The sequence below is a fragment of the Prionailurus bengalensis genome, chromosome C2 (genome assembly GCF_016509475.1).
Source record: "Prionailurus bengalensis isolate Pbe53 chromosome C2, Fcat_Pben_1.1_paternal_pri, whole genome shotgun sequence".
NCBI lineage: Eukaryota > Metazoa > Chordata > Mammalia > Carnivora > Felidae > Prionailurus > Prionailurus bengalensis.
In genome coordinates this window covers 105,168,300-105,290,195 of record NC_057350.1, presented here as the reverse complement: position 1 = coordinate 105,290,195, position 121,896 = coordinate 105,168,300, and the positions used below count along the sequence as shown (strand labels likewise).

Below are 121,896 nucleotides of genomic sequence, written 5' to 3'. Positions count from 1 at the left end.
AACCCCCTTGATGTTTATGGCAAGTTTAGAACGGCGGGAGGCCCATAGCTGCCAGTGTAAACAATGGCCCTATGCTGACCCTGTTAACCTCTTCCTCAGACCCTTCACACTCTTTGGCTTGGATTTAGAGTTGCAACTGCAATGCCTAATAGTTAATATATCTGATATAGAGCTCATCCGGCTTTGCTCCCAGGCTGCACCTGCCGGCTCGCAGGCCTCACCAAAGGGTGCACGTGCTGGTTGGCTGGGCACCTTGGGCCCTGAGCCCAGCCTCCTCCACCACCTCCGGCTCTGCTCCGAGGAAGGGGCCGCGAGATGCAGCCCCCCATCGCACCCACCCTTGGCCACTCCCTCCGCCCCCCCCCCACCCTGGCACCCCTCCCCCCCCATTATAAGGTCAGGAGAGGAAGACAGAACACATCTTCTTTTTTAAAACTTAATTTGTAACATTTAAATAATTAGACATAAGTAATATTGATTCAAGTTTGTACTTTTCTTCCAGGCCTGACCAGAAAGGGAAGGGGCAGAGGAACTGGTGGGGAATGAGATCAGCACATCAAGGAGAAAGGCTAGCAGCGAGCTCCACCGTGAGTGGCCCAAGCGTATCTCTCATAGCGCTCTGGAAAACACATGGTAGATGGGTGCTACTTTTCAACGAATAAGAGAAGCCCTTACCTGAACTTGTATACACAGAAGTTGATAAATCATAAGTTCATATGGTTTATGGTGATTCTGTGGGCTGTTTGCTTTCCTTTCAATAAATTCCTTGTTGCTTAAATCAGAGTACATTTCTGAACTGCAATGAATGACAAAGGCTAGGGATGACATGGTCTATAATAACAGATTAAAAAACAAACAAATCTGGGGCCAAGCAAAATGCCCCAAAACAGAATTTATAAGTAAATTATGGTCTATCCATACACTGCAATACTATGTAGCCATTAAAAATCATGGAGTAGAAAATTTTGTGACTTGAGAAACTGGTCATGATGTAAGTGAAAAAAGCAGGATATAAAACGACATGGTATATTATTCAAGTATACTTTTAAAAAATATACCATATGCATACTGAAGAGACTAAAAAGAAATACATCATAATGGTAACAGTAATTATTTGTTTGGTGGATAATAGAAATTTATTTTCCCATATTTCCAAATTTTAGAGGTTGAGTATGTATTATAGTTATAAACTATTATAAACACATATACACACACGTACATATGAGATCTGGGGAAAGGAAATAAAAGGCAACACTACGAGTTATCACCAGAAAATTCCATTTCAATATGGTTATGAAATGTGTATTTTCTGTATTTCCATGTGGGAAACTGTTGAAATGAAAATGTAGGAGCACATAAAGGAATAAACCCTTAGCAGTAAGGAGATTAGGTGAAGGAGTAAATCAATAGATGAGAGGTATCAAGTGATTTCAGGGGGAAAAAAAAGTAGATAGGAGCAGGTTGGTCAGAATGGAAGTTGTTCATAAGTCTGGAGACTGGAGTGCAGATGGGGATTGACCTGGAAAGCTGAAGGAAGAGGCTCCAGGCCAAGAGTGGGCTGGTAGATAGAGATGAAGAAGGGGTCTGAAAACAAGGATAAACTGAAGGTTGACCTTTGGCCCCTTAAACTCCCCTCCCTACCCTTATTTGCAAGTAAAACAATTGACATTTATCTTGAGGGCAAAAAAAAAAAAAAAAAAAAAAAAAAAGGAAAAGCAAAACAAGTGGGCTCTTAGCCAAAGAAAACAATCTGCTTAGGAAGAACTTTGGCTTCCTCTGTTTTCCTCCCCTTCCAACCTGGGCCCTGATCCCACGATCCTGGGATCGTGACCTGAGCTGGTCACGTGACCAAGAGTGGAATGCTCAACCTACTGAGCCACCCAGGCGTCCCTTATTCTATCCCTTTTGTACAATATTTCTTAACCCCCTGATATGTAAGAAGAGTATTATCACTTCCACTCTTCACCCCTGTGCCCTTCTTCCACCTCACAACTTTTGTTAGCTTTACTTAAAAAAAATCTTGATTGATATATAATTTGCATGCCATAAACTCTACACATTTAAAATGTACAATTCAATGTTTTCAAGTTTTATTTATTTTTTGAGAGAGAGAGAGAGAGAGAGCGCGCGCGAGCGAGCATACACGCGCACAAGTAGGGGAGAGGCAGAGAGAGGAGGACTGAGGAGGAATCAGGCTCTGTGCTGACAGTCTCAGGCTGATAGCAGTGCGCTCAGTGTGCGGCTCGAACTCGCAAACTGCAAGATCACGACCTGAGCCAAAGTCGTAAACAGTTGTGCAAGTATCACCATAGTGTAATTTTAGAACATTTTCATTACTCCCATACGCATTTGCAACCACTCCAGACTTACACAACCACTGATCTGCTTTCTGCCTTTATAGATTTACTTACTCTAGGCACTTCATATAAATGGAATCATACAATATATGGTCTTCTGTGACCAACTTTTTAAACTTAGCATAATGTTTCTGAGGGCCATCCATGTTTTAGCATGTATTAGTATTTCATTCCTTTTTATTGCTGAATAGTAAACTGTTGTAAGGATATACCACATTTTGTTGGTCTGTCTCAGTTGACAGACATTTTGGTTGTACCCACATTTTTTTTGCTCTTACGAATAATGTTGCCATAAACTTAGATTTATTTTTCATTTTATTCTGTAGCCATAATTGCTTTATCTGCCTTGATTATGGATTGATTCTAAAAGTTGAAAAATAACAAATAAGGTTACATTATTGTGGACATGTTGCTTACTATAGAGCAAAATAATTTGCTAAGATTTTATTTACTTCTCTGTAAAACTAACCTCATAATCACCTTTTTTCCCCTGAGGCATCCCTTCCAGAGCCTTCCACCATCTGCTATAATGTAGACTCATTGCAAGTGGTAATCCAGGAATTGATCAATTCCTTCATGGATCCCATCTTTCTCTTTCCTGTTTATTCCTTTAGTTTTATATTCAAGTAACTTCCTCAGAAATGGCTCATAAATTTTTGAAGCCTTTGTGTGTCTGAAAATATCTTTATTTTACCTTCACATTAATTTGACCAAATATAGAATTCTGCATTCAAATCTAGAATTCCCAAAGCCTTGAAGAAGTTACTTCACTGTCTTCTGGCACCTAATATTACTGATGATAATTTTTATGACAATTGATTCTCATTCTTTTTTTTTTCAACGTTTATTTATTTTTGGGACAGAGAGAGACAGAGCATGAACGGGGGAGGGGCAGAGAGAGAGGGAGACACAGAATCGGAAACAGGCTCCAGGCTCTGAGCCATCAGCCCAGAGCCTGACGCGGGGCTCGAACTCACGGACCGCGAGATCATGACCTGGCTGAAGTCGGACGCTTAACCGACTGCGCCACCCAGGCGCCCCATGATTCTCATTCTTTTATTGGTAGTCTATTTATCCTTTCCTCTTTGAGCCTTTTAATGATCTCTTTATATTTGGCATTCTGAAACTTTATGATGATATATCTAGCGTGGATCTTGCTTCTTTTATCATATTTGGCAGAGTCATGTTTTTCTTTAGATATTAGAAATGTTTGTTATTTTCTCGATAATTTCTTCTCCATTTACTCTGGTCTCCTTTTTTGGAACATACATGCTAAACCTTGGATGCTACTTATCATCCCCCCCCCCCTTTTTTTTTTTTTTTGCTTAACATTCTAGGAAGTTGGTGTTTTTTTTTTTTTTTTTTTACTTTATCCACAGGTCCTTTTATTAATTTCTGTTTTTACTTTGGCAATCACATGTATATTTCATTTTCAGTAGCTTAATTTGTGTTTCTGAATGTTTCTTCTTCCTTATATTCTATTCTTGTTTTATGGGTTACTGGCTTCTTACACCTCTCTAAATATTAATTTGAAGATTATTTCCTCCTCTTTTCCTGAATCATATTGTTTTGTTTTGTTTTGTTTTCTGTGATCAGGTGTCTTGCTTATATTGACCCTTATCTTTCTTGCCACTGGTCTTCATGTGGGTAGTGGTCTTTCATTTTCTCTTCATCTTTAAGAATGGAGGGTCAGACTGGTTGTGCCAGGTAGCTAGTGTGAGTTTTCTCTGCTGTTGCATTGTAGGTCCTTTTCCCCAAGAGGCTTTCCTTTTTTTTTTTTTGATTTTTTGAAAACAATGTGGTTTTACTTGATCAGTGGAATGTGGTTCTTCTTCTTTTTTTTTTTAATATATGAAATTTATTGTCAAATTGGTTTCCATACAACATCCAGTGCTCATCCCAAAAGGTGCCCTCCTCAATAGGCTTTCCTTAAGCTGCCAAGATGCAGAATTCTGCATGCTTTGGCTAGTTCTTGTCGACTGCAGACTTTGCCTTAGGGTATGTGGACAGGACGCTGATCCTCAGTCTGACATCCGCAACATTTCAGATTGAAATGCTTGGGATTCTCTTTCTCTGTGCCTCTCCCCCAATCTCTCTAAAATGAAATTTAAAAAAATTAAAAAAAAAAGAAAATGGATAGAACTAGAAATGGAGATTTAATAAACAACTTAAAGCATAAAGATAACCATTAGAAGAATTCAAAAATAATGTATCAAAATTGGGAGGAGAGAGAGAGAATAAAAGTGTAAGGTGTTAGTGAGCTACGTCTTTGTCTTTCATATTACAAGGAGCATGTACTATTTAAAGTTGATAAAACTAGAGAGATGTGTATTATTGAAATAATACTATAGACTATTGTTATAAAATTAGGGAAATGAAGGGACAGTATTCACCATAGCTCCCCAAATATGCTATTTTGTATGAAAAATAAATTTTAGATCTTTTCAATCCTCAGTTGGATCCCTGAAAATTACAGGCCAAATGAAAACATTTCTGTCCTGAGACTAATTTAAAAATACTGCGTTCTTCCATAAAGCCATTAACACTGCCACCTTGTGGCAGGAAACGTGAAACTTTATGTAAAAATTATTTTTGTTTATATTATCCATGTGGTTGAAAATTCAAAAAATATATTTTAAAACATCATGAAATGAAAAGTGTCTCTCCAACACTGTCCTTTAGAAACTGGGTTTTTCTCCACAGAGGATCCAATGTTAATAGTTTCTTATGAATATTTTTCCACAGAGATTTTAAGCATATTCAAGCAAATGTGTACCTGTAGTTATATTTTTAACACAAATAATAGAATACTATATACATTTTGCATTTTCAGTCTTTTAATATTTGGGGGATTTTTCTGTATCAATACACAAAGAGACTTCCTTAATTTTTTAGTAGGTGTATGATGTTCCCTTCATATGTATGTTGATTGATTGATTTAAACCAGCACCCTCTTGATGGTTAATTCCAGTGTCTCGATTTTTCAAATGACATTGAAATAAATACATTTGTAGGTATGCCATTTCTCACATTTTGGGAAGGCTATGTGTATTTATAATTTTGAAAGAATTGGTCAAAGTCCCCTCTACAGAGTTTGTATTAGTTTGTACTCCAAACAACAAGGCAAACTAATGACAACACATTTTGTCATCCGGATTCTTGGTCTTTAACAATCAGGTAGACTGCAAATGGCTTCTTGCAGTTTTAATTTCACTTATGGTGAGGGTGGGGATGCTGAGTATATTTTCATATGTTTAAGAGCCTGTGTTAGTTTGCAAGTGCTGCTATAGCCCAGTATTGCCAAGTGGGTGCCTTAAACAACAGAGATTGATTGTCTCACAGCTCTGGAGGCCAGAAGTCTTATATCAAGGTGTTGGCAAGGTTGGTTCCTCCTAAGGGCCGTGAGGAAGGATCTATACCTCTTCCTTAGCTGCTGGTGAGTTGTGGGCAATCCTTGGTGTTCTTTGGCTTGGAAAAGCATCTTTCTGATTGTTGCCTTCATTTTCATATGGTGTTCTTTCTTTGTGCAGGTCTGTGTCCATGTTTCCTCTTTGAAAAAGTTTTTTTTTTTTTTTAATGTTTATTTTTGAGAGAGACAGAGTGTGAAATGGGGGAGGGGCAGAGAGAGAGAGGGAGACACAGAATCCAAAGCAGGATCCAGGCTCTGAGCTGTCAGCACAGAGGCCCACGTAGGGCTCGAACTCAGTGAGATCATGACATGAGCCAAAGTCGGATGCTTAACCTACTGAGCCACCCAGGCGCCCCCATATTTTCTCTTTTTATGTGGACACTGGTTATATTGGATTAGAGCTAATTTGATTATGTTTTAAAAAATGCTTTCTCCAAATGAGGTCATGTTCTGAGGTACTAAAGGTGAGGGCTTCAACATAGAAATTTTAGAGGAACACAGTTCAACTCAAAACAAAGTCATTTATATTTTCTTAAACTGTCTGTTCATATGCTTTATCCATTTTTCCATGGAGTCTTTAAAAGTTGATTTGTAGGGCATTTCATATGTTAGAATAATTGGCCCTTTGTCTAGAATGATTAGAATTATCTTTTTAGTTGTTTTTCTTTTGAAGTTTTCTTATGAAGATTTTCCTGCACAGATAATGATCTTTTATGTAAGTAAATTTATCAGTTTCTTGTTTATGGTGCTTCTGAAAGTTTGTATTATATCCAGAAAAATCTTCCTCTCTTTACAGTTAAATTTTTTTCTTTTAAAAGGTCAACTTTGGGGGGCTCCAGGGGGGCTCAGTGGGTTGAGCATCCAGTTTTGGCCCAGGTCATGATCTCGTGGTTCATGAGTTCCAGCCCCACATCAGGCTCTGTGCTGACAACTCAGAGCCTGGAGCCTGCTTTGGATTCTGTGTCTTCCTTTCTCTCTGTGCCCCTACCCCACTCATACTCTCTCTCTCTCTCAAAAATAAACATTTAAAAAAAGTTAAAAAAAAATTATAACTTTTAATTAAATGTTTGTGTTCAACTACAGCGTTTTTTAAAAGTTTTTATTTATTAATTTAAGTAATCTCTACATCCAATGTGGATGTATGTGGATACATATCCAATGTGGATGTATGTGGATACATCCAATCCCATAACCCCAAGATTAAGAGTCACACACCCCTTTGACTAAGCCAGCCAGGCACTCCCAACCATAGCATTTTTTAAAAAGTGAGATATAATTTACCTACAGTAAATTTCATCCTACTTAGTGGGCAGTTCTATGAATTTTGACAAATGAATATAGTTGTGTAATCACCACTACACTAAGGATACAGCACTTCTCCAATCACTCTCAAAATGTCTCTTGTGCCCTTTTATAGTCATATTTTCTCCTCCCTAGGCCTGGGCAACCCACTAATCAATGTTTTATCCTTATAGTTTTGCCTATTCCAGATTATCATATGATTGGAATCAAACAGTGTTTGAATTTGGCTTCCTTAAGTGTAGCAGAACGCATCTGAAAATTCATTCATGTTGTGTGTATCCATTTATTTATTTTTATCGATGGATAATAATCTATTAGATGGATGAGCCAGTTTATCCATTTGTCAGGTGAAGGAACTTTAGGGTTGTTTATAGTTTTGGGTGATTACAAATAATGCAGCTATACACATTCATGTGCAGGTTTTTGTGTGAATGAATTTTTCATTTCACTTGAGTAAATAAATACCTAAGAGCAGGGGTGCTAGTTGTAGGGTAAAGTCTATGTTTGGCTTTAAAAGACACTGCAAACTGTTTTCCACAGTGACCGGCCTACATCGCATTCCCACTGGGAATGTAAGACAGCCAGTTGCTCGGCATCCTTATCAGTCCTTGGCAGTCTGTTTTTTGTTTGTTTTTGCTTTTGTTTTAACTTTTGCCACTCTAATATAGGTACTAGTACTTCATAGTTTTTACTTACATTTCCCCCATGATTAATGACGTTGAGCATCTTTTCATGTGTTTATTTGCCATGCATGTATCATCTTTCATGAAGTGTCTACAAATTTGTGCTCATTTTAAACTGGGTTATTTTCTCATTGTTTTGAGAGCTTATGTATTTTGAAATTACACTGATTTCCTGCATTAATATTTTAAGTTCCCTTCACCTTAATCTGGTACATTTATTATAAAATTTATTCCTTGGATAAAATAGTTACTGTGAATCTAGTTATATTATATACTCTATACACACACACACAATGCCATGGAAGAGGCCTGTTGGAGCTGCTCTAAAAGCAGCTGCCATGTTGAGAGAGCATGGCCTGAAGGCACAGCAGGAGCTGGCCCCTGGTCACTGGGCTCCAGGGGTAAATCATAAACACGGACAACTGGCATCCAGAAGTGTCTTCTTCCCACAATTGTTCTGTGGTGTCACTCCAGTGCTCTCTATTGACAAAGCCTAACATTGTGCCAGCTGGTAATGGAAAAATATTTATGGTCCAGCTCCAGTGTCACAAAGTAGTGCAAAGACGGGTGGATTTGGAGCTGAGAGACAAGTAATAACGGATAGGCTTCTAAACATTTTTTAGGCCATTCCTTCTTTTCTATTTCTACTATGCACTGCCCTGTTCAAGACCTCCTTATCTCGTGCTCACTTGCTCTAAAACTCTTCTAATTGGTTTTCCTGGCTCTATTCTTATCTTCCTAAAATCCACATTCAACAAAGTTGACAGTGATTTATTTAAAAATCTGAAAAGGACCCTCTCCCTCTTAAAAACGCTAAGTCTCTCTCCCTAAATAAAACATATTATATGTTGCTTGTTCTCATCCCTTCCCACCACTCCCTGATGTGAACTTTTAGAGGAAAAATGATTATAGGTATACCTTGAAGATACTGCAGGTTTCATTCCAACCACCTCAATAAAGTGAATATCACAATAAAGTGAGTTGCATGAATTTTATGGTTTCCCAAAGCACATCAAAGTTATGTTTACACTATACTGAAGTCTGTTAAGGGTGCAATAGCATTATGTCTAAAATGTAGATACTTTAATTAAAAAATACTCTATTACTAAAAAAATGCTAACCATTATCTGAGCTTTGGCTAGTCCTAATCCTTTTGCTGGTGGAGGGTCTTGCCTCAATGTTGATGGCTGCTGACTGCTCAGGGTGGTGGTTGCTGAAGGCTGGGGTGGCTGTGGCAATTTCTTAAAATAAGACAACACTAAAGTTTGATGCATTGACTGACTGTTCCTTTCACAAATGACTTTTCTGTGGCATGTGATGCTGTTTGACATCAATTTACCCACAATAGAACTTTCATAATTGGAGTCAATCCTCTCAAACCCTGTCACTGCTTTATCAACTAAGTTTATGTAATATTCTAATAAATCCTTTGTTGCCATTTCAACAACCTTTACAGTATCTTCACCAGGAGGAGATTCCAGCCCAAGAAACCACTTTCTTTACTCATCCATAAGAAGCAACTCTTTGGGTACCTGGGTGGCTCAGTCGGTTAAGCGTCCAACTTCAGCTCAGGTCATTATCTCACAGTCTGTGAGTTCGAGCCCTGCGTCGGGCTCTGTGCTGACAGCTCAGAGCCTGGAGCCTACTTCAGATTCTGTCTCCCTCTCTCTCTGCCCCTCCCCTGCTCATGCTCTGTCTCTGTCTCAAAAATAAATAAAAATAAATAATAAATAAAACAAAAAAAGAAGCAACTTCTCATCCCTTAAAGTTTTCTCATGAGATTGCAGCAATTCAGTCACACCTTTGGGCTCCCCTTCTAGTTCTCTTGCTGTTTCCACCACATCTGCAGTTACTTCCTCCACTGGTCTTGAACCCCTAAAAATCATCCATGAGGGTTAGAGTCAGCTTCTTCCAAACTTCTGTTCATGTTGATATTTTGACCTTTTCCCATAAATCATGAATGGTCTTAATGGTATCTAGAATGGTGAATCCTTTCCAGAAAGTTTTCAGTTTACTTTGCCCAGATCCATCAGAGGAATCACCATCTATAGCAGCTACAGCCTTACAAAATGTATTTCTTAAATTATAAGACTTAAAAGTTGAAATTACTCCTTGATCCATGAGCTGAAGGACTGATGTTGTGTTCACAGGCATGAAAACAACATTAATCTCATTTTACATCTCCATCAACTCTTGGGTGCTCTGTCAATGGGCAGACATATTTTGAAAGGAACCTTTTTTACTGAGCAGTATATCTCAAAAATGAAGCAGCAGAAAGTGAAATTAAGAAAACAATCCCATTTAGAACTGCATTCAAAATAATAAAATATCTAGGAATAAACTTAACCAAAGAAGTGAAAGACCTGTACTTTGAAAACTTAAATACTGATGAAAGAAATTCAAAATGATACAAAGAAATGAAGAGACATTCCATGCTTATGGATTGGAAGAACAAATGTTGTGGGCTTAAAATATTCAGTAAACCATGTTGTAACCAGATGTTTGGTCATCTAGGCTTTGTTTTTCCATTTATAGAGCACAAGCAGAGTAGATTTAACTGGATCCTTAAGGGCCCCAGGATTTTCAGAATCGCCAATGAGCACTAGCTTAAAGTCACCAGCTGCATTAGCCCCTAACAAGAGAGTCAGCCTGTCCGTTGAAGTTTTGAAGCCAGGCATTGACTTCTTTCTAGCAATGAAAGTCCTAGATCACATCTTCTTCCCATAGAAGGCTATTTCATCTGTATTGAAAATCTGTTGTTCACTGTCGCCACTTTTACTACTGACCTTAGTTAGCTAGATCTTCTGGATAATAGGCTGCAGCTTCTACGTCAGCCACTTCCTGCTTCATCTTGCGCTTTTATGTAGTGGAGATCCTTCTTTCCTTAACACTCATGAGCCAGCCTTTGTTAGCATAAGCATTTCTTCTGCAGCTTCCTCATTTCTCTCAGCCTTCAGGGCACTAAAGGGAGTTAGGGTCTTGCTCTGGATAGGTTTTGATTTAAGAGAATGTTGTGGCTGGTTTGATCTTATACCCAGATGACTAAAACTTTCTCCATCTCAAAATAAGCCTGTTTTGCTTTCTTATCATTTGTGCATTCACTAGAGTAGCACTTTCAATTTCCTTCAAGAACTTTTCCTTTGCATTCACACCTTGACTAACTGTTTGATGCAAGGACCTTGAATGAGAATATTATGAAAAATTACATGCCAATGAACTGGACAACCTAGAAGAAATGGATAAATGCCTAGAAACATATAACCTACCAAAAATTAAGCGAGAAGAAATAGAAAATTTGAACACACTGATTATCAGCAATAAATTGAATCAATAATCAAAAAACCCCCAACAAACAAAAAGTCCAGAAGCGGACAGCTTCACAGGTAAATTCTACCAAACATTTAAAGAGTTAATGCCTATTCTCAAACTATTCCAAAAAACAGAAGAAGGAAAACTTCCGAATTTACTCCATAAGGCCAGTATCATACTGATACCAAAACCAGACAAAGACACCATAAAAAGAGAGAGAGAGAGAGAGAGAGAGAGAGAGAGAGAGAGAATTACAGGCAATATCTCTGATGAACATAGATGCAAAAATCCTCAAGAAAATACCAAGAAAGCGAATCCAACAATACATTAAAAAATCATTCACCACAATCAAGTGGGAGTTATCCTTGGGATGCAAGGGCATTTTTTGTTTTGCTTTGTTTTACAAGGGTGGTTTAATATTCACAAATCAATGAGTATGGGGGCACCTGGGTAGCTCAGTTGGTTAAATGCCCAGCTCTTAGTTCTAGCTCAGGTCATGATTTCAGGCCTTTGTGGGTTCGAGCCCCATTTGGGCTCCGTGCTGACAGTGCAGAGCCTGCTTGGGATTCTTGCTCTCCCTTCCTCTTTGCCCCTCCTCCACTTGCATGGTCTCTGTCTCTCTCAAATAAATATATAAACTAAAACAAACAAATCAATGAGTATGATGCATCACATCAATAAGAGAAAGGATAAAACCATGTGATTATTTCAATAGATGTGGAATAAGCATTTGACAAAGTACAACATCCATTCGTGATAAAAACCCACAACAAAGTTAGATTTAGAGGGAACATATCTCAACATAATAAAGTCCATATATGAAAAATCCATAGCAAACATCACACTCAATGGGGAAAAACTGAGAGGTTTTCCCCCTAAGTTCAGGAACAAGACAAGGATGTACACTCTCACAACTTTTATTCAACATAGTACTGGAATCCTAGCCACAGCAATCAGACAAGAAGAAGAAGTAAAAGACATTCAAATTGGTAGGGAAGAAGGAAAACTTTCACTATTTGCAGATGACATATTATATATAGAAAACCTCCACCCCAAAACTATTAGAACTGATAAATGAATTCAGTAAAGTTGCAGGATACAAAATCAATGTGAAAAAATTTGTTGCATTCCTATACACTAATAATGAAGCAGCAGAAAATGAAATTGAGAAAACAATTCCATTTAGAATTGCACCCAAAATAATAAAATAATCTAGGAATAAACTTAACCAAAGTGAAAAACCTGTACTCTGAAAACTATAAAACAATGATGAAAGAAATTCAAGGTCACACAAAGAAATGAAAAGACATTCCATGCTTATGGATTGGAAGAATAAATATTGTTAAAATATCTATACTACCCAAAGCAATCTACATATTTAGTGCAATCCCTATCAAAATACCAACAGCATTTTTCACAGAACTAGAACAAACAATCCTAAAATTTGTATGGAACCAAAGAAGAACCCAAAAGGCTAAAGCAATCTTGAAAAAGAAAAACAAAACTGGAGGTATCATTACTCCAGACTTCAACTTATATTACAAAGCTGTGGTAATCAAAACAGTATGGTATTGGCTGGCATGAAAATATACACACATACATCAATGGAATAGAATAGAAAACCCAGAAATGAACCACAATTATATGGTCAATTAACCTTCGACAAAGGAGAAAAGACTATACAATGGGAACAAGGAGGCAGTATGGAGATTTCAGAGAAAGTGGATGCTAACTTGAGGATTAGTGGCATGTCACTCACAGATGATGGTTTAAGTGTGACCATTTTGACAGATTAAGGGGAGTTTAATGTGAGAAAAGAATTTGGGTCAAGAATGAACTCTTTAAACATTTAATTACCAGGAAGAAGAATGTGTTAGAAAGGAGACAAAATGCTGGGTAGGCGTCTGGGGTGACATGAGAAAAGGAGGTGGCAATGACCAAAGAAGAAAAACAATGAGATATTGTGAGATTTAGTGGTCAAGTGTCTAATGTTTCTGAGCCAAGATAAAGAGAAAAAATTGTTCATTTAATTTAGTGAAATGTCGGCACTGGCGATTTTTCAAGGGCTTTATAAAGTGATGGGGCAAACAAGATTGTAATGGGTTGAGAAGTGAATGAGACTTGAGCAATTGGAGGGAGCAAGCAAACTCCTCAAGACAGAACTTTGGTTCTGATGGTAAGGAGAGGGTGGGGTGGGAGCTGGAAGGGGAGTGCCTCACTTGCATTTTAAGATAGGAAGTAATTGAGCATGTTCAAATGTTAATAGAATCACACTGAAGGGGAATAGTTGAATAGAAAAAAGAGAAAAGCCTTAATGCGTAGTGTGGGATTCCTGAGAAGTAGTAAGAAATAGAATTTAAGACAATAGGACTGCCACGGTTATGAGGAAAGACATCTTCTTAAATGGAGCACAAAGGAGTGGATGAGTTATATATGTGGATTTCTAAGCTGGAAGTGAGCTGAGCAGTTCCTCCTCCCATACAGTTCTCTTTGCCATCTCTCCCCACCGAAATAGGAAAAGACATCTACTAAGAATGAGGAAGTGGGGATTGAGGGTTTGCAAAAAAATTAAGTCTGAATAGGTAAAGAAAGTCTGAAGTTGGAGATACTGAATCTAGAGATACTAAGCCTAAATTTTTTGTGTGCTCCATCCAACACTCTGATACTGTCCCAAAACAGTGGGGTCTAACAAAAGTATCATGTACATCTATCATTGTACTTACTTTTTATCTGGTTATGACTGTCTCTCTCCCCATAAACCCTGAACAAGTGCTACATTTTAATTGGCTTTGTATCTCTAGCTCCTGATTTAAGGCCTAATCTAATGTGGGCTCCCAGATATTTGTCAAATATAAAAATGAATAAAGCTTCTGCCTTTATTTGAAGTAAAACTTGAAGGAAATTTTCCCTAGCTGCTATGAGTACCTATTATTTATTTACCTAGAATATTCTAAGTGCTTTACATACATTAACTCCTTCAGGCTATAAAATAACCCACTGAGGTAGGCATTAGGATTACTTTCCATTTTTCAGATGAATAGGAACATAGAGATAAGTTTGCAAGGTCCCACAAAAATTCAGAGGCAGAGCCGGGATTTGAAGCCAGATTATCAAATGTGCCAAGGTCTGAATTTGTACCAAAGGCCTCTACAATAGCAGTAAAAAAACGAGTAAAAACCAGGGATTATCAGACTTGTTTAGATTAAGATTGGGATTAGACAAAATTGAGGGAGTTCCTTGTGCTTGCTCCTAATTATTTCTAGCAACCAAAATTTGTGTAATTGCTATTCAGGCAGAAGAAAGCCTATGTAATTATTTTAATCAATGAGCAGCGCAACCACCAAAAAAGCATTTTAATAATTTTGTACTACAGATCGACTAAGATAGCAATCACTTACCTTTATGATTTGGATAGTTTCTTTGTAAAACACCTACTGATATGATGCAAAGTTATTTCAACAAAATACATGTTTAAAAACATTAATTGCATCAATAGTATTAGATAGTAGGTTGCCTCTGCTTCATAGTATGTAAAACTCTTATTTGAAAACCCCATGAAGATCCATTTCACTATCTTATGAGTGTCAGATATCCAGATCTGATATTGGGTATAACATCAAAAATGAAGAAAAGGAAATTTTAAAATGACCATTCATCTAGCAAGGGATGAAATATCTTTCCTTCTGATAGGAAGCATTCAGGCAAATTTTTAAATTCTAATCGAAGACTGATTTTTAGAAGTAGTCCCTACAATCATTTTATCAGAGAGGAAGCATCATTATTACTGCAAACCTTTATTGAGTCCCCATAGAACTCATGACACTTTCATGGGGTTTACAGAGCTTTGTTTATATGCAGACCTCCCCCTTAAGAAACTTACAATCTAGTGGAAAGAAAGATGGAGAAATGCAGATGTGGTAAGAGCAATGACTGATAGTCTCTACAGACTGAAAAATTACCATAAATGTAAGGCACATAACTGCAAAATAAGTTGATGGAGATGGCAAGGGTAGTAGATGGTACTGGACATACTTGGCTTCCTGAAGAAGACAGAGATCTGGAAAATTCAAGATACAAAGAGTGGAGTTGAGAAAACCAGGATGCAAACAAGACACTTCCTACCTGCTGCCTCTCTGCAGCTGGGCAGAATTGCAAAATGAGGAATATGGGGATAGAGAGAACAGGAAAACAGACTTTTCTAGTCTGTTAGCACAGAAGTGCTAGTTCTCTTAGCACTTCTGAGCACTACTTGACTCAGACTGGAATGAAGTTACTAAATCTAAGTACCTTAACAGCTGTCCTAACCATTGTAAGTAGGTTCAAAGTGGGGGGAAAGGAAGTAAAAACCAGTTCCAGTGCGCCTGGGTGGCTCAGATTGTTGAGCGTCTCTGACTCTTGGTTTTGGTTCAGGTCATGATCTCGCCTTTCATGGGTTTGAGCCCCACGATGAGCTCCACACTGACAGTGTGGAGCCTGCTTGGGATTCTCTCCCTTTCTCTCTGACCCTTTTTCACATTCTTTCTCAAAAAATAAACTTAGAAAAATAATAAAAACCAGTTTTTCTGCACCAGTTATATAGTCACAAAGGTGACTGCACTGGGAGCTACTTGATTTGAGGCAGAGTGTTAACTGTTTATGGAGGAGCACAGTGGCAAGTACAAAGGGAACTGGAGGTAGAAAATACCTACAATAGGTAAGTTTTGTGTTAATGAGTTGAACAGGGGGATGACTTGTAAAAAACAAGTGTGGTAATACAGCAAGTCAAAATAAGCCTATGTTGATTCCTTCCCAATCCCACAATTATGAGCCAAAATGGGGAGGGTTTTTTTAAGAAAAATCCTCCTGAGTCCAAGAGTTGGATGTTTAGCATTGATAGTACGTCAAAAGAGCGAAAAGGTTAACTATGTACAAAGGGTGGGGGAAAGATGGCTCACAAGGCTCAGAAACAGAGGAATGGAATGGAGAAGACAGGATGTTGAATTAATTATCTGGAGGGCAGGGCAGGTAACTGGAGATTAACAGCATCACAAAAAGGATACAGATTTAAGCAGACTATTAGACATTTTTAACAGTTATTTGGAGAAAAAATAGATGGGAAATCTCAGGTAAAGTTAGAGAGTAACAAAGAATCCATCAGCTACACAAAACAGAAGACATGGGCAGGGAAAGTAAGATTCATGCTTTGAAGAATAACAGAAAGAAAAACTAAAGTGGAAAATGTAAAAAATGTCTTCATGAAGAATAAAACTGGAAGAATTGATAGTCTGGAAAAGCTAAATAACCGGAATAAGGACCATATTTAGAACTGAAGAATAAAAAATTCATGGAGAGAAGGGAGAAACTGGGGTAAAAATACAAGCAATGATAAGGGACTAGTGCAGTCCTCTGGTGAGAGGCAGATCAGAATTTGTAGGGCAGTAATTTTCACATTCTGCTGCCCTTATTCACAAGTTAGCAGCTGTCAGTTTTATAAACAGTACAACTTAACATGGACATTCTGAACCAAAATTGTCACCTAAGGGGCCGGAATTTAAAGGGAGTATTAAAAATTAATGGAAATGCTGTTAGGTCTTAGGGAAAAAATACTAAATCTATCTTCTCTGTCATTGTTGATACTTGACACGATAGTCAGCCCACAGTTGCTTCTTGTCACACTGGAATACAGACTTGACAAATCTTTTTTTCATCTTCCTTCAATTTAGGAATTTGGATTTTAAGGCTGTCGACGTGCACCTTAATTTTGCTTAAAGGCATCTAAACATAACTTTTTTACTGTACTTATATTAAAAAACATTTTACTAATGTGTTTTAAAAAAGGTTTGTAGGTAAACTTTTAAATTTTTTAAAGTATGGGTCTTTTATGTAAAAAAAAATTTCTTAATGTTTATTTATTCTTGAGAGACAGAGCACAAGTGGGGTAGGGGCAGAGACAGAGGGAGACAGAATCTGAAAGAGGCTCCAGGTTCTGAGCTGTCAGCACAGAGCCAGATACAGGGTTCAAACCCATGACCTGAGCAGAAGTCAGACACTCAACCGACTGAACCACCCAGGCACCCCTCTTTTATTGCTAAGAGTAATCTCTACACCCCATGTGGGGCCTGAACTCATGACCTCAAGATCAAGAGCTGTACTCCACCAACTGAGCCAGTTAGGTGGCCCAATGTGCTTATTAAAAGGAAGTTTTCTCCTTTAAATGTTCAAAATATCAAGTTGGCTAAGTATGGATTTGCTAGTTTGGGAATACTGAAACAAACATCTGGGCAAATTTTTCTTTCCTAGTCAGTATTAAATTACTGGCTCATATTTAATGGATTTTGCCAATTAGTAAAATAATCAAGAAGAGGTACAAAAACTTACCAGATTCCCTGACCTTCAAAATAGTCAATTCAACCTTTATACTTATGATGTTAACTTTTATACTTAGGTGAATAATTCACCAAACCTCAAAAGTTACTTGTGACTGCCTCTGATTCAAGCTAGGTTGGCCTGTTTCTAGTTCACCTCCTTAATATCTACAATGGAAAATTGTTTTGAAAACTCAAAATAATTTCAAAATTCATACTCAAGCTTTTACAAGTGTTACCATTCCTCAAAAGTTAGAAAAGGCTGCATCATTTTATGCATTGGTTTACAAATTTAAATGAACTTAGAACAATGGCTGAAGTGAAGCTTCCAATGACAAGGGAATTGAGATAAAGCTTTCATCTAGCCCTTAGTAGCTGTGGGACTCTTGGCAATCATTTAAAATGGGGGGGGGGGGGGTGCGCACTAAGATCATTCATTTATACTCTGAAATTCATGGACTCCTACAGATTCCCTAAAAAGCTGTTAGCTTCTGCATTTGGGAGTAAGCTGGTCCAGAGTTTTCATTCAATTCCAATAGGTGGTCCCAAACCAAACTTGCAATATATTAGGGGGATCACTTCCAAATTGTTCCAGGGTCTAAAGACTGATAGTCCTTTGTGGTAGGCAGAACTCTAAGGCGGCTCCCAAGATTCCCTGGTGCACATACTTTATAATCACCTTCCTTCAAGTGGGGCAGAATCTGTGAGTATGATGGATGTTATAGGTTGCGGCATAGAGCAAAAGGGAAGGGATTTTGCAGGTGTAACTTAGGTATTAATCAGTTTGGCTCTGAGATCAAAAGGGAGATTACCCCGGATGAGCCTGACTTAATCAGGTGAACCCTCTAAAAGGGGGGTTAGGGCCTGCTCTGAAATCAGATTCTCCTGCAGACCTTGAAGTAGCAAGCTGCTGAGTTCTACAGCTGAAATGAAATGGATTCTGCCGTATAAGCATGGAACAGGACCCCCAACCTTGAGGCTGTGGCTCTGGCTGACACTTTGCAGCCTCGTAAAGCCTTGAGCACAGGATCTAGCTAAGCTGTACCTGGGCTCTTGGCGTGTGGAAACTGTGAAATAATAAATACATGTTGGTTGAAGCCAGAAATGTGTAATAATTTGTTATAGAGCAACAGAATATATATCACTTCTCTTAAAATACAAAGCTTAATTTCTCCTTTTTCTTGAGGGAAATGAGGCAATGGAGAATGCAAATAGGGTGTTCCACAAATTACATTGATGTTACAATTAACCCCATCATTTTACAATGCAAGGATACCTTTAAAGAAACAAAAAACCTATGAAATGCAGTTACCAGGTAAGCCTAAACTAAAAGTTAAAAGGTCTTCCACAGTATTTTTAATCATTAGTCAATAATTTTAGTTATACAAAATGTCTGGTTTTGGGTCAGAGTAATGTGGAAAGTACTAATTCCATCAGAACACAAAACAGAAAGGAAAAAATATCTTTAAAGATATACTTTAGACTAGGGCTACTCACACTTCTGTAATAGAATATTCTTATTTTATGAGATGGGCTCAATGCTCCAAAAGGCAGTTTAAGATGTGAAAAGTCAAGAACATTAGGGCTTAGTCCATTAGTCCATTTTTTCCCCTCACCATAAATAATGCTCTATGTTAAAAAGGAATCAGTTTCTTTATCAGTAGAGAATAAAACAAAGAGTTGTGTTTACTTTTTTTTTTAATGTTTATTTATTTTTGAGAGCGCAAGCAGGGGAGAGGCAGAGAGAAAGGGGGACAGAGGAGCTAAAGCAGGCTCTGTGATGACAGCTGAGAGCCTGATGAGGGGCTTGAACTCATGAACCGTGAGATGATGACCTGAGCCAAAGTTAGATGCTTAACCAACTGAGCCACCCAGGCGCCCCAAAGAGTTGTGTTTAAATTCATAAACTGTGGTGAACTGTTAACTGTGCTGAAACAAATTTCAGACCCTGAAAAATCCTTCCAAGAATTCTATTAGAAAATCAATGTCCTATATGAGACCACAGGTAGAAATGAAATATTTAGGTCATCAGGTAGCCCTTGTATTCAGATGTTGATATCATCCACAACTAGGAGGTATTATAGAAATAACTATTTTATAAAATCATTTGGCTTCTTATAACTTTACTGGCTTACTCTGAGCCAGATTTTTGCTTACTAAGAAACATGGATGATACACAATACCGTTATGTTCACCTTTTGTTAATTTAAGCCTTCTGTAAAAAACAAGCTTTGTATGTAATCTGCCATTTGGAGCCATGTGTTGAAGTTAAGAGTATTATGTAAAATATAGTTCAAGCTGTCTTTCTCAGTCCATTTTGCTGGAAGAATGAAGAAAGGTCAAAATCTTGGGTTGGACAGCAGAAGCAAAGATAGTGTCACCTGAACAAATCCAGCAGGTTAGAATATTACTAAGTCTGTACTAAAAGACATTTCTTCTGTTATTCTGGTTCTAGGTCAAAAGCTTACGGACAATCTAAAACAAGCCAATCAGTTATACTCTTAACTTTACATTAATATATATGTAATATAAAAAATCCAAACAGCACACACACACACCCCATGTAAAACATTGCTTTAAGTTTTAATGTTTATTTCCCCAAGACAGCCTAGCCTGCATTCTACTTGGATAAATTTTACAAGCTAGTTTTCTGCTGCTTCTAGTTTTAAACTTTAACCATGTTTCTGATGACAAGGAATGCTGCAAAAATACTCTAGTTCAACAAAGAGTTATGATCACAAAATAATTTTTATCCATTCTACAGTGTTTCAGAATTACCAGTTGATTTTTAAACACAAAGTAGATATAGATGCTAATGGTGGCTAATCTGGTATGTTTCTTATAGCAAACTGTTGTTCATGCAACACTTGTGCTCAAAGGGGAAGGCACAGGATTTCCTACAATGAGCCACCTTATAAAGAGTTCTTTTTGTACAAATTAATTTATGTCACATTTAATTTAGTGTGCATAACCTCAAAACTGAGGTATTATTCCAATTTATAAAAACCACTTGCATAACTTTTATGCAAGTTTTAAAAATACAAAGTTTTCTCCCTAAAGTGGCTCAAAATAGATTGTTCATGGCTGCCTACATCTAAGATAAAAAGATTCTAAAACAATTGAACAGATTAGGCATATTATTAAAGGTGTTCAAACCATTACTTGATTTGTACATCTACTCAAACCTCTTCATCGGTCTTTATTCAGCAGTACATATGCACCAAATTCCATTTTAGAAGTTTCCATATCATTTTCATAGAAAACAAAGTTTGAAAACAAGTAACATTTAAACACAGCACGGTATTCTACCACAACTGAAACTTTTTTCTTCTTCTTCTTTACAAGACTCAACAAAATCTAAAAATGAACTATGCTGTAGATTTACCTCATGCAAAGATCTTTATGTTGTCTCTGAAAATGAAAAGGATGGCTTTTTAAAGCACATTTTACTGTTTTATACTATTATGGTAACTTGTGTACTGCAACACAGTCTATTTTGAGGGAAATTTATGATTTTTTTCATGCAAAAATCTACACAAATTAGTTTTGATGATATGGAAAGCTTTTCATAGCATCAAACATTCATCTGGTGCAAATGCACAGGGAAACCTTCCTGAAAAGTTTTCTGACTTGAGAAGCAACTAAAAAGCCATACTAGGTAAAGTAAATAAAAACTAAAAAGAAAAAAAAAGGAGGGTGGGTGGGAAAAGGGAAGAGGGGGAATAGAAAACACAGGCTGCAGAGTAAACCAATGTCTGCTGCTAAACCGGTCTTTGTTTTCATGTCCAGTGTACATTAACACTTATGATCTCACTTTGATGATTTACTAGGTTTGTTATCAGCCCCCTGAAGGCGAATCAAGCTTGCATGCGTTCACATACAGCACCACAACCATACTCTCGTACACAGTCACTCCAGGACTAGGAGTCTGCTTCATGAGTGAAGAGCCCTAGATTTGAAAGATGAACCTGACTCCCTATCACTGAGCCAGACATTCATTCAACATTGTCCATTCACACATTGCTTCATAGCAAGGCCTGGGCTCGTTTTCCTTTGACTTATATGGGCATCATATCCTCTTTTATGCTTACAAGGCTTGAAGATGACAGTACTGCACTTTCCCCTCAATTGATACAGAGTAAGTCAATGTTCCTTCTCAGGCACGGAAGATCTGTGACCTGTAGCCCTTTTTACTTTGAACAACCTAAATAAGCATTCATGTAAAGTTTTCGTTACATTTTGCCACTCATTCTCACTCGCACCCACTCGCCATCTTGACCTCATTTGGGCATTTTCTGTGATTCCAAATGAAATCTTCACATTTTCTTTCCCGATTTAATGCAGCAGCAGATCCCATGAGCCAAGCTTGATGGATCAAACCTTTTTATATATATGTATATATATATATATATCTCAGTGCTGCATTGTACCTAACTTCCACAACATCTTTCTAAAACTGGAACCCTTCTGTTGGTACATTGGCAGATGAATTGAAACCAAATGTTCCACCTTGTATTGCCTCTGGAACAAGGCTAGGATCTTCATCAATCTAAAGGAAAAGAGAAAAAGCAAGTGATAATTAGTTTTAAAGGCTATATAAATAGCATTATAGAAATATTCTCATTTCCCATAAAAAAAAGTATGAGAAAGATGAGGAGAGTGAACACTGTCCTACCATCTCTTTAGAAAGCTGAAACATTCTGGGGTGTCTGGGTGGCTCAGTCAGTTGAGCGCCCAACTCTTGATTTCGGCTCAGGTCATGATCTCACGGTTCGTGGGATCGAAACCTGCTTGGAATTCTCTCTCTGCCCCTCCCCTGCACACACACTCTCTCTCAAGATAAATAAACTTAAAAAAAGAAAAAAAAAGGAAAAGAAAGTGAATATTTTGTAAAGGCTTTTTCTTAAGGGACATCAAAATGAGAGGGAACTTAAGAGAATATGCAAGATAGGTATCTTCCAAAAGAGTGAAATATAAGAAATTAGAGATGGTCTTTTATATCTCAAACTGAGATGTATAGTTTCTCTTTTACCTGGGCAAATAGATAAAAGTTGATGACTTAATTAAAAAAATTAGGGGAACCTGGATGGTTCAGTTAAGTGTCCAACTTCGGCTCAGGTCATGATCTCAGTTTGTGAGCCTGGAGCCTGCTTCGCATTCTGTGTCTCCCTCTCTCTCTGCCCTCCCCCTACTCACGCTCTCTCTGCTTCTGTCTCAAAAATAAACAAACATTAAATAAAAAATTAAAAAAAAGAGAAATTAATGCTGTCACTTTTGCAGAGTAAATGTAATCTTTAGATACTTTTCTACTAGCAATTGGAGACAAATGACCTTTGGGCTTAAAACAGTAAAATAATAGCTATGCTATAATGAATAAATAATATTCTATATGCTCTATAGCTAAAGGTTCTTTTTTGAAATACCACAAAATCACTGATTTACAGCGCAGTTCCTATAAATACGCATTTGATTTGAATTATTCTTTTCACAATGTAAGAGAGTAACAAATAACTTCATGTTGAGGTATTAGAAATCATAAGGTCTTGTGTGTATCTATTTGCAAATTAGGACTTCCAAAAATCCAATTCTAAGACATGTGATACAAGATACCCTTAAGAGAGTATGTTTTTCTGGATTTTAGTTCTGATTTATTTAAATGGCATTACATTCTAAACAGAACTTAGCTTGATCATCTGTAGGTAAACAGTCTATAAATTTTTTTTCCAGTATTGTTTTTGTCAGGTTAATGTTCAAACCATATATACTTAACAAAATGTTTCATTAACACTGAATTTTTTTTTTTTTTGATAATGTGGAAAGGTTGGGGGTATTATGACTTATTCTTTGAAAAGTTGAGAATCATCAAAAAAAAATCCACTGGTGGCTGTATCTAATTAAAATTTTCTTTTCTTAAAAATTTTATTTTTTTAATTTATTATTTTTAATATTTATTTATTTTTGGGAGACAGAGAGACAGAGTGCAAGCAGGGGAGGGGCAGAGAGAGGGAGACACAGAATCTGAAGCAGGCTCCAGGCTCCAAGCTGTCAGCACAGAGCTCGACATGGGGCTGGAACCCATGAAGTGTGGGATCATGATCTAGGCCGAAGTCAGATGCCTAACCGACTGAGCCACTCAGGTGCCCCTAATTAAAATTTTTAAAGGAATAACTGCTTTTAGGTTTATTTTTCCAAAGAGGCAATACTGAAAATAAGTTAATACTTTAATTTCAACTACCACATACTGACAAAATGAAAATACTTTTGTATACTACACCTTACATTATACAGTAACTTAACTTTCTTAATGATTTATTGTTTCCATTTTATCTATCCTCATATTTATTTTTGGTCACCTACTCAAAATAATAGTGACAATATCTTTAAGTATGGGTTAACTAATTCCTGTCATAAACATTATAGAATATACTAGTGTCACTGCTTTGTTTACAAACATGTTATGCTATTAACTATAAGGATGTCAAGTGAAAATAAATTCTGACTTGTTCAGTGTTAAAAAAAAAAAAATCCTTATCATAACTCAATAGCAAAAAGACAACCCAATTAAAAAATGGGCAAAAGACCTTAGCAGACATTTCTCCAAAAGAAATATAAAAGGTACACACATACATGAAAAGATGCTCAATATCACTCGTAATTAGGGTAATGCAAATTAAAACCACAATGAGATATTACCTCACAGACGTTAAAATAGCCATCACAAAAAAGACAAGAGTTAACAAATGCTGGTGTGGATATGGAAAAAGGGAAACCTTGTGCATTGTTGGTGGGACTGTAAACTGGTACAGCCACTATGGAAAACAATATGGAGGATTCCCTCCCCCCAAAATTAAAAATAAAACTACCATATGATTCAGCAATTCCACTTCTAGGAATATATTCAAAGAAAACAAAAACACTAACTCAAAAAGACATCTCCACCCCCATGTTCATAGCACATTATCTACAACAGCCAAGGCATGGAAATAATCTAAATGTCCATCAACAGATGACGGGAAAAAGAAAATGTGGTATATATACACAACAAAGTATTATTCAGACTAAAAGGAAACCCTGCTATTTGCAGCAACATGTATCAACACTGAGGGAATTTAATGCTAAGTTAAATAAATCAGACAGTGAAAGACAAATACCGTATGCTCTAACTTATATGTGGAATCTAACAAAACAAAAAACAAGCTCATAGGAAAGATCAAACTTGTGGTTACCATAGGTGGGGGGAGGAGGAAGAAAAAAGTGGAGGAAGGTAGTCAAAAGGTACAAACTTCCAGTTATTAGATTAAAAAAAAAACAACAAAGATACTTTACAAGCAAACCTTTCAGCATCACTGCAAAATAAGAACATTTCATTCTATTTTTAACTATTAATGTCAATAAGTTTGTAAAAAAATAAATAAAAATTCCTTATCTTTTTTTGCCCTTAGAACTAGTACTACATTTTAATGCCCTGAGGGACTTAAAAAATTTTTATTTTTCTTTATTTTTTTTCTTGAAGGAGAGAGAGACAGAGCATGAGTGGGGGAGGAGCAGAGAGAGAGGTAGACACAGAATTTGAAGCAGGCTCCAGAGTCTATGCTGTCAGCACAGAGCCCAATGCGGGCTCAAACCCACGAACCCCAAGTTCATGACCTGAGCCGAAGTCGGACGCTCAACCGACTGAGCCACCCAGGCGCCCCTGAGGGACTTCAAAATACTAAAATATTTATGTTTCTGGAGGTGACCTTACTACTACATACTTAATTCCATTCCAAAAAAATATACACATGTATGACCTTACTATATTTCTAGATTTATGTTTATACATAAAACTAAGAAAACTATAAAATTATTAAATACATCATCTGAAGAGAAGAACTGGTCAATGATCTCATAGGCCAACTTGTAGATGTCTTCATTTTCATGATTTTGAAGCTGTTCAATTTTCTCCAGTCCTGAAAGAAATTTTATGAAGTGAAACAACGGTAATATTTAAAATTCAGTAACAACAACAACAAAAAATTACATTACTCTTGGGACCACATAATCTCAATTTTTGGATTGCAAATCTGATTTTTAAGGAATCTATTCTAAAGGTGAATCTTAAAAATAAAAAGGTTTTATGCACAAAGATGCAGCATATTTATCTTAAAAAGTTAACAACTTGAGTGTTTAAACGCATGTAAATGTTTAAGCAAGCAAAGGGGCACCTCTATTCAGAATACTACATAACCAATGTTTATAAGGAATAACAACATGGACTGCTTTTGTTTGTTACAAGTTAAAAGCAGATTCTCTCTACTTTCTAGCCTCTGTCAAGTTTTTATAATGACCATGTATAAAAACAATGAAAATACTGGTGATTAATAAATATGAATGTTAAGACATCTGTTAAGCATTATAGAAAATGATCAAGATGAACTACAGTATTTAAGGAGAATCTTCCCTATAAACATTAATGAGTTTTTTAAATCACAGGCAGAAAAGAATATATAAAAAGTGATATGCAAATTGGATCTTGTTTTGTTTGACAGGAGTAATAATTTTAAGGCTTCTGAAATAAAGTGAAACTGCCCTTTCTTGAGTGTTCTTCCTTTAATGCTTACAAGGGAGAAATTGTTACGGGCTCATTTCTCACTCTACACACACTTTGTGGGCCTGCACTTCCAAGTGAAAAGAATTTAGCTAGGAGGCCTGGCTAGCTCAGTCAGTACAGCATGTGACTCTTGACCCCAGGGTTGTGGGTTCAAGCCTCATGTTGAGTATGGGGATTGCTTATGTATAAAAGCTTAAAAAATAAATAAAATCTGAAAAAAATTTAGCTACTAAGATAGGTGAGGACCTGCAAATCTACAACTTCATTTCTTTTCTGAGCTTTAGATGCATAGAATTAAAACACCTGTATGATAATTCCACCAGACGTTTCATGGGTACTTGAAACTTAAAATGTCCAAAACACAATTTGTTATTTGCCTCTCCTCAATTGAATTGTTCGATCTACTGTATTCTTACTTGGTGATAACAAACAACGTGAAATCTGAGGGAAAGCCCAAGTACCCCTTTCCCTCCATACTCTATCATCAAATCTCAAAACCTCAAAGTCTATCCATTTCTTGATGTCATCATTTATTATGGCCCAACCGCTGTATACTTTCCTAACTGGCTTCCTGCCTCTTGTCTCCAAAGGTCCCAATCTCCCTGCTATCCATGCTCTATTTAAATATACCAATCCCCCAGGTAAAATCTTTCAATGGCTTGTAATACCCTGGGGCAGAATCCAATGGAGAAGCTTAAAAATACAGATTCCTGGCCTTAAGTCTAGTGATGGAGGCAAGGTTCTGATCTACATTTTAATTTTAATATATAAAAATACAACTTTTAATAATTACAATGTTTACATGGTAAAAAAAAGTAGTAAAAAAAATTTTTAACTATGTTTAATTTTTCTGGTACTCAACTTCCTAATTAGGTTCCCTAACACTATTCTCCCTCTTCTGTTTCTAACTTGATAGTTAGGCATTATTTTTCTGTTGCTCTAATTGTCACGTTAGTAACTTTAAACATGCTTTTCTTATTAAATTGACTTTCAAGCCTCTGAACTCCACACCAAGCAAACTGAAGATTTGGTTCTCCTACTCTTATAGTTACTTCTCCTTTCATTTACTTCTCCACTTGTCAGAAATCCCTTTCCTTTTATGCTCATCCACGTTGGTAACATTTACATTTTGTTCCACGGCTACACTTGAGACTTCCATGTTCTATCTAAATGGCAATTCTAAGAGTTGAAAGCTAAGACATGCTGTTTACCTTCTGGGTGGCTCTGGCACACAGTCACGTTTGGGAACCACTGACCTATAGAATAAAGAATGTGCTGTGCTACAGAGCTTCTGTAAGACTGCAGACGCCTGGTGATTGGCTGTATCTACAGCCTCATCTTTAAGCAGCCATCTACCCCGTACTTTGTGATTCAGCAACAGTGAACTACTTATTATTTGCTGAATGCTAGGTCTCACCTCAGACTTTGCTCATGGTGTTATCTCTGCCTGGAACACCTTTCATCCCTTTTTACTTTATTAATCCTTATTCATCTCTCAAAATCCAGCTCAGGTGTCACTTCCTGCTTCTTCCAGGATGGATAGGGTATTTCATTTTGTTGTACATTTCTATTAGGGTAATTAGCACATTAAATCAGTTCATATTTATCTCCATGACTAGACTACATGCCTTGAGGGCAAGGGCTGTGTCTTGTTTACCACTGTTTTCCCAGTACCTTAGCACAGTGCCTGTTCAATGCATGGCAGCAATTCAATTACCTAAGCATATGCAAGAAGCTGAGCAGGACTGTACATATAGAATATAGTATTTACTTTATTCTGTTACTTGATTATCTGAGAAAAATACAGAAGTGCTACATTAGTCAGAAAATAAAAGTAGTTACAAAAAGAACATTAAAATGTGAAATAATAGCCTATAACTTACCTCCACATTCTTCTATAAGATTGGCTATGGTTTCTGCCTCATCTTCGGCCATTTTTAATATATTACTTAGTCCATCAAGTACTACTTGCACAACTTGTGCATCTTTTACAGTCAGCAAGTTGCAAAAAGGTGGAATAACATTTTGTTGGATTAGATAGGCCACCTGAAGAATAAAAACACCATGACATAATAAGTGAACTTTGTGTACCAAATGATCTCACTGAAATAATTTTGACTTTAAAATTTTGAGTAGGAAACATGACCTCATCTTTCAGGTTATGTTAGACTACATTAGACTATCTTATGACTTTATTGTTAGATGGTTTTATTATTAGATTCCTTCTCTTTTAAATGTAGTGTTTACTTTTCTTGAACTTAGAAAAAAAGTGAAAATGAAGGAATCACTCAGCTTCATATGAAACATATGCCATAAAGAGTACTTTCTTCAAAGAACCTTTCCTCCCCTTTAAGATTAAGAAATAATGAAATCTGTTAAAAGGCTGGATTTTTTTAAAGCTACAATTGTTCGTTGTTGGAGTATTCAATGTGAGAGTGCTACAACACTTAGTGCCCTCATAGCCACCTTCAATTCACTATTCAATTGGTTCAATTCAATTTTCATAATATTTTTCAATCATTTTATATTTTGTTATGCTGTTATTACCATGTACTATTACTTATATTCTGCTCTGGATTCCTTGCTCACCACCAGTCTACAGCTCACTTGTGACAATTACCAGCTTATTGTGTATCAGCTCTAAATTCACCCTTTTTACCTATCTATAAAATTTATCTGAAACCTTTAAAACTCATTTTATTCTTCTAGTTTGGCACAATGTTAACCTCTGTCACCCACACAACTCTAGAATGAGTGCCTCTTTAAATTTTACAACCTAGGCACCTCACATTCCTTTCCCTAATTTCTAGTCTCAGCTTTTTGGTTTTGGTTAGTTCCCTGCCTTCCTTGCTTTGTCTGCTGCTGATAAATTTTTCTTGTTGTTTGCTTTCTTTTTATTGTTGATGTTCACTTGTTAGGAGAATCTGTGAAGTTGTTTCAGTCTGCCCTATTAACCTAAAAAGTCCTATTTTTCCCTAATACTGTTTAAAAATAAAAAACCAAAATCTTGACTACATGTGCTTTGATCTTACCATGGATTAGAAAATTCTTAGAGGCTAAGATGGTATAAAGAGAACACTTCTCATCTATGAAATACAACTAAAGGAAGTCAAGGTGACACTTTTATATGGGGCGAAAAAAATTACAGAATGCCTGTTACCTTGCTATTATTTTAAATTAGGATTTAACTGAAATCTAAATCTTAGAATTATCTGTACTGTTTTATTTTTACCAGTTTTGAGAAATAAATAAGAGCTGAACTTACTTGATCTTTCCTCCCACTAATTGTTAAGTTACTTATGGCCCAAGCAGCTTCTTTCTGAGTGCCAAAATCCCCTGTAAAATCAAAGGATACCAACTTCAATTTAGGATATTGGGAAAAAATGTTGTCTGAAATTATTTTCAACTGTTTATTTCCCCAGGTTTTCCTCTAGCCTTTCTATATGCATATATAACTATTAAAAGAACGTTTTAATGTCTATTTCTGAGAGAGAGAGAGTACATGCACAAGCAGGGGAGGGGCAGAGAGAGAAGGGTACAGAGGATCCAAAGCAGGCTCCAATGCTGACAGCAGAGGAGCCAATGAGGGGCTTGAACTCATGAACCAGGAGATCATGAATTGAGCCAAAGGCGGGTGCTTAAGTGACTGAGCCACCCAGGTGCCCCCATCATTTTCATTTAAGAAAAGCTTTTCAACTCAATTTGCCCTAAACAAATGTAGACTCCCTTTTGCAGTCTCTCCTAGCAACAAACTGACTTGATTTTACTGTTCAATTAGATTAAATGAAGTCAATGATAAAAGGGAGGGGAATGTGCATTTCACTTTAATCAAATAAATGTCAAGTTAAATTATCCTTTTAAACATAGTTTTAAAAATGATAATGTCCACCATTAAAATATATTTAAAAATCATTTAACAAGTCATATATATGATTTAGCAATATACTTAGTAATACTTAATAATATGAAGTTCTCATAGGTGAGAACCTTTGAGAATTTACCAAGAAAATAATTTAAAACCAAGTAATACTATGTATCTTTCTATATATATATTGTATTAGAAGCACACACTAGTCAAAAAGTAAAAGCCACTAAAATTCTCAACAGTGAAATAACTAATTACAATAAATCTAAATGGAATAATAACCAGTTATTAAACATAAAGAAGACTAGCGGGGCAGCCGGGTGGCTCATTTGGTTATGCGTCTGACTTCGGCTCAGGTCATGATCTTGCAGTTCCTAAGTTCCAGCCACTTGTGAGTTTGAGCCCCTATTGGGTTCTGCGCTGACAGCTCAGAGCCTAGAGCCTGCTTCAGATTCTGTGTCTCTCTTTCTCTGCCCCTCTGCCACTTAAACTCTGTCTCTCTCTTTCTCAAAAATAAACGTTAAAAAAAAAAAAGACTAGCAATCTGGAAAAATGCTTGTAATTAAGAAAAAACTTATGTAAATATGAGGAATAAAAATTAAAGTTGCAGTGGGCATCTATTTTTATACATCAGACCGATAAAATCCAAGTATCTGTCAGTGGTAGGAGTAAAACTGGTAAAACAGTACAATCTTTACAGACAGGGATGAATATTACACAGCAAAATTTACATATATGTCTATCTGTAATTCTAGTATTCCCTAGTAAAATGCTGAAAAAAAAACCCTTAATCTTAGAAACATCTCAAATATTATAAAATAGTTAAGGTGATTGAACACATTATAGTACATCCATATAATGGAGTATCATACATAGGTATAAAAAAGGATTAAAGAAGCTCTCTATATAATGCTATGGGAATGATCTCTGGGATACACATTTTTTAATAAAAAAAAGCAATACCAGCTGTGTAAGAAAGGGTGGGAATAAGCAAATACATAAGCATTTGCTGATATTTAAAGAGAAACAATAGAATAACCCAAAAACTAATAAAGGTGATTACCTGTAAAGGAAGGAAGAGTATGTGAAAGAAATGGAAATTAGATCTTTGTGTATGTACTTTTAAAATAAGGCATACATTTTTTACCTGGAAACTATATAACCATTTGCTTTATATAACCAAAAAAACCCTAAACAAAGAAAAGTAACAATCCAGTGAAGAAATGGGCAAAAAACATGAACAGATGATTTTCCAAAAACATACAAATAGATAACAAGACACATGAAAAGATGCTCATCATCACTCATCATCAGGGAAATACAAATTAGAACCACAATGAGATACTGCCTCACATCTGTCAGAATGGCTAAAATTAACAACTCAGGAAACAATAGATGTTGTCAAGGATGTGGATAAAGAGGAACACTTTTGCACTGCTGGTGGGAATGCAAACTGGTGCAGTCACTCTGGAAAACAGTACGGAGATTCCTCAAAAAATTAAAAATAGAACTACCCTACGACCCAGCAATTGCACTACTAGGAATTTATTTATCCAAAGGATACAAGAATAGCGATTTGAAGGGGCACATGCACCCCGGTGTTTATAGCAGCACTATCAACAATAGCCAAAGTATGGAAAGAGCACAAATGTCCAGTGCTTGACAAATGGATAAAGATGTGGCATATATATACAATGGAGTATTACTTGGCTATCAAAAAGAATGAGATCTTGCCATTTGCAAGAACACAGATGGAACTAGAGTTTATTATGCTAAGCAAAATAAGTCAGGTTTTTAAGTACATCATTGATGGAAAATATCCTAAAGACAAAAAACCGTCAAGAAAATCTTAAAAGTGGAGTAGTCATGTTGTTAGTGGCAATGTGATTTTGTTATTTTGATAAATTTTATATATCTCAATATATATTGCAATCTTTTTATAAAGATTCCAGCATAAAAGAGATAAAAATATAAAATCGAAGAGAAAATAAAAACATTGTTTACCCTAAATACCCAGTAACAGCTGATAGTTTTCCTTCATTCATGATTCGTTTCTTATGAATTCTCATGTTCACAAAAATACTATATATTTTCTACTTTTTTTTTTTTAAAGTAGGCTTGACGCCCAATGTAGGGCTTAAACTCACAACCCTCATATCAAGAATCGCATGCTCCACTGACTGAACCACTCAGGCACCCCTATCTTCTACTTAAAAACATCAACAACAACAAAGAAACACCCCTGATCACCTATTTCGTTCACTCAGGCCTAAAAACAATGACAACTTCATAACAATGGTCATCTTTAGGACCTGAACTATGGTCCTTAAATACTATCTGCTACGTAAAAGGGCATCCTGGAGAGTCTACATCAGAAAATACACAAAATAAGCTTGAGAATGTCATATTCAAAGGGTAGGAAGCTCTCATAAACTACTGAGGAGATGTAAAAAAGACACAGGCACTAAATTTAAGAGGTTCCCATTGGTCAGGGACAATTTGAGTGTTAAAAAAAATAACTACAAAATATAAATTCGTAATTTCCTAAGGACACTAAAAACTCCACCTTAGTCAACTTTTGACGTTGTTAGGGAACCATGTTATTCTAAAAACTGAGTGATAATGAGAATTTATCTTGTCTTTCTCATATGAAACATATTTTAGAGTAAACCAATAGCTGATAGTTTCTTATTGAAAAATCACAGGTAATACATAAAGAATGATAGAATTAGAATGTCACCATTTTGCAGTTCCTTGTAAAATAAGGGATCCATGCAATGATCATCAATGACTGATTACCTAAAAACCCCTAGGCAAAAGATTGGTGGATAGGTTTATAACAATCAATTGCAGTAGGCTGAGAACACCTGAGCTCACTCATCAATCTGAACAGGAGATCTAGGACATCTGGAGATACAGGACAAACAGTATGTGTCTTCTGATGTGAATCATTAGGAAATACAGAGTACTGCATTAAGCCTTGCCTAAAAGATTGAACCTGATCTACCAGTCTACAGGAAACTAAGCCTTTACTATCAGCTTGTAGAAAATATGGAGGGAAAGAAGACAGAGGTATCTTCTTTAATTACAGATCAGTGTTCAGAAAAAAACCCTCATGCTGTGACTGTGGTCTCTTTCCCAAACATTAAAGTAAGTATGAGAGATGATATAGCATCCAATTAAATAGCACACTTACTTGCTGTTTGATTTTGGGCAAATTTATTGGTCTATACCATAGTTTGGAGCTACAGTATTAAATGAAGTAATATATGTAGAGTGATGAGAATATGTAAGCATTTATAATCAGTAATAATTATGACCATGAACATTATCATCAGTTGTAATAATAATGTGTTTTTAATAAATCCCAGGACGATGGTAATTTTGGTAAAAGAATGATACAGAAGAAGGGTCAGGGGTTCCTAAAAAATGTCTTTTATATATAAAAATCAATGGGTTCAAAGTTTTCATGTTAATACTACTTAACTATACTATTCATGCCGCTGTACAGGTTCTAATTAAACAAACAGAAGAGTGTATTTGTTAAATTTAAACCCTTTTCTTCTTACCCAGATGCATGCAAGAGGATTTTCTTACCTTATCCAAAAGATGTATTATCATTGGTACAAGATTGGCATCAATTACTGCTTGAACCTGCTGCTGATTTCCTGCAGTTATGTTAGAGAGGAACCACACTGCTTCCTGCAGAACAAGACTCCGTCAATATTTCTCATTAAAAATTAAAATCTGAATCTGACCTAAATTCAGTATGTTTGCTACAATGTCCAAATGATTTTATTATGGACTGAGTTCCATAATAAAAATTGTAGGAATCTCAACTCCTCTATCCCCTCCTATATTTTCTTTGGACAAATTGTTTATGGCCCTGATCCAAGTCATAATGAACTAACCCTTCTGAAGAATTCTTAAGCAATGTTCCCAAACATAGGACTCGAAAGAAGCTTGGCTGAACAAATACTAAGGAATTGATGAGCTGTAATACAGATACAAATCCTGAAACTACTGTAAATGAGACTCAGCATCCCCCTCACATAATGTGCTTTATTCTCTATTCTATTGTGATCGAGAGTGCTCGCCAAAGTTGGGAAATCTCAATTATCCATGATGATGGAGACACAAAAGCTGAAAGAGTGGGTTGTTTTAGTATACTTATTTGTAAGTCATTCACTGTGCTATTTCTCTCAAGAGCTAACGTGGCACCAAATGTTTGATTGCTTCATTGGCCCACCTTAATGATCTTTGTGTGCTACCCTTTACACTACAGTGCTGCTACTTTTGCCAAGATGATGGTAGTCAGGTGTTTCACAAGTTAATACATAATAAATACATACTAAAACCAGTCAGCATGAAATAAGACACAAAATATCTACCTACCTACCCTACATAGGATATTATAAAAATTATGGTAATTTATCAAACTTAATAAATTTATTATATTTATCAATGTAAAGGGAAACATTTTCTCTGTTAAAAATAAAAAAAACAAGTTTTACTCCACAAACTATTAGTATTAGCTAGTGTGAGGTAGGCTCTTTTGGATCAGATCACAGGGCCATGTTTGATGAACCTGTTAGAGATTTTAGGGTGCTAGGCTACTTAGGTGAGCTGTTCTTGGGTTATAATCATCGGCAACGTTGTAATCAACAACCCATGTATTTTTACAACAGCCTCAGATGCACTCCAATATCAGCATCACCAGTCAGTGCCCCCTTTCAATAGCCTCCATGAGTGCACGCACACATACACACACAAATGGCACACACACACACACACTCTATTATCTATAAAATATTAAGCTTAATTACTTAACTTACATATCAAAAGTTTCCAATCACACAACATTCAACACCCAATTACCTCTATTTCATCATTTCCAAGAGAGCCAAATCTGCACTGTTTACTATCGGTTTTATATACAGAAAATCATAAAGATCCATGATATAAAGAGAAAAATATGGTATCTTCTCTGGATATCTAGCTGATGGTTTATATTAGTAATCATTATAGATACTTCTGAATCCCTAATTTTATAAATGAAAACTGCTGATACTTTATACATTATTATTATTAAGTAGTATTTAAAAATACTTACTTTATTAATTTTCTCTTTGGGATGTGTCAGAAGTGCTGGGAAGTGTGAAAGAGCATCACAGTTCAAAACTACTTGTGTTTGCTCATCAGTTCCAGTAACAATGTTGCCCACAGCTCTAAGTGCGGCAGTCTGCAACAAAAGATTTAATGAGATGTTCTATTATGAAAGATACATTCTTTCATTCACACCAACTATGCTTTTTGAGCAAGTTGTGTCTGATACAGATTTAGGAACAGAGGAGTGATTAGGACAGCCAGGATTAGGGAGTTTACATTTTTGTAGAAGACAGTCAACAAACAAATAAGGATAATTTTGGATAGTAAATTAGGGCCATAAAGACAGGAAGACAGTACTTTATATTTTTGATTCAGTGTTTCAATAAATTACAAAACAAAAACACAGTGCTCTTCTGAAGGAAAGCTGCTTACTACGAGATTTCAGTATTATACGAATTTGAATTATCAATTATCTTTCTGTTGTTGCATTACACCATTTTCTGTCAAGTTACAGTTTTCTCGGGGGGGCAGGAGGAGCTAATTTTAATATTTACAAGACAAATGACTCCGTTTTCAACCCTCAATTGAGATATAATTCATATTAACATAAAATTTACCCTTTCACAATGTACAATTCAGTGGTTCTTACACATTCAGAGTTGTACAACCATAATATAGAATTCCAGAACATTTTTATCACACCAAAAAAGGAGTATCTGTACCCACTGGTAGTCACTCTCATTTCCCTCACCCCCCAAGGGTTCCTGACAGCCACTATAGTATGCCTGAGACATCTCTGTTGATTTGCCTATTTCAGACATTTCATATAATTAGAATCGACAGTGGGTGGCCTTTCTGGTCTGACTTCCTTCACTTAACATCATACTTTCAAGGTCCATTCATATTGTAGCATGTATCGACGCCTCATTCTCTTCATGGCCAAATAATATTCCACTGTATGGATATGTCATACCACCATTTCCACCTTTTATTTAACCATGCATTAGCTGATGAACATTTGGATTGTTTTCCCCGTTTGGCTATGGCAAATAATAGTGCCATAAGCATTTGTGTGCAAGTTTTTGGGTGAACAGGTGTTTTCAGTTCTCTTGGGCATCTACCAGTGAATGGAAAATGCTGGGTCATATGGTAACTCTATATCTAACTTTTTGAGGTACTATTCAAACCGTATTCCAAAGAGGCTGTACCATTTTACATTTTTATAGCAGGGTATATGGATTCCACTTTCTCTACATCCTTGATGAAACTTGTGACTGTCTTTTTGATTATATCACCCTGGTGCATACAAAGTGGTATTTCATTGCAGTTGTTTTTTTTTTTTTTAAGGTTTATTTTTGAGATAAAGAGAGCACAAGCGGGTGGTGGGGACGACAGAGGATCCAAAGCAGGCTCTGCGCTAACAGCAGTGAGCCTGATGTGGGGCTCCAACTCATGAACCATGAGATCATGACCTGAGCAGAAGTCGGACACTCAACTGACTGAGCCACCCAGGTGCCCCTTCATTGCAGCTTTGATTTACATTTCCTTCATAACTAATAATGTTGAACATCTTCTCATGTGCTTATTGATCACTTGTAGATCTTTCTGAATAACTATTTAAATGTTCAATGTTTAATGGGGTTATTTGTCTTTTTATTGTTGAGTTGTATAAGTTCTTTATGTATTTTAGATAGAAGTCACTTTTCAGATATATGATTTGCGAATATTCCTTTCCATTCTTTGGGTTGTCTTTTCATTTCTTGATGGTGTCCTTAGAAGCAGAAGTTTTTAATTTTGGGGCACCGGGGTAGCTCAGTCAGTTGAGTGTCCAACTTCAACTCAGGTCATGATCTCGCAGTTCGTGAGTTCCAGCCCCGCGTCCGGCTCCATGCTGACAGCTCAGAGCCTGGAGTCTGCTTCAGCTTCTGTGTTTCCCTCTCTCTCTGCCCCTCCCCCACTCACACTCTCAAAAATAAATAAACATTAAAAAAATTTTTTTTTAAGTTTTTAATTTTGGTGAAGTCCAATTTATCTACTTTTCTCTTTGATTGCTTATGCTTGTGGTATCATATGTAAAAAATTGCTGCATAATCGATTATCACGAAAATCTATGCTTATGTTTTCTTCTAAGAGGTTTACACTTTTAGCTCTTACATTTAGGTGTTTATTCTGAGCTAATTTTTATATACAGGAGTCTAATTTCATTTGTTTATAGGTATATATTTAGTAAGTCTCAGCTACATTGTACAAATGTAGTTGAATCACTACTTCCTGAAAACACTATTCTTTGCTAAGTGAATTTTCTTGGCACCTTTGTTAAAAATCAACCGATCATAAATGTATGGGGTTTTCTGGACTCTTGATTCTATTTCACTGATCTATATGTCTACCTTTATGCCGGTATCACAAAGTCTTTTTCACTGAAACTATGCAGTAAGTTCTGAAAGTGAGAAGTCCCCACCTGTCCTTTTTTAAAGCTTGTTTCTGCTATTTCTAGGACCTTTGTATTTTCATATGGATTTTAATATTAGCTTGTAAGTTTCTACAAAAAGGCACCTGGGATTTTAACAGAAATTGAATTTAATCTGTAGGTAAATTTGGGGAGCACTATCATTCTAACAATACTGTCTTCTACTCCACAAATGTGGATGTCTTTCCATTTATTTAGTTAAGTCTTTAATTTGTTTTAAAAATGTTTCTAGTCAGGTGGCTGGGTGGCTCAGTCGGTTAAGCATCGGACTCTTGGTTTCAGCTCAGGTCATGATCTCACGGTTCATGGGTTCAAGCCCTGTGTCAGGCTTTAAGCAGACAGCGCAGAGCCTCCTTGGGATTCTTTCTCTCCCTCTCTCTCTCTGCCCTTCAGCTGCTCATGTTCACATTCTCTCTCTCTCTCAAAATGAATAAACAAAGTTTCATAGTGACCCAGCTTCTTTAACAAATAAATTTAAGAGGGGAAAGAAAAATAAAACTGTAGAGTAACAGGAACATAAAAACAAAGCTACCAAATGCAATGTCAACCTTGTTTTGATATAGATTTCATCAAAGTGTGGAAAAAAAAAATGAAGCAATCAGTAAAATTTGGATACTGATTGGATTCTAATATTAACTTTCTTTTTAAGTTTATTTATTTGAAAGAGACAGAAACAGTGCAAGTGGGGGGGGGGGGGCAGAGAGAGAGGATGAGAGAGAGAATCCCAAGCAGGTTCCACACTGCCAGTGCAGAGCCCCATATGGGGCTCGAACCCACAAAGCTATGAGAACATGACCTGAGCTGAAACCAAGAGTCATACATTTAACTTGCTGAGCTACCCATGTGCCCCGGATTTTACTAAGATTTAAAAGATACTCTAACAGTACTGTGATTACATAAAAACATACAGCCTTATTTTTTAAGAAAAGCTGATGAAATTATATACTATCTGGGACGTGTCAAAATAATTTGATGGGGGAAGTAGGAATATAGAGGAAACCTACATGGAGGTTCATTACAAGTATTACAACATTAACTTTGAAAGCTGGCTAAAGAAAAATTCCAGCCCTATTTCTGAATGAAGTCCAATATTAAAACTAAAGATGCATTCTGAAAAAAAGAAAACAAAAAAACAGACCAAACACCCATACCGAGATATAAGTATTGCACTTAAGAAATGCAAACTCAAGGGTACCTGGGTGGCTCAGTTTGTTGAGCGTTACCTTTGGCTCAGGTCATCATCTTGTGGTTCGTGAGTTGAGCCCCACATCAGGCTCACTGCTGTCAGTGTAGAGCCTGCTTCGGATCCTCTGTCCCCCTCTGTCCCTCCCTCACTTGTGCTCTCTCAAAAATAAACAAACATTAAAAAAAAGTTCAAGAGGGGCGCCTGGGTGGCGCAGTCGGTTAAGCGTCCGACTTCAGCCAGGTCACGATCTCACAGTCCGTGAGTTCGAGCCCCGCATCGGGCTCTGGGCTGATGGCTCAGAGCCTGGAGCCTGTTTCCAATTCTGTGTCTCCCTCTCTCTGCCCCCTCCCCCGTTCATGCTCTGTCTCTCTCTGTCCCCAAAATAAATAAACGTTGGAAAAAAAAAAAAAATTAAAAAAAGTTCAAGAAAAAAAAAATGCAAGCTTAATAATAGATATGTATATGAATATTTACTTTTTAAAGTTTATTTTTTTTTAGTAATCTCTATACCAGACATAGGGCTCAAACTCACAACTCTGAGATCAAGAGTCACATGCTTTTCTGAATGGGCCAGCTAGGTGCCCTAGTAAGAATACTTTAGTGAACCACAAATAACCCTAAATGGCAAACTACTCTATTAATTTCTTCTGAATTCAGCTCAGTGTTCCCTTTTTCTTTAAAGTGCTTTACATTTTAAGATAGTGTATCTCCATTCTAACTGTACATGAGAAACATCTGAAGAGCTTTTTAAAGCCCAGGTTTCTAGGAAATATCCCAGATTTACTAAAACAGAATCACCAAGGGTCAAGCAAGGGAAATAAAAAAAAAATTTTTTTCTTTAAGCTTCACAGTTGATCTTAATGTCCACCCAGGGTTGAGAAACAGTGCATTAGGTTAACGGTTTTCCTTATGCGATTATTGACCAGACTGTAAGTCATCATAAGATGAAAGCATTCTATTTACATCAGGAGGGTAGGGAGAGAGCTTGCTGTATCTCCCTTTACCACTGCAGTTTGACAGTTACTGCTCATAATATTTGTGTGAACTTCTCACCCTCTCTTTTTTGGCTCTTTCTAGATGGCTTGGGATAAATATTTATATGGAAGGATTTAAAAATAATAAAAGGATAAAAAGAAGATTTTAGGGGTGCCTAGGTGGCTCAGTTGGTTAAGCTTAACTATCCAGCTTCAGCTTAGGTCATGATCTCATGAATCATGAATTTGAGTCCCACATTGGGCTCTCTGCTGTCAGCTCAGAGCCAGCTTTGGATCCTCTGCCTCCCTCTCGCTCTCTGCCCCTCCCCCGCTCTCTCAGAAATAAACAGAAACATTACAAAGAAAACAAAAATTTGAAATAATTAAAAGGAAACGATTTAGGAAGCTCCTGAGCAGCGTATTTCAGTACAAAGCCTTTATCACAGTGCCAATGAAGTTAAGCATTAATTAAACTTGCCAGGTGTAGTATGGCAGTTAAATAAAAAGGGGAAAAAAAGGAGTAGAGTAGGCAAAAAGAAACAGGACAAAAAGAAAAAATTAAAATATCAGTACTTATTTCAGATGCCACCATGTCATCACATAAAATTTCCTAAGAAATTCTTAGAAATCAGTAATTAACAAAGGAGTTGACCTGGGATGGGGTTTTTGGTGGGGTGGGAATAGGGGGACAGGGAAAGATTCTTGTTGACTTGTAGTAATCTTACCTCATTTTCTCCCTCTTTTTAAAAATTTTAAAAATTATTAAGTAGACTCCATGCCCCACATGGGACTTGAACTCATGACCCTGAGATCAAGAGTCCCATGCTCTACTGACTGAGGTACCTAGGTACCCCTCATTTTCTTCATCTTTAAAATGGGGATATAATTGGGGTGCATGGATGGCTCAGTTGGTTAAGCACCTGACTTTGGCTCAGGTCATGCTCTCATAGCCTGTGAGTTCGAGCTCCACGTCGGGGTCTCTGCTGTCAGCGTGGAGCCTGCTTCAGATCCTCTGTCTCCCTCTCTCTCTCTGGCCCTCCCCTGCTCACATTCTCTCTCTCTCTCTCAAAAATAATATACATTTTTTAAATATGGGGATATAATTAACACCTCATTCCTTTCAAAGATATGTTCTTACTTTATTCCAAAAAGATATCTGCACCCCTATATTTATTGCAGTGTTATTTATAATAACCCAGATATGAAAGCAACCCAAGAGTCCATTGATAGATGAATGGATAAAGACATGGTATATACATAAAATGGAATATTAGTCATAAAAAGATGAGATCTTGCCATTTACAACCACATCAATGGACCCAGAGATCATGCTAAGTGAAATAAGTCAAAGACAAAATACCTTATGATCTCAATTATATGTGGAATTTAAAAAACAAAATGAACAAACAAACAAAACTCAAAAACAGATCCATAAACACAGAACAAATTGATGGTTGCCAGAGGGAAGGGAGGTGGGGTGATGGGCAAAATGGGTGAAGGGGAGTGGGAGAAACAGACTTCCAGTAACTGGATGAATAAGTCATGGAATACAGAGCACAGCATAGGGAATACAGTTAATGGTATTTTAATAGTATTGTATGGTGACAGATGGTAGCTACACTTGTGGTGAGCACAGCATAACATATAGAGAAGTTGAATCGCGATGTTGTACACCTGAAACTAACGTAACCCTGTGTCAACTATACTTCAATAAAAAAATAGATTAAAATAAAGATGTGTTATCAGGCTAGAAATACACTTTGAACTAATGAAACTGGCCATTTTTAAATGCCATGCTTAAAGCAAATTAGTGGTAAAAAGCAAAACAAAACAAAAATACTGTATTATTAACAACAAACTCACCTGAACTTTGACTTCCTGGTGGCTGAGTAGAGGAACCAAGTGAGGGACTATTCCAGAGTCTATTACCATCTGTATCTGTTCATTGCCAGCATCAGTAAGGTAAGAGAGGGCCCAGACTGTATCTACCAATATCTAAGGGATAAAATGAAAATTCAAATAGCCTTTGAATATTTTCTAACTTTAATAATTCTTAACCATACAGACTAATCTATGATTGTTCCACTGCCTTTTTTCTTCTTCTCTCAATTCACTGAAATCTTAATCTCTATTATACTAAACAACATCATCTATCAATGTCTGTTATCAAGTATGTGAATCCCTTAGCCATATTCAGTATGCTTCAGTTAATTATAATCCTGACCACAGGTTGGTAGCTAATCGTAATTCACTAAGATACACAGTACACCATACAGGAAATAGGAGAAAAAGACATTCTCTTTCTCAAATACTCACACTGACGTAGAACAAGTCCAAAGATATTGTAGTAAATACACAGAGTTGGAAAGACTATTAAGTATCCAACATACACAGCGATTCAAAACATCTGGGCTAGATGTAGATGTTCAAGTGTTCTCTAGTATCACCGGCATCATGTTGGTATGTCACGAGCCAGTACTTAAGTATTAGAAGTTAATAGCAATTTCATCTTTTCCAACCAGTTTGCTTTGCCTTATAAAATTGGAGGCAACTTCTCTAATAATGAAGTGTCCCACAGCTGCACATCGAGACATTAAAAACAACCATAGGTCAATCTGTGTGATCTATAATCAAAAACGTTTTAGTAAAAAAAGAAAATGCATAATTTACAGCATGTGCCAAAACTACCTATTCAAAAAAAAAAAAAACACCCCTCTGTAGCTAAATTATACTGTAATTTAACCTATAATTTTTAATGTTATATTCTGAAGTTCAGAAGCTCATTGTGTTTCATCTTTCTTTTGTATTAAGTCTAATTAGTAGTTACGTCCAAAAGGAAGTAGGGCAACTGTTGAACTGTTGCATAAATAATACAGTTATTGACAAAGACACAGGAAAAGTAATTGTGCCTGGAACTTTACTTCCGAAGCCTTTCTGGAATATGAACTCTGTGTCAAAAGACAAGCCAGGAACATTTGAAACCTTTTAAATTCTAAACCAACATTATGTTTGAAACATCTGAGCAACTCCTGGTAAGAGAAAACAACACTTTGCTATTGTTTCTTTCAAAAACTAAAGAGAGCTCTTTGGTTATTTTTAATGTAAAAAGAAGACTCCAAATCAAAGAATTCACACACATAAGGTGGTATTGAAATACGTGAAAGAACTAAATTTCAACTTACAAATGTAAATCTTTTTCTAGAGTTCCAACATATGCCAAAATTGGTTGATAAAGGCAAAGAATTTCAAGTTACTTGTCCATGACTGTACAATTTTTTTAAAAGGCCCAACACTAAATGTCATTAATATGCTCACATCAAAATCACAATTTAAACAGACTTGATCTCCTATATAATTTCTGTATTAAAGTTAGTGTTCTATAATAAATTTACTAATTATAACTACAGTATAATTTCAGTGTTTCACTTATGCTTTGTGGAAGCAGTTTTTTTTTTTTTTCATGGTCTGATTTAAGAATTTGCTAAGTTAAGTTTACCTAAAAAGATTATATTTTTAATAAATATTATTATATAGTAAACAATATTACTTAGCAAACATGCTACTAAAGAATAATGAGACTAGCTTGAGAAATTTAAGATATATTAAAAGCAAGAAAGATGGAGTTACAATTTCAACTGGGTTGGGGTAAATGGAAAGAACACAATACGTCTCTGAAATAAGGTCAATCAAGTTGTCAGGTTTTCTGGGAGAGGTATAAATGTTCAGACTAACTTTCCATGGAAATTTTTTAAAAGTATTAAAATTTGTAATTTAATAAAAAAACTTGGTATTACAGGAGCCAAACTCAAAAATGGCTTATATGTTCCTTTAAAACAAAACAAAACAAAACAAAACAAAACAAAACAAAACAGACCTTGGACTATTAGGATTGAAAACAACGTATCTTTATAGCAAAGATCATGTTAATTTAATGAATTTTGTACATATGTCACTCCTTGATGTAGTATTAATTCTAAGTTTGATTTGTTCTATATGCTTTAGACAGATCCTGGAAAAATGGTATTACCCTGGAAACTGTAAAGGAATGAAGCAGCTTATCAAACAATGGTCATCACACCAAGCTGTTTCTAAGGAACCACGTAAGTTCCTGAATGTTGCTGTGCATTGTATCCCTGTGCTTTCTTTTACCCATTATATTTCTAGCTTTTCTAATACACTGAAGGTGAGGCTGGTTTTGTAAGCAGTCAGGGCAGTTTCCCACCTCATCATACTTCCTGAGGTGCTTTTTCTTTTGCCATCTGTATTGGTGAGAATGAATAAGGTATATTGATTACTTTAAAAATCTAGTCTGCAGGAACTTTTTTTCTTGTTTGGATATTTATGAGTTTCTCTAAAACATGTGAAGCCACTAAAAAGTCATCATAGATGGAAAAATATAGTGAAAATGAAATTAAAGAGCAACTGATGTTCTTAAATTGATGTATGTATTCTTATGAATACAAACCCATACATAAAGGCACAAATATTTCTTTTTTAATCTTTCAAAAAATGAAAGTACAATTAGGCCTATGTATTCTCTCAAACACTGGTCAGGCTGTTAAAATGAGCTTCCATAAAAAGCTCTTGACCAATCAAAGATATAATCTTCATGGGAGAGATCACTAACTGGCAACTTTAAAACTTTGAAAATGAGTTTTTGCAACACATACACAACACACACACACCTTTAAGAATTTTCAAAATGAGTTTTTAACTCCCCCTCCAACATGTTATTGCCCAAAACAAAATATAGTTAGGCTTGATTTCTTCACTGTAAATTATATTTTATGATACAGGAAAACACAAAGTAAATACAGTAATAGTAAGCTATTACAGCTCTTGAAATGGAAAAATCTGATAGAGTATACTAACATCATGTTCAGCATAAGATTTTCTTCCCTATGTCATAGAGGCAGCCCTAGACATACATACATATACACATAAAAAATACTCACATTTACGTCTGTGTGATGAATTAAGACACAAAGAGCTGGAAGAATCTGAAGAGAGAAATATACAGATTTATAAACATATACATAATGGTATCTAGTTAAAAAACAAAAAAGAAAACACACAACACCTGTTTACCTCCTGAATGGTTTCCATTGGGGGTGGTGGGTCTTTGTGGCGACATAAGTTGACCATAACCCAAGTAACATTCCTTAAGAATGTTATAGGAATAGATGGACTTATGAAGGAAAGTAAAGGTTTCACAACTCCAAGACTTATGACATAATCTCTACATTGTGGCCCATCACCTGTAGGAAGGAGCGATTAATTCAATAAAATACACTGACAATAAGCAATTCAGAAAACATACGGCAGTGGGTTCAATATGCTGCTTTCTAGATTTTTAACTATTAGTTTTATATAAAAGTGTAGCTATTTAGTCTTACAAAGAAGTTTTAGACAACAACAACCAAGTTCTCATTTTAGGTCTTTTAGCCAAGAGAAGCAACATAAAGTAATAACATTTTTTTGGTACATGATTTACATATTCAGCTTTATAAATTGTTCACCTATGTTTTTATGCCATCCAAAAATAGAAGCCTAAGGATTCTTTAGAATACTTTGTGAGCAGAGAACTGCTGCTTTTACCTTCTCTCACAATGGTACTCAGTTTAACAAACTTTCATGTAATAAAAACATATGTATATGTACACACATCAAAATACTATTAGAAAAAAAATCTGTAGAATTTATACTTGTGACCTAGTATCAGAGTACCAAAAGTATTAACTACAAATTATTTGACATATTTAAAAAAAAACTATGTCAAAAATAAAGTTAAAAAATAAAAAACTATGTCAAAAAAAAGGAGTGGGTGGAGGAATGAACCAATATCCCTAGAGCAGTGGTTCCCAAAGTAATTTTTGGGTCCTATCCCAGATCTGTTAAAACAAACTCTATGAATCCAGAATTCTGGGTCAAGAATTCAAGCCCTTATCATAGGATACTGAAAACAGTTAAAAGTTTGAGAATCATTACCTTAGAGAACTGCCAAATGGAATTTCTGTATCTAGAGTATTGCCGTAATTTCTAGCATGAAAGTCATGTTAAGTATTACATTCCACAAATGAAAACCCTTTTCTTTGCACTGCAATATTTGGAAATAAAATCCCTGTTCTTTTGGCATCCATGTAGTCTAATTATTCTACGATGTCACAGGAATTGTAAACCAAAGATCAAGATACTGCATTAATAGCTCTAAATCTAAAATTTAGTATAAAAGCAAAGGGGTGAAGGAATTTGAATACACAAAAGATAGCATTCTTTTTTTTTTTTTTTAATTTTTTTTTTCTTCAAAGTTTATTCATTTTTGGGACAGAGAGAGAGACAGAACATGAACGGGGGAGGGGCAGAGAGAGAGGGAGACACAGAATCGGAAACAGGCTCCAGGCTCCGAGCCATCAGCCCAGAGCCTGACGCGGGGCTCGAACTCACGGACCGCGAGATCGTGACCTGGCTGAAGTCGGACGCTTAACCGACTGCGCCACCCAGGCGCCCCAAAAGATAGCATTCTTAACAGCAACAGATCATATGTGAATAACACTTTACGGAGAAATTCTCCCATTTTAAAACTCCTACTTGTGGGACACTAACCATCCCTCTGCATTCTATCTTGGTCCCCCCAAAGGGTAATATAGAAGAGGTACATTAAAGTAATACTGACTACTTCCATGCAAGAACAATGATCTGTGGCAAAAATAAACTTAAAAAAATTTTTTTTAACCTTTATTTATTTTTTTGAGACAGAGAGAGACAGAGCATGAATGGGGGAGGGTCAGAGAGACAGGGAGACACAGAATCCGAAACAGGCTCCGGGCTCTGAGCTGTCGGCACAAAGCCCGACACAGGGCTCGAACTCACACACCATGAGATCATGACCTGAGCCGAAGTCGGATGATCAACTGACTGAGCCACGCAGGCGCCCCAAAAATAAACTTTAATACTAAGGGACACAATACAGTTCAGATTCCAGTTTTTTTCCATTCTCCATTCACTGGAGGACAGTTTTTTAAATTCTGGAGTTTGAGTAAAGTTCAGATCTAGTTTAAAAACAAATTTTGAGGGGCGCCTGGGTGGCTTAGTTGGGTAAGTGTCGGACTCAGGTATTGATCTCGTACCTTGTGGGTTCAAACCCCGTGTTGGGCTCTGTGCTGACAGCTCAGAGCCTGGAGCCTGCTTCAGATTCTGTGTCTCCCTTTCTCTCTGCCCTTCCCCTTCTCACACACTCTGTCTCTCTCTCTCTCAAAAATAAGTAAACATTAAAAAAAAATTTTTTTTTAATCTTGAAATATTAGAATTGTCTTTATTCTTCCTACAATTATGTCAAAGAAAAACTGAAAGGTATGGTAATCATGGTGTTCAACATTTAATGTCACGGTCTATAAGCTACAAACACCTTCTGTAGGATGACGACCTCACAATAATAATGGATAACATTATTGTATTTTACCATACTACAATCTATAAAAAATACTAAAAATTTCCATTTATACTCTTTTTAGAACTGCCATTATGGAGAAAACTTATTGGTTTATTTTGTACTACCTTTTTTCTTAGTAGTTTCTATGACAATGGAGAGTTAAGGAATAAAATGGACACATCAACACAATAAAGGAAGGAGATACATATTTCATAATTACTCAAATAACTAAGATTGACTATGTATTTTTTTAAAAAGCTGTCTATATATAAAAAGATATTACCGTATCATAAGCAACAAAAAATTCATTCTATTTACCATAGGTTTACACTTAAAACAGCTTAATTTTTATAAATTATTTCACAAAAATCAGTACTGAAAATGACAAATTGTTTCTCATTTTTCACTATTTGTAGTCATTTTTATTACATAGTATATGATAATAATTTTTGGACTAGCATTACAAGTTTTATACAAACCTATGATATTTCCCAGTGCCCACACTGCCTGCTCACAGACATTTTGATGGGGTGAATGTAGAAGCCTCAGGAAAAGTGGCACAGCATCTAAAGGAGGAAAATGTAAGTTACATTTAAGTTTAAAAATAGTTTTAGAACTCAATTTCAATACTATTGATTAAAAAAGGGGGGGGGGACTAAAGATACTATGCTCTAAACCAAAAATCAATCTGTTTTTACTGAAACCTAAGAAGAAAGAAAGCTATCAAAAATATATTTGGGGTGCCTGGGGTTGCTCAGTTGGGTAAGCATCTGACTTCAGCTCAGGTCATGATCTCACAGTTCATGAGTTTGAAGCCCATGCTAGGCTCCATCTGACAGTGCAAAGCCTGCTTGGGATTCTGTCTCTCCCTCTCTCTTTCTGCTCCTCCTTGATTTCAGCTTTTCTCTCTCAAAATAAATACACTTAAAAAAATTAATATATATATATATATATATTAAAAATGTACTTATTAAATGTTTTTTTACTAGGGGAAGAATAATGGAAAAATTTTAACTAGCAGACCACTTAATTCACCATCAAAATGGCAGTTTCAACATACAAATATTGTAACAAGTTGGCAAATTTTCATTCATAATTAAACCTGGATAAAATTCCAAATTAAAAATCAATCCTTATAAACAAACAGATAAATAAATTCCTTACAGATTAAGCATTATTCTCAAATTTGGAGGAATAAAAAGGACTCCAGTTGTTGAAATAACTTTTGAATGTGGAAATGTGAAATAACAGGAGGGTGCAGTTCAATACAGTGGCATAGTAAGATCCTGACCTCACCTTCCACCATGGCACATCAAACCTACAGCTACATATACAATAATGCTCTCTACAGAACTAGCTGAACAGGTCCTCTGTATCAAAAGATAAAAAGATCACACTGAGACAGATAAGAGAGTCAGAGACTGCCGTCCTTACAAAGCCACTGCCCGCCCCCCCCCACTCCTGCCCACCACCACAGTAGGAGGGATTCACAAGTGGGATGGATCTCATAAATATGGAACATATCCCTGAGGAGGGGTTAGAGCCCCAAATCAGGCACCCAAACACTTGGGACCGACACCAGAGACAAACCCCCAAATCATCTGGCTTTAAAAACCAACAGAGCTTATGTCCAAGAGACCCAAAGGGCTGTAGGAAACCAAGGGTACACTCTTAAAAGAATCTGTTAAAAGACTCACTTGCCCCAGGACCCAGCACAAAAGCAGTAGGTAGAAAAGTACCTAGAGCATATGTAAAGGAGGTTCATTGGCTAAGCTTAAAGCCTAAGGGATGAGGGTCTTATGGAACTTTCTCCAAGGATGGAAGTGCTGGCAGGTGCCATTTTTTATACATACTACCTTGCTAGCAAAACTTGCACCAGCCCTTCACCCCAGCCCTGAGCACTGCTGTAGCCACACCCCACCAAACCCAGTGGGATGGCTCATCCTGGCCTAGCACTCCCCTGTGGCCCTGCCAAAGCTGGCAGGAGCACAAAGTCCACATAGGGGATACTCCCTGAATGCCTGGTACTGGTCACTGGGGTGGGGGGGGGGGTGTCTTAAATTTTGGGGTTCCATGGAAATGACAATCTGAGACTACTTTTGACAGGCTCCACCTCCACAGCATAGCACAGATTGCTGCCTAAAACATTGTCTTCCTGTGACCATTCCTTCAAGACTGGGAGAGAGAGCCATTTCACCTAATACATAAAAAACAAACACAGAAAGTCAAGTCAAATAAGTAAACTGAAGAACAGAGCCAAATAAAACCCCAGAAAAAAGCTTTACTGAAATGAAGATAATTTACCTGATAACGAGTTCAAAAACATGGTCATAAAGATGCTCCCCAATCTTGAGAGAAGAATGGATGAATATAGAATAAATTTCAACAAAACAGAAAATACGAGGAAGTACCAAACAAAAGTCACAGAGCTGAACACAATAACTGAAGTGAAAGATACAGGAGAGGCATTCAACAGCAGGTTAAGATAAAGCAGAAGAAAGGATCAATGATCTGGAAGACAGGGCAATGGAATGCACCCCAACAGAGCAGCAAGAGAAAAAAGAAATTTTAAAAAGTGAAGACAGCTAAGGGACCTACAGGATAACATCAAGTGGAACACATTCCCATAATGGGCTCTCAGGAGAAGTGAGAAAGAAAGGTACAGAAAATTAATTTGAAGAAATAATGACTAAAAACTTTCCTAACTTGGAGAAGCAAACAGTATCCAGATCAGGGAAGCCCAAAAAGTTCCAAATAAAATGAACCCAGAAAAAGCCACACCAAGACACATTATAATTAAAATGTCAAGAGTTAAAGATAAAAAGAGTAAATTAAGGAAGCAACAGAAAAACTTAATGCATATATGACAAGCCCCATAAGGTTATCAGTAGATTTTTCAGGATATGGTTTACAGGACAGAGGCATGATATATTCAAAGTGCTGAAAGGAAAAAATTCCCAACCAAGAATACTCTACCCAGTAAAGTTATTATTAATTGAAGGAGACAGACAGTTTTCCAGACAAGCAAAAACTAAGGAATTCACTACTACTAAACCAGCCTTACAAGAAATGTTGAAGAGACGTCTTTAAGCTGAAAGGATAGGACATTAACTTGTAACAAGAAAAAATATGAGAGGAAAAATAATCAGTAGATAAAGGAAATATATGGTAAAGGTAGTAGACTAATTACTTCCAAAGCTAGCATGAAGATTAAAAAATAAAAGTAGTAAAAATAACTGTAATTACACCCATCAGTTAAAGGGACATACAAAATAACAAGATATAAAATGTGAGGCAGGGGGTAAAAATGGAGTTTTGGAATGTGTTCAAACTTAACCTGCTATCAACTTAAAATACTCTGGTATATGTAAAAGCTATATATGTAAGCCCTACGGTAACTGCAAAGCAGAAACCGGTAGTAGATACACAAAAGATAATGAGAATGGAATTTAAACATAACATTCAAGAAAAGGCATCAAACCACAAGGGACGAGAGCAAGAGAAGAAAGGAACAGAGAACAACAAAACAGCCAGAAAACAATTAACAAAATGTCAGTAAGTACACATACTTATCTATAATTACTTTAAATGTAAGTGGATTAAATTCTCCAATCAACAGACACAGAATGTCTGGGGCGCCTGGGTGGCTCAGCTGGTTAAGCGTCTGCTTTCAGCTCAAGTCATGATCTCAGAGTTTGTGGGTTCCAGCCCCACACTGGGCTCTCTGCTGTCAGCGCAGAGCCCACTTCGGATCCTCTGTTCCCTCTCTCTCTGACCCTCCCCTGTTCACATGCATGCACGCTCTCTCTCTCTCCCCACCTCTCAAAAAAGAAATAAACATTAAAAATAAAAAGACACTGAATGCCTGAATGGATAGGAAATAACTCTCATCCATATGTTGCCTACTAGAGACTCACCTCAAATGTAAGGATACACACAGACTAAAAGTTAAGGGATAGAATAAAAGGGTTTCATGCAAATGGAAATCAAAAGAAACATGGGGTAGCTATTCCATGTGTATCAGCTATGTGTATCAGACAAATAGACTTCAAAACAAAGACTGCAATAAAAGACAAAGAAGGGCATTACATAATGCTAACAGGGTCAATCCAGCAAGAAAATACAATGTTTATAAGTCTTTATGAATCCAATATAGGAGCACCTAAATATATAAAGCAAATATTGAGATGTAAAGGGAGGAACTGACAGCAATAAATAGTGGGGAGGCTTTCATACCCCACTTACATCACTGGATAGACCATTCAGATAGAAAATCCGTAAGAAAACATTAGCATTAAACAACACATTAGACCAGAATGACTTCACATATATATACACAAACATTCCATTCAAAAGTTATAGAACACACATTCTTTTCAAGTGCACATGGAACATTCTCCAGGACAGATCACATGTTAAGCCACAAAAGAAACCTCATGAAATTTAAGACCAAAAACACATCAAACATCTTTTTAGAACACAGTGGTATGAAAATAAAAATCACAAAACTGGAAAAATTATAAATATGTGGTGATTAAACAACATGCTACTGAACAATCAATGGGTCATGGAAGAAATCAAAGGAAAAATTAAAAAATATCTTGAGACAAACGAAAATGAAAGTACAACATGCTAAAATTTATGGGATGCAACAAGAGCAGTTCTAACCTGAGGCTCACAGTGATACAGAAGGACTACCTCAAGAAACAAGAAAAATCTCAAATAATCTACCTTTACTAAAAGAATCAGGAAAAGAGGAACAAGGCTCAAAGTTAGTAGAAAAACGGAAATAATAAAGATGAGAGCAGAAATAAATGAAATACAGACTAAACAGATAATAGAAAAGATCAATGAAACTAAGAGCTGATTTTCTGAGAAGATAAACAAAAACTGGTGAACCTTTAGCTAGACTAAGGAAAAAAGAGTGTCCAAATAAAATCATAAATTAAAGTTGGGAAGTTACAACTGTTATCAAGGAAAATTAAAAGATCATAAGAGACTTCTATAAACAATTACATGCCAATAAACTGGACAACCTAAAAGAAATGAATAAATTCCTATACATTTACCATCTTCCAAGACAGAAATGGAAAATCTAAATAGACCAATTGCTAGAAGCGCAATTGAACCAGTAATCAAAAATCTCTCAATAAAAAGTCCAGCACCAGACAGCTTCACTGTTGAATTCTACCATTCAAAGATTTAACACCTATCCTTCTCAAACTCTTCCTAGAAAGTGAAGAGCAGGGAACCCTTCCAATCAGTTGACGCCAGCATTACTCTGATACCAAATTCAGACAAGGACATCACAAATAAAGAGTATTATAGGCCAAAATTTTTGAATACAGATGCAAACACCCTGAATGAAGTCCTAGCAAACCAAATTCAACAATACATTTAAAAAATCGTAAGTCACGATCGAATAAGATTTATTTCAGGGATGCAAGGATGGTTTAACATCTGCAAGTCAATTATGATATACCACATTAACAAAATGAAGGATAAAAATCATATGATCATTTCAACAGATGTAGAAAAAGCATTTGACAAAATTCAACATCCATTTATGATAAAAATTCTCAACAAAGTGGGTACAGAGGAAATGTACCCCAACATAATAAAGGTCTCATATGATAAGCCCATAGTTAGTATCATACTCAAAGGTGAAAAGCTAAAAACTTTTCCTCTAAGATCAGGACTAAGACAAGGATGTCTACTCTCACAAATTTTATTCAAAACAGTATTCAAAGCTCTAGTCAGAGCAAACAGAAAAAGAAAGAAATGCATCCAAACTGGAAGGAAGGAAAACTGCCATTATTTGCAGATGACATAATGCTACATATAGGAAACCATAAAGACTCCATAAAAAATACTACTAGAATAAATGAGTTTGGTAAAGTTGCAGGATGCAGAGTCAATATAGAAAAATCTGTAGCATATTTATATGCTACAAACTATTAGAAAAATTAAGAAAACAACTCCATTTACAATTTCATCAAAAAGAGGAAAATACCTAGGAATAAATTTAACCAAGGAGGTGAAAGACCTATGCAAAAAACTACAAGACAATGATGAAAGAAACAGATGAAAGAAATAAAAACAAATAAATGGAACAATATTCCATGCTCCTATCAAAATCCCAATGGCAGTTTTCACAAAAATAGAACAAACAATTCTAAATTTGTATGGGATCACAAAAGATTCTGAATGGCCAAAGCAATCTTGAGAAGAAGAATCAAACTGGAGGCCTCACGCTCCTTGATTCAAACTATATTACAAAGCTACATTAATCAAAACAGTATGGTACCTATGTTGGCATAAAAACAGGGCTGTAGATCGACAGAAAAGAAATAAACCCATGTACATATAATCAATTAATTTACAGCAAAGGAGGCAAGAAAAGACATTGGGGAAAGGACAGTTTCTTCAATAAACGGCGTTGAGATAACTGGATAGCCAAATGCATTAAGAATGAAACTAAACCAGAATGTTATACCATATACAAAAATGAACTCAAATGGATTAAAGACTTGAATATAAGACCAGAAACTGTAAAAATTTCTACTAGAAAACACTGGTGGTAAACTTCTTGACATCATTCTTGACAGTATTTTTTTGAACCTGACTTCACGTGCAATTAGCAACAAAAGCAAAAGTAAATGCAACTGCATCAAACTAAAAGCTTCTGTACAGCCAAGGAGACTATCAACAAAATAAAAAGGCAACCTCCTGAATGAGAGTATATTTGCAAATCATGTATCTGGTAAGTGGTTAACATCCAAAATATATAAAGAATACCAACCCCCTCCCCCCAAATTTGATTACAAAATGGGAATAGAACCTGAATAGACATCTTGCTAAGGAAGGCATACACATGGCCCACAGACATATGAAAAGATGCTCAACATCACGAACCATCAGGGAAAAGCAAATCAAAACCATAAGGAGGTATCACCTCACACTGGTCAGAACAGCTAATCAAAAAGACAAGCAATAACAAGTGTTGGACAGGATGCTGAGAAAAGAGAGCCCTGGTGCACTGCTGGAGGGCATGTAAATTGGTGCAGCCACTATGGAAAACAGTGTAGAGGCTAATGAAGAAACTAAAAACACATGATCCAGTAATTCCACTTCTGGGTATTTATCTGAGCAAAATGAAAACAAATTTAAGAAGAGTACCCAGTATTTTCACCACAAGTATCTTTGCCACAAACACTTTCACCCTATAACTAATTGGCCATAATGCAATTATGCCATAAAAGAGGGGCATTCATTTAAAAGGACATAATGAGGGGCGCCTGGGTGGCTCAGTTGGTTAAGCATCTGACTTCAGCTCAGGTCATGATCTCGCGGTTCGTGGGTTCAAGCCCCGCGTCAGGCTCTGTGCTGACAGCTCAGAGCCTGGAGCCTGTTTCGGATTCTGTGTCTCCCTCTCTCTCTCACCCTCCCCTGTTCATGCTCTGTCTCTCTCTGTCTCAAAAATAAATAAACGTTAAAAATAAATAAATAAATAAATAAATAAAAGGACATAATGCAAAATGAAAAATGCATTAATTAAAAAGACTTTATTGCAAAATACAACATTTGAATACATTTAAAATGTGTGTAGATTCATGTAATTCTATGCAAATAACTGATTTTATTTTGCAGAGTAAGCACTTGTCCTCAAAGTCTTTCTTTCATAATATACATTTTTTTTCCTTATTGATTCATCTCTTTATTTGGCATCACCTTTTCTCATTTTTTCGCTAAAATTTTTTCCTTAAGGGAGGCATTAAGTTTCTAAATACAAGGATGCATGCATATTTGTAACAGTTTTGTATGGCACTGTGAAAGTCTTCTACCTTGTTCTCTGTTCTCAGCATGCTGTCACACGTCTGTTGATAGATGTTTCAAAGTTCTAGGAGAAATGTGGGTTCAAAACTCTGTGCCACTGTATACACTATTATGAGGGCTAAGATTAATATAAAAATGGGAGTACCGTGTCAATGGAGAAATGAAAGCAAACTGTCAATTATTGATGAAACAAACACACTATCAAATCAAACTGTCAACCAGTTATTCTGATACCTTTTATGGCAAAACTGCTTTACAGCCAATGCGTTTGTGGGGGAAGTGTTTTCAGCAAAGATACTTACAGTGAAATCGCTTGGAACCTTTGAAGATATATGCACCCCTATGTTCATTACAGCATTATTCACAGTAGCCAAGATATGGAAACAAAGTGTCAAATGATGGATGGATGGATTACAAGATGTGTGTACATGTACACATGTATACACACACATGCGTACACACAGACACAGACACACACACAATGGAATACCACTCAGCCATTAAAAAAAGAAAATAAATAAATAAATCCTTGTCCATTATGATGTCAATGGATCTTGAGGTACTAAGTGAAACAGGTCTGAAAGACCATGTATGATTTCACTTACATGTGGAATCTAAAAAACAAATGAACAAAATAAAACTCATAGATGCAGAGAACAGATTGGTGGTTGAGAGAGGGGAGGGTTTTTTGGGGGTGGGTGAAATAGGAGAAGGGGGCCAAGAGTTACAAACTTCTGGTCATAAAACAAGTCACAGGAATGAAATGAAATGTACAACATGGTAACTGTAGTCAATAATACTGTAATGCATATTATGTAATTTGATATGAAGATGGGGAAACTAGAGTTACTGCGATCACTTCTTGATGTATACATTTTTTTTTTGAGAGCAAGACAGCAAGTGTGACAGGATTGGGCAAAAAGAGAGGGAGAGAGAGAATCCTTAAGCAGGTTCTGCACTGTAAGTGCAGAGGCTAATGTGGGGCTTGAACTCATAAACCTTAAGATCATGACATGAGCCCAAGTTCGGACACTGAAACACTGAGCCACCCAGGCACCCCTTGGTGTATATACATACATTTTGAGTCATTATGTTGTACACCTGAAACTAATTTAATGTTATTTATGTCAATTACACCTCAATTAAAAACAAACTTCACATGTGTCTTTAGACAGGCCAGTGACTCCTGTACCACATAGCCCTTCTGAATCAAAAAGTGGTTCTGTTGCTTTAGAACAAGGATGGGAAACAGAAAAATCTGTATCTAAACAGAGTAATACTGCATTGAACACATGATTCTTCCATTTTTTCTTTCTTCTGATATTACTTTACTTTGAAAAATGCTATTTAAGTACATGTAGATCATGCTTTACTCATAAAAAATCATTCATTCATCTATTATATTTGGTAAAATAAGACAGACTGACAGTGTTAAAACCAATTCTAAGCCTCCTTCTAATCTTGAAAAAGCACTTAGGAAGCAAAATGAGCGACTAAAAGATTATCTTGAGATAATAAAATTTACTAGTCAATTATACAAAATAAAACCAAACATAAAAACCGAAACCCATTTAAACCTCAAATTAAGCCAATTTTATCATGATTTAAGGTAGTATTAATATTCTATGTAATATAAGAACAGAAATGTCTACAAAATAAAATGTTTACTTGGGTAAAACCTCTGTTCCCCTTTAAAATCATGTAGAAATTAGAGCTTAAGATTTTAAGAGGCTTAGTTAGACAAGCATCCTGCTTACACACCTGAGAAGCATTTTAGAAGTACCTTCTTTAAAATTATTAATTTCTTTGTTTGATAAGAGAATTAAATAGTATTAATGAAAACAATACTCAGGTTATTACTTCCAATAATCTTCCACTTACAACTTTTGGAACATAAAAGAAAAACAATCCTATTAAAATAGCAATGAACAAATTTCAAGCTATTTTTCAACAGGACTACTTTATACAAGATTTCTCTAAATCGCATGATGAAAATCTCATTAAGAGAGGCCAAGAGGTAGTATGGCAATGGGAAAAAAACACTTGTATTTGTATGAGGTCCTATAAATAAAGTGAAACTACAACAATATAATCGCTACTAAGGAAATGTCGTCAGATTTAGCATCTAATGAATTTTTGGAAATAGAAAATGTCAGTCATTGGAACAACATGATCAAAGTAATATACTTAAGTTGGCCTATTTCAACTACTCCGTTATTGGATAGATATTATTTTATAATATATTCTTTTAACAGAATCACTATTTTTTTTTTACTAACTTCTTTGTTAGAAACCGTAATTTTATCCGTCAATCACCAACTTACTGGACTGAACTACTGCTTGGGTTTGTTCAGAGGTTCCAGATGCAATGTTTGTCAGAGCCCATGCAGCTTCAAACTGTAAAGAAGGACTACAAAAAACAAATAATTTTAATAAAACAGTAGGGATTTTTACATTGGCCCAAATACACTATCTGCCAACCATTTCTCTCCTCGAGCATTTTTAAAGTATTAAATATTTTGTTTCAAAAGGTACCTATACATCTAGCTTTTTTTTTTGTTTAAACTTCCAATGACTATTTACAGTATCTCTTCAGTATAAAAAGCATCCAATTTCCTTGGGTGTCCGTATTTTTAGTAAAAACTCTTTATTAAGATACCTATATATTACTACCCAACAGTTTTCTTAAGTACTTACCGGCCAAGCTACTACTTGTCAATTCTCAAAGCTTAAAAGTTAAATGTATCATTCTCAAGTTCCTCTTTAGCCTTTATGTTCACCTCTTGGTGTAAACACACCTTGCACTGTTTTTTCCCTTTGGCTTTTTCAGTTCCATCTTATAGCCCTTTTCTTTAAAGATCAAACTAACTACTAGAAAATCTTGTTTTCTGCAAAAGATAGATTCTAAATTAGTTCTTAAAATAATGTACTTACTTGTCATCTCTTTCAAGACAATGGACTAAAATAGGCAATATTCCAGATTTTATTAAGTCATCGATTGGTGGATTTCGATCACTGGACAAAAGCTTCCTATAAGAGACACACATACCCTTGTGAAATTTAATGACATATAATTAAATTCAAATTCATATTTGACATAGGGATGACACAAATCCTCACTCATTTGAATACCCTGCACAGCAATTTTATAAAAGCTTAATCAGATGATTCCTCTACATAAACCAAGTGATGGCTACTTATTTACTACCCAATAAATGAAAACTCTTTGCCCTAGCCTAAACCATTCCACAAGTTGGCTCCATTTTACCTAACTAATCTCATTCTCTGTAATTCAAAAATAGATCAGTTGTCTGTCCCACCATTTCAATCTCATTTCCAGGCCCTTCACATCCTAGTCCCTACACTTGGAATGCCCTCTTTTCCGTCTATTCAAACTCTTATCTATTCAAAGTCCATTTCAAGTTGTATGTTTTCACAGTACCCTCTCTGAATTCCAAGAACATTTACACAGCATATGCTTACATTTGCTATTAAGTATCACTCTTTTTAATACACTTCGCTGCCTTCTCAATTAGGTTCTAAACTTTTTACATAGCAAGAATTATACTAAATGCTTTTCACAGTATTTTCCACAACATGGCACAATTCTTAACACAAAGTAGAAAATAACCCAGTCTTTCTTAATCGAGGTTCTAGATTTAATAAAAGAATTTTACTTCATTTACTTTACTTCATTTTACTTCACTGAGGACATTCTTAAATATTCAGAAATGTCTTTTCTGAGTGCATAATGTTGCATATAGTATCTACAAAATATGAGATCAGTTTGATGCTACTGTCTTGATCTGTGCTAAGGTACCATCAAGTTTTGCCACAGGTGCTTTTACAACATCACTGTAAATTGTTAGCATATTTAAAAAAGGCAAATAAAGTCTTAGTATTTTTGATAAATGAGTTTGATTTTTTTTTAAGTTTTTTTTTAATGTTTTTATTTATTTTTGAGACAGAGAAAGAGCATGAACAGGGGAGGGGCAGAGAGAGAGGGAGACACAGAATCTGAAGCAGGCTCCAGGCTCTGAAGTGTCAGCACAGAGCCTAACGCGGGGCTCAAACTCACGGACTGTGTGTGAGATCATGACCTGAGCCGAAGTCGGACGCTTAACCGACTGAGCCACCCAGGCGCCCCATGAGTTTGATTTTGTATACTCCCCGAAGTTGTCTCAGTATCTCCTAGAGAGTCAAAGACCATCATTTGAGGGATGCCTGGGTGGCTCAGTTGGTTAAGTGCTCAACTCTTGATTTCAGATCAGATCATGATCTCATGGTTCGTGGGATCAAGCCCCCGTTGGGGCTGTCAACGTGGAACGTGCTTGGGATTCTCTTCCTCTCTCTCTGCCTCTCTCCTGCTTGCACACGCACACACACACGTGTACCCTTTCACTCTCAAAATAAATAAACATTAAACAAACAAACAAACAAAAAACACAAAAAAACAAAGACCCTAATTTGAAAATATCTGCCTTAGGGGCCTTAGGGCTTTAATTATTTTGTAGAACTCCTATTGAGAAGAGTTGCTCCAAAACTATCAAATAATCAACAATGAAAAATGGTGAGCATAATGTGTCAATTTTTTCCAGTTTATTTATTTACTTTGGGGAGGGGGGGCAGGGAGGAAGAGACAGAGACAGTGACACAGAATGAGAATTCCAAGCAGGCTCTGCACAGGAGCCCAACATGGGGCTTGAACTCATGAATCATGAGATCATGACCTGAACCGAAATCAAGAGTCAGACACTCAACCAAATGAGCCACCCAGGTACCCCTCAAATTTCATCATCATTCTATCTATAAACATAATTTGCCATTTTGAGATGTGAATACTCCTATGATTTTCTTCCTACATAACCAAGTCCTCTCTACGAAGTTCTTTTACCTGTAGTGGCCAATAGTGTTAATTCTATAATTTTCCTATCTGTTCTAGGGTTTTTAAAATACACAAAAGTAGGAAAGCTAATAACCTATTCATTAATACAAAGGTCTCAGAAACAAGTTTTTCTGGTTCCCCTCTTAAAACATAGGAGCATACACCTCTAGACCACAGATTTCACAGCAGAAATATACAAAATAACATAATATTCCTACCTGGAAATCCACTGGGAAACTCTGTAGCCCTCAATCTTTTATCTTTTATTTTTAAAAACTTTACATCCAAGTTAGTTAGCATATAGTGCAACAATGATTTCAGCAGATTTCTTAATGCCCCCCTACCCATTTAGCCCATCCCCCCCCACAACCTCTCCAGTAACCCTCTGTTTATTCTCCATATTTAAGAGTCTCTTATGTTTTATCCCCCTCCCTGTTTTTATATTTTTTGCTTCCCTTCCCTTGTTCATCTGTTTTGTATCTTAAAGTCCTCATATGAGTGAAGTCATAGGATATTTGTCTTTCTCTGACTAATTTCACTTAGCATAACACCCTCTAGTTCCATCCATCTAGTTGCAAATTGTAGCCCTCAATCTTAATGTCTACTTGCCTGTACACTGCTATAGTAAGCTTATAACTCAATTTATTGTTTGATTAAAATAAGTACTGTGAAAAGAATTAGTTACCTGGGTAGGAGATGAAAAACCTGACTTTTATAAAATTAAACCTATTAATAAAAAGTGAAGTTTTATAAATAATGTTTTTTGGGGTGCCTGTGTGGCTCAGTTGGTTAAGCATTCAACTTCGGCTCAGGTCATGATCTCACGGGTTCATGAGTTCGAGCCCCACATCAGGCTCTATGCTGACAGCTGAGAACCTGGAGCCTGTTTCATATTCTGTGTCTCCCTCTCTCTCTGCCCCTCTCCAACTTGTGCTCTCTCAAAAATAAATAAAAACATATAAAAGAATTAAAATAAATAAATAATGCTTTTCTATTAGTTGCTAGCAATAACCTGTCAAATCAACTCTTTCCTAGCATCTATGTATTCTGCAACTTGAAACTTTATCTGAGTTTAGAAAAAACTGCTATCAATACACTAAACCAGAAAAAAAATTTTTAAGTAAATTTAGTTAGTCTATGGACTGTTCTTTATTGTTTGTCATCAAACTTGAGTCACAGTAGTATTACATAGTGAAAAGTCAAACAGAACTCCTGTGTAAGTTATGAAATTTAAATATGTCCTCAAAATTTAACTTACCTAGCAGCTTGAACTGCACTTAACTGAATTCCTTGGTTATCACTTGAAGCATTCTATAAAAAATTAAAACAATTTTTGATATAGATACACAGTAATTAGAAATACAAATGAAGACACGGGAAAACGCTCAACTTACTTGAACAATAGCTTCTAGAGAGGTATTTTGCTGTAAAAAAATTACAGAGAAAACAAAGTTAAAAAGTCACCTTAAAATTCTTTATTTATGTAAAATCTTTCATTCGTAGTTTTATGTTACCAGAATAATGATAACTTACCACTCTATAATCGCCATCTATATCAGAATCTTCACAGATATCTTCATGTGGTACATTCCTTCTCTTTAAGAGATGTTCATCTCTTTTATTCTTAAAAAACAAAAAAATCAGAAAAAGAACTTTAGTTAAATAAAAAGATAGTTTCATACAAAGGTTATGCAATCCTGTCCTACAAAATGAAACAGGAAGTGCCTTTTAAAAGTAAAACGCAAATGAAAAATTAAACCAAATTGTGAATCAAACACTTAAGCAACACTAATTTGAGACCCAAACCCCAAATACTACATTTTTAATGAACCGTGAACTATATAAAAACAAACTGAAAAACAAAAAATTCTGATTAAAAAAAGATAGTGTACAGTTTAAGCCAGAACCAAACATACATATTTATTTAAAAGTACTAAACCATTTTATACATCATCTGGGAGCTTCTCTTTATCACCTAAAAACAAAGTCAAAGCAAAAGGTGGGCAGTTCAAAATCAGACAGAAATCAACAATTCCTTACAAAAATCAAGGGCCACTTAAATTTCACTTAAAATGTGGGGGACAAATTTAAAGATATAGATTTCCAACTATAACCCATTTTTCTTTTTTTACAGACATAACTTATTTTAATACTTGAAAAGTTGATGAAATTTGTAAGTAAAATAAGTTCTTTTCAGGGCATATTTACACCTGTAAATAGCAGAATTATTTAGTAAAACTGTATAGTTATGACTTACACTTCATATAAATTATTAAAAATTACAGAAGAAAAACACCACATAAGAATTCATTTATCTCTATTTCTGGATAGTGGACAAGTTGTATCTTGCCAACTTCAATAGCCTAAGTTTAGTCAAAATCCTTCAGTTTTCAAAAGAAAAAGAAATGCTAGGCACATGAGATTAATATACATTTAGTACCTTCCATATATGCTATAATGTTAGAATTATGCTTGGAAGTACCCAATATTAATGACTCACCTTCCTTAATTCAACTACAACTTCATTTCGTTGTCTTCTCATAGTCTACAAGAAATTAAAGAAAAATATGTTTTTAAAAACACCCCAATTTCCATCACCCAGAGAAAACCACTAGTAACATTTTAATGTACATCCCATAATCTTTTCTTCTAGTCATATATGTACATAGTCACATTTTACGCATAATAAAGATCATAGTATATATATATGATTTTCTATATTAGATATAAAATTTTAAAACTGTAGCATTTATAAAAATACAAAGATACAAAGAATAATAGAACCCATAAGCTCGCCTCCCATATGAACCACAACACTTAAGTAATACATGTACAAGGTTAGTAAACTCAACTGCTTAAAAGGAGGGGTGGGGGCATCTACCTGTCAATCCAGGTCTTTCTCTAAAGGTGACCAGTGTTAGATTTACTGTGATTCTGACACACTTATCGATTTATTTTGTCTTCACCTTATTTTTGTTTACTTAATTTATAGAGTTTAGAGCCCTTCCATGGTGGTATATACAAATATCTTCTATTATTATTATTATTATTATTATTAGAGAGAGACAGAGTGCACAAACACATGCATTCACTTGCACAGGGGAGGGGCAAGCAGAGACTCTTAAGCAGGTTCCACACCCAGCACCAAGCCTGAAGTGGAGCTGGATTTTGGATCTCACAACTCTGAGACCATGACCTGAGTGAGTCCAAATCAAAAGTAGGAAGCTTACCCAACTGAGTCACCCAGGCACCTCTCTTTTTCGTTATTTCTAATGACCACATAATTTTTTATCACATACTGTAACTATTTTCTTATTCTTTTAATATGAATTTTTCTCATTTTAAACTTACCTAACACATGGATACATGTTCACTGTAAAACATTCAAACCTTCAGATGAACAACAGAAGTTTATGTTCTTTTTGTATAAGTTCCCCTCATTCTTTCTAGTGACTGCATAGGTCAGGGCATACCAAGTAGAAATAGCAAAATCACAAATACTCAGATGTCTAATAAAGATCTCAAACTTATATCCAAAGCCAAACTTTTGATTTTTAACAAACATACATAACTCTATCTGATCTCACATGGTTCATATAGGGGGTGAGACCATGAATTCTTTTATTCTTTGTACCTTTTTATAAGCCTTATGTTACTGTTTAAAAAATTTATGACATATCCAGTATTATAGATCTGCTGATAATTTCAAAGAGATTTCAGTAAATGTCAACTCTATTCTTCCAGATGCACAGACAAAAACTTTAGAGCAATCCTGGATTCTTCTTCTTCTTCTCTCATGTTACACATTCAATCTGCTAACAAATCCTCTGGTTCAACCTTCAAAACTTATCCAAAACCCAACTATATATCACTATCTTCTCTGCCACTACTCTGGTCCAACTCTCCATTATCCTTCACCTAGATTATTGCAAAAGCCTCTTAACTTGTATCCCTCTTTCTGCTCTTGCCTGCCTTCTCCCCCAGTTCATTCTTATCACAACAACCAAAGCAATCCTCACAGGGAATCTTAATTCTTGAATGCCACAGTCTCCTTTGACAGCTGGTGAAATCAATGAACACCTTCCACACGGTGTTTTTAAATACAGATAAGAAATACATAAGGTTACAAAGAAAAGCAAGTATATTGACATACAGTTGTCAAAAATATTTAAGCATGAAAAAACTGTAATATATGTACTTTGTTATTACATTAAACAGGTTCTAGCAGTGAGTCCAACAACTAGTATAATTTCAAAGTGATGATAATAAAGATATCCTGCAAAAATGTTTTACTGGTGGTGACAAAAAGTCACAGGTAACTTTAATAACTGCTGCAGTTTACTGGCTACATTATTAAATGAAGGAAACACTGTTAGAAGTTAGTGAAAAATAAAGATGTAATTTTTTCTAAGTTTCTAGGCCTTCCTGAATTCTACTTATAGACTCCAAGGGAGGAAGGACCCAGTAAAAGAACCCCTTTCTAAAAAGTCAGCCAGATCACGGACTTCAAATTGTATTACAAAGCTGCAATCATCAAGACAGTATGGTACTGGCACAAAAACAGACACTCAGATCAATGCAACAGAATAGAGAACCCAGAAATTTACCCACAAGTGTATGGCCAACTAATCTTTGACAAAGCAGGAAAGAATATCCAATGGAATACAGACAGTCTCTTCCACAAGTGGTGCTGGGAAAACTGGACAGCGACATGCAGAAGAATGAACCTGGACCACTTTCTTACACCACACGCAAAAATAAACTCAAAATGGGTGAAAGACCTAAAGGTAAGACAGAAAGCCATCAAAATCCTTGGGGAGAAAGCAGGCAAAAACCTTTATGACCTTGGCCACAGCAACTTCTTACTCAACACATCTCCAGAGGCAAGGGAAACAAAAGCAAAAATCAACTATTGAGACCTCATCAAAATAAAAAGCTTCTACACAGCAAAGGAAACAATCAGCAAAACTAAAAGGCAACAAAAAGAATGGGAAAAGATATCTGCAAATGACATATCAGATAGAGTCAGTATCCAAAATCTATAAGGAACTTCTCAAACTCAATACCCAAAAAAACAAATAATCCAGTGAAGAAATGGGCAAAAGACATGAATAGACATTTCTCCAAAAAAGATATCCAGATGGCCAACTGACACATGAAAAAATGCTCAACATCTCATCATCAGGGAAATACAAATCAAAACCACAATGAGATACCACCTCACACCAATCAGAATGGCTAACATTAACAACTTTTGGTTACGTTGGTGAGGATGTGGACAAAGAGGATCTCTCTTTTGCACTGCTGGTGGGAATGCAAACTGGTACAGCCACTCTGGAAAACAATTTTAAAAAAATTAAAAATACAACTATCCTACGACCCAGCAATGGCATTACTAGGTATTTATCCAAGGGATACAGGTATGCTGTTTTGAAGAGGCACATGCACCCCCATGTTTATAGCAGCACTATCAACAATAGCAAAAGTATGGAAAGAGCCCAAATGTCCATTGATGGATGAATGGATAAAGATGTGGTATACATATACAATGGAGTATTACTCGGCAATCAAAAAGAATGAAATCTTGCCATTTCCAACTACATGGATGGAACTAGAGGGTATTATGCTAAGCAAAATTAGTCAGAGAAAGACAAATATCATATGACTTCATTCATATGAGGACTTTAAGACACAGAACAGACGAACACAGGGGAAGGGAAGCAAAAATAATATAAAAACAGGGAGGGGGACAAAACTAAGAGACTCTTAAATATGGAGAACAGTGTTACTGGAGAGGTTGTGGGAGGGGGGATGGGTTAAATGGGTAAGGGGCACTAAGGAATCTACTCCTGAAATCACTGTTACACTATATGCTAACTAACTTGGATGTAAATTTAAAAAATAAAATTTTTAAAAATCAAAAAAAAAAATAAATAAGAAGTCAGCCACATGTGATTTCCCTTTTCAAAACTATCAAAGGCTGTCCAGTTTGGAGTAAAAGCCCAGTCATTAAAATGGCTTAAGTCCTCTCAAATCTCTAACCTTAACTGTTTTTCAATTACCACCTTTCAGACCTCAGGTTCTATCATTTTCTTGATTCACTTTGCTGTATCTGCACTAACTTAACTATTCTCCTAACACACTACAAATTTTCTCTGTTCAAGGCCTTCACTAATAGACTCTACAGCAACTCCAAAGAATGGACTCCATGGCCAAACTGCTAGGGTTTAATTTTCAGCCACACTACTTACTAGCTCTCAATGCCTCAGTTTTCTCATCTATAAAATGAGGATAGTAAAAATACCTATTGCATAGGATACTATATAAAGATTGAATAAGTTAATATATGTAAACGGCTTAAACAGCTCCTGTCACATAGCAATATATGTGTTAGCCATTATTATTACTGCTACTGTGAATTCCTCAGGCTGTAATGCTGTTCCTTCACTATCTGCAGTGCCCACATTCATGTTTGAATCTCTCAGAAGTCACCTCCATGGTAAGGTCTTCCCCTTCCTAACCATCCAGCAACTCTCCAACTGGGTACTCTCTATTCCTCTTCTATGCCTTATTTTTCTCCATATCATTTATCACATTCTAATATGCTATATATAATTTTCCTAATTTTTACCCTCTCCCTACTAGAATATAAATTCCATATATAGGGAATAACATAAGGAATAAATATCCCTTCTCAAAATGTATTGGGTAATCTTATATGTACAGAAATCTTTACCTCAATTTTTGACCAAACCAATTTATTCCATCTCTGTTTAAGTGAGTTTTTGATGATCATTTGAGCTTTGATACAGATATGTATTTAAAAAATAACAAAAGAATCAAACTGGACCACTTTCTTAAACCATCCACAAAAATAAACTCAAAATGGGTTAAAGACCTAAATGTGAGACCTAAAACCATAAAATCCCTAGAAGAAAACACAGGCAGTAATTTCTTTGACATCAACCATAGAAACATTTTACTAGGTACGACCCCTCAGGCAAAGGAAACAAAAGCAAAATTAAACTAGGACTATACCAAAGTACAAAGGTTTTGCACAGCAAAGGAAATCATCAACAAAACAAAAAGGCAACCTACTGAATAGAAGATATTGACAAATGACATATCCGATAAGGGGTTAATATCCAAAATATATAAAAAAAAATGTCTACAACTCAACACCAAAAACGAATAAATAATCCAATTAAAAAATGAGCAAAGGATCTGAATGGACCTTTTCCCAAAGACATACAGATGGCCAACAGACACACGAAAAGATGCTCAACATCACTAACCATCAGGGAAATGCAAATTAAAACCACAATAAGATATCACTTCACATCTGTCAGAATGGCTAAAATCAAAACCACAAGAAAGAATAAGTGCTGGCAAAGATGTGGAGAAAAGAGGACCTGTGTGCACTGTTGATGAGAATGTAAATTGGTGCAACCACTGTGGAAAACAGTATGGAGTCTTCTCAAAAACCGAAAAATATCAATACCATACAACCCAGTAATTCTACTACTATTTACTCCCAAAATACAAAAACACTAATTCAAAAGAATCCAAGCACCTCTATGTTTACTGCAGCATTACGTACAATAGCCAAATTTCGGAAGGAGCCCAAGTGCCCATCAATGGATGAATGGATACAGAAAATGTGTATATATACACACATATATATATACACACATATATATACATATATATATATACACACACAATATTTTTCAGCCATAAAGAAGAATGAAATCTTCCATTTGCAAGGACATGGATGGAGCTAGAGTACAATGCTTAGAGAAGTCAGAGAAAGACAAATACCATGACTTCATTCATATGCAGAATTTAAGAAACAAAGAAAAAAAAGAGACAAAAAAAGCAAATACAGAGAACTGCTGGCTGCCAGAGGGAGGTGGCTGACAGGTGAAACATGTTAAGGGGATTAATGTACACTTATCAGGATGAGCACTGAAAAGTATATAGAATTGTTGAATCATTATATTGTACACCTGAAGCTAATATAACACTGTATGTTGATTATGTTTGAATAAAAAAATAAAAACCAAAATCCCTGCCAACTGTTTTCCAAACTGGTTGTATAACTGTCCATCCCAGTAACAGTAGAGTTTCCTTCACATTTTTATCAATATTTGAAATGGTCAGTCTTTTTCATGTAGCCATTTTAATACATATGTAGATGTTTCATTTCCCCACATGATTAATGATACTGAACTTCTCATGTGTTTCTTTTCTATCTTATATTTTCATTCAGAAAGTCCTTCTGAATCTTTTGCCCTTAAAAAAATGCCAAGATCAAAAAAATACAAATAAGGCTGCAAAATGAATAAAAATACTTGGCCAAGTACTATCATAAGAATTTCAACATTCACTATCTTTTAATTATTATAGCCTTAAGAGATAAAAACAACAACCACAACCACAAAACATTTCTTTCTTTTTATAAATAAGGAAACTGAGGCAGAGAAGTTAAATTACTTAATTGGCCAAGGCCACACAGCTATAGTGGGACAGCTAGGATCAGAATTCGGACAGTCTCATACAAAGCCAATTAACCACTAAGCCATACAGTTTTCCTCAAGTCTTAAAATCAAATACAGTTCAAGCCAATTTTAGAGCCTATGGCTCATACTAAAGAAAAAGCACTATCATGAAGACCGTGGGCTTTGCACTGTCTCACAATACAATAGCAATAAACAATTCTGGTAAACAACAACAAAAATTTGGTCCTAAAAAATTAGGTCCAATGTCTCACAGACAGAAAATAAAACTGTAAACTGTACTACTTAACAGATTATACAATAGACTTCTGAGGGACTGATATTTGTGGTCAAAAAAGGTTTTAATAAAAACTAGTAAGTATTCCACCTAATAAATAAGCAGAATTAAGTTATAATGGGCTTTAACTTCTTTTCAATAAAGCAAAATATTGCACAAAAAATAAAATATTAAATATACACTATTACACAAATATTTTATTTACACTCAAAGAATTTTTCCCATTACAGTACATCTTATTAAATTTGGAGTTTCTGATAATTTGGAACTATTAATAAAGGATTTATCAAACCAATTTAACACTTTAGTAGTGACACAAGCCTTAGGCTACTACTACCGACAGAAATTTATTTACAAAATAGGAGATTTGACAATCTATTACACAGCAAGAGAGCAAGAAAGAATTTTCTTCTCTTGAGAAAAAGCTATTACCTTCAAGGTAAAGAGAAGACTGAATGAACTAGTAGAAAGACTTCCTATGCACCAGTATGGCAGCATTTACCCGTTTTTTATTGCAAAAAAACCATGTCTTAAAAGTGGAATTAGATATTTAGACAATTACAAGTCACAACTCCATCTCAAATAAAGGACTTTTATTTCTCTGGGGCCCCATGAAAGGGGTATAGAAGGCTTATTTTTCTAAGTCTTATCTTAAAGAGTTTTCATATACTACATGCAAATATAATAGTTGTGATATCACATGACTTACACTGATGCAGTGAGCTGTCAATTAGAATTCCAAAAGGCTGACAAACTGGCCAAAGACTTATTTATAGGCCAAAGAGCTATCTAAAGGACAAAGGCAGTCAATGGGGGGATGGGGAGAGAAGCAGAGAAAGGCTGAGTAAGGAGTATAGTTTAGGCAGATAACCCAGAATTTTTATATTTCTTTGCTTGTAATAAATATAGTTACAAAATCCTATATTCAGGCAAAAGGGGACAAGAAATTGTCAAAAAAAATTCAAACAAGTGAATCTTACAGAACACAAGATAATTTTTTAATTTAACAAATTAAAAATAGTTATTTATGATAGTGTTCATCACTATCATAATTCTAGGGATTAAACACCTTCCTCTTATGAGAACAGGGTTCAGTACTTCCTTTTCCAATTTATAGCTATTTGATTTCTAACTAGTGCCTACTTAATTTCTAAGTCACTTTTTACCAATGTATAGTTTTTTTTAAAAAAACTCTAAAAACTAGTAATTTAAGATGTGATGATGTTATACTGTATGAAATTTTAATACCTTAAATTTTGAGTAAAATATGAGGGTTTAGATTAATTAGTAAGGACTCAACTCACCTCACTGAAGAAAAATTCTAAAGTTGGTCATACAGAAGATATGGCATATAATGCTGTGATTTTATTTTATCCAGCCTATCTTGATACCCCAGGGATGTTAACATAGCACAAAAAAAAAAAAAAAAAAAAAACAACACCAAGAGAAAATAAAAAGTTAAATGATTAATCAGGCATGAGATATTTTGTGGGGTGATGGGATATATTCTATAACCTGGATTGTAGTAATGGTTGCAAAACTATGAAAATTTACTAAAAATAACTGAACTGTACACTCAAAATGGGTTTTAAGCAAAATAAATTACATCTCAATAAAACAATTTTTAAAAAGTTATGCATACACAAACATACATAACCTTCCCCTCCCCTTGTAGCATGAGATTCTACAGTATTATTATTTACAGCCTGCTGGGAAGCATTCACTCAATCATTCAAATATTTATTAATCACCTACTTGTCAAGCACTAGAAATACAAAGGCGGATCAGAGATAGCATTATCAGTGGCTTTAAGGTGGCAGTTCTTATGACAGAAAAATATAATTTAATAAAGTCTAACATTTTGCAAACATTTGGTGCCAAACACCATTTAAAACACATTACTTGACTTTACTCATCTAATAAATGTGTTATGCATGTACTGTTTTTGACAGTAAAAAGTTTAAAGTAAGCGAAGAAAGACTGAAGATGAAATATAAGCTGAATCTTTAAGAATAAATGAAAACTGATCTAGAGACAGGCATTCCAGGTAGAAAATATAGCATATACAAAAAGAGAGGATTATAAAAGATGGTGCACGCAGGATCTGTTGAATAATGTCAGAAGCCAGAAATGGAAAAGTAGGCAAGGAACCAAATCAATCACATCATATAAAGCTAACCTACACAACAGTTCAGAGAAAAGCAATTTACTGGCGTTTTCAACCCAAATGATCATCACATCTTAAACATACCTGGTAGGTACAACAGTTGTTCGACCCAATAAATATGGTAAACCAGATGCTAAAATGTGTAACTACAAAAGTCTGTTTTCCCATTCCTTTCCTATTTCTACCTCCTTTCATTTCCACTTGCTGATCTCTCCAGGAGGAGTCATCATGGTACTTATCCATGCCTTTGCTAAATATGTATGCTAGCAAATAAATTCCAATTTTACATTTATGACAATAAAAGGGACATTAAAAAATTTTTTTTTCAATATTTATTTTTGAAAGAAAGTGTGAGTGGCAAAGGGGCAGAAAGAGAGGGAGACAGCATCCGAAGTAGGCTCCAGGCTCCATGCTGTTAGCACAGAGCCTGACGCAGGGCTCGAACCCATGAGCTGTGAGATCTAAAAGGGACATTTTAAATGCTTAATGTTAAATGCTTACTAAAACAGCGATTTCTCAGAGATAGTATTTATTAATAGTAGTAAAATTCTAATTAGCACCACTAGCGATGGGCAAGTCTTCATAAGAGAATCATATTCTTACCTCTAACAAATAAAAAGATAACTCAAGACTGAGTGTAAGTCTGAAAGTAAATTCAACAGGAGGCCAGATTTAACTGTGGCAAGCTACAGTAACAGTTTTTAAAAAGAATTCTACTAAAAATAATAATACTTTAAAATGATCCACATCTAGGGGTGCCTGGATGGCTCAGTCGGGTAAGCGTCTTACTTCGGCTCAGGTCATGATCTCACAGTTCATGAGTTCCAGCCCCGCATCAGGCTCTGTGCTGACAGCCCGCTTTGAATTCTGGGTCTCCCGCTCTCTCTGCCCTGCCCACCCCCCACACTCACATTCTCTCTCTCTCTCAAAAATAAAAAACATTAAAAAGAAAATTTTAAATGATCCACATCTAAATTATAAGCACTGAAATAATTAGTGCATAATTATAATTTAAAAATCACAAAAAACGTTAAGAAATTATTAACAGTTGTTAACTCCAAGGAATGGGGTTACAGTAGCTTCACTATCTAATATTTGAACAATAGGGAAATGTATTAAATTCAGAAGTTATACATATCTCTTTGGAAAAGTCAGAAAATAAAGAACAGAAAAAAATTGCATTTCTAGTTTTTTATATTCACCTATTTTGTACAAGACACACACACACACGTCTTTGGTGTCATACCCAAGATATCACTGTCCAATCCAATGTCATGAAGTTTTTGTCCTGTTTTTTTCCTAAGCTTTGTTTTAGGTCTTATGTTTAGGTCCTTGATCCATTTTGAGTTTAGTTTCTAGTATATGGTGTTAGGTAAGGGTCCACCTTCATTGTTCTGCTTGTGGATATCAAAATTTCTCAGCCCCATTTGTTGAAAAGATGGTCTTTTACCACTGAATGGTCTTGGCACTGTTGTCAAAAATCTCTCACATTAAAAAAAAAAAAATCTTACATGCAAGAGTTTATTTCTGGGCTCCCTATTCTATTCCACTGGTCTATGTATGACTTTGTGTCAATACCACACTGTCTTGAATACTATAGCTTTGGAGTAAGTTTTAAATTAGGAAGTGTGAGACCTCCCCAACTTTTGTCTTTTTCAGGATTGTTTTGGCTATTCAGCGTTCCTTACAATTCCATATTGACTCTTCTATTTCTACAAATAACACCACTGGGATTTTGATAGAGACTGCATTAAATCTGTAGATCACTTTGTAGACACTTAACAGTAAGTCCTCCAACCTATGAACATGCGATGCCTTTCCATTTATTTGTGTCCTCTTTAATTTCTTTCAGCAATGTTTTGTAATTTTCAATGTAAAAGTCTTTTACTTCATTGGTTAAGTTTATTCCTAAGTATTTTACTCCTTTTGATGTTACTGTAACTAAATATGTTTCTCACTTTCCTTTACAGATTGTTCCTCAGGAGTGTATGCTGATTTTACATCCCGTAACTTTGCTGAATCGTTAATTACTGCTAACATTTTTTGGGGAGGATCTTTAGAGTTTTCTACATAAAAAGATCAAGCCATCTACAAACATAGTTTTACTTCTTCCTTTCCACTTTGGATGCTTTTTATTTCTTTTTTCTTGCCTAATTGCTCTGGCTAGGACTTCAAGACTATGCTAAACAGAATTGGTAGAAGTGGGCATCCTTGTCTTATTCTTATTCTTACAGGAAAAGCTTTCACTTATCATTGAATATGTTGTCTGCTGGTGTTTTTCATATTTGATCTTTATTATGTTGAGGTAGTTTCCTTCCATTCCTAGTTGAGGGTTTTTATCATGAGGGAGTACTGATTTTTGTCAAATGCTTTTTCTGTATCAATGGAGATCATGTGTGGTTTTGTTCTTCATTCTTGTTAATGTGTTATATAGTACACTCATTTTCATATATTGAACCATTACATTACATTCCAGGAATAAATCCCACTTGGCCACAGTATATAATCCTCTTAATATGCTGTTGAATTGTTTGCTACTTTTTTGAAAATTTCTGCCAACACTATTCATCAAAGATATCGATCTGCAGTTTTCTGGTAGTGTCTTTGGCTTTGGTACTAGAGTAATGCTGGCCTCATAGAATGAATGTTAAAGTATTCCCTTATCTTCAGTTTTTTGAAAAAGTTTAAACAGGATAGGTGTTAATTCTTTAAATGTTTGGTAGAATTCACCAGTGAAGTCCTCTGAACCTGGGCTTTTCTTTGTTGGGGGATTTCTGATTAGTGATTCAATCTTTTTACTAGTGATAGGTCTGTTTAGATTTTCTGTTTCTTCAAGATTCAGTCTTGGTACGTTGTATGTTTCTAGCAATCTATCCATTTCATCTAGGTTATCCAATTTGTTGGTGTATAAGTCATACATACCCTTTTGCAATACTTTTCTCTACAAAACACACAACAAGTGAAAACATTACCTTACATGAGGAAATACTAAATGTGGGTACATAAATAACTACTCTAAGAGTTCAATGAGTGATCAATACAAATTGTTGATGAGGAAAATCTGTATGCCAGACTCTGTGATGAGAATTTAGAGTAGTATACAAAATAGACAAAGTCCATATTGAACCGACGCCTCCAATTCAACTGAGGCTTCAGTGCAACCTAGAAATATAAATCAGAAATGGCAAAGTAAAAGGAAAACAAGGTGTTTCCAAGGGATCCACTAAAAGCAAAGATAAGACAAGCAAAACTGAGTGTTAAAGTTAAGGTGGATTTACCTGCCCAAGTGGCAGAAGAGTCTAAGATGAAGTTATACAAATGGGGGAATTATAAGGGGCGCCTGGGTGGCGCAGTCGGTTAAGCGTCCGACTTCAGCCAGGTCACGATCTTGCGGTCCGTGAGTTCGAGCCCCGCGTCGGGCTCTGGGCTGATGGCTCAGAGCCTGGAGCCTGTTTCCGATTCTGTGTCTCCCTCTCTCTCTGCCCCTCGCCCGTTCATGCTCTGTCTCTCTCTGTCCCAAAAATAAATAAACGTTGAAAAAAAAAATTTAAAAAAAAAAAAACAAATGGGGGAATTATAAACTAAAAAGGTAAGAATTTAAAAAAAATTTTTTTAATGTTTATTTATTTCTGAGACAGAGAGAGACAGAGCATGAGCGGGGGAGGGGCAGACAGAGAGGGAGACACAGACTCCAAAGCAGGCTCTAGGCTCTGAGCTGTCAGCACAGAGCCTGACGCGGGGCTCCAACTCAAAAACCGTGAGATCATGACCTGAGCTGAAGTCGGTCGTTCAATCGACTGAGCCACCCAGGCACCCCAAGAATTAATTTGCTGTTTAGTGTTTGCCCCTTCCCTAGTATTTATGTAGGAAACACTCAGATATCTGCTAAACCGAACTGACAGCCTGAAATACGTGACTTATTAAAAAATTTTGACTGACTTTATAGACAACAGAAATTCATTGAAGTAATGGTGTTCTGGGAAATCTACTGAACTTAGTGAATCCCAACAGTTCTCATCCAGGGAGATTTTCCCAGTCAGGGAACATTTGGCAATTTCTGGAGACAATTTTGGCTGTTAACACTGGGAGGGAGCATGCTACAGGCATCTAATAGTAGGGGCAAGGGATGCTGCTAAAACATCCTACAATGCACAGAATGGTTCTCCCACAACAAAATATCATTTGGCCCAAAGTACCATTAGTGTCAAGGTGGAGAAACTTGGCTGTATTCTACTATGAGTTACTCTCATAAGAACCCAAATTAAGTCCAAATATGTTTGAAAAGCTGTACACAAGGAAAAGGAAACATTCTAAAAGATTAATAGCAGTAAGATTATGGAAGATTACTTTATTTTCCCATTTTTCTGAAAGACTTCTATAATTACCATGCCATTACCATTTCAAGAGACAAAAATTACCTTGACTTAAAAAATTTTTTGATTTAGCCATCAATTCTAATCAGAGTGCACACACACATCTTTTTTTAAGTTTCATTTAATTCCCTCAAGTATTTACTTAAGTGCCACTTACATGCCAGGCCCTATAATGAGAATTAAGAAAAGAGTGGTATACAAAACAGACAAAGATTGTACTCTCACAGAGCTTCTAGTCTGATGGGAGAAATTAATAGTGAGTGAACCCACTAACAAATTATCATCAATGTTCCTAAGAAAAACAACAAGGGGGGTTAAATTTCAATTAGCTCAGTGCGGGGTGGGGAGTTGGGAGGATGGCATTTCTAAGTAAGTTACATCGAAGACTCAAAGAATGAGAAATAACCAAGCAGTGAAGGAAAGGGGATGCAGAAAGGGGGTGAAGAAAGCATTCAGATAGACCAGCATGTGTGAAGAGCCTAAAGAGGAGAGAGCTATTGAAGTGTTAGAGTTCAAAAACTGAAAAGAAGATGAGAGTATAATAACTAAGGGAGAAAATAAAGTGACAGAGGTAGGAGAAATAGATAGGGACCAGATGTGGCAAGGCCTTGAAAGTCTCAGTAAAGAGTTTGGAAGCTAAATGTGGTGGGAAGCTACTGAAGCAGAGGAGGGGCATCATTTCATTTTTTAAAAGAACCATGCTGATTGTTTTATGAATTGGACAAGAGCAAAAGCAGAAATAAGGCAATCACTGTGGAGATGAGATTAATAATGAGGTAAATCATGTGCCCCAGATTTTTAACAGTGAGTAGAAAGTTAACAGAAAAGTAAGAATGGAGTGACATTAGCTAAATAATGTCATACTTACAACCCTGTCTAAGAGAAATTTCTCTTTCCAGGGATGCTGCTGCAGAAGCAAGCAAAGGCTGTTTTTATCATGTGACATCCCCCCCTTTCACATCACTGCTGACTGGGGTAGGGTGAAGGGAAAGCACTTGACTCAGGAAAAGCCAATCCATAAGCAGGCCAGTAAAAACAATCTGTTTCATCTTGGGCAGAGCTGTATTAGCTCAGATTCTCTCAGTAATTGAACACAAAACTACATAAAGACTAGTAAGACCATTGATATCTGGGAAAAATAAAACTTAGCAACTGGGTTAGTGGCTGGCAGAGCAGCACAAAGAGTATCCATGAATTCCTACCACCAAGACACTCTTACCTGAGGTATGCTGCATAATGTGAGAATTGGCTCCTTAATTTTCCTAACATCCCACCTTATTTGACCTGGTCCGAATAAAAGGTGTTCTCTGCATTCTTAAAAGCTTAATCAAAGCAACTACCTATTAGGTGAATTTTAATTTTACAGTAATTGAGGTTAAAAAAATTTATTAAGCTTTCCTAATGGCATACAGTTATTAAAATGTAACCCTAGGTCTTTCCACTCTAAAAATCCAGCATTTCCACAAACCTCAAAGGAAGAGTTACTGGACAGTAAACATTTAGGATGTCTTTTCTGTTCATGTTTGGGGCGAATTTGAGTTTAGGAAAGAAAGATAAGAGATCTACCACAACACCAGCTCAATTTATGTTAGGTTGAATATCCCCACAGGGTCAGTTTAGAGCAGGAATCTGAGAAATCTTGACTTGCTAGAATGTAAACTCCATGATAATTTAGCCAGTGTTATTCATTATTCTATCCTCACTGCTTACAACAGAACCTCAGACACAGGAACTGAATAAATATTTGCTGAACAAATAAATTCAACACAGAGAAGGGCAGATGGAGAAGTCAGTAAAAAAGAGATAACAGGAGTTCACCTGTGACCCTTCGTTAGTGGAACATTGTCACAGTCCCTATTTACTTCTAGTAAGCTTTTTTAAAAAGACATACAGCTTTATTGAGATATAATTCACACACCATACAATTCACTTAAAGTGTACAATTCAGTGGGTTTTTTTAGTATAAAGTTGCACATAAACCACCATCTAATTACATCTAATTACTGTCTTCACCATAAAAAGCCCCCATACCCATTAGCAGTCATTCTCCATGTGCCCCTTGTCCCAGGCCTTGGGAACTATTAATGCACTTTCTGTCTCTATGTGTTTGCCTATCCTGGACATTTCATATAATTGAAATTATAGAGTATGGGATCCTTTATGACTGGCTTCTCCCAGGTAGCATAATACTTTCAAGGTTCATCATGGTATAGCATGCAGTGGTACTTCATTCCTTTTTATGGCAGAATAGTATTCCATTGTATGTATAGACCGTATTTTGTTTAGCCATTCATCAGTTGATGGACACTCGGGTTGTCTCCGTTTCAGCTACAATGGATAATGCTACTAGGAACATTCATGTACAAGTTTTCGTGCAGACACTTGTTTTTAAATCTCTTGGGTGTTATACCTAGAGGTGGAATTGCTAGGTCACATGTTAACTGTATAACTTTTTGAGGAACTGCCAAACTACATTCCAAGGTGGAATGCACCATTTTACATTCCAATCAGCCATGTATGAGGGGTGCCCTTTCTCCATATCCTCACCAACACTTTTTATTGTTTTTGTTTACTTAATTTTCATACTTAAAGAACCCCTTCTAGCAGGTTAAAATGGTATCTCATTATGGTTTTGATCTGCCATTTCCCTAATGAGTAACGATGTTGGTCTTTTTGTATTTGTTTATTGGTCCTAATTAAGCTTTTCCATCAGTTGAGGACAATACTATTTTAAAGCAGGAGAACAAAAGGGAACTGGGAAAAATTATTCAAGACATCAAGAGAAAAAATGTGAACACTCAAAATTTTGGAGAAAACAGTTGATCAACAATGAGTTCAATTTTATAGATACGCTTGTAATACAACAAACATTCCCACATAATATTCAAAGGCAAAATAAGGAACCATTCTACATCTGTATTGAATGGTGCTGCTTTATAATTTTGTCTTCAGTAAATTTTTTCTTCCTGTCTTACTTACTCTTAACAGACCCCTCGTTCTTGTGACAAATCTGAGGGTTAAGTGAAATTACCAACATCCCTCCCCATCTACCATACACACACACACACACACACACACACACACACACACACACCTGGACACATGACATGTGACTTTTTGCTGGCCAATCACAGAACCATATTTCTCTACCCAAAGTGATTGAGGCATAAGCATGCAATCAAATCTTGATCAATCAGTCTTCCCTAGACTTTCACTAGAACTCTTATCACAATTAATGTCAGTTGTGGCCCTGGACTTACTGGGTTATGAAAGCTTATGTTTCAACTAATGTGAACTGGGTTTCTTTTCCCTAAAACATAACTACATAGTATAAAAATGAGCTCTCTCGACCAAAAGCTATTAGACTTAACTTTTCACACTAACAACATTATGAAGAAAGAGTTCAGGGTATCCTTAAAGCCACTATTTAAAGTAAAAAAAGACTGGGTTTCATACTTACTAAAGAACCAAGAATAATGTAACAATTACTTGAAAATATTAAGACTATATTTTGCTTGCTTTTCTGGACCAGCAACAGCTGAAAGTGAGTACAAAGGACCAGGGTAAAAAGGCAGGATGGGTGGCAAAGACGATAGGGTCATTCAGTACAACCAAGCAGACACTACTTGTAAAGCTATCAGGATATAATTACCATTAACTAAATAAATTTATGTAATACCTACTTTAAGGAATCACAAAGACATTCTATAAAAACTAAAAGAAGTACTTGGGGTGCCTGGGTGGCTCAGTCTGTTCAGCATCAGACTCTTGGTTTCTGCTCAGGTCATGATCTCATGGTTTGTGAGTTTGAGCCCCACACTGGGCCCTGTGCTGACAGCCCAGAGCCTGCTTGGGATTCTCTCTCCCTCCCCATCTCTGCCCCTCCCCACTTGCTCTGTCTCTCTCAAAATAAATAAACTAAAAAAAAAACAAAAACAAAACAAAAAAACTAAAACAAGTATTATGAATAAATACTGAGCAACTAAACTTTTTTTTTCAATTACATTTCTTTATTTTTGAGAGGCAGAGACAGAGCACCAGCGGGGGAGGGGCAGAGAGAGGGAGACACAGAATCCAAAGCAGGCTCCAGGCCCTGAGCTGTCAGCACAGAGCGCAACGCAGAGCTCGAATGCACAAAACGTGAGATCATGACCTGGGCCAAAGTCAGACACTCAACCGACTGAGCCACCCAGGCGCCCCGGAACTAAACTTTTCATAAAAGAATAGGATGGGGTGCCTGAGTGGTGCAGCTGGTTAAGCGTCTGGCTCTTGCTTTCAGGTCAGGTCATGTTGTCACAGTTTGTAAGATTGACTCCCACAATGGGCTCCGTGCTGACAACGCGGAGTCTGCTTGGCATTCTCTCTCTCCTTCTCTCTGCTCCTCCCCTACTCACTAGCTCTCCCTCTCAAAAATAAATAAATAAACATTAAAAAAAAAAATAGGAAACTGAGAATATGATTTGCTTTCCAATATTAAAAATATCTACCACCAAATTATAAAACACCATATTATCTTAGGATTCTGACTTTTGTTAATAAAAGTTTAATAAAATACAGGTTTCTCAAAACAAATTATTGAAATTGTAATTTATGTCAGGTTTCATGTACAGTAAATTTACGGTAAAAGTGGCAGCCAATAAAATTTTGTTCTAATAGTAAATACACAGTAATAGAAAAAGCTTAGATTTTAAATAGTCAAGCTACTCTTATATCACCAGCATGTCTATCACCTTAAGTCATTTTTCATCACAGGTACTAAACACTGTGAATTAGAACTATTTTCTGATTAAATTTACAATCTTGTGGAAAAACAGTTACAAACTACATAAAGTATTTACTAACCTACTTACAACACAGAATTAAAGAAATGAAGTCAGAAACTAGTAATTTTGCCACAATTTGGTTGAAGCACACAGGAGAAAGGCTTTCACTTGAGTGCTAATGAAGGGAAAAGGAAGCCTTCCCCAATTTATGTGATATGATTTGAGTTATGGTACACAGTGGTAAAAAAGGAACTGCAAACAAAATATTATTCTGACAGGGAACACAAGGGGTTATCTGGATAAAATGAACGATGAAGCAAGCTGGAAGAAATTTTAAAAAAGCCTCCATTCACTCTGCATATACTATATGCCAGGCACTATTAAGCATTTAAATGGTTTAGAAAGATTAAGTTAACTTCCATAACTATTAAATGGAAGAAACAGGGTTCATGTCCTGGTGTGACTCTATAGTCCATGTTCTTTAACTGTGATACTACGAAGTCTTTTAAGAGCTTTATTAATTAAAAGTGACAGTCACCTCTTACAGAAGTAACGCTAATCAACAAAGACAACAGTACTCAAAAGTGTTATCAATAGGTCCCTGTGGGGACATTGGAAACCTTTTCAGAGGGTCCACAGATCAAAACTATGTTCATCTTACTACTAATATTATCGTGCTAATATTTGCACTGCAGTGCAATGCAGCGGGTGAAACTGCTGGTGCTTGAGCATGAATTAAAGGCAATGTCACCAAGCTGTATAAGTACTCACTGTATTTCAGTCAAAAAAAAAAAAAAAAAAAATCCAGTTCACTTAATGTCCTTGATTAAACAGTAAAAAAATTACCTTTGTTAAAAACCAGACTTTCTAAAATTTTGTGATAAAATGGGGATTACACATAAACCTCTTCTGCAAAATACCCACTTCTGCCATACGAGGACTGTCTCAAGGAGAAAGTTTTTGTGAGCTTGATTTGCAAACTGAACTAGTCATTTTTTTCATGGAACACCATTTTTACTTGAAAGGACGACTGACAGACAAATTATGGCTATTCAGACAGAGTCTGGCAGATGTTTTCACAAAAATGAGCAAAGTGAGCTTATGGCTTCAAGGGAAACAACTACAGAGTTTCTTGCTAATGATAAAATTTAAGCTTTCAAATGAAAATAAGAATTTTGGAAAACCTGTATCCACCACTGTGAGCTTCACAAATGCCTAATATTTAAGATTTTTCTGATAACCTATTTGGTGACACTAACTGACAATAATTGTGAATTTTCATTATATAATAAAATGTGTCAGTATTTGGAAGATCTATATAATTCTGTGAACTAATATTTTCCAAATGACCAATACATGCTGTTACAAAATCAGGCATGGGCAAAAGATACATTCCAGGTGCAAGACAGACCTATAAATTCTAACATAACAGAGTATGAAAGGTTCACTGATGTGGCTTCAGATTCCATATTGCAACTAACCCTTAAGAGACTATTTTGTGGAGTTATTGTATAGAATCAAAAACAAAAATTTCCATAATTATCTGAAAAGCCTATTAAAACATCCTCCCTTTCCAACTGCCTATCTGTGTGAAGTTGGATACTCTTCATAAACTTCAACCAACATTAGCACAAAAGACTGAATTCAGAAACAGACATGAGAATCCAACTATCTTTGCTTGTCCCATACACAAGATACACTTCAAAAAAAGTTAAACATGGTCATTCTTTTCACCAAATTTTTTGGGTTTTGGGAAATAAGTTATTTTTCATTAGAAATTTATGTTTCTATAAAATAGTTTCATGATTTTTTAGGAGTTAATATTTTTTAAAATTCTTAGTTTTAATTTCTGAAATGATAAATGTTGATAGAAACCCACAAACAAACCTCTTTGAGGTTCTTAATTTTTAACAGCATAAACACATCTTATGCTCCCAAAGCTTTTGAACTGAGGCCCTTAGAAGCACATACAGTATATATCTGTCCTTATTTAACAGGTGCCAATACAGAGGTTGTTCTCACATTAACTGTAAAAAAACCAGGAGTCTCCCCTAGCCCTTTTACTAAATCTAAATAGCCTATAAATGTGTTCTCTAGAGTTTAAAGGTCACATTAGATATACTATTTCCAAAACTCTCTTTGGGAGAAAAGGAAACACTTATTGAATATCTACTATACCCATTTGACTATGCTTTTACATATAGCCTTTTAATCAACTTTCAGACCTGTATGAAGGCTGAGAGAAGTTAAAGACAAGTAATATGGTATGGTATAAATAGTACACACTTTACTTTGACATGTACCTGAATTAAAATCATTCCTTAAATGTGATGCTATTAAGTCACTTAACTGTAGAGATTTTTCTTCTTTTTAAAAAAAAAATTTTTTTTTCAACGTTTATTTATTTTTGGGACAGAGAGAGACAGAGCATGAACAGGGGAGGGTCAGAGAGAGAGGGAGACACAGAATCGGAAACAGGCTCCAGGCTCTGAGCCATCAGCCCAGAGCCTGACGCGAGGCTCGAACTCACGGACCGCGAGATTGTGACCTGGATGAAGTCGGACGCTTAACCGACTGCGCCACCCAGGCGCCCCTGAGATTTTTCTTCTATAAAATGAATAATTAATTCCTACTTATTAGACTGAGAGAAATGAGAATACAATTAAAAGCATATACAGTGTGTGCTCAGAAGTCAGTTCCCTTCAATCATACTTCTCTGCTCCAAAACTAAACCAGCAACTACCAAAATCATCATTCAAGGTTAGACTTGACCACAAGTTGTCATTTTATCACTATAGGCCTTAATTAAGTATATGAATGCTGCTCCAGAAAACACTTAAAAATATTCTGAGGACCCACAGTCACTAACAGGTATTAGACATCAATGCCTAAAAACTACCTACACATTTCTTCTAAAGTAATTTCATTCTTTTACAGCTAAATCACTCCTAAAATTCTGCCCAATCTTGTATATTCATGTGACTATGAAAAACAAAGACATTTTGATATCTCAGAGAAGATTATCAATGAAGCGATTCTGAAACTGACTGTCTTATAAACCAGGAAAGCTGGCAGGAAGCACAAAAACAATTATTTAATTCCTAACTATACTTCCATCAGATGTTTCATATTGTCACATGCTTGGACTATTATATGAAAAATTAGACAGTAGTTATTTTAAGTATAGTAAATATGTTCCAAGATTTGTGATGAGAGAGGTCAGTCTCTAAAAGTTAACAAGACTTAATAGCTTAACAATGCTTTTCACTCTGTACAGTTACAAACTACCAAAGCCATTTAACAACAACAAAATAGCGTGCCAACCAAACAACTATTTATTTCTAAAGTTCAAGCTGACTTCATACTTTATGTTGTGTGGACAATCACAAGTTTACATCACATAACATTTTATTATTCTTTAATATTTAGGGTTTTTTAAATTGTGTTTTTATAAGATCTAATTATTTTCTAACAGAATTTATGCTCTATTAGGCCCTGGATACTCTCAGAACTTGTATAAAAATCATGCAGATTTATTGGAAAGTCTACAAAAGAGTCGACCCTCTACTTTTAAAACCTAAACTAAATGAGCTTAATTTGCTATATTTTGACATACACTTTATTTGAAATTTGCATTCAGTGTACTCTTTCTATGGTTACTTTTCTTAAACTAATAATGATCCTTTGCCACACTGCAAGAAAGCATCTGAGTCTTGAATGTTACCTGAGATTCCTATAAATTATTTTACATGGATACTGACATATGCTTTCTTTAATGCTTTTGTGTTTCAAGAAGTTAGCATGACCACATTTTGGAACAGCCAGAATGGTAGGATGAAAGGTAAGAATCAGTGTCGTATTTAAATCTCTAAATCAGTTTCAACTTCTAAAACTTAGAAATTATGACTTTAGAAGGGTCAATAATTCCCTGTGGCCAAACTGCCCTTCAATGAGCAATTACAGATCCCTACCTTAAAAACTTTCCCTGTTAATTATAAGTTCAATGTAACTTAAATTCTGTGTGGACACGGAGGAAAAACAAAGAGCCAACTGCAAACTAGGGAATAAAAGAATCAATTACAATGAATCCTATTAAGTCACCCTAACCCCCTAGCAGAACAGCTAAAAGAGATAAAATGCTCAGAGAACTGCTAGGCATCTTCCTAACATTAACCCATTAATTTTCACAACACTCATGAAGCAGATGTTAAGTACCTCTAGTTTTACAGATGAGAGACTCATAAACCTGACTCTCTCAAGGTCACACACAAATTTACAGAATATGAGATTGCACTAAACCCTAAAACTTTGTACCCTATTAATTTCAAATCAAACAGTGTTAGATCAAACTGAAAAGTGGTACAATTATCTCATTCTATATGCTATTCTATTTCTGTGCTGTCCAATAAGACAGCCAATAGCCTCATGTGGTTATTAAGCATCTGAAATGTAGCTAGTCCAAACTGAGATATGCTTTAAATGTAAAATACAAACCAGATTTTGAAGCCTCTGGATGAAGAGAATATAAAATATCTCAATATTTTTTTACATTGCTGATGTTATATTGGTATTCTGGATGTACTGGATTAAACAAAATGTATTGACTAGCACTGGTCTATACTTCTTCATTAAAAACCTCCCAGTGAAACAGATGACATCATTAAGACCTAAACCAAAAAGCAGTATTTTCTTAGAAACCGTTGTAGCAAAACATAGTAACCAATTTGTAGGGGAAGATTATGGGCATAGTAATTGTTCTGAGGCACAGACATATATGTAATTAATAAATACACAAAACAGGCCATTCTAGTGTTCTCCAAGGATAATAAAAGATGTTTCTATCTCACTACAGGTGATGTGACTAAAGAAGTGAGGAGAAAGTATGATTTTCCATTAATGTCATTTCCTTAGGTGGAAAAGTGAAAATATCACTTTCCTTTTGTACACACATGGTTATTAAAGTTACCAAAGGATGCATTTAAGGCACTATAAACTTCTCAAAAATATTTGGTTAATTTACATTTATTTAAATTTTTTTTTATTTCAGAAAGAGAGCATGGAAGGGAGGGAGAGGGGAAAGAGAGAAAGAAAGAGAGAGAGAGAGAGAGAGAGAGAGAGTGAGAGTGAGAGAGAGAGAGAGAGGGATTCTCAAGGAGGCTCCACACTCAGCAAGGAGCCCAATGTGGGGTTTGATCCCACGAGCCTGGGACTGTGACTTGAACCAAAAGCAAGAGTTGGATGCTCAACTAACTGAGCCATCCAGGTGCTCCTATTTATGGTTACTTTAAAAAATCACTCATAATATTGTTTGAATAGAGACAGCACAATCTGACTAAATAAGAGATTCACGATAAGAGGAAACATCAATTTACCAAAACAAACAAACAAACAAAAAGTCACTTTAAACATTTTGGCAATCCCAAGAAAGGTTACACATAAAGTCACCCTATGATCCAATTAATTCCACTCTTAGTATATAACCAAAAGAAATGAAAACACAGTTCCTCACAAAATGTGTAAGTAAATGTTCATAGCATCATTATGAATAATAGCTACAAAGTGGAAACAATGCAAGTGGCCATCCACTGATGAATGGATAAACAAAATGTGATATATCCATAGTTTTGAATATTATTTAGCAATTATTCAGCCACTAAAAGGAAGGAAGCGCTGTTACATTTTCGTTACATGTGTGAACTTTGAAAGCATTATGCTACCTAAAAGCAGCCACTCACAAAAGATCACACACTGTGTAACTCCATTTACAGGAAATGTCCAAAATAGACAAATCTAGAGACACAGAGAGAAACTGGGAAATAGAGATTGCTCATGAGTTAGAATTTCTTTTTGTAGCGATAAAAATGTTCTAAGATTGATTGTGCTAATGGTTGCACAATTATGTGAAAACACCAAAAACCACTTTAAATAAGTGAATGGTGTGGTATATGAATTACGTTTCAATGAAGTTGTTTAAAAAAAAATTGCCAGAAATGTAGAGGGGAAAGGATTAGAACCTGTCAAGCATCTAACTGCTATTTTTTTGGATTCTGTCACTAGTGGTATTTATACTTTTAAATTCTGTAATTTTTTTTCATTCTAAATACTGGTATTAGTAAAAAAAATTCCTTCACATCATTACACAACGAGGTAAACTTCACAAGAAAATCACAAACTGGTGACTTAAAATGGTGATTATTACAGCATATGAATTACCTCAATAAAGATGTTAAAAATTTTCATTTAAAAAAAGGGATCACAGGATAACGTCTCACGTTAACCTTAAAACACTCACAGAATGAAGAGCCACAGTCACAGCTCCTCAAACTATGAAAACCACTAAAAACAGCACCAACTACTTTAGAGACTGAATGGCTTTGTGAAAAGCCCAGAAAATAGTTACTATCTCAGTCAAGCAAATGCTCACAGTTCAGAAACAGGTGATGGGAATTTGAAGATCTCAGTATAAAAAAGTACAGAGGAACAACATAAAAAATACTTCACTTTCTTTTCAAAGCTAAATTCCTGATTCAGACGCAGGATTGAACTATTAAAAAAAAAAAAACCCACCTCGATTTACTTAGACTCTTAAAACTAAAGCGAAGTCTTCTATCGAAAATCTGTGTTGTGTGTGTATGATTTCACCCTCACACTTCATGTAGCCTAACAACCTCAGGAGCAGCTGTATCGAAGATAATGAAGGGTGGGTTTTTTTTTTTCGCCCTCTTAAAATAATAAAACGTTATGGTGCCATTCCATAACCCACCCCATCCCCCCACTACCACCACCAGCAGGTGGAGGGAAAGGATACTGTAGACTAGAGGATGACAGCTTTGTATAACCCTGTGGACTTTATATATAAGAATGCAGCTGGTGGTCTCTCAGGAGGGGATAAAGAGATTTGTGAGCAAGCTGAAATAAGGGGTATTCTTTGCCTGGAAGAGGGCACACCGTGAGCCACATCTTGAATCAGCTATATCCAGAGTAAAACACAGGCCGCTGGAAGGCACTGTTAGCATCACCAGGATGGCCTCTCACGCCGGGGGTGTTTTTTTCAACGGAGAAGTTGACTCCTGTAGTTTGGATATTGGGGGGAGGCAGGGGTAAAGCGGGAGTCGGGAAGACCAGAAAAAATGCCTTTAAGTGGAGACGCGGACCCCGCAGGGGAAGTTCCGAGCCCCACTCGGTCGCCACACACTTGTCCCCCCCACCTCCCACCGCCCTCCTTTTCGCGGCGCTAGACGTCGGGGCCCGGGGGAGAGCCGGAATCTCCGCCGCTGCCGGGGCTGGGGCCGCAGCCCGGCCGAAGCGGCGCGGCACACGCACGCCTCCTCCGCACTCGCCGCGCCCGGCCTCCCTGCCGCGCGGCCCAGCCCCTCGCACCCGCGCCGGGCCGGCTCCCCCCGGCAGGCCTAGGCCGCGCCGGCCGTACCCCAGCACCTCGCTCCCCGGCGGAGGTGGACCAGGCCCGACACAAACTTCCCGGCGCGTTCACAGAGGCGTCACGGACGGGCCGGCCCCCAGCGCCATTCCCCCGCGGCCCGGCGGCGGCACCCGCCCCTACTCCCCACACTGGGAGTCCCGGCGGAGATCGGCCCGAGGCCCAAAGCCCCCACCCCTCCGGCGCCCCCGAGTTTACCTCCAAGTCGCGGCCTTTGTTCTTGAAATTCTTGAGCCGTTGGTTGTCCAGTTTCTCGTTGTCCGCCATGGCCGGGCCGGTGACTCCTTCCCCCGCCCGGGCCCCGCGGGATCCGCCCCAACCACCACGCCGCACCGACACTCCCAGGAACCGGGCCGCCGCCTGAGCTGCAATGCTCGCCGGGCCGCCGCTTCCTTCCTCCTCTCACCTGCCTCCGCCTTGGCCTTCTCCTCCTCTCCCCGCCCGCCCCCCCCCCGCCCTAACCCCAGCGCGACGGCAGCTCCAGAGAAGACAACTGCGGGGCCGGGCGGCGGCAACGGCGGCGGAATGTGCTGCCGGCTGAGAGGGGGAGGCAGCCTCGATCTGAGGGCCCCGGAGTCGCGGCCACGCCCATCACCGCCAGCCCAGCTCGCCGATTGGTCAGCCAGGCTCCCGTGCGCTCGACCAATCAAAAAGGACGATGGAGAGCGGGGGCGGAAGAGAAAACGGAAAGGGGAAGAGAGCGGCGCTGGGAGGGAGGGCCGGAGGACTGGAAGGCTGGGAGGGGCGCGGCGGGGGCAGGGCGGGGAGGGACCACGTGCCTCCGGAGCAACCCGGAGGAAGCGAAAGAGAATTGGACGACTTGAAGGGAGGCGGGGAAGGGGAGGCCGGGGTAGGAGTTGGTTTGCTCTTGTCGGGGCTGCCCCAGACCTCTGTGTTCCAGGATTGCAGCAGAGTTAAGTACATACTTCTTTGTCGGGTGCGCCCTCTCTTCTAGGGCATTCCTTTCGCGCTCTATTGGCTTTACAGGAAGTGGGAGCTGCGCCTCGGCTCAGTTCGCCGGGACACGCCTTCCCGTCCTCCCAGCCCCCAGCCGGCCCCAAACCAAACTCCATTTCCAGGTTGGGGGGTTCCCGCTGTGTGAGGGCTGGGCCTCGGGCTTTGGACCCGCAGGGGTTTGGACCGGCAGGGGTGACGTGCGTTCGGGAGTCGCAGCGGAAAGCGAGAAAGGCAGTGGGTGGAAAAGGGAAAGGATGCATTTGACAAATCTGATTCATCTCTTCAGACCAAGTCCCCGCAACAGGTAGGAACTTGGAAGCGCAGATGATACGGTGATGGTACCGCCTCTTAGGTATTTCGTTTTAGAAAGTTAAAGAAGCTACTTGGCCACAAAGTACTAACTTCTGGAAGACGGGGATTGTGGCACCTGACATAATATAGTGTTGTAACTGTTGAGAAATGAAATGAATTCCCAAAGAAATACATTTCTATCAGGAATGTTATTACTATAGGCAGAAATAACACAAACTACAAAGGAACGTATTCAAATGCTTAAGAAAATGGGAGAAGGAAATGGTTTAAAAATACATTTACCAACGAATAGCGCCTCAAATGTGCAGGGAAACGAAGTAGGCAGCAGCAAGCAACTCAGGTCGGAAGGAAAGGGGGCGGTGTAGGAGTTTTGGGCGCGTTTAAATTTGGCAAGGTATGGGGATTTCTTTCAAGAACTTTTACTCCTCGCCCGCCTCCTTCCCTCCTACTTCTTTACTAATATATATATATACATATATATATATATATATATACATATATATATGTATATATATATGTATATGTATATGTATGAGTAGAACAACGTACTGAGAGATAAAACCTTTAAAATGAGAATAATACTTGCAAAGTTCTCAGTACTTTGTACACTTTCAACCGCCTAGGCAAACAGAAGCTGTACCTGGAAATAATTCACCCTGAAGGTTAACTTGAATGTAAGTTCATTGCCGATCTTAAAATATAAATGAAGTTCATTATAGATCCTTATTCACCAAAGAATAATTTAATTGAAGTAACATTGCACACTGGAGCACTGGTGTTTTCAAAATAAGTTTAGTTGAAAAGCTGGAATATATGTGTGTGTCACCATTACGGATTTTTGTCATGAGCAGGATTCTAGAAAACCTACTGCTGGTGAATTCCCACGCTATGAATAGAAGTTATCTTGTCAATATGCATGTATAGATGAATATTTTGTACTTCTCGGAATAAATTCCATGATAGCTTTCAAGGTAAAGTTTATGAAATCGTCTATCATTCTATGTCTTTCTCGCAGCTACAACTGATTGTCTCCGGTAGTTAAACAACTTCGGAAAACTCTTTGCAGAATACTCCTAAGAGAAGGGTGTGACCACAGTTACCCACTGTAAAAGAGGCAGTACAAATAGGGAATAACCACAAAGTGATTTAGTTTCTATTATTATTATTTAATGTCTTTCGAAGGTCTTTGGCATGTCTCCGAAGTCAAGGAACGAATGTGTTTTGCTCTCTATCATGTATTCAGAAACTAGTAGTGCTTGGCACATAGTATGCCCTCAGTGACTTTGACAAATATAGGACTTGAATCTAAGTTTCTTTGAATGTATATTCCATAAGTTAAAAAACAAGCTAACACTTCTTGATTAAGAAATGGATTGAGGGTCGTCTGGGTGGCTCTGTTGGTTAAGTGCTCAATTTGATCTCAGGTCATGATCTCCTGGTTCTTTGAGCCCTGCATCAGGCTCTGCACTATCAGTATCTCTCTCTCTCTCTCTCTCTCTCTCTCTCTCTCTCTGCCCCTCCCCCACTCACTCTATTTCAAAATAAATAAACTTAAAAAAAAAAAAAAGAATGTGGATTGAGAGGTGCCTGGGTGGCTAAGTTGGTTAAGCATCCCACTCTTGATTTTGCTTCAGGTCATGATCTCACAGTTTGTGAGATTGAGCCCTGTGTCAGGCTGAGAGCACCTAGCTGGCTTGGGATTCTCTCTCTCTCTCCATCCCCCACTGGCCCGTGCCCTCTCTCTCTTTTTCTCTCTCTCAAATAAATGAAATATTTTTTAAAAAAAGAATGTGGATTGAGTTGTTATTGCTTTTAATTTATACTGGGTCCCTCCTAAGAATTCTTAATTTGGTATCTGCTTCTTCCAGGGATAAAGCTTAGGGAGTAGATCAGACATAGGTTTCAGAACAGACCCCCCAACATGTTTAAAAATAGTTGTGACACACTTTGGTAAGAGGAACAATTATCCTTAATTATAATGCTTAGGTAGTCTGTTTGATGGCCTAAATTTTTCATTTGAAATTATAACTACCTGTTCTGTACTTCCAGTCCTTCCTAAATAGAATATACACAATTTATCAGACGGGTAAAGAAGTTCCTCCAAGAGTTGGTAATAGCTCTTAAATGCAGATTGGCAACCTAATTGGCAAGATATGGTAGCTCTAACTGTAGTTAGGAGATTTCAGAAATTTAATTTGCTGAATTAAGGAAGTATATGCAGCCATTAATACAATTTCAACAGACTTTCACAAATGTTTTTGTGTATATGAAATATAGTCATAATCAAACTACAAAACTTATATATAATATATAACACCTGTTTTTAAATAGGATATTTAATGTCTGCTAACTTCATATCTTGACTTGTTACTACTTTAGTGTAAAAAAGTCTAAAATATTATAAAGCATGAATGTATCATGAAATTCTCCTTAGTCACTTTCAGAATAAAAAACTTTCTTTGTTCTGCAGCAGAGATTTGTGAAAGGATTTGTGAAGCTTTACACAAGTTTTAGTTGATCAAATGTAATTTTAAAAAGAATTATAATTGATAATTCTTTCATTTAAGACGTTTGGAGTATTCTCATGATACATACATTAAATTGAAGTTAGCAGAGTTATAATATGGATCTTATGGTTTCTGTTTGTGGAATTATATACTGGGTTATGTACTGGGTACATACAATTATGTACTGGGTAGTATTTGCTGAAACAGGAAGCAATTATATATATTGCTAAATTTTTTTAATCAGGTTTTTTTAGATTTGAGAGAGAGTGTGTGAGCTGGGGAGAGAGAGAGGGAGCGAGAGAGAAAGAGAGAGGGAGAGAGAGAAAGAATCTTAAGAAGGCTCCATGCTCAGCACAGAGTGCAACACAGGGCTCCATCCCACGACCCTGGGATCATGATCTGAGCCAAAATCAAGAGTCTCACACTCAACTGACTGAGCCACCCAGATGCCCCTGTTGCTAAATCTTAACTAAAATGTAATTTGTGTTTTTTATAGTTAGACTCGTTCTTTTTTGAAAGACAAACACTGGACCTTTGGTAATATACCTTAATTTTCTTAGGAAAACATAGTTCATCAAGAATTGGGAGACTTCACTCATTCCTTTTTATTGCCAAGACTTTTCTGACTTACAACTTAAGGAGCTTAGGAAAAAACAAGCAAATAAACAAAAAACTACCTCTTTACCTGGACTGAAGTTCCTGAATGGTAAGCGATGATGAATTAAAAAGCTAGCTGTTGGTGTTAATTTGATTGAGAGAAATGAACCACATAGTTTTTCTTTAACTTAGTTTTTAAGTTTATTTTTTACTAATTAATTGGAGGAAACTTACAATTAATATGTGTATAAGTCATTGATGACTAGTGGATATCTATTTGTATTGCTACTAAGCAAACATGGTTAGATTACCTAAGGCTTTTTTTTACTTGCTTTTTTTATTTGGGCCTAAAATATGTTTTTAATTTTTAAAAAATAACTACTACAGACATTTAAGAAGCCAAATAGACAGGAAGATTGATCATGTGATATAGAAGTGTTTCTCAAACAGAGTTTTTGGAACTCCCCAAACTTAGTAAATGTTTGTTTAAAAAAAGTTTCTTGGTCTAACAATTTTAGGAACTTAGACAGTGGGTGGCAGTGGGAACTTTAAGACATTAGTGTTAAGCAGAACACTATTTGGAAACTTGAAATCAGTGAGCCTAGAATGATCATTATCACTCAATTTAAAAATTTTGTGTTAATAGCATCAACTAAGTATAATAACTTACAAATTGGTAGTGTTTCAGAAGTTTGCTTGAAGATCAGTTCTTTGAAATATGTCCATAGAACATAGTCACAATTAGTGGGTAGGTGTCCAGGTTAGTCCACAAAGGCTTTTTTTTTTTTTTTTAAGTTTATTTATTTATCTAGAGAGGCAGAAAAGGACAGAAGGAGGAGAAGGAGGAGGAGGAGGAGAGAGAATCCCAAGCAGGCTCTGCACTGTCAGCAGAGCCCAGTGTGGGGCTCGATTTCATGACTGTGAGATCATGACCTGAGCTGAAATCAAGAGTCTGACACCCAACCGACTGGGCCACCCAGGAGCCCCCACAAAGGCCTATTTATTTAATCTATAAAGTACTTATGTGAACATCACAGAACCTAATCACATTATGTGGCAATATTTCTATGAGGAAAATATTTGGATTTACAATTTTGATCCAGAAGAGCACATCTTTTTGTCTTTGCCTTTGTGCACAAGGAACTGTGTTAGGTAATGAAGTTACAGGGATTACAGTGTTCCTTACACTAGAATTCCATGCATCAGACATTCTCCAAGTTCATACCTTACCTGATATTATGGGAGCCTGGCCTAGCTCTCACCAGACTCCCCTGGCTTCCAGTAGCCCACACTGGTAAAGAGGAAGGTTAGGATTCTAGGGACTGATAAATAAGGAACTGGGGGTGGATGAGGTGCCCAACCTCTTGCCCCAACACTTCTCACTTCAGGTAAACTCCCTACCCCTATTTTTTTTTTCACTTTTTTATTTCTAAATAATTACAGATTCACAGGAGTTAAAAAAAATGTACAAGGAGGTCCTGTATACCCTTCACTCAGCCCCCCGTCTATTGGTAGCATCTTGTATAACTATTATACACTATCAAAACTAGGAGATCAATATTAATACAATACACAGAGCTTATTCAGACAGGAGGAAAGACATTAGACTATAAAGAATGTATGAAAGTGTCAAGGGCTGCCCATGTACTGGAACCTCTTATAATGCTATGCTTTATAAGAAAGAATGTTGTAATGACAGTAATAATTATATTGAATACTTAGCAAACTCTAGGCCTAGGTGTTTTATGTACATGTAATATTTTATTATTATCATTGTTTTTATTTGTATTTCTAGTCTTACAAACAGGTAATTATTGAGCAATTATGTGGCAGGTAGTCTTCTAAGCAATTGATACATATTAACTCATTAAACCCTCACAACAACCCTGTAAGGCAAGTATAGCATAACTCACTTTACAGATAAGAAAATTGAAGCACAGAGAGGATTAGTAATTTGTCCAAGAACACACTGTAAGGAGAAAAGCTGGCATTTAAACTGGGCCTGATGCCAGAGCCAGCATTCCTGATTACCATGTAGGCACATAAACTTCATAGTGTTCATAGTAACCTTTCAAGGTAGGCATTATTCTTTCCATTTTTAAAATAAGGAACCTGAAGTTCAGAGAGATTGAGCAACTCACTCAAAACCCTACCCAGCTGACGAGTGCTGGAGCCGCAATTTGATTCCACGTCTGACTAGCTGTAAAACCCCCACTGTTTCTGGTTGACCATTACTGGACTGCATGATTGTGTCCTCCTAAAATTTATGTGTTGAATCCTCATCCCCAGTGTGATGATGTTTGGAGGTGGGGCCTTTGGGAAGTAATTAGGTCATGAGAATGGAACCCTCAATGGGATTAGTACTCTTAGAAAAGAGGCTCCTGAGAGATCCATCATCCCTTCTGCCAAGTGAGATTAGTGAGAAGGTGGGGTCTATGAAGAAATGTGTTCTCACCAGACACCAGATTGGCCACTGCCTTGATCTTGGACTTTCCAGCCTGCAGAACTGTGAGAAATAAATTTCTGGGGGCACCTGGCTGGCTCAGTTGGAGGAATATGGGACTCTTGATCCTCAGGGTTGTGAGTTCCAGCCCTGCTTTGGGTGTAGAGATTACTTAAATAGGAAGGAAAGAAGGAAGGAAGGGAGGAAGGGAGGGAGGGAGGGAGGAAGGGAGGAAAGAAGGAAAAAAAAGAAGAAATTTCTGTTTTTTAGAAGCACTGCTCTGTGGTATTTTGTTATAGCAGCCTGAACAGACAAAACCACCATGCTGCCTCCCTGGCCTATAATACAGCTCTCTCCTGGAGCTCTGTGATATTGTGGTTTATATTAAGAAATATATATTTGGTCCTCCTCCCTGGTTCCTGGCAAATAACTCCTAAAACCTTTGTAATTTCTTAAGTGATAAGAGTTATAGGGGCATCTCTCTTTCTCAGCTTCTGAAATAGCTCCAGAATGAAATGGATGTCTTTTGTTATTCATAACAAGCCCCTTTCAACCACATCTGAATTTATATTAATACAATGACTTTTGGAAAGTCCCTAAGGATACTAGGGGCTGGTTGCCAGGGGAACCAACTGTGTGATTAGAGGGTTGGAACTTTCAGTCCCACCCCACTCTGACCTCTGGTGAGGGGAGAGGAACTACAGGTTGACTCAATGGCCAATGATTTAATCAAACATGCATTCTTAATGTGGCCTGCATAAAAACCCAAAAAGGATTTGGAGAGCTTCCAGGTTGGTAGACATGTGGAGGTGCTGAGTGGGTGTCAAGCCAGAGAGATCATGGAAGCTCTGTGCCCCTTTCCCCATACTTTGCCCTATGTATGCATCTCTTCCATCTGGCTGTTCCCAAGTTATATCCTCTTATAATAAACTGGTAGTCTAGTAGGTAAACTGTTTTCCTCAGGTCTATGAGCTGCTCTAGCAAATTGCCCAAATCCCAGGAGGGGGTTATATGAATCTCTGACATATAACTGGTCGGTCAAATGTACAGGTGACAACTTGAACTTGTGATTGGTGTCTTAAGTTGCTTAGTGTCTGCAGTGCTTAGTCTTGTGGGGCTGAGCTCTTAACCTGTGGGATCTAAACTATTTCCAGGTAGTATAAGAACTGAGTTAAATTGTTCTCACTCAGCTGGTGTCACACAATTGTTTAGTATAGGAGAAAAACTACCACACATTGGTAATCAGAAATGAGAATAGGACTGTGAATAGACAGAAAACAGAACAGTATTTTTTTCCTAAACAGACTCTAAAGACATCTAGTTCTGAAATGCCTGAGGCCATGGTTCTTAAACTATAGAGTGCTTTAGAACCAGCAAGAAGACTGAAAACCCAGATTGGTGGATTCCATCCCCAGTTTCTAACTCAGTAGGTCTAGGATAGCATGTGAAGATTTGAATTTTTAACAAGTGCACACTCAATGCTGATGGCACTCTTTCCTGGAACATAATTTGAGAACTACTAGATCCAGACTTATATCTCATGTATGAAGTGGTTTCAGTCTAAGGTAAGGACAGAATTAAAATAAGGATAAACAGCCTCCACAGTAATAGATGTGATGTGTTATACAATATTTCAAAGTATTGCACATGTGAAATAATGGTTATATAGCTCTCACTAAAAAAATGTACAAAATAATGTTTCAAGGACAGAAATTTACAGGCTAGTAATAGCCAATTCCATTTTACTTTTCAAAAATGTTTTCTTTATTTTAGAGAGAGAGAGACAGAGCATGAGCAGGGGAGGGACAGAGAGAGGGGGGAACAGAAGATCTAAAGTGGGGTCCGTGCTGATAGCAAGAAGCCCCATGCAGAGCTTCAACCCACAAACTGAGATCATATCCCAAGCCAAAGTCAGATGCTCAACTGACTGAGCCACCCAGGTGCCTCCCATTTCACTTTGAAAAAATATATATGTTTATTTTGAGAGAGAGAGAGAGAGAGAGCGAGCAGGGGAGGGGCAGAGAGAGAGGGAGACAGAGAATCCCAAGTGAGATTAGTGCTGATAGCTCAGAGCCTGATATGGGGCTCAATCTCATAAACTGTGAGTTCATGACCTGAGCCAAGATTGAGAGTCAGTATCCCCATTTCACTTTTTATCTTATTTTATTTTTTTATTATTAAAAAAAAAAATGTTGGAGAGAGAGAGTGCGAGCAGGGGAGGGGCAGAGAGAGGGGGACAGAGGATCTAAAGTGGTCTCCTCGCTGACAGCAGTGAGTCCAATGCGGGGCTTGAACTCATGAACTTTGAGACCATGATCAGAGCCGAACAGACACTTAATTGACTGAGCCACCCAGACGCCCCTCCATTTCACTTTTTAAATAGATTTATGTAATATTTTCCCAGGTCCCTTTGTGCCTCTAGTTTTTCTCTTGAGTTTTCTCAAATGCCATTTTCTTTTTTACAAATACTTATTTATGAGAGGGGGTGGTAAGGGCAGAGAGAAGGAAAGGGAGAATCCCAAACACGTGGGGTTCAATCCCATGAATGGTGAGATCATGACCTGAGCCAAAAATCAAGAGTCAGCTACTTAACCAACTGAGCCACCTGGGTACCTCTCAAATGCCATTTTCTTGATGGCATTCTTCAAAAAGACTGACTCCATTGAGCCTGTGACATCTAGTCTGAGTTCCTTGTTTTTAGCTTAAATTTTATATCCTCTGCCAAGTGCCTTCCCTAGTTCCTTGAAGGCTCAGGCCTGTCTCAGTTCTTGAGTGAATTCCAAGAGGCAGAATGTGTCTCCTAACGGTTCTTCCTCTGCTCAATTCCAGCCCATTTGCCAGACGTTCTGGTTTACGTCTACAAACCTCTGCCTCAGGGCCATGCCCTCACAGTTACAGTTAGGAGTGCAGTCTCCTGCCACATCCGGGTTGATCTCCTGGAACCATCTCTGATACCAACAAAGAAGTTCAGTGTTCTCCATGTTTAGGCACCCTATTCAGAGTGGATTCTTTCAAAACAACAAAAAAAAGAAAAACCTAATGGTGCTAATGTACAAGTAGTTTCTGAAGCTGAAAATATTGGTGTTTTTTTAAATTGCTAAAAAAATTTTTTTTAGCAAGAGAGAGAGCATGTGCATGTAGAGTGGGGGAGAGGGGCAGAAGGAGAGAGAAAGAATCCCAAGCAGTTTCTGTGTTCAGCACAGAGTCCAATGCGGGACTCCATCCCATGACCCTGGGATCATGACCTGAGCCGAAATCAAGAGTTGGACACTCAACCAACTGAGTGACCAGGCACCCTTGAAAATATTAAGTGTTTTTGATATTTTATTCTTTTCTCCTGGGTTCCATGTTCAAACAGTGGCAACTTGTATTGAATAAATATAATATCTTTATGGTGTCTCTCTCATTTGCCTCCTTTCCATTCTTTGCTCATCCTCTGTCTTGTTCAAGACTGGTAAGAATTGTTTTGTGTTCATGATGTCTCAGAGTTAGAAGAGAACACAAATATTATCTTGTCCAACCACCTATTTTGTGCTTGAATTCTCGCTTCAACAGTTTCATCGTGTGCAACACATTTATCAATGGGGAACTCAATATTTCTTGAATCATAGCCCATTCAGTCTTCATAGGATATCATTACAAAGTTCTTTATGTCAAACACATGTGTATATAATATCACTTAAAAGAAAGTCATTGTAATATTTAAGGTAGAAGCAGTTAAGTATACAGAAAACAAAGGAAAAGTGCATTAAATAGAGCTATTTTTTGCATTTGTGAAAATGATAGATTTCTATCAATTGTAATAGCTTATACCTGTATTATGGGTCCTGTTTTGAATTTTGAGAATAGTAGTGCTAGGCAGCCTGATGAAAATTCTCAAGAATATGAGTGATTTTTAGTAGTTTCAATAGAGACAGAACTGATACCCTAAAACAGATGACCACCATGGATAATTACACATAAGGAGGACTCTCATGTATATATTAGTGGTTTTTATCCATTACTGAGCATAGATTATATGTGACGTATGGTACCATATATACACATATAATTCAGGAAGATGAATTAAAAAATAATATAAGATTGAAGACTTTGAAGTATAGAAATTAGTCTTGAAATTCACAACTCATAGGATTTATCAGCTTTCTACTTACAGTTCTGTCATTATCTTATACAACACCCTGAAGTCTTGGAGAACTTAAATAGCTTCAACACATTCTCCAGATGCCTATGAAGTCAAAGGTCTGTAGCTCCTGGTGTGTTATTTAGACTTTGACCTCTGATTACCGGATGATGGACTGCAGAAAAATATTTAACAACAAATCTTTTAATGTTTTTCTCACCCTTTCCCTATTTGGTTGAATCCTGGAAACCTTTGTCCTCTCACCTATATGTACTTATCCCAGCATCATCAGAGGCCCTGTTAAAAGTTTTTGTCTTTAGTGAAAATCAGAGTCTGGTAAGATTAAACCATCTTATTTAGAGCCCATTAGATATTAGAATGTCTTGTTCTCTTGTATTTTGGCTTTAACTCTAAGATCTGCCTAATCAAACCTTGATATTCTACATGGCAGAACATAAGCTGCCACACTGATCCCAAATTAGATCTCTTGGTTTTTAGTTCTACTTATAAATAGAAGCATCAGAGGAAGCATTTAACTTGTGGACATATGAAGTCAACTAATAACTAGTAATATTATTTGGTTAATTCAAGGAGATCACAGAACCATTTAGAGCTGTAGAAAAATATCCATACATGGGTGGCCCAGGAGAGCTATTTAATTCCTAGAAATCAGAAATTTCTGTTATATTTTTATTCCCATTTTTTTCTTATACTTCTACTTCACACATGAAAAAAGGAAAGAAATTACCTATCATTTATCACTTATCTGTCCTGATAGTCATTATCATAGAACCTCATTAAAAGTAAATAAAACGTGCCACAGAATTCCCTTTGGAGGGCTGCACATCTCTGTTGAATTTCTGCTAGTCCTCTGGAAGGCACTCTTGTGGCATGCGAAGTGATCCAAGGGGTACACCGGCACATTGTTAATCTCAGCACCCTTAATGTGTTAGCTCTTTTTAGGAATAATTTAAACACACCTTGGATTGCCCTTATCACAAAGTGCTGCTCTTATTACAATACCCAAAATAACAACAGGAGGGGGGTGGGGCAGAGATAGACAATGTGTATATCTCTAACCACCTATCCATATATTACCACTACTGTAGTGTATGTCTTAGTGTATATCATATAGTGTAATGGATAGAACAGTGTAGCATATATCTAAGTGGAAAGCATAGCATATAGCCAGGGTCAGCTTCAAGGGCACACCGCTTATAGAGTCTCACAGGGCCCTGCACTTAGAAGGGCCCCATACCTGGTTGAATGCTCAGCTGTCACCATCTTGAAATTTTTTATTTTTTAACAAGAGGCTCTACATTTTCATTTTGCTCTGGGCCTTGCAAATTATGTAGTCTGCCATGGATAATGAAGTGTATATTCTTCTAAATACCTACCTACCCACAATTCATTTTAGCATGTATTCCTTCAATCTAAAAAATAAAAAGACCTATAAAATATTTCTATTTCAAATGTAAATAAGTAATGTAAATATACATAGGAAAATACATACTAGTTTTGTTTTTCATTTAATATATTATGGATGTACTGAAGAATACTGTTTTGTATTATCAATCATAATTTATTTAACTTCCTACTGATGGACACATATATCTCCTGTTCTTTGCAATGACAGAGTGAACATCCTTGAGTATACATCTTTGCTCACTTGCCCACTATTTACCTAGGATAGACTTCTAAAAGTAGAACTGCTGAGTCAAAGGGTAAGGGCTTTTTTTCCTTTTGAGGAGAGAGTGGGAGAAGGGCAGAGAGAGAGGGAGACAGAGAATACGAAGCAAGCTCTAGGCTCTGAGCTGTCAGCACAGAGCCCGATGTGGGGCTCGAACTCACAAACCTGAGATCATGACCTGAGCCCAAGTTGAACACTTAACCATCTGAGTGGCGCCCCACCCCACCCCCACCGCCAAGTGGTAGGAACATTTAAAATGTGATACATACTACCTGATTGTTCCTCAAAAGATTGCACTAGTTTATATCAATCTAAATCCCACCCACAGATTATAAGCAGATGCTCATGATTGCCCCACATGCTAGCATAATAATTTAGATTCACCTCTGCCAATCTGATAGTGCTGGTATTTCTAATGGCATTAACCTGAATGATTAGCTCACTAGGATTTCATTGATTCTGCTAATATGGAATGGAAGTTTACCTATCAAAGTGACTACCTTTAGGTAGGGAGAGATTTTGTAGAGGTCTCCTAGCCAAATATTTGAGGCACTCTAAGCTCCCACCTTTTCTTTCAAAATAAGGATTTTGTGTTCCGAGTGTAACATTGAAGGATGTTGTAAGTGCTCAAATAAACCCTTAGGACGTTGACCTTGCTATCTTTCTGCTCTTAATCTCCCCAACTTTTAAAACCCTTTTTATTTTATTTTATTTTATTTTATTTTATTTTATTTTATTTTATTTTATTTTATTATTTTTAAGCATCTTTTAATTTTTTTAAAATTCTTTTTCAATATATGAAATTTATTGTCAAATTGGTTTCCATACAACACCCAGTGCTCATCCCAAAAGGTGCCCTCCTCTATCCCATCACTCACCCTCCCCTCCCTCCCACCCCCCATCAACCCTCAGTTTGTTCTCAGTTTTTAACAGTCTCTTACGCTTTGGCTCTCTCCCACTCTAACCTCTTTTTTTTTTTTTTTTCCTTCCCCTCCCCCATGGGTTTCTGTTAAGTTTCTCAGAATCCACCTAAGAGTGAAAACATATGGTATCTGTCTTTCTCTGTATGGCTTATTTCACTTAGCATCACACTCTCCAGTTCCATCCACGTTGCTACAAAGGGCCATATTTCATTCTTTCTCATTGCCATGTAGTACTCCATTGTGTATATAAACCACAATTTCTTTATCCATTCCTCAGTTGATGGACAATTAGGCTCTTTCCATAATGTGGCTATTGTTGAGAGTGCTGCTATAAACATTGGGGTACAAGTGCCCCTATGCATCAGCACTCCTGTATCCCTTGGGTAAATTCCTAGAAGTGCTATTGCTGGGTCATAGGGTAGGCCTATTTTTAATTTTTTGAGGAACCTCCACACTGCTTTCCAGAGCAGCTGCACCAATTTGCATTCCCACCAACAGTGCAAGAGGGTTCCCGTTTCTCCACATCCTCTCCAGCATCTATAGTCTCCTGACTTGTTCATTTTGGCCACTGACTGGCGTGATATGATATCCGAGTGTGGTTTTGATATGTATTTCCCTGATGGGGAGGGACATTGAGCATCTTTTCATGTGCCTGTTGGCCATCCGGATGTCTTCTTTAGAGAAGTGTCTATTTGTGTTTTCTGCCCATTTCTTCACTGGATTATTTGTTTTTTGGGTGTGGAGTTTGGTGAGCTCTTTATAGATTTTGGATACTAGCCCTTTGTCTGATATGTCATTTGCAAATATCTTTTCCCATTCTGTTGGTTGCCCTTTAGTTTTGTTGGTTGTTTCCTTTGCTGTGCAGAAGCTTTTTATCTTCATGAGGTCCCAGTAGTTCATTTTTGCTTTTAATTCCCTTGCCTTTGGGGATGTGTCAAGTAAGAAATTGCTACGACTGAGATCAGAGAGGTCTTTTCCTGCTTTCTCCTCTAGGGTTTTGATGGTTTCCTGTCTCACATTCAGGTCCTTTATCCATTTTGAGTTTATTTTTGTGAATGGTGTCAGAAAGTGGTCTAATTTCAATGTTGCTGTCCAGTTCTCCCAGCACCATTTGTTAAAGAGACTGTCCTTTTTCCATTGGATGTTCTTTCCTGCTTTGTCAAAGAGTAGTTGGCCATATGTTTGTGGGTCTAGTTCTGGGGTTTCTATTCTATTCCATTGGTCTATGTGTCTGTTTTTGTGCCAATACCATGCTGTCTTGATGATGACAGCTTTGTAGTAGAGGCTAAAGTCTGGGATTGTGATGCCTCCTGCTTTGGTCTTCTTCAAAATTCCTTTGGCTATTCGGGGCCTTTTGTGGTTCCATATGAATTTTAGGATTGCTTGTTCTAGTTTCGAGAAGAATGCTGGTGCAATTTTGATTGGGATTGCATTGAATGTGTAGATAGCTTTGGGTAGTATTGACATTTTGACAATATTTATTCTTCCAATCCATGAGCATGGAATGTTTTTCCATTACTTTATATCTTCTTCAATTTCCTTCATTAGCTTTCTATAGTTTTCAGCATACAGATCTTTTACATCTTTGGTTAGATTTATCCCTAGGCATTTTATGTTGCTTGGTGCAATTGTGAATGGGATCAGTTTCTTTATTTGTCTTTCTGTTGCTTCATTATTAGTGTATAAGAATGCAACTGATTTCTGTACATTGATTTTGTATCCTGCAACTTTGCTGAATTCATGTATCAGTTCTAGCAGACTTTTGGTGGAGTCTGTCGGATTTTCCATGTATAATATCATGTCATCTGCAAAAAGCGAAAGCTTGACTTCATCTTTGCCAATTTTGATGCCTTTGATATCCTTTTGTTGTCTGATTGCTGATGCTAGCACTTCCAACACTATGTTAAACAACAGCGGTGAGAGTGGACATCCCTGTCGTGTTCCTGATCTCAGGGAAAAAGCTTTCAGTTTTTCCCCGTTGAGGATGATGTTAGCTGTGGGCTTTTTAAAAATGGCTTTTATGATGTTTAAGTATGTTCCTTCTATCCCGACTTTCTGAAGGGTTTTTATTAAGAAAGGTGCTGGATTTTGTCAAAGGCCTTTTCTGCATCGATTGACAGGATCGTATGGTCTTATCTTTTCTTTTCTTAATGTGATGTATCACGTTGATTGATTTGCAAATGTTGAACCAGCCCTGCATCCCAGGAATGAATCCCACTTGATCATGGTGAATAATTCTTTTTATATGCTGTTGAATTCGATTTGCTAGTATCTTATTGAGAATTTTTGCATCCATATTCATCAGGGATATTGGCCTGTAGTTCTCTTTTTTTACTGGGTCTCTGTCTGGTTTAGGAATCAAAGTAATACTGGCTTCATAGAATGAGTCTGGAAGTTTTCCTTCCCTTTCTATTTCTTGGAATAGCTTGAGAAGGATAGGTATTATCTCTGCTTTAAACGTCTGGTAGAACTCCCCTGGAAAGCCATCTGGTCCTGGACTCTTATTTGTTGGGAGATTTTTGATAACTTTGATATTTGATATTTGAAAACTTTGATATATTTTTGATAACTTTGATAACATTTATTTATTTTTGAGACAGAGAGAGAGACAGAATATGAATGGGGGAGGGTCAGAGAGAGGGAGACACAGAATCTGAAACAGGCTCCAGGCCCTGAGCTGTCAGCACAGAGCCTGACATGGGGCTCGAACTCACAGACCACGAGATCATGACCTGAGCCGAAGTCAGCCTCTTAACCGACAACCATCCAGGCGCCCCCCCCCCTTTTTATTTTAAAATAATTTCAGACTTTCACTAAAGTTGTAAGAGACTAGTACACAGAATTTTCATATACCTTCCCCCAGATTCCCCAAATGTTCACATTTTACCACATTTGCTTTAACATCCTTGCTCTTTCTCTGAACTCTGAAAATAAGTTATATGCTTGATGCCTCTTTACCCCAAATGTTTTGGGTTCATTCTCTTATAGAATCACAGTGTATTTATCTAAGTCAGGAAAATTGATATAAAATTATTTTTACACATTTTTAAAATTTCATTAATTTTCCCAATAATTTTCTTTATAGAAAATGAAGAAAAAAATTTCCAGTTCAGGATTCAAACTAGGGTTACACATTATATTTAGTTGTCGTTAAGTTCCCCCCAACCACACACACTTTTTTTTGTTGGTCATATTTTCCTAGATATATTCTAAGCTGATAAAAAAAAAAAAAAAAAAAAAAAAAAACCTTTTGGCAACCTGAATTTCAAAAACCTGGTTGGTTACCTTTTTTTTGGTATTTGTATTTTTTTAAAGCAAAGTTGCTTAAAAAGGAAAAAAATAAGACCCAACAGGTTAAAGAAGTGACACACTGACTATAAATAATAGAAATTTGAAGCAGTAAATCATAAGCTGTAAAAAATAAAAATATCAAAACCCTTTTAATAATGCTCTGGACTTTTAAGAAAAGTCTTCTCAGGGCCTTTCTAAAAAGATTGCCACATTTGCTAATGGTACCAGGTATTAAGAAGTCCTACTTGATTATAAACAAATAAAGTGACCTCTTAGTTCCTAGAGAGTCAAAGGAGGGAAAAAAATGAAGTAGATATAATGAGAAATGAGTAAATTCTGGAGACAGGGGCAATTGCATTCCTAGTAGGAGAACCCTAAGCAGTTTTGTTTTCTCTTGATAGTTTTTATTAAAACCAAAATAGTGTGAGGTATGTTAACCAGGTAAACCAAAGCTTTACCTATGGTTATCACATGAGTCGATACCCTGAGGCACTCAGGATTTTTGATAGTTGCCATCAATTGACCTGAGAGCTTCTACAACTTAAAGTAAGTTCATAAAGAAGGTGCAGATGGGTGTTTTACTTATTAAACCAACTTTCAAAAAGTCATCACAGCCTGTCAAATCGTGTTTTAACTACTTTGAATGAAACCTCATTAGGCTATTATTTTTCCCATTTTACCAATGGGGAAGAGGAGGCACAGAGAGGTAAGAGCAATTTGTCTAAGGTCACGCAGCTAGCGGGTGACTGGGAAGCTGAGAATCTCAAGGGAACACCTATAGGACCCAGGGTGGTTTAGACCCAAGAACTCTCAAGACTGACCCGTTTGTTTTACCTGGAGGCTAGGGTCTCATGCTGAGGATAAATGGCTGCGAGCACAGTCAAAATTCAGGTGGATGGAACAGTGAAGAAGCAAAGAGAAGATCCAGACTAATGTGGGAAAGGGAAACACTCAGAAAGCCTCGGAAAGCAAACTGCCCTATTTTTTATCAAAGTTATAAATGTCTATCTGAACCTGTCTTCCTGCTTAAGGTTCAGGAAAACGAAATTCACATAAAAATGAGCAATAAAAAAAATCACGATCTGATGCCAGATGAAGTTATAAGAAAAAAGAATAAGGAGTTAAATAACAGCCATATAGACAATAAAAGCATACCAGAAAGACAGGCCCAAAAAGCAGGTCCAAAGCACTGATTTAGTTCAAAATGAAGTTAAACCACATGAAGAAAATTATATAAGAAATGAAAGAGCAAAATAAATGGGAATTCAAAAAGGAAGTGACAAAACCTCAAGAAAGAATTCAAAATTAAAGTAGCAGAGCTGAAATTCCTACTCTGGAGCCTGGCTCCAGGGCTCCTGCACTTTAGACCCAGCACAGGGCTCCTGGGGCAGCTGCCTCCAGGTTTATTAATAAAGCTGCTAAATCTCTTTACTTTCAAAAGTCGCCTTAAAATATTTTTAAATAATAAATGTTGAGTAATTCTAGTAAAAATTATTATTTTAAATAAAATATGAACCTTTTGTTTTATCGTATCATGGGTGCATCACTAGAGAATGAGAATTTCAATCTTAGACCCTGTGGTTTCAATCCAAAGATTGTGGTGCCTTACTATACTAAATGCAATTTTGTGAAAAGTGAATACATTTTTTTTGGAAGCCAGAACCATAAAAGTGGCAGCAGTGTCAGTTAATAAATGGCAGCAAATGTCACAATATATTATGGAGACATTATACTTATGTAAAAACTCACTCAAAATTTATTTGAGCAATCCTTTGTAATGCGTTATTATGAATTGGAATTTTACCATCATAAAGGTATGAGGAATATGTTCAGGAAAAGGATGCTGTTAGCAGAACTGAATGGTAAACTTAGAACAATCATTCTCAGGGTGGGAGACCATGTGCAATTTTAAGAAATGAATTAAATATGACTATTGCTCTCCTAATACAACCCAAGAAAATTGAGCTTGATAAAATCTGTTCTGCTGGTGGATGAGTTGTTCAACCACGAGAAGGCACTATAATGGAATAGAATAAGTCTGACAGATAGTGATATAGACCCTGATGTGTGTGCATGTGTGTAAAGAGTACACTGGAGGTGTATACAGACTGAATATATTCAAATCACTGTGGTAGATTTTCCAAACTAAGAGTACCCCGGTAAAGCCCATCCTGCTCTAACTGAAAACCACAAATATGAAATACTAAGGTGAATTGGAGAGATATTTGGACTATGTGCAGAGGTTGTGTATTCTAGCATAGATAATCATGGAAATTTTTCCAACCTCTAAATTTGGTTACATAAAACATCAAGTTAAATGCATGTTGAAAAATCTTAAAGAAAAGGGATGGCTTTGTCAGCAAGTTGTTTTTAAGTTCTTCATAACTGGTTTCATTTCTTTGAGCCAACATAGAGCTGAAGGAAAAAAAAATGTTTTAACTGGATTTTGATGAACATAGAGGTCCTAGGACTTCTCGAAGACAATTTCAAATCCAGTCTTTGGATCTCCAAGTGGGCCTTCCTTACCAAGAAGGGAAATGAAGGCGAACTAGACCTTTTTTTGCCCACTGGTCATAATAAGTTAATTTACTAGTACAACTGAGCCACAGATGATCACAAGTAACATTAACCACTTTATCTGGGGCTCATTTCCAGTGTGAATTTGGACCCTGGACTCCAGGTGACTTCTGCCTGTGTTGTTTCCTAGCACCTTAACCTCAGAGCCTAACACAGCCAATTCTTTCTTTCTTGCCCAGTGACTGAATCCTTTCATGACTTGTCCAATTCTCTGCCCTTTTTCTAAAAAAAAAAATTAAAAAAAAAAGCATTTTCACTGCTCATGGCACATTCATTGGAGCTTGGAGGTTAAGAGATGAGAATATTTAACTCAATTTGACTCAGTCCATTTTATTTTTTGTTAGCAGCTTTTAACATAAAGTTTGTTGCAGTATGATCAAAATATTTGATTAAAGTGAGACTTGAATTTTGAAGAGTCCAGTTTATTGTTGATACCATGACCCTGGGAATACGATAATTAATTTGTTCTTATTGGCTATATAGACATTCAGCTTTGTTTTTACATAATACAATAAAAAATTTTGGGACTTCTGGGTGGCTTATTTGGTTGAGTGTCTGACTCTTAATTTCAGTTCAGGTCATGATCTCACAGTTCGTGGGATCAAGTCCCGCATCAGGATCTGAGCTGACAGTGGGGAGCCTGCTTGGGATTCTTTGTCTCCCTTTCTCTCTGCCCCTTCCCCATTCGCATGCATGCATCCACTTTCTCTCTCAAAATAAATAGGTAATATCAAAAAAATACAATAGAGAATTTTATAGTAACAATATTAGTAAATTCTGCGGAACTTCGGGGAAAGCACCATTTCCAAAGCAGATACAAAAAACTACTTCTGTAGTTTAAAAAAATGTAGCTGTTTTTTTTTTTTAAGTTGTGGTTTGTGGTTATTGTAAGGTAATCAATAATGCATGTGGTAAAAATACTTAAAGAAAATCAAACAGTAGGGAGTTATCAAGTAAAAAAACAAATCTTTCTCCTAGATCTGCTCCCCAGTCTTCAAGGTTCCCTCTAAAAAAGACTGTAACAGTTTCTGAAGCTAAGATTGATGAGCAGGTGGTGCATTAATCCCTTTGCAACTCAATCTTAGTCTTTTAAAGACTTAAAAAACCAGGTTGGGCTATGAAACTTTGCACTGTTGGAAAAAGCCACACAGCATTGGTTTCCTGAGAGTCATCACTGGTGTTGCTTACACGTAAGTGGATACGATCCACGGTTTACAAATGATTGCACAATAAAAATTAGAATGCCCTGTTGTGGATCATTGAATAGATACTGTTCAGGTTACAGTTTAACCATCCTAAAGAAACCAAACTATGGAAATAAATGGTAATAAGTGAAACATGCATCAGAGATTTAAAACAATTTCATTTTAATTTATGGTTTGGAATATTCCCCCTCCCTCAGTGTTACAGACTCTGAATGACTGTTTAAGGTAATTGTTACCAGGGGCACCTGGGTGGCTCAGTTGGTTGAGTGTCTGACTTCGGCTCAGGTCCTGATCTCATGGTTTGTGAGTTCAAGCCCCGTGTTGGGCTTTGTGCTGACAGCTCAGAGCCTGGAGCCTGCTTCAGGTTCTGTGTCTCCATCTCTCTCTCTCTCTGTCTCTGCCCCTCCCCTGCTTGCACTCTGTCTCTTTCTCACTCTCTCTCAAAAATAAATAAACATTAAAGTAATTGTTACCTTGATAGTTTTCAAAGAGATAGATGTGCTAAAGATAAATCCATTTTTATAAGCCAAATTATAAATATTTATCTTTTCATTCACCACTTTTTCTTTTTTTTTAAAGTTTATTTATTTTTGAGAGAGACCAAGTGAGGGAAGGGAAGAAAGAGAGGGAGACCGAGGATGTGAAGTGGGTTCTGCGCTAGCAGCAGAGAGCCCCATATGGGGCTCAAACTCACAAACCGTGAGATCATGACCTGAGTTGAAGTCGGATGCTTAACCAACTGAGCCACCCATGCGCCCCCATTCACCGCTCTTTGATATATTTTTTTTTTCACATAAGAAATTCCTTGTCTTTTCATGGTTAATACCTGCTTATCTTTGATATCTGAAAACTACATTTCTAAATCATGGTGAATACAGTCTCCCTTTACAGTTCACTGCATTAAGCTACAATCCTAGAGAGAATATAGAATAGATATTTTCTATAAAAAAGTTATTTATGTTCTAGATTATTTCTTTGGTTGTATTTTGATAGCCCAGAACCCAATATTTCATTAGTGTGATCTGAGTTATTTTCTTCCAATATATTTCTCTTAACACTTGTCCACACTGAATTCAGTTGTCATATTTCTGCATTTTTACAGCCATTATTGATCGTCACTACATTTTACAATCCACACAATAAACATTCATTTCTTTATCCAGTAAACATTCATTGAATATGCACTCTGGCTCAAAGTTGGATAAGACATAGTGCCATTTTTAACTGTCTCACAGTGTTTGGCTTGAGAAGCCAACCAACATGGAACAGTAAAACACACTTGAAGGAATCAATTTTAGAAAATGTTAATACAGAAGATACACTTACAATCAGGACACCATGGTGAAACATAATAATAATGTTGGCAGAATACACTTTACCCTTAGAGAAATAGTCACTTGCTATCCACAGATGATTGGACAAGAGCTCAGAAATGTTATTCTGTTATATTCAGAACAGCAATGTTTGGTCATTCACGATTTTAATTTGTGTCATACAAACCCTGAAAGAATTGTTTCATCCTAGTTCAAAAAGTTTTACTTCCTGGTAGCTACTCCCAGTATGGGGAACTGGGGGTGCTTGGTTTGTTTAGTACTAACTTGCTAGAGTTGATTATGGAGAACATTGCCAAACTAAGACAGTGTCATTTGCACTTCCATTCAGGAATAAATTGTAGAAAAAGTCTAAGGCTCCTCTGTAACATCATGGTCTGCTTCTGTAGTAGATACACTCTATCTCCTAACTTTTAAGTCCTATATTGTATTGAAAAGCAAAAATCATGTGGTTCAATTGTTACCTAATCACTACGATCTTTTAAAATTATTATTACCACCACCACAGGCAATAGAAAGGAGCATCCTGCATCTTTCAACTGAAGCCTCTAGAATTTGTCCTCAAATCTATTCCCAGTTAGTTGTTCCTTTTATCAGTAAACGGTAGCTCTGTCCATCCAGTTGCTTGTGGTAGAAATGTGGTTGTCATGCTTGAAAATTCCATCTTTTTGTGAAGTGTACTTCACATCCAATCAGTGACTTTTCTACTTTCAAAATACTTGTTGAATTTGTCCACCTCTCTCCATCTCATTGTCATTGCCCTAGTCCAAGCCACGAATGTATCTCTCTGGCTGATGGTGAAAACCTTCTCACTGGCCATTCCATGTCCATACTTGCCCCTTCTCCAATCCAATTCTCAACAGCTATGAGAGTGACAGTTTAAAGAGAGATCACGTTATGCCATTTGTCTTGGTCTGTTGTGGCTACTGTAACAAAATACCACAGACCAGTTAGCTTATAAACAACAGAAATTTATTGCTCACAGCTCTGGAGGCCTGGAAGTCCAAGATCAAGATGCTTCTGGTGAAAGACTTCTTCCAGTTCATAGCTGGCAACTTCTCACAATGCCCTTACATGTTTGAAGGGCTAGAGATCTCTCTGGAGTCTCTTTTCTACAGGCACTAATGCCATTCAGGAGGGGGGTTCATGATCTAATCACCCCCAAAGTCCCTACATCCTAATACCATCATCTTTGGGAGTTAGGATTCTATACATGAATTGGGGGGAGGGGTGACCATACCAGTCATTTCTCTGCTTAAAATCTTTAAGTGGTTTCTCATTGCCCTTAAGATAAAATTTAAAAATCCTTAACATGACCTCCCAGGTCCTACGTAATTGTTACTGTCATTCTGAGCTCTTGCTCACTCACTATGCCCCAGCCATATAGACCTCCTTCCTCCTTCCATATCCCTCAAACTCCTTCCCATCTCAGGGCCTTCTTATGTGTTGTTTCCTCTGTTGCCTTATCCTCATGGTGGAGAAACCCTCCTTCAGGTCTCAGCTTGTATGTCACTTTTCCTTGAATCCTGATCTGGCAGGCTAGATTGGGTTCCCCTGTTGTATTTTTCTCAAAGCACTCTATTCCTGTTCTTTATAACAGTCACCAGTAATAACTATATGGTTATTTGTGTAATTATTCATTCAGTGTCCATCTTTTCCACTATTATAAACTCCATGAGAGCAGAGACCTCACCTGTTTTTTATCACATTTTATTCAAAGTACCTATAGCATTTCCTAGCATGATAACTGCTCAATAAATATTTGTTGGAAACAAATGAGGGTAGATATCAAAACACAACAGAGTTTAATTTATGAGAGTTTTGTTTACATTTTTTTTTCAACATTTATTTATTTTTGGGACAGAGAGAGACAGAGCATGAACGGGGGAGGAGCAGAGAGAGAGGGAGACACAGAATCGGAAACAGGCTCCAGGCTCTGAGCCATCAGCCCAGAGCCTGACGCAGGGCTCGAAATCCCGGACCGTGAGATCGTGACCTGGCTGAAGTCGGACGCTTAACCGACTGCACCACCCAGGCGCCCCAAGAGAGTTTTGTTTAAAGTGCATCTATAATCAACTGAATCAGTAAAGAAATTAATCAATTAGTTATCTTTTCTGAGCTTTGATAGCCATATACTATGGCCTAGTCAGTTTTGTACAAGTCAAATACCCCTGTATTGTTGAGTTGAATACAGATTGTCTTTTTATCTTTCTGTCTCTTAAAAGAATTTTTTTTAATGTTTATTTATTTATTTTTTTTTTTTGAGAGAGAGACAGAGAGACAGAGAGCGAGCAAAGGAGGAGCAGAGATACATGGAGACAGAATCTGAAGCAGGCTCCAGGCTCTGAGCTATCAGCACAGAGCCTGATGCAGGCCCAAACTCACAAACCATGAGATCATGACCTGAGCCAAAGTCAGACGTTTAACCAACTGAGCCACCCAGGCACGCCCCTGTCTCTTTCAAAGCAGTCACAGAGTCTGTCTATCTTGTCTGGCCTTTTACTGAAAAGTTTTTTTGAATCTCTGAGAAGCTTCACCACGCACCCACATCTCTCTTGCTATGGTGCTGACCAGAATGTTTTCCTCCACTGTTGCTAACCTCTCGGGGCAACATTACCAGAACTTCCTGAAGGGAAGTACCTTGTCTTACTCTTAGATTCCACCAACACTGTTCTAGTTATTTTTTTTTTAATATATTTTTATTTTTGAAAGAGAGAGATAGAGCACAAGCAAGGGAGGAGCAGAGAGAGAGGGAGACACAGAATCCAAAGCAGGCTCCAGGCTCTGAGCTGTCAGCTCAAAGCCATTGTGGGGCTCAAAACCACGAGCTCTGAGATTATGACCTTAGCTGAAGTTGGACACGTAACTGACTGAGCCACCCAGGCGCCCCAAGACTGTTTTAGTTGTTGCTTCTGTGTCTTTGTTCTCAGATGTAAGTCCACATACAGCTTGCCAATGACGTTGCTACTCTTGCTGCTTGTGATTTCCAATTACCAGTCTTTCTTTACTTGTTCCCAATGTCATGACATCTCTAGAAAATTATTTTCTTTGGAAGACTAGGAAATTCTTTTATTTTTCTTCTCTTCCAGATCATTTGAAACATATAACTAAAATGGTCCTTATAGTTCCTTTGGGCACCACTGTGGTACCTCTCCCTAGTTTTTATCCCTAAGCCAGTTCCCTATTACATAGGGCAGACTCTAAGGAGGCCCCATGATCTCTACCTCCTGGTATTCATGTCCTGTGAAATCCCCTTCCCTTGAGTGTGGGTGGATCTATGACTTGCTTCTAATGAGTAGAACACAGTAAAGGTGACGGGGTGTACTTGCTCACATGGATGTGATTACTTCATTTGTTTTTAAGTTTTTATTTTATTTGTTTTTGTTTTTTTTAAATTTTTTTGTTTTCAACGTTTATTCATTTTTGGGACAGAGAGAGACAGAGCATGAACGGGGGAGGGGCAGAGAGAGAGGGAGACACAGAATCGGAAACAGGCTCCAGGCTCTGAGCCATCAGCCCAGAGCCTGACGTGGGGCTCGAACTCCCGGACCGCGAGATCGTGACCTGGCTGAAGTCGGACGCTTAACCGACTGCGCCACCCAGGCGCCCCTATTTTATTTGTTTTTGAAAGAGAGCATGTGCATGTGTTCACATGAGGGGCAGGGGAGGGGCATGTGCCCAGGGGAGGGGCAGAGAGAGAAGGAGAGAGAGAATCCCAAGCAGGCTCCTTGCTGTCAGCATACAGCCCTACATGGGGCTTCATCCCACAAACCATGAGATTGTGGCCTGAGCTGAAATCAAGAGTTGGTCGCTTAACTGACTGAGACACCCAGGTGCCCCATGGATGTGATCACCTACTGAGGTTGTAACATCGGTCTTGCTGGAAGGCTTTTTTGCAAGCTGCCATGTTGTGAGCTTCCCTAATGAGAGGACCATAAAGCAAGGAACTGATGGCAGCCTCCAGCCAACAGCCAGCAAGAAATTGAGGATCTCTGACTGGCATCCTGAAGAAATTAGATGCTGCCAACAACCATGGGTATAGAAACAGATCCCTTCCCAGTTGAATCTCAGGTGAAAATCCAGGCCTAGCCACCACCTTAATTGCATCTTACAGAGAATCCAGTTCAGCGGTACTCCAAAACTTAACTCACAAAACAAAGATAATAAATGTATGCTGTTTTAAGCTACTAAACTTACAATAATATTGTTATGTAGTGATAACTAATGAATATGTCCATCCTTGACTGAAATGCTTTTCTGACATACTATTTTCCCATCCATTTACTAATATCTCTCAACATGGAATTTGGTCACAATGAATTTTGAGAAAATAGATATTATAGAGTCCTTTTTCTACACTTAATTATTTACCTACAAAAAATGTCTAATCAAGTATGACTTTTGCCTTAAGAATTCTTAGAATCATTCCTTCTGTTCCCCGGGATCATGTATATGTACATACTCAGAAGTAATACCTTTTATTTATTTAATTTTTAAATGTTTATTTGTTGATTTTGAGAGACAGAGAGAGAGGGAGAGAGAGAACACAAGTGGGGGAGGGGTGGGTGCCAGTCGGCGGGGGAGGGGGGGGGTGCTCCATCCCACCAACTGTGAGATCATGACCTGAGCCAAAATTATGAGTTGGACGCCTAACCAACTGAACCACCCAGGCACCCCAGAAATAATACCTTTTATAATTGATTCCATCAGTTTCCATTTCAAGAAAATAAGACTACAACTACTCCTTCCTGGATAAAACCTCCATCATGAGTAGGACAACTCCTATTCTAGCACAGTGTAATCTAACACAATGCCACTTGTTGAGTGTACAGTCTAAAGATATTTCTCTGGAGGGGCACCTGGGTGGCTCAGTCAGTTAAAGCGTCCGACTTCAGCTCAGGTCATGATCTTGCAGTCCATGAGTTCAAGCCCCACATCAGGCTCTCTGCTGACAGTTCAGAGCCTGGAGACTGCTTCGGATTCTGTGTCTCCCTCTCTCTCTGCCCCTCCCATACTTGCACTCTGTCTCTCTCTGTCTCTCAGAAATAAATAAACATTTAAAAAAAGATATTTCTTTGAAAACTGATGGCTGAATGTTTGGTTCCATGCCATGTATATTATATTAGCAGTGTGTCTGAATTAGAATCTATCTGATCCTAAAAATGGCTAGATGCATAGTGTAAGTTGTAGGTTAGCATTGTCTAATGGAAATATAATGCAAGCCACATATGAATTTTAAGTTTTCTAGGAGCTACATTTAAAAAGTAAACAGAAAAAGGTAAGATTGATTTTAATAATATAATTTATTCAGCCCAAGATATCCAAAATAGTGTAATTTTAATGTGTAATAATGTAATAAAATTTATGAGATCTTTTCCTTTTTTTTCAGTGAGTCTTCAAAGTTCCATGTGTTTTTTACATTCATAGCATATCTCAATTTAGACTAATCTTGGTTTATGTGCTCCGTAAACACATGCAGCATGTATTGAACAGTATAGCTTTAGAGCTTTACATAAGCATGTTAAACCACAGACATACAATAATCCACACAAATTCTGCTTAAGGCAGCTGGATTCTTTTGGATTAAAAATGCATATCCTATATACACATGTAAATATAAGATCTGAGTGGGTAGGTAGGCATGGATCAAAGAAGGGAGCCTACCTATAGAAGGGTAAATACTCTAATTTAATAGTTGCGCAATGGGTCCTTGGCATGTGCAGATTTTATATTTGTAGTATTACCTGCCCAAGAGTGACTCTTGTGAATTTGCTGTAGTTCTTATAAATTTGCTGTGGTGTGAATTTGAATTGGCCTGACTATGGCACCAGTTCCTTTGCTGGTATTTGAGCCTGTCTGACCTCCCTTGTCTGTATTTCTGTACTTATCTCACAAGTGTTAATGTTCACTAAAAGCCTGAAGGAGTTACTTAATTTTTATCATTTATGTTTGTGGCACTTTAAGGAAGAGATCACATGTGTAGTGAATATACAGACTTGGGGGCATGCTTGTGCTAAGACTGAATCCTTCCCCAACGTCACATTTTGATGGAGCTATGAGGGTCTTGTAAGACTAGATTGTGTTCTTCTGTCGGATCCCATTTAAGCAAAGTCCCCATGAAATGTCATGCTTCATTTGTTGAAAGTTTTCTTCATAGCATACTGCCAATTTTTCTTTCTTTTCTAGATATTATGCTATCTTAATGATATTCGTTAAATTGCTTAATGAGCCAAAGAGAAAACTGTTACTCTTAACGTAATAAATTATTCCTTTCAGAAACTTTCCATTTTAAAGCTCTGTGAAGGAGGAACAAAGGACCTTTACCTGAAGATTATTAAGTACTCTTTCATCAGATACAACTCATTCTCAGTTATAGAGGGCTAGAGTGTTTCTCAAGAATGATCTAGACTCATGGCTTTGTCTCTTTCTCCTTGATGTGGATAAACCATGTTATGAATGTGTCTTAAATTTTAGTAGTAAGTATGTGGATATTTATTATATTTTAAATATGTTTAAATAGTGTATAATTAAAAAAATTTTTTTAAATATTTATTTTTGAGAGAGAAAGAGAGCACAGGGGAAGGGCAGAGAGCAAGGGCGACAGAGGATCCAAAGTGGGCTCTGTACTGACAGCAGTGAGCCCAATGTGGGGCTCCAACTCACAAACCATGAGATCATGACCTGAGCTGGAGTCAGATGCTTAACCGACTAAGCCCCCAAGTGCCCCAATTTTTAAAAATGTTGATGAAAGGGGCGCCTGGGTGGCTCAGTCAGTTGAGCATCTGACTTCGGCTCAGGTCATGATCTCACAGTTTGTGGGTTGGAGCCCCACATGAGGTTCTGGGCTGATGGCTTGGAGCCTGGAGACTGCTTCAGATTCGGTGTCTCCTTCTCTCTCTGCCCCTCCCCAACTTGTGCTCTGTCTCTCAAAAATAAATAAATGTAATTAAAAAAATTTTTTTTAATTTTTTGACAAAAGTTCACTCAACTTTTTAGATTTCTTTCCATTAATATAGGGTTTCTTCATCATTGGCACTACTGATCTTTGGGCCAGATAATTGTTTTTGATGTCTGTCTTATACATTGTAGGATCATTGGCCTCTGTCCACTAGATGTTGATGTCTTATGTTCTACCATTTCTGTTCCTATAGTCGTTGTTAACTTAGGGCCCTCATCACCTTCCCTAGATTCCATTTCAGTCCCTAGACTAGCCCATATATTCAATATCCTACCTTGCTGATAGACCATCCACATTGCCATAAAAATAAATACCTATAATTTATTTAACCTCTCCTGTGTGCCATGCAAGTGTTGAGGGCTTTTCATTTGTCAGCTTTCATCTGACAGGATGAAATTGAGAACAAAGAAGTTAGGTGACTTGTCCCAGATGACACTGCTAGTGAGTACAAGATAAGATTCAAATTTATGTCTGCTTAACTTTTAAAGCCTATGATTTTTATGTTATCACACGGCCTAAATATAATTCCTCCTAAAACATGAGTGAGACTTGTTCCTTCCTTTTCACAAATTTTCAGCATCTTGTATGACATGTCTCAGGCAGCATGACTTGTCTGTTCCTTTTGACATTCTGCTCCCATAAGTATTTCCATGCACACTGCATTCTTATCTCACTAGATGGTGACCATTTTTGCAAATTTGCCACACATATTCGTGTTTTTATGCCTTTGCTCAAGCTGTTTCCTCAACCTGAAATGCGTTTTCCATGTCTTTTTCTTCTCCAAAATTCTAATCATTGTTCAAAACATAGCTCAAATATGTGTTGGGTTTTGTTTTTTTCTTTCCCTGTGAAACTTTTCCTGATACGCCCAGGATGAATTGTTTCTTCTACACTTCCATAACACAATGTTTGTTACACAGAGCTTTTAGATCATCCTGTTCTATTGAGGACTTTCCTACATATCTGTCTGTAAATACCTGGAAGGTATTTATACTCCTTATTTATACTATGCCCCATTAAAAAAGATTGAGGTGACTAACTAGAGGCTTTCTCTTTGTAGCTCTATATTTCCTAGAACACATCACATAAGGGTTTTAAGAAAACACACACACACGTTGCTAAGAATTGAATACATGGACAAGTGAATGAGTGGATACATGACAAATATTTATGAGTTATTTCCCTGACTATGTGCATTATAGAAAGTTTACAAAATACAGGGAAAAATAAATAACTCACATACTCATCACACAGATTTTGGAAAATGTCCTTCTGGGTAGCTGATGTTGAGAAATAGCTTAGAAAATCATCACCACGTGCCCTTCGGTATAGAGTAGACCTAACAGGCAGAAGGCCACAGATGCACAGACCTGAACTCTCAGAGAAACATACTTTTATCACGTGAGGCTGGACAAGAGATTGTATAGGTATTTTTTATGAATAGATATAAAATTCAAAAGCTACAAGGGATATAGAGTGAAAGGAAAGTAAATCTCCCTCTACTCTTATCTTTCAGCCACCTAATTCCCCTTTCCAAAGGCAATGATTGTTATCAGTTGATTTTACAGATTTTAAAAGATGATTATTCCAAATAATACTTATTTTTTATATATTCCTCTTATATCTTGGACAAAAGATGCTATTAACAAATAAAATAAATAATAACCCCACTTTAGCTAGAATTACCAGTAAATTAATTTTGTGAACTAGAAATTATTTTTAAACATAGGGGAAAGAATAGTCTTGAGGCTGCAGTAACATGCTATATTTTATCCATTGCAGTGACTTTGCTCTTGGAGAAAAATCGCATAACCGTGTAATTTGACATCTTCAAAACTGTCCCCAAATCATTTTTCCAAATCATCTCTCTCTCATGTTTGGGTATTTTAAAACTTTTGAATTTCTCACATCTTTGACTCTGTCACATTCTTCCCTTACTTTTTTTTTAAACTGAAACTCTTAAAAATTTTTTTAAATGTTTATTTATTTTTGAGAGAAAGAGAGTGTGAGCAGGGTAGGGGCAAAGAGAGAGACACACACACAGACTCCTAAGCAGGCTCCAGGCTCTGACTTGTCAGCACAAAACCTGACTCAGGGCTCGAACCCACGAACCATGAGATCATGAACTGAGCTGAAGTTGGATGCTTAACCTGACTGAGCCACCCAGATGCCCTTCTTCCCTCACTTTTAGCAGGTGACTTTGCCTCTTCTTCATGGGGGAAAAGAAATCATCATCAAGGTTTTCAGATGCACTCATGCAAGTTTTGGAAGGAATGTATCACGGTCTATTTTGTCCGGAAGGAGACACCCTGAGGTGTGGATCTATACTGGCTCATGGGAAAAACTAAGTCAGGTCATAGAAAAAAAAACAGATTAAAAGGCTGTAACAAGGAGATATGGGGAAAGAAATGCATAGATGGACATCTTTAGATTGTGTCCAGACTACGAGAATAACTGTGTCCCATGGATGCTTGTCAAGGACTACTACAGAGGATACTCTCAATGTTCCCAAACTGGCCTTTTCCCAGGCATCTAAGTGTTTGTTCAATAAGCTTTTAAAGTCTTGATAATGGCAAGGAAGGAGATTATTCCTAGGTTCAATATTAACACCACCCCCCCTCCCTGGGGCTGACTTGGCTACTACAATTCCTGAGTGCCTAACATACCTGCCACAGTGACCAACAGCTGGGTCCTGATCTAGCCCTCAGTCCTGGAATATCAAACAACCACCTACTGCCAGTTTGACTACATAGGCCTCTTTCCATCGTGGACAGGGCAGCAATTTCTCTCAGTGCAAACACATATTAACTATAAATACAGGTTTACTTTCCCTGCGTGCCAAAATTTTACCTGCATCCTTATCTATAGTCCTATTAAGTACCTAATTCAGTGTCATGGTATTTTTTTTTTTGTCATGGTATCTTATTAACCATTGTTTCTGACCAGGGAATCTATTTATTGGTGAATGAAATAAAGCATTGGGCTAATGCTTTTGAGATTCACTGGTCCTCCATGTATCCCATCACCCAAAAGTAGGTGGGCTTTTAGAAAGATAGACAGTCCTTTGGGAGACCCAATTAAGACACCAGCCATGAGGCTGTATTGCTGTCAGTCAGGATGCACTCCATATATATCTTTCATGGCCACAATACATAGGGTCAGAAACCAATGGATGTGAAGTAAGAGTGACACCTCCCACTAATAAGCTTAATGACCCACTCTCAAAATTTTTCTCTCTATCCCTGCAACTTTCAACTTTGCTGGTCTAATAGTCTTACTATCCAAGGGAGGAATTAGTTCATTGGAAAACACAAAAGTGGTTACAGTGAACTGGAGGTTGAGACTGACACCTGGTCTTTTTGGATTCCTCATGCTTCATGAACAAGGCAAGGTGGATTACATGTATTGGCTGGAGTGCTTGATGTAGATTTTAAAGGGGAGATAGGGCTTCTACCACACAAGGAAGGCAACTGTGCTCAGTGGAAAAACCTCAGGGATCTATGTTTGTGGTGTGCAATTTTAAGGGGAGAAAGATGAACAGAAGCTGAATAACCAAAGGGATGGACAGTGGCAAACATTACCAACTGTCTCATTCTACACCTTTTCTATCCATTGCAGCATGCCTTTTTGGGCTCCCATGAAGTATAGCGAGGGTTACTCATGCTTTCTGCCAGTCAGATGCACCCCTGCCAGACTTGGCAGGCAGAAGTGAGCATCACGAGGCAGAGGCCACGTAGTTCTGGCAAGCATAGATGTAGAGGCTTTTGTTTTTTCTACTGCAGCTGTTGTAGAGATTCTAGTGACCAGATCCTGATTCATGGGTATCAAGCATCAGGTGGTGACAGCAAGAACTTTTCTGTTGGAAAGTTTTCATGGTGTGGTTGGGCTTTTCTCATGGCTATGTTATCAATGAGCATACAACAACCGAGCTTGGTTTCTTGGCCTTCCCAGATATACTGTAAATTAACCGATACCCTTGAATAAATCTCTTTCTACTTAAACTAGTGAGTGTGTACTGTGCTGTGTAAAACTAGTACAGTAAAACCTTGGTTTGCGAGTATAATTCATTTCTGAAACATGCTTGCAATCCAAAGCACTTGTATATCAAAGTGAATTTCCCCATAAGAAATTATGGAAACTCAGATGATTCCACAACCCCAAAATATTCATATAAAAATGATTACAATACTGTAATATAATACAAAATAATAAAATACAAAATATAAAGAAAAAAATTAACCTGCACTTACCTTTGAAAACCTTTGTGGCTGGTGTGAGGGAGACAAGAGAGAGGATGGTTACTGTGTAGGATGACTTTCACTATCACTAATGGAATCACTGCTATCTATTGACTCAATGGAATCTTTTCCTGCATGGGGGCCATTGTATACACTTACACGGATATTGACTACAGTATAGTATTAATAAACTCTTTTCATATACTGTATTTAAAGTAATTGGCAATAAGGCAGCAGAGGAAAGGGTCTAAATCAGCAGGCAGCCTGACCTAGAATGAAGCAAAGCATCCCTAAGCTTACTCTTGTATGGAAAAGCAAAGGACTGTCCACAGACGCTTTGAAGTGACAGAAAATACATGAGTGCCAGTTGTGGACACCTCCCAACGTTCTGAAAAATCACCGATTTCTGCTAAACATCACAGCCTGAGACCGAGCATCCGAGCATGGGCGACAGTTACCCACAATCTCCAGTGAGAGAGAGAGAGACAGAGACAGAGAGAGAAAAGAATCATTGGCTCAATTGTGATCATGTGACATCCTGCATCACGCACTACTCATATTGCAAGACATTGCTTGTTTATCAAGTTAAAATTTATTAGAAACGTTTGCTCATCTTGCAGAACACTCACAGAACAAGTTACTCTCAATTCAAGGTTTAACTGTACTATAATTATTATGTGTCTACACTAGTCAGTAGCCAGAAGATTAGGATTCTCCAATTTTGGAGAGGGAGTGGGTGTTTGAGAATCAGACACAGTAACCACCTCACCTCCCATTCAGTCCTCAGCCACTGCAATTTGGCAGCTACCTCCTCTGCTACTCATCTTGTTAAGATCACCAAGACTTCCCTGATATAATCTCTTGGCAGTATTTGACCTTGTTGCCCACCTAACACTCTTGGAAAAATCTCCCTTCCTTTAGCTTCTGTACACACAATCTTCTGGTTTTCTTCCTTTTTCTTTGTTCCTCCTCAGCATTCTTTGAGGGACCTTCTTTCTCTTCTGCTTTTCATTTAAAGGTGAGTATTCCCCTGTGTTGTATACTGAATCTGTCAATCTTTTAACTCTACATATTATGTAGGGGTGATTTTAGATTTTCTCTACTTCGTGGCTTTAGTTAATATCCGTACAATGCTGACTTCCAAATTTATGTCTTCAGGACCGTTATGTCTCTTAAGCACCAACTGCACTCTGAATATCTCTACTTGACTGTCTTCAAGCACTTTGAACACAGGATAGACAAAACAGAACTCATTAGCTTCCTCCTCAAAATCTCTCCAACTAGAAAAATAATACTCCTTATTATATTCCCTATCCTGGTGAATGGCATCATTGTCAACAGGGTGACTTAAGCCAGCAACCGGGTGTCAACCTTCATTTTTCACTCTTCATTGCTTAGCCAAACAATCTTCAAGTCCCACTATTTCTACTTTCCCAAATATCTCTCAATTCATCTCTAC

General features: G+C 37.0%; 1 protein-coding gene and 1 non-coding gene across 4 annotated transcripts; both read right to left on the bottom strand.

Moving 5' to 3' along the window:
* Nucleotides 1-19,968: 19,968 nt before the first annotated feature.
* On the bottom strand, nt 19,969-87,860 carry KPNA4 (karyopherin subunit alpha 4). 3 transcript variants are annotated; one of them, XM_043595005.1, is made up of 18 exons: nt 87,484-87,722; nt 86,780-86,917; nt 62,249-62,293; nt 61,282-61,371; nt 61,143-61,172; nt 61,007-61,059; nt 57,798-57,893; nt 57,188-57,273; nt 47,507-47,593; nt 44,687-44,856; nt 44,554-44,598; nt 41,462-41,593; nt 34,973-35,101; nt 33,457-33,561; nt 29,260-29,331; nt 27,878-28,040; nt 25,259-25,353; nt 19,969-21,953 (listed from the first exon to the last, which is right to left on the bottom strand). In XM_043595005.1, exons 2-18 carry the CDS (start codon nt 86,861-86,863, stop codon nt 21,855-21,857), a joined length of 1,581 nt encoding a protein of 526 aa, XP_043450940.1. In that variant the 5' UTR covers nt 86,864-86,917; nt 87,484-87,722; the 3' UTR covers nt 19,969-21,854. The 3 variants fall into 3 exon arrangements, with proteins under 3 accessions (XP_043450940.1, XP_043450941.1, XP_043450942.1); XM_043595006.1 differs by lacking the exon at nt 86,780-86,917 and having other exon boundaries at nt 87,484-87,860; XM_043595007.1 differs by lacking the exon at nt 87,484-87,722 and having other exon boundaries at nt 86,796-86,903.
* Nucleotides 34,415-34,756, bottom strand: LOC122492541. The gene has a single exon (XR_006299713.1).
* Nucleotides 87,861-121,896: the final 34,036 nt, after the last annotated feature.

Excerpts from the sequence above, each read along its gene's own strand:
- KPNA4 (XM_043595005.1), bottom strand. The coding sequence starts at position 86,863 with ATGCTAACAGTGCCTTCCAGCGGCCTGTGTTTTACTCTGGATATAGCT. Across the intron at positions 28,041-29,259 it reads TTAGTGGGAGGAAAGATCAA|GTGGCCTATCTAATCCAACA; the intron begins GTAAGTTCAGCT and ends TTTATTCTTCAG. Across the intron at positions 21,954-25,258 it reads AGTTCTTCTCTTCAGATGAT|ATTGATGAAGATCCTAGCCT; the intron begins GTATTTAATAAT and ends CTTTTCCTTTAG.